Here is a 121896-nt window from a genome sequence, read left to right on the forward strand (position 1 = left end):
TCAAAATTTGGGACCTGATATATACCAAAACATTATTTGATGTACAGCTGAAATTCCAATTTAACTGGGCATCTTGTATTTTATCTGGCAATCCTAATACATATAAACATACATGCTACACGTACATAAATGGACACATACACACGCAGAGATATATATGCACATGTGTTTTGGAAATCATGAGTTCATATAGATACTTGACCTGAGTCTAAATGGAAAAAGAAAGAAGTTGTTTGATGTACAGGGATGGGAAAGGGATTCTAGACAGGACAAATGGCATATTTGGGACTTAAGAGAAATTCAAGGAGATCAAACTTAACTGAGTGTGGTAGTAGCAAGACACCACATTTTTAAACAGGTCAATGATATAGTCAGATCTTTTAGATAATCATTCTACTGGCACTAAAGAGGCCAGACTACAAGAGGCAAAGAGATGCATGAATCTGAGGGAGAGATGACAAGCACCAGAAATAGGCAATGGAGGATGGAGAGAAATTCAGGGGCTCCTGCAGAGTTAAAAATGGTAAGACTTGATGACTCTATGTATAAAGGGTTAATGTATAAATACATTTATACAGGGTTGAGGGAGAGAAAGGAATGAAGGATAATGCCTATTTTTCTGGTTGGGGCAACTAAGTGGCCAGGGATGCCATTTATTGGGATAGGAAACACTGGAAGAGCAGACCTGGGACTACAAATGAGGGGTCCAGTTTGGGACATGCTGACTCCGAGGTGCTGTAGGACATCCAAACTGCGATGTCCACAAGGTAGCTGCCTCCACGGGTCTGGAGCTCAGGAGAAAGTTCAGGATGGAAAAATATGGACAAGGGAGTCATCTGTACTTTGATAAATGAAATTATAGGAATAGACAAGATTGTCCAGGAAGAGGCAATAGAAAGAGAGAGGAGAGGAAAAGAACATTAAGGATCAGCAACATTCATGGGGCAGGCAGGAGGCAGATTCAGCAAAGGAGACTGTGGGGTGGTCAGAAAGATTGAGTGAATGCCAGGAAAGTTGGGATCATAAAGCCAAGGAAGTAGAGATTTAACAAGGAGGCAAGGGACAAAGGTCAACATAGTGAAAGCTATGGTTTTTCCAGTACTCATGTACGGATGTGAGAGTTGGACCATAAAGAAGGCTCAGTGCCAAAGAATCAATGCTTTTGAATTGTGGTGCTGGAGAAGACTCTTGAAAGTCCCTTGGACTGCAAGGAGATCCAACCAGTCAATCCTAAAGGAAATCAACCCTGCATATTCATTGGAAGGACTGATGCTGAAGCTGAAGCTCCAATACTTTGGCCACCTGATGTGAAGGGCTGACTCACTGGAAAAGACTGATGCTGGGAAAGATTGAAGGTAGGAGGAGAAGGGGATGACAGAGGATGAGATGGTTAGACAGCATCACGGACTCAATGGACATGAGTGTGAGCACACTCCAGGAGATAATGAAGGATAGGGAAGCCTGGCATGCTGCAGTTCACAGGGTCACAAAGAGCTGAGATGATTTAGCAACTGAATAACAAAGGGTCATACTGAAGAGAGGTCAGGATGGATATTGAAAAGTGCTCCCTACATTTGTCAATAAGAGCTCATCAGTGACTTCAGGAGAGTAGATGGCCAAGGTAGAAGCCAACCAGGCAAGTGTCATGTGTAGAAGAGGCAATGTGGTAGAAAGAACACAGATCCAAGAGGCAGACAGACCAGGGTTTCAAGTCCCTGCTCCACACACAGTAGCATATTGTTCAATCACTGTACCTTTCTTCACTTGTAAGAAAGTTAAAGTTGAAAGTGAAGTCGCTCAGTCGTGTCCGACTCTTTGCGACCCCATGGACTGTAGCCCACCAGGCTCCTCTGTCCATGGGATTCTCCAGGCAAGAATACTGGAGTGGGTTGCCATTTCCTTCTCCAGGGGATCTTCCTGACCCAGGGATCCAACCCAGGTCTCCCGCATTAGAGGCAGACACTTTAACCTCTGAGCCACCAGGGAAGCCCACTTGTAAGATGGGTATATTAATAGTGAATACCTAATAGGGTTGTTTCAAGGGTTACAGGAGTTTAACCATGTAAAACAGTGCTGAGCCTCGCACACAGGAGGTACGGTGTTATAGCTATTGCTTCAGTGTAGGAGACATAAACCACTGAAGCGATCTGAAGCAGAAAAGTAGTATCAGGTGCCTACAAAATTGATGACTACAGAAGTGGAAGTCAGGGGGCTTCCATTAGCCTAATGGCTGTCAAGGTCATAGTACAGTGGTCGTGATCCAAATCTAGCTTCAGGGGATACAGCTGCTGCTAGAGTCTGTCACCCACAAAGCTGTGAGTACAGAATGTAGTACAGAAGCCACAAACATCTCCTCGGATCTCCCTGCCAGCCACCAAGCTCCGGGGAAGAGAGCCTCTGCCTAACTGAAGCCTTTCAACCTTGTGCAAAGGCATCTCATTGGCAGAACTGAAAATGTATCAGAACCCACAGTGTATCCAGAATCCTAGCTGCAAGAGAGTCTGAGATAGTTATTTTTTTAGCCTTGGGGTAAGGTAGGGGGAGGAATGGATGCTGAGTAGTGTTCTTGCCTGGAGAATCCCAGGGACGGGGGAGCCTGGTGGGCTGTGGTCCATGGGGTCGCTGAGGGTCGGACACGACTGAGCGACTTCACTTTCACTTTTCACTTTCATGCACTGGAGAAGGAAATGGCAACCCACTCCAGTGTTCTTGCCTGGAGAATCCCAGGGACAGGGGAGCCTGGTGGGCTGCCGAATATGGGGTCGCACAGAGTCAGACACGACTGAAGTGACTTACCAGCAGCAGCAGCAACCAATAATACCCAGTGCAGCTATCTTGTTTGGGAGTATTTTCACCCTGACTGCTGAAACTGGCATTCCAACTGTGGTCAAAATATAGCAAAATTGGCAAAATCCTGCTAAATATACAGAGAGATGGAAACAAGACTGAAGATCGAGGGATAAGTTTGAAGAGGAAAATGAATATCTCTATCTCTAATATTGAAGAAAAATGGCAAGAAGAGGTACAGACCGTTTATAGTTTGGGGCCAGGAGGAGAGGGGTGGTGAAGTCAAGGGAGGTTCTCCCTCAAGAGACATATTATCTCTGTAAAGTGGGGAACAAATATCATCTGCCCTGAGTGAAAAAGATAGAAGCTAGTTCAGGGGCCTGATGAGCATGGATAACTGATGAGGGAAACAGGAAAGGAAGCTGACACAGCATGAGAAATCTTTTCACACACCAGCTAGCAATAAAAAAAAAAAAAAAGAAAGAAAAGAAAAAGAAGAAACACAGGACTTATTTTATAAAGCATTGTTATTCTTATTTATTGAAAATGTCCATTTTAAAAGTCTTCAAAATAAAAACAAGTTAGAAAATTTGAGCTTGTGTAAGAAGGGACACGACAGAAGAGGAACTGAAAGGCCTCGAAGGGTAGCAGTTTAACTACAGGATTACAGGGACCCATTTATAGAGTATTGTAAACAACACAACTATGGAGACACTGCTGTTAGGTTAACATGGCTTCATTTCCTGTATAGGATTGTTGAGTGTGAGTGTGGACACCACTCTGCAAAAACTACATTACCCAGAGTACCTAGGGCCTCTCATCAGAAGGGCCACACCCCCAAAACATGCATATGGACACGTCACTTTAAAATAAAGACCTGTCAATATTTTAAGCAATCCTATATACCTTATCAACTAAAGTATTTGTAATCACAAGAAATGTTTCCTACAGATATAGTTTGCACATTTATTGCAAGCCATTGACTAACCACAGACAGGGCAGATGCTACGATCTGTGTTGTTGTTATTGTTGTTTTTCATCTGGAAGTGAAGGATGGCATCTCTAAATCATTGGGCTAAAAACAGAACACAGCCATTCCAAGAAGTCTTCTTCGGTCTTCAGCTTCCAAAGACGGCTGTGTGTGGTTGGCTGAGATTGATCTGCAGGAAAAGTCCATTTCCTGTGGAGGATGTAATTTCTGCCGTGTGGCAAGCAGTCAACAGCCCCTTAACAGGTAGCTATGGGAGTTGAGAACCCCTCTGCCGTACTAAAAAGGAAAATGGCTTAGCAAGCTCAGGAGTTCAAGTTTGGTTTCTAAACATTTGCAAAACCCACATTTATATCTGGGAGACAACTTTGATCTGTCCATTGGTCCTTGACCTCTCTTTCCAGCGATCTCCCCCATCTGGCCAAATTGCCTCTCTTTGGGAGAGACAGGGGCAGGTTGCAACTTTCAACTGTGCTGGATTTGGATGTGTGCTGCCCTGCCATGACCGTCTTCTACACCTGGTTTATCCCAGTTCTAATTTCTCAGATATTAGAAACCCTCAGCAAGGGTTTGATTCGATGGACAACTTGAGTAAACCAGTTCCAAATAATCAGCTTTGCTAGGAACCAGCACACAGCTACTAGAGGGGCCCTTCCCTTCCAGCTGTACAAACTGGCCCAACAGCACATATCTGCAAATCATGCTTAGAGTCCTACTCAAAGAGGCTGATGACTATTACAGCATCTGACAGCATATATGGGAGGACAATGAAGGGAATTAAAGCTGTCTGCCAGGGCGCCACATCACCTCAGTGTAGACTGAAGGATGAGAAGATGCAGCTTGAATATGTGACGTAGATAAAAGGAACTGCTCACAGTCTATATTTTTAAAAAGCAAAAGCACACACAAACCAGTTTACACACTGATTGGGATGGTTGGCCTAAAGCACTGGGGAAATAGAAAACTTCTACATAAAGCAGAAGGCCAGGGACAAAACCTAGCATGCACTGGCAAGAGATGGGCAAGTCGGCTACTGAGGGGAAGACGCTCCAGTGCAGGTTGCTAATGGATTTGGGGTTGGCGTGGGTGACCAGAGCTTCTGACCCACAGAATGGAAAAATAAACCAACACGAAAGGAGAAAGGGTGCTACAGTTTTCTTGGTCTTATAGACAAGACAGGGTAGTCATTTTAAAAAGCGGGTATTGAGGGTGGCACAGGCTGTGTCTGGGAAGGGCAGCTGGATCACTGGGCAAACATATTTGCCTTTCACCTTCCCCAGTCAGAGTTCCAGAAATGTTGCCTTCAGTAAATTAGGTACTGAGGGGCTGCCAGGTAGAGGGAAGCATTAGGGGAAAGTCAAATTCACATTTTAATAAGCCATGGCCAGCCACTTGGGGAGAGCAGCCAGCCCAACAAGAGTGACCCAAGGATAATGGCTGGTAAAGAGGCACTACGAGTTGAAGGCCATCTGAAGACCCTGTGAGTCATCTGCCTACAATAGCTTCCCTTTGCTTACTGATGGAAAAGACTCTGGGGAGACTTCTCCCACTCCCTCTTGCTTTTTTACTCCTGTCAAAAAAATCAACAACCAATCAATAACCAAACAATCACAAACACTCATCCAAACACACACACACATACACACACAGAGAGACTAAGATATGAAATAAAAACCAGAGAAGTGAGCAAACTGAGTCAGATCACTCAGCTGGACATTTCCCGACACCCTACAGGCACCCTCTGCCAGCCGCACAGTGATGGTTATGGGAGAACGGAGGTCTTGCTACTGGACTCGGCCCGAATACACTCATCAGTTTGCTTCAACAGCCTCCGGACCAGCTTCTCTAGGTCCCTTCTTGATTTCAACTCTTCCTCCAGGCATTGCTTCATTCTTTTATTCTCCTATGATGGGAAAAGGCTGATTGGTTACCAAACAAACAGTCCCTGCTACAGGGCTCCTCATGCTCAACCTCTTAGCAGCCTTCACCACTGAGGACACTCTCCCTCCTCAAACTCCTCTCCCTCAGCAGCTTCTGGATTATTCTACTTCTCGCTGACCAACCCCTGAAATATCAAGACAAGCATTCTCTAGGGCTCTGGCCTGGGCCCTCTTCTGACTCACTCTTTTCACTTACTGTTTCTTTTCTTTCAACTCAAGTATCTGTGAAGAGGCCACCCCAATTCTCTCTGGCACTGATCTCGTCTCAGCTCAGGAGCACCAGGTCCACAGCCCCCAGGGCCAACTTGATATTTCCGCCTATACTTGTTATAAGGCCCTCAAGTTCATTATGTTCTAAAGTGAACCCAGTATCTCCCCCATCACCCAAACATCTCTTCCTTCTGTAGTTTCTGATTTTCATGAAGGGCACCACCATATCAAAGTACATTACCCAGATGAAAAAGTTTCATCTTCCATCTCTGGCTCTTTTTCTTTTCTTTTTTTTTTTTTTAATAATTTTATTTATTTACTTTATTTTTGGCTGTGCTGAGTCTTCGTTGCTGCACGGCTTTACTCTAGTTTTGGAGAGCAGGGGCCACGCTCCAGTGGTGGTGCACAGGTTTCTCATTGCAGTGGCTTCTTTTGTTGCAGAGCATGGGTTCTAGGCATGCGGGCTTCAGTAGCTGCGGCACATGGGCTCTACAGCACCAGCTCAATAGCCGTGGTGCACAGGCCTCGCTACACTGGGGCATGTGGGATCTTCCTGGGTCAGGGATCAAACCCGTGTCTCCTGCATTGGCAGGTGGACTCTTTACCACTGAGCCACCAGGGAAGCCCTCTGGGTCTTTCTCAATTCCCACATCACAGCACCATTTTTCACAGGCTCTAACTCAGTGATATATCTCCTTTACTTCCATGTCCCTCCTCTGCAGCCTCAGCGGCTCTCTGTCCTCAGCTCAGGACCTCATCATGTCTCACCCTGAGTTCTGTAATAGCCTCCTAAGTGATCTTCCAGCTTCTGGTCTCTCTCCCTGCAATCCAGCCTTTACCCCATCACAAAGGACAGGCAGTCCTCAAACTCTAGGAAGAGTGCCAGAGGAGCCCACAATTCATGACTTATGGTTCTATTTACATGAAGTCGCTCAGTCATGCCTGACTCTGCGACCCCGTGGACAGAAGTCTGCACCAAGCTCCTCCATCCATGGGATTTTCCAGGCAAGAGTACTGGAGTGGGTTGCCATTTCCTTCTCCAGGGAATCTTCCCTACCCAGGGATTGAACCCAGGTCTCTCACATTGTAGACAGATGTTTTACCGTCTGAGCCACCAGCAAAGTCCCATGAACGACTTATCTTTTCTTAAATTTTGTTTGCAAATGTCAGGGAACATGAAAGTTGTAACTAAGTTTGGGACCCTATTTTAAATGCTAAATAGGTATATAAGCAAGCCTCAGAAATTGAAACCCAAGGCCACATGGTAAAATCTACAAAACCTACCTGGATGACACAAGGGAAATGAGAATCCCTACCTCACCACCTTGTTCCTGGCTTTCTCCTGAGGGTGTTTACCCATGCGTGGCAGGGAAGAGGGAGGCTGTTAGGATCTGAGAAATTTCATTACCTGTTTCAGCTCTTTGACCTCATCCTTCAAGGCATAAACAGTATCGACAAGGCTCCTAGAACACAAAGTTCAGAGATTAATAGTTGGCATCGAAGTATTAAGTGATACTTAAGAAGAAAAGCAGCTTTATAGAAATACAGTTTCTGAAAACCAGTGAGCTTTCTGGCGGATGGGGAGAGATACTGCTGTGAATGGCCCTTGTGTCCCTCATTTTTATGGGCTAACAACCACCATCACACCAGCTCATTCCAATGCTGAGTCATCACGCTTTTCCTATTACTTCTCTCCTCCACTGCTCGCTTCCCGGCTCGGGAGAGTACGGAAAAAGCGACTAGTATATTATACACCTGTAATTTATATATTATTGTATATCAACTCTACTTCAATTTTTAAAAAGAAAAATTCAAAAAAAGAGAGACTAGGGCTACTCGTAAGGTTTTGATTTCTCTCCTGGGGGAAGGAGGGGGCATCACCTGACATACTGTGATGAGAGATGGCACCAGGCCCTGCCTTGCCTATAGTGTCTGCACGAGCACATTGCCCTTCTCACCAGCATACGTGACACAAAGTCAGGGCATTATTTCTGGAAGATTCCACGTATTCCAAAAGGGATAAAGCACCTTGGCTGAGTTGTAGAAGAGTCATTTCCTCTCTCACTCTCTCCCTGGACAAGGACTTTGGAGATCAGAGTTCCACTTATTCGACATCTTACCAGTCCTCTAACCTTGGGTAACCAGTTTTCTTCTCACCCTCTCTTGGTCTCATTTTCTTCACATACAAAATGGGGATAGTAACCCATTCCCCGAAAGCCTCATAAAGTCGTTGGGAGGGTGAATGTAGCCATAATGATAGTAATTAAACTATTACTATTATTGAGTTAATAACTATTACTATTGAGTAAATAACTATTACTATATGATCATCACTTATTGAGTGATTATCATGTGCTGGCTTTTGTACTTCTTATTCCATTTAACCTCACAACAACCCTGAAAGTATCATTATCACATCCAGTTTTTAGATGAGGAAACTGAGGCAGAGAGAAGGGAAGGAACTTGTCCCAGGTCACACAGCTAACAAGTACCAGAATCTGGGCTTGAACCAGGGCTGTTCTTCTCTTGAGCCCAAGTGCTTCACCATTTGGCCGTATCACTTCATACACCAGATGGAAAAATATATTGACGGTGCCAAGCGCTATGAAACAAGCTGTCCTATGCAAATTTAGGCCTGACTTCAGAAATGACTCAAGTTTAAACAAGTATTTAACCTGATTTTCCCCTGGTAGGTCACCCTCATTACTGTGCAAAGGTAGGTCAAGGACATAACTTTCTTGAATCACAATTTCCTCATCTGTAACGGTGGTAAATCTCAATGGTGGTGTATCTCACTGGATTGCTGTGGGAGTTTAAATGAGGTCAAATATTGAAAGTCCAGTGCCTGAGTCCATAAATGTGAGGGGCATCGCCATGGGCAGGGGAATTGGTGCTGCCTTCCCAATGCCTCCCAAACCCATCTGGAGCAGTATTCCTTTGTACCCTGAAGTTCCTTCCTGTCCGGGGAGCTGGCTGCCCCCTCTGCCTTTCCTTTCTCCTTCCCTTTGTTCTGGGAGCAGCACCCCCTGTGCTCCCAACTGTACGATCAACCAAGAGGGCCTCATGCTCTGATGAGGAGGGTCTGCCCTTCAGTGCAGGCTTGGTCTGCCAGAACCTTCTTTCCAGCCCCTGGAAATATCAGAAAAGGTTTAGCCAGCTCTACTCACTTTTCTTCAATGATGGTCTGGCCATTGCTTCTGGTTTCTTCAACGATGAGTTTCTCCTCCTCGGGGAGTAAGACTTGGGGAACGGAATCTTTGCGAGCACCTACAGACAAGGGTAGCCAGAGGCAGAGGAGAGGGATTACTAGAGGAGATTATTTATTGGGGGTTTGTTCCTTTCTACGATTGTTTTTGAGGGGTCTTTGTTGATAGCATCTGGCTGACTGGCACCCCAAGAGCAGTCACATTTTCTGATGAAATCTTTCTGACATGAGAAATTCCAAATGGCTGAATACATTGTTTCAACCCTGGGGGCGGGGGCACATTTTGTATCCAGAAACAATGTGAAAAGGCTGCTGTGAGATTATCCTCAACCAAGGCACCCTCCTTTCCTGTTCTGCCTCCTCCAAAGCAAAGACCTGGCCAGCAACCACTCCTCCCTGCCCATCTCTGGGGAATGACACACCACCACTCTGTGTGTTTTGTATTTTAGTAAAAATCATGCAGAACATAGCACTACATGGGGATGCAACATGCTTAAAAAGTCTTCAGAAGCATCATTCACCCCCATTGGTTCTCCATCTTACAGGATGAGGCAGAGTCAGTGGAGACCATTTTGATCAAGGGTAGAGTGAGGGTGGGGAGATGATCACGACAGCTGCAAAGATGCAGGCGTCCTGACCACTGTCTGCTCACCATCTCCCGGCTCTGGGATGGAGAAGGTGACAGAGCAGCCATGGGACCTGACCAGACAGCTCTCCTGCACCTCCAACCTCCGCCTCCCTTCTGGATCCTTCCTCTGAGAGCTAGATCCCTTAATCTCTGTCTCCTTGAGCCACTGGCTTCCTCTCTTCTAAGCCAATTCCCTTCAATTTCTGAACACTCACTGCCTTCACTCAATCTCCATGCTTTTCTCGAAGGGGATGTGTCTCTGTCTTCTGCAGGGCCCAGGACTTCGTAGATGCTTAATAAGTGGGTAGCAGACTGGCTGACTGACCAACCAACTGGACGCAGTGAGAAACAGTAGGGATCAGTTTTAGGGGAGCAGGACTTTTGGCTGGAGAGGGATGTATGGTGTTGGTCGCCATGACACCATGATGCTAAATGGCTTACTGCGTGCGAAGCACTGTGCTAGACACTTTCCACACATAAAAGGGAGGCCAGGGAGGAGGGGGGACAATATGACTCTTGAGAATGCCTGCCTGCACCTCTGAGCAAATTTCCTGTCTCTATCAGAGTGAAGACTTGAGGAGGCGGGAGGTGAGGTCAGATATCATAGGAGGGCTGCTGCTTCTAGTGTCTCCTTGTGTGCCTCTCTTTCCTGGTTTCTATGATAAAAACTGCTCTCACTTGCCTTTCCTGTCTCCTGGAATCTTGTTATTAGGGCTGCTGCTGCTAAGTCGCTTCAGTCGTGTCCAACTCTGTGCAACCCCACAGACGGCAGCCCACCAGGCTCCCCTGTCCCTGGGATTCTCCAGGCAAGAATACTGGAGTGGGTTGCCATTTCCTTCTCCAATGTATGAAAGTGAAAAGTCAAAGTGAAGTCACTCTGTCATGTCCGACTCTTAGCGACCTCATGGACTGCAGCCTACCAGGCTCCATGTCCGACTCTTAGCGACCTCATGGACTGCAGCCTACCAGGCTCCTCTGTCCATGGGATTTTCCAAGCAAGAGTACTGGCTAGGCATGCCCAAAGCTGCAGCCAGGTTGGGTCTGAGAAGCACAAGGTGTGACAGTCTACCCTTCAAAGTCAAATGTATCAAAGTCCACATAGAATGCTTTTCCCATGATGCCTTTAGAGACATGTCTCTTTGACAGCACCCCTCAGGGTGGTTCACCGAGGAAGCCCTGCCCACGCTCAAGCATGGGCTCAGTGGCTGTCCCAGTGGAGCCTTAGGGAGAGCTCAAGTCTTCCGCAGAGGCAAGACCCTCACACCAGGTATCCTTAATGTCTCTAATAATGAAAGGCCAAGGACATAAGCCATGTGACATGTCTTTTATAAAAGCACAAGGAAGAATCAGAAAACATCATCTCACTTTCAGGCTGGGGGAAATACCCTCAGCTAATAGGTCCCTGATAAATTGTAGACACTCTCAACAGGCCCTGCTAAGCAGCTACATTTCCAGATTTTCAGAGCAACTCTGAAACTTGAGCTTGGTGAAGCTCTGTTTGCTTAAATATGCAGCTGATCAAAGATAATATTTTGACTTCCTTTCCAAATCTGCCTATAAGAAGAGATTAGCATCAGTTCACAGACACAGGAACCCTTTGGGCTCTTTAATTCCTAACTAGTGTTGGTGAAGGTATTTGTGTACTTCAAAGGAAATTGACTTTAAAAAAAAATTTTTTTTTCATTTCTATCACCTCCAACTTTTTTTTATTCTTGCATCTCTCTTTCTCTCTGGGTGAAAAGAAACAGTGGGTAAACAAACCGCTTGGTAGCTAAAACCAGCTTATCTGAAAGATGCAGCCTTGTACCCACTCCTCTGCTGCAAGTCACCTGCTTTCCACACCCTGCAGCCCATCTGGGTTGCTTTGCTCTTTTTCCAAGAGGCAGTGAGCAGTAGCGAAGAAACATCACTCATTAGAGAAAGTGGCTGGGGGAACCTACTTGAGCCATGGCCTTGTGGAAAGCTTGCACTGGTACAGTAGGCTTCAATCACCTTCAGAATCTGAGCATCTTCTTCCAGAGCAGCCGTACCTGTCAAATGTAATGAATCGTGACTTTTCACAGAGATACACGCCTCTGGACCCTCGAAATGATGCACGCGGGCTCTGGGCACTGGCTTCTCTGACCAGTGGTGTTCATGCAAGGCAGGAGAGAAAAGCTGACCAGCTGTCATGGTGGAGCAAGAGAGACAGTAGCCCCGAGGAGCTCTGCGGTCAGCACCAGTGAGTTCAGCACCGCGAGTGGTCTGCTCTGGAAGCCACTCGAAACACTAAATTAGAGGGTCTCCCACGTGTCTCAGAGGCTTCAGGGCCAGCACTGGCCTCAGTTCTCAGCCGATACACCACACCCTTCCTCTCCATCAAATTTCAAGGCTCACCTTCTCTAAGGAAGATTTCCACCACTAACATAACACATTTTTTTCCCAACCAGCCAGGCTAGTCATTGAGTCTCCCTCTCCTCCCCAAGCCCCTCCAACTCATCCTAGAAGTGACTGTTCACACGCTCATGTGCAGACCTAGGAGTGGGGTGGGGGATGGGGGATACAGAAGCTAAAGTCTAGCAAAGGTTTATCCAGACTATTTCTGACTGATAGGTACAGCTCTGTCACCCATTTAGGAAGTGGCACTTACTCCTTCATGTGTGTCCCAGAGTGCCTTGTTCCCAGCCACAGGGGCAAATGTGTATGTAACCACTGGCTGACCGACTTTGCAGTCTGTCTCTAAATCCAGCCCTGTTTCAGTATGTCAGCAGGCAGATTCCTTGACTAACTGAGAACATCACGGAACATTAAACTCCCTTCAGGTCTACTGAGTCAGTCTCAGTAAAGGCAAATATCTCAGGCATTCAGAAACTAAGAACGGAAAAATGTATCCATGGCAAATAGGTCCCTTTAGTATTTCTAAACCAGGTACGGTCAAATAGTCAACACAAAAATCATACAGGTGAAAAGCAGCAGGAGACAGCTTATTCCAAAGTCTTAGAGGAGGCTAAGCCTTTTTTTTTTTAATGCATTTTTCCCTATGGGAAAGATGATGCTGAGAACATACTGCTCGAATTTTCTGCTTTCAAAAAATTCCTCATCTATAATCAACTTTCTAAAAATAAAAAACACATACATACTTTTCCGGATGACATATTCCTCCTCTGATGGTTTTCTTTCGGTCTTTCTTTTATGAAGAAACTTCTTCATCGTTTTGGGGCTTTTACTAGACTCCTATAAGGGTAGAGGTTTATTCATGAATTAAGGTTCTCCCCTCTCCCACCCCCCGCCAAAAAAAAAAAATTAAAAAGAGCTAATGAAATTAAGTAGAATGGCTCTCTGATTTTTACAGTTTCACTTAGGAGGGTATCAAAATTTAATACTATACACAATAAAAATGGCTCCAAGAATGGCATGAGCAAGCTGCAGATACAGGAGGCCTAGTGCCTTTAGGGTACCATCTGGAGAGATGGTAATGGATGTCACTCCTAGAGAAATAACACTACTCCTAACTGGGTTTATACTCCCCACTGATACAGTTTTAAGGGAATGAAATAACAATTATAACTACTAGTGGGGTATAGACCACTTTTCAAAGAGCTTCAAAACTAATAAATTCTCCTTAGCAACAGTCCCACAAAGAAGAATATCAACTTCCATTTGCCAGACAGGAAAATTAAGGCAGAGAGACTAAGTACAGTTCCTGTATTCAGAGACAATAGCCAAATGAAAGATTTCCTGATAAATAATTCGGGGTTACACATAATGTACTTACAGCCAAGCAAGGCATATTTTTAATTAGCAGATAAAAGATATATGAATTGTTGGATTTGCCATATGAATAACCAGAAAGTCTAAAAAGTGCTCATTAAATATCCGAGTAAACAGCGATCATCTTATTCCAACCTCCCATGCAATATATATACAGGATGAATGGATAACAATTGCTACCTTACAAATAAATGTGACAAAGAATTTAATTTCTTTATGTTAGCCTCAGTGATCTCCTTAGAAAGCAGACAGACATGAAAAACTCACATGTGACAAAAATAACAGGAAAAATAGAAATAGCAAAAAAAAAAAAAAAAGCCCATGGAAAACAGACATTTTACATGCTATTTCTATTTTTCCTGTTATTTTTGTCACACGTGAGTTTTTCATTTTTGTACATATTTCCTAAGAGCCTGCTTTTTTGAAGAAAGTACTTACATGTCAGAAATGTATCTTCATATTTTAGCTACCAATTGTAAAAAGGGACAAAACAAGCATAAAGGAAAGCTTCATTCATCAAAGATTACAGCACAGCATTAAATGATGTCACTGTACACCAAAGATATTGTTCTACCCTTACCTTTAAGATATAAGACATCCTCTAAAGTGAATATGTAAAGAAAGAGAAGATGAGCGTGAGAGGTCGATGGTTATAGTGACCAAATCCATTTATCAATAATTCTAAAACAACATTTGAAATGTTAGTGTTATCATAAATTACACAGAGAGAATATCATCATGTTTCCCACATTAGTTTCAGATGCAATATCGTCATGCAAAAGCCCAAGGAATACAGTTCTGTGAAGAATTACAAATGCTGAAAATTACTGAAATACACACTATATAGTAAGAACATATTAATAACTCACTTCTCTCAGCAGAAACAAAGTGATCATGCCTTAGTTTTAATGGATTAGTTCTGTGAAGGATTAAGTCAACTTTACCCTTCAAAGCTCACCTTAATTTGAATTTAGTAACTGACAATTACAAAATATCCATCATTAAAAAGGGGACTTAGGTAACTATGAAGTGGCACTCCTGGTTAAGGTAATCAGAGGAGAAAATTGGATGATTGCAGGAATCACCGATCAATTTCCAAAGCCAATCTCTGGGGCTGTTTTCTGGCCAAATTCTGAATAGAGGTACATAATAAAGATTCAGCTCAAGGATTATTTTCCTGTCATGTCAGGTTGAAAAGATCAAAAAATCCTCTAGTATCCAAACATTGTTCTACTTTTACTGCACTAAGCATTGGAGGCAACAAGTGAAACAATGGCATGGTGTTTTAAATCAAAACAAACTCAAAACTGAGCTAAGTCTGCGTCACGCATCAAAAACACACATTTGGTACAAAAGTATATGCTGCCTTGGCACCGTAATTCTAAGACACATCTCATAACTGTCACAAACCTAAATCTTCATGCAGTAAGACCTATTTAAAGAACAGTTACTAATAAATGAGGATCTTTTCTGAAAGCTGAAATGATGAGAACCATGCTAGGGAAAAAAAAAAAAAAGTTTGGATGGAAAAGGTAACACTCCACACAGTTTCAGAAGACAGTGACTGGCATTTCCTGACTGCAACTTCGAGACAAGAAAAAAAAAAAAAAAACAAACCTTGAAATCCCCATTCTACCCAAATATCAAATGTCCTCTAGGGTTGTTGCTTAGAAGCCTCTTTTTTAAAGACACTCCTTTCATTAAATTCTTTCTTCCCAACTGCAGCAAATAATTCAGACTTTCATAGTTCAGACCCAGGGCTTGGTCCCATAAAACTTTTACTGATTTGGTTTCATAGATCAAAATGATTCAAAATGCAGAACCGGGTCTGCTTGGTTAGCAATTTCATGCTAATGAAGTGACTTTTGTTTGAGATGTGTGTACATCATGACCAATTTATAGAATTATCATATCATCATAAAGGCAAACCGGAGGCCCTTCAGGAGGAGACCGGAGAAACTCAGGCAGTGCACAGAAAGCCTGTGGGTATTTAAGACATATGTGTAGATGGACAATGGGGAAATGAAAAATTAAGAAATTAAAAAAAAATCACTGAGTCTGGCAACTCAAGACTGACTGACTGTATCGCCTACCATCAATTCTAGCACATCCCCACAGAACTATCTCTAATAAGCTACAAAATCAGCTTGTCAGAAGCATTTTATACCATATGTAGCAAAATTACCTCTTTATAACCTAGTGCTGCTGATGGTCTAAGTGGAGGTGCAGGTCGTAGACAACTTAAGCTCCACGGTTTTATAATTTGAGGAGGCTCCAAGGGTCCTCGGGGCTGTCCAGTAGAGCTAAAAGACTGGGAAAATGTCTGATGAGATGGTAGCAATTGGCCATATGAACCCAACCCTGGGCCACACAGTGAGAGAACAACAATAGCTTGGTTGGATCTGAAAAGCCAGGCCCAGAAAGGAAAAGATGGGAAAACAAGTCTCCAGTTGGAAAACTGGCATTCTCCAGTCAAGACTTGGGGCCTCAAAGGAACAGCACAACACTGATTCCACATCCCACGAGCCTGCCCTCCCTCTGTCCTGCAATTTCATTCAAGTCATATGTTTTTTTTTCCCCTGAAAGGGAGGAAAGTAGAATAACAGTCAACATTTAATAAGTTCAGTCATGTGTTTGGCACTCAATTAGGTGCTTACATAGGTTATTTTCAGAAAAACTTAAGGCAAACTTTAGCAAAGCGAAGTAACCAGTCAGCAATCGGCAAAGTCAAGATTTGAACCCAGATCTGATGCCAAAAGCCCTTTTTCTTCTCACAACACACGATGCTCAAAACTGGAATTTGAGCATCACAGGTTTGAATGTTAACAGACAACACAACACATCTTCAGTCTCACTCAGCAAGTACAGTAAAATCTCATCAATTCAAATTCCGTGAACTCTGTGATACAGCAGAAGGAGGCAGCTCTCAAAGTTTACCCTTAAAGGTTAATGAAGAAATGTGATAGCATGAATGGGATTACATGGAGATGTTTCAGTACTTAAGAAGGTAAACTATCTCTTTTGCCTTAGCACATTATTAATACAAGCACGCTGTTGTTGTTCAGTCGCTAAGTCGTGTCTGACTCTTCACGACCCCATGGATTGAAGCACCCCAGGCTTCTCTGTCCTCCACTATCTCCCGGAGTTTGTGCAGATTCATGTCCATTGAGTCAGTGATGCTATCTAACCATCTCATCTTCTGTCACCCCCTTCTCCTTTTGCTTTCAATCTTTCTCAGCATCAGGGTCTTTCCCAATGAGTCGGCTCGGCGCATCAGGTGGCCAAAGGATGGGAGCCAAAGCATTGATGAGCATAACGGTTGCTAAGTAAAATAAATCCTGTTTATCACTAAAACATCTTAGCAGGACTTCTGGTTAGAAAAACTTTGCTAGCTGTTCAGTTGGAGTACCTTAATAACTGTCAAACAAAGCTGCATATCTCAAACTCTGTGTTAATTGGGATGGGCCTCCCTGATAATAAGAAAGCAGAATTAATGAGGTTTGACTGTACTTCTAATCCTACAAATCCAAACTATCCAAAGGCTAAGGGCATGCTCACCACTCTTGTAAGTCCTCAGTAGGCAAGATTTGACAAGAGACTCAATAATCCCTGGACAGGACAGACACACTACTTACGGAGTGAGCACTACAAGACGACGATGATGTTTTGGATAATGAACTGCAAGAGGCAGGTCCTCTGATCAGCCTGTACAGATGCTCCAGCCAATCCTGGAAGTCCTGGTTGTTGCCACAGTGGACCACAATTCTCTCTACTATGTTACCTGGATCACCCGATTAGGAGCATTTGGAAACAAAAGACAAGGAGGACCTTGAGCTTGCCTCATTCATAAACACACTTTGTGCAGCTAGGACTTGGGTGTCTATCTTGAGAAGTTTTCATAGCTATGAGTTAACCCTGTTGAAACTCTTTTATCAGGAACAGATAAGCCATGATAATAAAGATATAAATACTCGTATTTGATTTATAAAACCATCCTTGATTTCTACTGCTTATAGAATCTTGGAAGTAATATAAAACTTCAATCTAAACAAACTCACAGTCCCCAAATTTAAGCACAGGGCCCATCTAGTTCATAGTCTAAAAGGAGAATAGCATACTGCTTTACCCAATATCAAAGGTGAAGCCAGATCCAACTAAGACTGGTCTTTAGGCCAACACCAAATCTCGGACTCCCTATTGGGAAAGAAGGGGTTAAGGTCTGGGGCCAGCATCCTAGTGTTAGCCATTGAGTTGTATCCGTGAAAAACGTGCAACCATTACATCAAACAGGTTTGGCAAAAGGGACAACAGGCCAGTTGGGGGGCATGACCAAGGTGTGGCAGATTGCTCAAACTGTGAGGAAAGTTTCATGGTTTTTCAGCACTTTTTAGAAACACAAATCTTGCTAATTCATAGGCTGATGATAAAATTGTTGATAAAAGTTCACATCTTTGGCTCCTCTGCCACCAGGGAATAGATGACAGAAGGGAGAGAAAACTGTATTTACATCAGTCCATCTTGTTATTTCTTAGCTCTTATGCAAGAGAAGATTGAAACTAATGGCCAAGCTGAGGCTCATGAATGACCACAAGTCTTCCCTCCTCTTGCTGTAACCTAATTATCCAAGGAAATGGAATATACTTTACCATGTCCATGGAAAACTTGCTCATGGACTATATAACAGAAAATAATAGTGTTTATTTATTTAAACCCCACTTCATTTTGAAAAGGATTTGAAGAAGAGAAAATTACCTACCTGTGATTTCAAATGTGGAGTCATTCCCTTCAATTTCATCTAATCTAGTCACCACCATTCCTGCTACTGGTATCTTTCCCTACCAGAAAAAGAACATCCCCATTAATTCTGTGGTTATACATGTCTCTGTTTTTGTTAGATTTTCTGACCCTCTTAGGAACCACTGCTGAATTATGGTGAGACATATTTCTCCAGTCTGTCAATAGATAATGTGTTTCTCTGCTTTAAATTTTAATCAGACAAGAAAGCAACGGGAAAATGTGGGTTATGTTTTGCTGACACACCATAAATCATGAGGTCAGGATTAAATCACAGTTTACCCTTCTAACAGATTCTCAGGAGAGTCCATCAACAAAGCAAAAACTCAAATTTCATGAAAATTAGTCATTGCTAGGCCAAGATAGGATAGGCAACAATAACTTATAACACTCAGTGTCTTGGGAGTCAACTGAAAGGAGTTGAATTTCCTAAGGAGTTGAATGACTTCCATCTCAGAAACTTGGGTCATATAATGTGACTGTAATAAGACAATCACAGAGGCAACTGTCAGCTTTATATCTTCTCAGCAATAATCATATGATCTAGGCCTGGAAAATGCTGCTGTTAATTTACTTAGTTGCAGACTTTGATTTCTGTTTACACATTCATGACCTATCTCATAACCAGAGCAGTGGAGGTTCAGGATAAACTCATTATGCTAACACAAAGGTATATGTTCAAAGGAATATCTGCTCTCATAAATTGTTTAATTATACAAAGGGTCAGAACATTCTGCCTTTTCTGGCTGGAGCTCTTTATACAGAGTGGAAACAGTGCATCTAGAGGAAAACTTATTTTCATTATCTGTCTTGTTGCTTTATATGAAATCTACTAACCTGATAGATAAAGCCACTCATCCGAGGACTTGCAGATAACATTATCAAAACACTTGAAAATAACATGAGGTACCGCTCCTCTTTTTCCTGAAGTGGAGGGAAAAAGACTACATGTAAACAGAAATTGCACATTTTGTTTATTAAGAATTCCTGGAATTTTTGTAAGATAGATCTTATATAAGGCAATGAAACACAAATAGTAATTTTTTTAAAAAAAGATACCCAACTTAAAAGTAGAAAACTTGTTTAATTGTACTTTGAAATGTATATAAATCCAGTTTATCTGTCTCTTTCCTATACACAACGTGTGTGCTCAGTCGCTCAGTTGTGTCCGACTCTTTGTGACCCTGTGGACTGTAGCCCACCAGGCTCTTCTGTCCATGGAATTTTCCAGACAAGAATACCAGAATGGGTTGCCATTTCCTTTTCCAGGGGACTTTTCTGACCCAGGGATCGAACCCCCATCTCCTGCATTGGCAGGCGGGTTCTTTACCACTAGCACCACCTGGGAAGTCCATCTATACACAACAGTTAAATACAAATGACCATGCTTGTTTCCCAAGCATGAAGCCTGAAAAGTCACACTGTTAATGCCTTCTTGCCCATGATGCAACCACAGCACACTATAAGTCTTGAGGTTCTCAAAGTGAAAATGATTTTACTTTGAAAAGTGGCCAAATAAAAGGGTTCAAGTGATAAGAAATTTATTATGCTCTAACACAAGGGTCCCCAACCTCTGCAATCTAATGCCTGATGATCTGAGGTGGAGCTGATGTAATAATAATAAGGTACACAATACATGTAATGTGCTTGAATCATCCCCAAATCATCCTGCCACCCCTCTCCCATTCGTAGAAAAATTGTCATCCCCAAAACCCATGTCTGGTGCCTAAAAGGTTGGGGACTGCTGCTCTTAACCCATGTGTTAAACTCTTCCTAAAATTACTGTTAATCAGTAACTACACAGTAATTACCATACCCACATAAAACAAAGAGGGAAATAGTGGTCATGTATGGATGTGAGAGTTGGACTGCGAAGAGCTGAGCACCGAAGAATTGATGCTTTTGAACTGTGGTGTTGGAGAAGACTCTTGAGAGTCCCTTGGATTGCAAGGAGATCCAACCAGTCCATTCTAAAGGAGATCAGTCCTGGGTGTTTTTTGGAAGGAATGATGCTAAAGCTGAAACTCCAATACTTTGGCCACCTCATGCGAAGAGTTGACTCATTGGAAAAGACTCTGATGCTGGGAGGGATTGGGGGCAGGAGGAGAAGGGGACGACAGAGGATGAGATGGCTGGATGGCATCACCGACTCGATGGACGTGAGTTTGAGTGAACTCTGGGAGTTGGTGATGGACAGGGAGGCCTGGCGTGCTGCAGTTCATGGGGTCGCAAAGAGTCAGACATGAGTGAGCAACTGAACTGAACTGAACTGAAAGGAAATGTTGGACACAAATGCTTCTCTGAACTCCTTGAGCAGATATGCAGTGAGTAAATGCCAAAGATGTCGCTGGGCTTGCACGTCCAGCCATCTTACCTACAATTATCCTCAAGCCCAGTTCCATCCCCTTCCTCCTGCTTGAGAAGAGCAACCTTTCAAGGCTAATTTTTCTAACAAGTGTTCTGCATTCTCTCCCATCTTTCTCTTGGTTGGCTTCCTTCTACAGACATCTTATCTCCTGCTTCTGCTTCCAGCCACTTCTCCTGTCTAACTCGCTTTTTCTGCTGCCTTTAGCATAGGCACATCTCCTGTCCATTTCATAGGCTTTCATCTGCCCCCTGTGGCTTTATTTCTTGACGTTTTATTGCCAAATTACTGGCTGCTTTCTTTTTCTCCCCATTGATCCCTCCATAACTGCACCCTTGTCATTCTCTCAAAGTCATCAATCACTGCCTTTTTGTGACATCTCATGGCTTCTCAGTCTCCATACTCTGAACCTTCTGCAGACCTTAGCAGTCTGGCCGCTTTTAAATGTTCTTTCTGGAATTTCCATGACAACACACTCCCCTAATTTCCCTCTATCTTCCACTTTCTTTTTCTGGCACTATTTCCTTCTTGCTTTACCCAAGAGGTTTATCCCAAAGGTATGAAAGACTGTTAGAGTCGCTACAGTAACTTTCCCCAGGGTATCTGCATTTTACATGAGATTACTTATTTTTCTTCTAGTGTTTTTTTATTGAAGCCTTAGTTGAGTTACAATGTTTCAAGTGTATGGCAAAGTGATTCAGATATATATTTTTTCAGATTCTTTTCCATTATAGGTTACTACAAGATATTGAGTATAGTTCCCTGTGCTATACAGTAGAATCTTGTTGTTTATCTGCTTTATGTATAGTAGTTGGTATGTGTTAATCCCAAACTCCTAATTTATTCCTCCCCACTTTCCTCTTTGGTAACCACATTAACCCAAATGAATCTCTGACACAGACCTGTCAGGGAGTAGAAGAAGATATTTAGGGAAGGAGAAGATGATTGGAATACCCAATAAATCATGCCAGGTGATGTAATCAATCTTCTTCCCCTACCCCGCCCCCTTCCTAAAAGATAAAATCCATCTTCAGGCCTTTGTGCTTCTTTCTGGACTTTTATTTCCCAAGAAAGCACATCTGTCAGCGACATGGAAGCCTCTACCTCTAATTCTGACCTCCTACCCACATTTCTATACCTTTTCAACACCTGCCTACAAGTCACCTCCATCTGTATACCAACCATCACTTGAAAGTTACCAGGTCTGAAATGACATCTGTCATCTCTTTTAGCCCATGGCTCACCACTTCCTATAGGCTTTCCCTTCCAAACAGGTCTCAGACTTGCCCCCCTAAGTTTCATTCTCTCCACCATCACCTTCCTGGGAGGGGGAGGTACTTACTTACCACTTTCCAACCCAGCTGGCCTGTCTCCAGCCCCATCCCCTCCAGTTTAGTGGACATGTACGGCTGCCAGATGGTGTCGTAAACAGCCCTTTGATTGTGTTTCTCTACCACTCAGGCCTGGCAGGGTTCCATCTGAACTACCCTTGCCTGACATCCGACATTCTTCACAACCTGCCTCTCAATCAGCTCGCTCTTGCACTCTGCCTGGGAGGTTTCCTCTGCTCCCAATCAAGTGCCCTGAAGAACAAAGGCCGCCAAGTTCGTGCTCTCTCCTGAGACAATAAGGACCTCTCCCTTACAAAATTTTCCCCTCTTCTCTTCATGGCCCCCTCCTCGGGTCCTGTCTCCATATAGTCTTTCCTTGCTCTCTCCCTTCTCTGAACTTCTATGGAATCTACTGCTGGGATGTCACAATCTGTCATGGACTATTTTGATTTGTTTTCCAGTTGCAGTTTGGGTTTTCATCTGTCTCTAATGAGTACTTTGAAGGCAGAGATCAAGATCATGGCTGTTCTTTCCTCCTAACTCCCTCCCACAGCACCAAGCAGAGGGCTGGGCAAAGAAGAGGTCCTCAGTTTCTGATGCGAAAGTTCGAGTGTTTGACCTTGATGGGAGAAGACATAAAGGAAGAAACATATGGGAGAAGAGATGGAAGAGGTGGTGTTGAGCTGTGAAACCACTTACCTCACTTGTTCCACACTGTACCATGACTTGTGACATAAAGATCACATTCCCCAAGGTTTTAATATCCTCCCCTTCCCATGCCTGAATAGGTTCCGAAAGGATCTGCAGCTCCAGCTGTTTTCTCTTTCTGAGATCTTGGCACTGCCCCTACGGAACCAAAGCAGAACATAATGGAATAGGAATTCTTCCGAAACAGACCTAAAACAAGACTAAAATAAGATGTGGTTCTCGACTCTCAGATTTCCACTGAGTCCCTGTTCTTCATCGCAAATCCCATCACCAGCTCCATTCTGGACAGACAGAAAGGTCTACTACTTTAAATTGCTGGCCTTGAGGACCCAGACATTTTGTAAGGAAGAGCTACTTCTCATTTTGTCAAAACATCAAGATAAACTGGTAGAAGGGGATTGCCTCTCCCTCCCCGCAAGGAGTATGGGAAAATAAGCAGAATTACATCAAACGGGGACAGTACATTCAGATCTGCTGCTTGGCATCCCCGTTGGCTCCACCTCCCCTCCATCTTGTCTATCTTTGCATAAACAGTGCTTTGAGTTACAAAGCAATCTTATTTTTCTAACTCAGTTTCCAACCAAATAACATCTTAATTTATAAAATAACTCCAAGAGTTATTGAAAAAGAGAAAATTAAACTCCTTATGCCACAGTGACTCAAACTGATTTTATAATGAAACATGTGCACTGTGCCTCACTTTGTTTTGGGACCAGTAGTAGGTTGCTATAAAAAGTACTAAGTTCATTTTTATCCTTAAAAGGATTAGAAAAAGAGATACAACTGAATTGCACAAATACAAATTGAAAATACAAGCCAAGAAACAATATGTAGGCTATAATTACTATATATATATATGACTGTTTCATAAAATGCGGTTATCTTAAAATAATTTAACAGTATTCAATCCAAATTGAATATGAAAATAAGCATATGATTAGTTATATTCCTGTTTCCAAATGACTGTCATAGCATCTTGGGATGTGTTTTCTATAAAATCTCTGCTGTCCCTTTCAGGTAAATGAAAGCTTGAAGAACTAAACTGATACATTTTTGAAGCACCTGGAATGGGAGTAAGTATACTATAACCATCAAAGCAACTTGTACAACATGTAAAATGATTAGAGCTAATTTGTTTTCAAAAGAGACATGTTATATTCAATCTACACAGGAAAAAAGAAAGGGGACAAAAATAACAATAACAAATGCCACAGGTTTCAGTGGCCCTGCTCTATTAGGTTGAACCATGTCAAACTGCCAATATTTGACCATTTTTTGTCTCCCACAGCAAATTTAACCTGATACCTTACTCTCTGGTCTTCAACTTGCTGTTTAACTGTGGACACGTCAGGTACAGATCTTTCAACAGCAACAAAAATGAGGTGATGGTGAAAGGTGTATCATAATCTTACAGCAAGAATCAATAACTGAACATCGATCCCCATCACTTGGAATACTATGGAAATGTCTAAAATGAAGCTCAACTTAATCAATCACCCCAAATAACGTTTACTTTCCTCCTAAAATGCCACCAAGCGGTTTTACATCAGTGGTTTCAAGAGGACATTAAGCCATCATGCTCGAGATTTAAGATAAAGGTATCTTTGATAGCAATCTGTATACGGCAATTGCATTTTAGCTGGTTTTTTTTTCCTTTTAGATTTGATGAAGGATTTCTTTTTCCTATGCAAAGAATAGACTCACACTTTTTGGCATAAGTAGATGAATCCAGTATTGATGCCAATCAGTGAAGGACGAGTTGCACAGACGTAAGGTGAGCAACACAGGGGTAAAGACAAAGAGACAAAAGAAAGCCCCCACCTACACAGCCATGCTTAATGTGGCAGAGACTTCAAATGTGAGTACTTTACACCCTCAGCCTGGCAACCTTTCACAGGTAAGCATGATGTTTGGAAGACAACATTAAATGAAACAATCACTGCAATACGGTCACTAGAGCTTACTGTTTCCACTCCAAAGACCTTTGCAAAAGGAAAGAAACATTACACACAAGTCACTGTTTTAGAACAAAGACTACGAAATAGAGAATAATAATTTTAGAGCAGCACCTACCATGAGAGTTTTGAATGCTACGATTGCTTTCAGAATATCCTGGTGATCTGGATGCGTATCCTATCAAAGGAATACATTTTAAAACAGTATTAAAGGAGAACAGATCAGTGGTTGCCAGAGGGTGGGGTGGGAGGAAGGTGTGGCTGCAAAGAGATCAAAAGAGGACATTTTTGAGGGATGATGGAACTGTTGTGTATGGCATCAGTGACGGTGGTAACTCAAATCTGTACATAGGTCAAAAGTCATAGAACTGTACCTCAAAGGAAAAAATCAGTTTTGCTATATGTTAACTTCAAGATTAAAAAATAAGACAACACTTGAGCCTTTGGAATCTCAGCACATTTAATGATTAGGTGATGAAGAAATTAAGACAGTTCAGAATACATTATATATTTGGTAACATATTTGGTTTTTGAGGCAAGGGTTTCCATTTCCCCTTCTGCTATTATACTGTGGATAATAAATAATAATTATTTGGGGTCATCATTAGGTCATGTTGTTATTAAATGATAAGAGGTAGGGAAATGTAGAAACTGAGTGGTACTCAGAAAAATCAATCCAATCTCACATGCTAAACCTCCTCCATTTTCTTTCAGCAGACTAAACCTGGCGGACGGGAAAAAAATTCCAAGTTTATACCATGTGCTCCTTCTTCAGCAAGCTTATTTGGTCTGCAATTTCACGGGACTTACAATCCCCAAAAGTGAACAGGTTCAAAAATGGTTCTGAGGAGCTTCCCTGGCGGTCCAGTGGTTAAGACTCTGTGCTTCCAAGGCAGGCAGCAACAGTTCAATCCCTGGTTGGGGAACTAAGATCCCACAAGCTGGGCAGTACAGTCAAAAAATGAATTAGCTTCAGAACGAATAAACAGCCATTTTTTTTTAAATGGCTTTGAGGAGTCCACACCTGCATAACTCTTTATGAAAGGAAAGTGGAGCTCCTTGGGGAGAGATCCAGCTAAACTTTGAACTTCAGCTGGAGTAATGGGAAGATATCTGCTGTGCAACCAGCCTCCGGTGATAAAATACAGAGCTGAGTAGACTAAGGGTCTAACCCAAGCCAAGAACAGCACTGCTTATGAAAAGAAAGGTTGTATTCCTTTATAAACTCATCCTTCCCCAAATCAGCTGACCACTGCGAAGTTCAAATGTTACTCTATCATGAGCCGGCAGCCATGCTCAATGATCAGAAAGCTGGATAAAGTGTCTTATCAGATGGTGGATTCATACTTGGGGTATGTATAATCTCATAGTGGGAAATGAAAGGCAGCCAAAGGCAGGGGACCACCAGCACATGGAGAAGGAGTGGAAACAGGCTCCAAGACAGAGGATCCAGGCAGGAGGAGCACCTGGGATTTTATCTCCTCCAGTGAAGCGTGTATTAATATTTGCACTTCAGCACTGAGCAGTCACGGAACCTGAGGCTGCTCATTTCTGAATTTTTGTGAGAAACCAGGAGGGGCCAATCTCAAACGATTCAGCAAATTGGTTTAGCTTTTGGAAAGCCATCCAGGGCTCAACACCTTGCTGGGCTCTAACTGAAATTTCATTCTGGCTGGCATTACTCACTGGCTCCCCACTGCCTGCAGATTTCTGGCAGGTCAAAGAACCTGAGAATGTGGTTTCGCTCAGAGTACACACTTTCAATCCTTACAAATGCTGACATGACCGGCAGTGTGCAACCTTTTTCTTTAAAGATATTCAAACCCTTTCAAACCTCAAAACCTTTCCCCAGACACAGGAAGAACAAGTAGGGTAAATGCAGCCTCCAGGCCCCCCTCACCCACCCACAACCCCATCCCCCAGGCTCCAGCACACAAGAACCACTCAAGAAGCCACCCCTGTTGACGGGCTTTTAATAAGAGGATTTGGGCTCTTGAGGCAAAAAATGCAAGGGGACTTTGATGGAGATATCTGGCTGCATAAAGAAAGAAACTAAGAGTGGACCCATTTATTCTTCTTTCAAGAAATACCAGAATCTTCCACTGTAACCTAGCCTCAGAAAGCTGAATGACTGCAGTGACCTAGGGATAAATGCTCCTGTCTATAATAATAAAAAAAATTTTCTGCGCATTTTCTGATGCTGTTTTGCTTTGTTTATCTCCCACAAGAAAATTGGTTCATATATCAGAGCAACAGAAGATTTCTTGGTGAAAGATCTCTCTGTAGAACCACCATCTGAATCAACCAATGAGCAAGACCGAGGCTGGGAGAAGGGAGGGGAGGGAGAATGACCATGAATATTTAATAATAAAGAAGGAGTATCTTTCAGTTATTAGATGAGTAAATCCGAGGGATCTAATGTACAGCATGGTGACTATAGTTAATAACACTGAATTGTATACTTGAAAGTTGCTAAAAAAAAGACACTAAAAGTTCTCACACAAAAAAAGTGGTGGATGTGCTAATTAACTTGATTGTATGGTCATCATTTCACAAAGTACGTGTATAATCACATTATACACCTTTTAAAAGTCACGTTATACAATCTAAATGCATACAGTTTTTATTGGTCAGTCATACCTCAAAAATAAAGCTAGAAAAAATTAATAAAAATAAGTCCAAAAATTTAAAAATCTTCAGAGGAAAGAAAAAAGTCCCCTTCTTATCTTGTTGCATAAAGAGGAAAACTAAAAGCTCGGGAAGAGGGAAGACTGGATCAAGTAAATTTTGAAACCAAGATTCTTCCTGAACTCCTCACCAAGGCTAGTTTGGAGGCAGACTGGCTGCTGCCTCCATAGCAGAGGTCCATACTTTGTATGCGAGCTTAAAACAGTTCACCTTCCCTTACCTCCATATGCCGTTCCAACTCTTGCAAGAGTGTAACATACTTTTCCAGTCGCATGAAAGGTTTGCTGAGGCTTGTTGTTAAAATGAGGATACCTGGACTGGACGCACCTTGATTTTCCATAAATCGTTCCAGCTCATCACTGGCAAAAGGACGAATATAGTTTTGTTATTGCTTAACATTCCATATAAACAGCTATCGACTGAACATGATTTTCCTGTATTTCACAGCATATAAAACCAAATAAATTTTGTGTAACCAGCCCAAATGCTGTCCAACGCATTTCAACTCAATTCCATCAGCATGGCATGCAGCACTGGGTACAGTGGTGAGCCAGGCACTCGTAACCCCTGGCTTCATTTCCTCATCCAACAATTATTTATTGAGCATCTACTAAGTGACAGGCTCTGTTCTCTGTTGGGAATACAGCTGTGAAGAAAACAAAAATCTCTGCCCTTAAGGAAGCCTATACCCAGAGTCATGGGGTGTACAATCTATCAGATGATCTCAATGTCAGGTTCAGAAAGTCTTTTCTGAGTCACTGCAAACATTTAGTTACTGGCTGGTGAGATGCCAAAGAGAATAACTCACCAAGTGCTTTCTATCACCAGAACATCACTTGCAATGTTCCAGAATCAAGTCCTAAATTCAGACAGCAGCATGTCTCCATGACTAATCACAAAGTCACTTAGCCTAGGATCTGAAAACATACAGCAGGTTACCCAAATAACTCGGCCAAAAATAACAAAAGGACTGTAGGGAATTCCCTGGCAGTCCAGTGGTTAAGACTCCGAGCTTCCCCGGCAGGGGGTATGGGTTCCATCCATGGTTGGGGAACTAAGATCCCACATGCCAAGTGGTGGAGCCAAAAAAAAAAAACCTCTTAGGAACCATGTCCTGCCAACGTGTAACCTTGGGTTTTCCCTGCCCTTCAGCACATTCTGGATTTTCTCCTTTCCTCCATCAGGATTCTGAGTCCTTGGGCCACAAGATCATTATAGTTTACATTTCTGAAAATAGAATTAAAGAAGGAAATCTGCTTTATCACTTGACCCCTCTCCTTCCTTGCTTGCCCATGCATATCCAATCTATCACAAGCCTTCTTGTATCTGTTCATTCCTTTCCATTCACACTGCCACTGACTTAGTTCAGGCCTTCATCTCATTCAGTCTAGTTCACTTCAATAGTTCAGTGGATCCCCTGGCTTCCAGGCTTTCTGGCTTCTGAAACCCCCTGCAAACCACCATTTTACTCCTGCTGCTTTCCTACTTAAAAACCTCCAATTACCTGTGAGATCAATTCTCCACTTTTTAGACTCCCATTGACCCCACCAATCTTCTCATCACTCTCCAACAGGAACCCTGTACTACCAAATGACCTATTTATTCTCCTAGAATACATCTTATGCAGCACTTTCTGACTATGGCATGTTGGAATAAGTTGTATTGTGTTCAAAGAAACTCACTATCAGTGATAACATGCTAGGGGGTGGGGGTGGGGTAGGTTGCATGTTAACCCTACTATAAACACTCTCCCTATCCCTGGGCTTTTGTGAGCAGGAGAGAAAAGAATGGAGTTTCAGTTGTTAAACAGAAACTGTGAATCACACAGAATTAAAGGAATGTCAGAGGAAAAAGAACTGGGAATTGCCACCTTCACGGCAGCTAGAGCTCATCTGAGTGGTCACACCTAACCATCAGTGCTTCCTGTTTCATCAGTTTCTGCAGTCTTGGTCCAGAAGCAGCCAAGGGGATTGAAGTGCCCTGGACTTGAAATCATAAAACAAATTTGGTGACCCTGGATCAGTTACCAACCTCAGCTGACTCATCTGTAAAACAGAGATAAAAACTACTTCCTACTAAAATCGTGAAGCCTAAATATTGAGGTTTATAAGGCTATTGCTTCATGCTAAGTCTTTGCATGCATTTGTTCTTGTTTAATATTCACTACAACATTTTCACACAGGTGTTATCTTCATTTTACAGAAGAGAAACATAAGACTCAGGAAGGATGAGTGAAAGCAAGTAAATAGCTAAGTTGGGGTTCATACCCAAGTCTGTTGGAAATCAGTACCATCTGATGCTTGATGTGGAACACAGACATGGCACGGGCCATCTCTGAGGTCTAAATCATGAAAAAAGGAGGGTGGGAGCTGAGTTGACTTGAATAACACAGGGAGAACTTCTACAAGAAATAGTCCTTTGGACCTAGAAATTATAATACTAAGTGAAGTAAATCGGATAGAGAAAGACAAATATCATATGATATCATATATATGTGGAACCTAAAATATGATACAAATGACCTTGTTTACAAAACAGACTCACATAGAAAATAAATAAACTTATAGTTACTAAAGGGGTAACAGGATGGGGGAAGGATAAATGAGGAGTTTGGATTAGCAGATACAAACTACTATATATAAAGCAGACGAACAAGGTCCAACTATATGGCACTATATTCAAAATCCTGTGATAAACCTCAGTGGGAAAGAATATGAAAAAGAATATGTATCTATATGTATAACTGAATCACTTTGCTGTACACTTGAAACTAGCACAACATTGTAAATCAACTATATTTCAATAAAAAATTTTTAAAAATAGTGCTTAATGCAAGTCACTAGGGAAACACCTAGGTTAGCCTGCCTCTGGGTCAGATTGGCTTAAACTTAGTAAAAAATCATCACATATAAAATATAATTAGGAAAATAACTTGAAGTGGGAGAGTGCATTTGAGTAGAAATGTACTTTTGAGAAAATCACGTTCCTAACTTCTTTTCAATTTGGTAAACAAGTCTTATTTTTCCTTTCCATGACTAAATAACTACCGCATCCTCAATGTTCTACTCAAATTGATACAAGGGTTACAACAATTAAAAGCAAATGTCAATGTGTATTTTACTACTTTCCATGCAACATTCTAACTTCTAGGCTTGTCAAATATTACAAAAGAATTTCTTTAATTTTTCCAATATAACATGAGATCGCTATCTCAGAATAAAACACTGGTTATTGGGGGAAAAAAATAACATTTGACTATTGCAACAAAAGAACAAAATTATCTTAAAGCCACTGCCCATTATGATAAATAGATCCTCAAAGACACATTTTACTTAGCTAAATAAATTTAATGCACAAATTAATATCATTATATACAAATATAATATGCAAATGTATATCACTATACCAAAACACAGTCTGTCTCTCAAATACAGCTTTGAACTTTTATACAGTCTATTTGAAATGTCTTTTGAGTTTAACATGTTCTGTATGTGTGATGTGATACAACACAAGCAGTTTTCAATGTGTGAATGTTGTTTGCAACTCAATATAACCTTATCTCACAGAATGCACACGGTGGATGGGGCTTTGGCACATTCTGGGTTGGGCTGGAGAACTCAAGAAAATTATTGTACATTATAATGACAGTACAGGGCTTAACTATCTCATCTAACAGTGTTTCTGTAGAATCTCTGCATAGATTTCTACTTCGAATGATGATAACTCCATCTAAAGCAGCTAGAAAAGGGTCAGACTCTTCCCCCCTTTGCCTCACTCTCTCGCACCAGCCTTTCTTGGGAATCGCTGTAGTCGGGAAAGTGGTGATGAGACATGAGGAGCTGGGAGGCTGGGTCTGGCCAGTGGAAAGTCCCAGGGATGCCACTCCCACTGGGTTGGGTGGATCTCACTTAGCCCTTTTTTCACTGATCCAGTCCCAGAACCTAGGCTGCCTGCTTCTTTTCTGTCCCCACCACTTTTTGTTTGTAATTAGTCTCACTTGCTCCCTTCCCTGGTTCCTCAAAGACAGAATAGAATCTAGTCTCAGAATTTTCCTTAGGTTTTACGTCCGGGAAGCAAGTACACAGCTCTGGGTTTTTCTCAAGGTCTTCACTGCTGACAACAATGGTAAACAAGAGAGTGAATAAAACTAACAAGAGGAAAGGGACATGTGGTGTTTGTGGTAGCTGCCACAGTAGAGCCGGAAGTGAGGTCCAGATCTGCCTCCATGCTCTCTCTTCCTCTCCCTACTCTGTCGTTTCACACCGGGTCGCTCTCCCTCGTGAAAAAGAATGGATGCCACACTGAAGCATGGGAGAGAAGCGGGTATTTTTGTAAGGGTGAAGTTACTCCCAGAAAGAAACAAAAGCTACAATAGGAAGCCAGAAGGGGAGAGAGAGGGGAAATCCCAAAAGACCTCACCCAGGGCAGAGCAAAAGACCGGGGCAGTCATTCAAATATATGTAAATATGGGGAACATATCAAGGTTGGGGTCTGCTTTATATCTCGAAATCCAGAAAATGGCTTACTGTACTTTTCACAAGGTACCAACACACGATCGTAGCATTTTAAAGCTGTGTGTGTGGTCTCAGTGCCAATCGTCATAAACATTTCTAGTATGCTACTGCCACCTGCCGGCGGAAAGAAAGATGTTCACCTGACTGGCTTGCTCTGACTCGGTGATTAGTGAGTGAAAGTGAAAGTCGTGTCTGACTCTTTGCGACCCAATGGACTACATAGTCCACGGAATTCTCCAGGCCAGAATACTGGAGTGGGTAGCCTTTTTCTTCTCCAGGGGATCTTCTCAACCCAGGGATGGAACTCAGGTCTCTTTACTAGCTAAGCCACAAGGGAAGCCCTTGTGATTATCCAGCTGCTAAATACCTACAACTTTAGCAGAAATCCAACAATGTTCCTGTTTCAGCTGAAACCTTCATGTAAAACAGGATTTTAATCTGAATTTTCATTCAACTATGCTTTGCCTCTAATATGTCAGCATAAATTACCACAGGATGCCTAAAAAATAGCTGAGATTATACTAGAAACACCATTGAGGATAACGCCAAATATTTTAATTTTCATTCCTTACATGTAAATAAGTTATTAAGATAAAAATTCAGTTCTATGGGACTCCAGTAAGTCTTCCATCAATTCAAGGGATATTATAAAATTCTCAAAAAAATCACTAACCATATGTAGAATAAACAAGAGGCTATGATATAGCACAGGGAACTATATTCAATATCTTGTAATAACCTATAATGAAAAAGAATAAAAAACTATATATATATATATATATATATATATATAAAGTCTTCCCAGGTGCCCCAAGTGGTAAAGAACCTGTCTCCCAATGCAGGAGACATAAGAGACTGCGGGTTCAATCACTTGGTCAGGAAGATCCCCTGGAGGAGGGCATGGCAACCCACTTCAGTATTGTTTCGTGGAGTATCCCATGGACAGAAGAGACTGGCAGGCTACAGTCCATAAGGTTGCACAGAGTTGGACACGACTAAGGTGACTTAGCACACACGCACACGCACGCACACACACACACACATACGCTGAATCACTTTGTTGTAAACATGGAACGTTGTAAATAACTATACTTCAATGAAAAAAATCATTAACCAAAATCCAGCCAATAGGATACAGCAGTTTTCCCCCCAAAGTAGAGAATCTTTATATTAACTGTGGAACAAATTTTAAATCATAATGTTTGAAGGAATCTCTACTGTTATTTATATTTTAAACTCCTAACATGGATAAATACAGACTCAGAAGCGTTTTAGCACACAGAATTACAACAGAAAATTCTTCAGTTGTGAACTTTCAAAGATGCGAACGTGGAGCTTACTAATGAAGACCTGTTGGAAATGGAGGCCCAGAGAAAGGATGGAGGGAGACAAGAGGAAGAAGTAACTGCAGAACTGAATAATTTCACGACGCAGGAAAAGGCAAGGGGATTTTCTTTATTTGAGGAGGCTCTGTTAGTCACAGGACCCAAACGTAGAACAGTACACAAAGGTTGCAGCAGCCATTCAGACTGCAATCCAGTGCTACCGTGGCATCTCTGATGAGAAGGAAAAAAGAGCTGCTAGCCAGACATCACTGGATTGTTTTTTCAAGAGGGTGGATAGAACTGAATCCTTCAAGGAACCAGAACCTGTGCCATCAACATCAAGCATGAGTGAAATTGCAGCTTGCCCTCCGTCTCCTATTGCTCTACCGTCTCCCACCTCCTCTTCGTCCTCCAGCCAGTAACTCATCTAGCCTGTTCACTCGATGCCAGCTCCTGTATGCCAGCTGTTGTACTGTGCTATTGTGCTTTTCAGGGTATTGTACTGTAAGATTGAAAATGTTTTAAAATATAAATTTATTTATTTTAATTGGAGGCTAATTACTTTACAATATTGTATTGGTTTTGCCATACATTGACATGAATGCGCCATGGGTGTAATTTTAAAAAATTTTAAAAATAGAAAATAAATAAAATGTTTTTATTTTTTGTGTTTGTATCTTACGTATTATTTGTGCGAAATGTATTATAAACCTACTACAGTATAGTACTATATAGATGATTGTGTTAGTTAGGTACCTAGGCTAACTTTGTTGGATTTATGAACAAATTGGACTTACAAATGTATTCTCAGAATGGAACTTGTTTGTATGTAGGGGACTTACTGTTTCATATAATATTGCTTATATGTGGAATCTAGAAAAATGATACAGATGAGCTTATTTGTAAAGCAGAAACAGAGACAGATAAAGAGAACAAACGAATGGACACCAACATGGGAGGGATGGGTGGGATGAACTGGGAGGCTGGCACTGACATATACACACTGGCATTGACATATACGCACTACTGATACTATGTATAAAATAGGTAACTAATGAGAACCTACTGTATAGCACAGGGAACTCTATTCAATACTCCGTAATGGCCTCTATGGGAAGGAAATCCAAAAAATAGGGGATATATATTTACATGTACTTGATTCACTTTGTTGTACAGCAGAAACTAACACAACATTGTAGAGCAACTATACTCCAATAAAAACAATAATAAATAAATATAAATAATTTTTTTAAAGACAGAAAATCCTCTAAACACTACAAAAATCTTCATCTGAGGTACACCATTTCTTTCTGGTATTTATTCAGAATTGCTATTCTTGGATCAGAAAAAAGAGAATATGTACTCATATGTAAGCTAACATAATGGGGATATCTTTTTATAGGTATTAAGAAATTTACCCTTATCCACACAGGATATTTAAGTATCCATCACAGGAAAAATGCCTCTGAACCATTTTGTCTTTACTGAAGATAAGTAGTAAAGTATGAAAACATTCCTGGAAATAATAAAAACAAATTCAAGACTGGTGTTCCCTTGCGGGAGGGAGCAAAGGAGGAGCAAGAAATATTGGAAAGTGTGCACAGGGCTCCAATTGCAGCTATAATTTGTTTCTTAAGCTGAATGGTGGGAATGTGGGTGTACTTTATTTTTTCTCTGCTCTTTGTGTGCTTGAAATGTTGCATGATTTTTTTCTAAAAAACAACAAGTAGCTGGAAGATGAATAAAGTACAAATGAGGAGTGACAGCAACTACCTTGCCGGGTACTTTACGCACACTGTTTCATCGACTTCTCACACCAACCTGGCAAGGTAGGTGGTTTAATTTTCACTTTACAAGTGAGAAAACTAAGGTTTGAAAGTGAAGTGAATCCTGTTTACAATAGCTAGAACATGGAAGCAATCTAGATGTCCATTGGCAGACAAATGGATAAGAAAGCTGTAGTATATATACACAATGGAATATTACTCAGCTATTCAAAAGAATGCATTTGAGTCGGTTCTAAAGAGGTGGATGAAACTGGAGCCTATTATACAGAGTGAAGTAAGCCAGAAAGAAAAACACCAATACAGTATATTAATGCATATATATGGAATTTAGAAAGATGGTAACAATGACCCTATATGCGAGACAGCAAAAGAGACACAGATATAAAGAACAGACTTTTCGACTCTGTGGGAAAAGGCAAGGGTGAGATAATTTGGGAGAATAGCATTGAAACTTGCATGTGAAACATATGTGAAATAGATGACCAGTCCAAGTTCGATGCATGAAACAGGGCACTCAAAGCCAGTGCGCTGGGACTACCCAGAGGGATGGGATGGGGAGGGAGGTGGGAGCGGGGGTTCAGGATGGGGGACACACGTACACCCATGGCTGATTCATGTCAATGTATGGCAAAAAAACACTACAATATTGTAAAGCAATTAGCCTCCAATTAAAATTAATTAATTAATTTTTTAAAAAGTGAACTGAATCACCCTGGATAACACAGCTTCTAAGTGGCAGAACTGTAAACTGAGACAATATAAAAGTGGTAAAAAGTTTAGGATCTAACAGCAAGGACCCAACAGAAGCAGAAGAGAATAAGAAGAGGTAGCAGGAATATACAGAAGAACTATACAAAAAAGGTCTTAATGACCCAGATAACCATGATAGTGTGGTCACTCACCTAGAGCCAGACATCCTGGAGTGTGGAGTCAAGTGGGCCTTAGGAAGCATCACTACAAACACAGCTACTGGAGGTGACGGGATTCCAGTTGAGCTATTTAAAATCCTACAAGATGATGCTGTTAAAGTGCTGCACTCAATATGTCAGCAAATTTGGAAAACTCAGTGGTGGCTACAGGACTGGAAAAGATCAGTTTTCATTCCAATGCCAAAGAAAGGCAATACCAAAGAATACTCAAACTACCATACAGTTGAGTTCATTTCACATGCTAGCAAGGTTATGCTCAAAATCCTTCAAGCTAGGCTTCAGGAGCATGTAAACCAAGAACTTCCAGAGGTACAAGCTGGGTTTTGAAGAGGCAGAGGAACCAGAGAGCAAATTGCCAACATTCGTTGGAACATGGAGAAAGCAAGGGAATTCCAGAAAAACGTCTACTTCTGCTTCGCTGACTATGCTAAAGCCTTTGACTCTGTGGATCACAACAAACTGTGCAAAATTCTTAAAGAGATGGGAGTACTAGACCACCTTACCTGTCTCCTCAGAAGCTTGTATGCCGTACGAGAAGCAACAGTTAGAAACGGACATGGAACAACTGACTGGTTCAAAACTGCAAAAGGAGTACAAGCCTGTATATTGTCATCCTGCTTATTTAACTTACATGCAGAATACATCATGTGAAATGTTGGGCTGAATGAATCAGAAGCTGGAATCAAGATTGCTGGGAGAAATATCAGCAACCTCAGATATGCAGATGATACCACTCTAATGGCAGAAAGTGAAGAGGAACTAAAGAACTTCTTGATGATGGTGAAAGAAGAGAGTGAAAAAGTTGACTTGAAACTCAACATTAAAAAAACTAAGATCATGGCATCCAGTCCCATAACCTCATGGCAAATAAATGGGGAAAAAATGGAAACTGGCAGATTTTATTTTCTTGGACTCCAAAATCACTGCGGACGGTAACTGCAGTCATGCAATTAAGACACTTGGTCCTTGGAAGAAAAGCTATGACAAACCTAAACAGTATATTAAAAAGCAGAGATATCACTTTGCCTACAAATGTATATATATATATAGTCAAAGCTATAGTTGTTCCAGTAGTCATGTATGGATGTGAGAGTTGGACCATAAAGAAAGCTGAGCGCTGAATAATTGATGCTTTTGAACTGTGGTGCTGGAGAAGACTTGAGAGTCCCTTGGACTGCAAGGAGATCCAACCAGTCAATTCTAAAGGAAATCAATTCTGAATATTCATTGGAAGGACTGATGCTGAAGCTGAAGCTCCAATACTTTGGCCACCTGATGAACTGACTCATTGGAAAAGACCCGGATGCTGGGAAAGATTGAAGGCAGGAGGAGAAGGGGGCGAGAGAGGATGAGGTGCTTAGGTAGCATCACCAACTCAATGGACATGAATTTGAGAAAACTCTGAGAGACAGTGGAGGACAAAGGAGCCTGGAATGCTGCAGTCCATGGGGTTACAAAGAGTTGGACATGACTCAGTGAATGAACAATAACAACAAAAACTGAGAGGAGGCTGGTCCTCTTAATTAAGAGCAACAAGCTACACAAGAGGCCAGCTAGGTTGCTAGAGAGAACCAGGGAAAGAGACAACTAAGGAGGGCCAGAAGAAACTTCAAACACTGGTCTCAAAAAACTATCCCTAGAATGAGATCCCAGAAATAAACCCAGATACCTATGGTCAATTAATCTTCGACAAAGGAGGCAAGAGTATAAAATGGAGAAAAGTCAGTCTCTTCAGCAAATGGTATGGGAAAGCTGGATAGCCACATGGAAATAAATGAAGTTAGAACACTCCCTTACACCATACACAAAGATAAGTCAATATGGCTTAAAGACTTAAAAATAATACAGGACACCATAAAACTTCTAGAAGAGAACATAGGCAAAACATTCTCTGACATAAATTGTACCAGTGTTTTCTTAGGTCAGTCTCCCAAGGCAATAGAAATAAAAGCAAAAATAAACAAATGGGACCTAACCAAACTTTTAAGCTTTTGACAGCAGAGGAAACCATTAACAAAACGAAAAGACAACCCACAGAATGGGAGAAAATGTTTGCAAACCATGTGACTGACAAGGGGTTAAATTCTAAAATATACAAACAGCTCATACAACTCTATATCAAAAAATCGATCCAATCCAAAAACGGATTTGACATTTTTGTCAAATAAGTAGACATTTCTAAGTAGACGTTTCTCTGAAAAAGACATACAGATGGCCAATAAGCACATGAAAAGATGCTCAGCATCACTAATTATTAGAGGAATTGCAAAACAGAACTGAAATGAAGTATCACCTCACACAAATGGAAAATAACAAATACTATACATATATCCTTACTCCTCTTTCTTCTCTTAGCTTAATTAATAGACAGAAAATTATTATACTACTAATAATTATGGGAATGTATTATTGGGTTTATAACATATAGACATGATATGTATAACAAAAATAGCACAAAAAGGGAAGTAGAGAAAAAGAAAAGGAAGTAGAAATAGAGCTATACTAGGAGCAACGTTTTTATATCTCCCCAGAATTAAGTTACTGTTAATATGAAGCAGATTCAGGCAAGATGTATATGGAAAGCCTCAAAGCAAACACCAAAAAAAATAATTTATGGGGTGGGAGAAGAGATTGACTCAGGTGGGCATGAGGGATCTGCTGTGACAGAAATGATTTTGAATTGTGGTGATGTTTGTATAACTCTATACATTTACTAAATATAAGTTAAGCAAACTGGTTAAAAAACAAAATAATTCAAAAAATCATTAAAGGAAATTGGGTTTAAGCTCTGACATCCAAAGAGCTTAGAAGTTATCATTACCATTCTCACAACAAGAAAAACACTGAACAAACTGAAAATGAATTACTTTCTTTAGATCCACTGAGAATTGAGATCACAGGGAGAGCCACCAGCCCAAAATCTAGAAAGACAGTCAAACAGAAAGAATTAAAACCAAGATCAATTTCCCTGAGGAGAAGCCACTGGTACTTTTGATACACTGCAAGAGTCTGAGCATGGACTAGCTTGACAATTAAAAATTCCCAAGGATCCAGTTTTAGGGAGCCCAAAACTTTTGTGCGTTTTGTATCCATTAACCCAAGCAGGCTGTCATAGAGACAATCAGAGAAAAATCCCTTTGTGTTTCAGAGAAGGGGAGAGAAAAGTGACCATACTGAAATGCTCCCAGAACATTCTCTGTAACAAAGGCTTGCTCTCCAAAGGAAACTATATTGTCAGAGACTTATCTGACCCTCTCTCATCTTCCTCTCATAAGTAAGAGGAGGAAAAAAGTCTAAGAAACACTTCTACAGATCAGAGGTCAGGGACACTGGTCCATTAAATAAGTAAAATTTATCCATAATATTATAGAATGCATCCCCTCCATTACACCTTATACCAACCACATGAACATGGCTCCAATATAACAATGGTGGGTTACAGCTGAGAGAGCTGCAAGACATAGACTCTGTGAAGAAACTCTTAAGAAACACAAAGATACAGAGGGAGGGGAACAAACAAAGAAACTAGAAAAAAAAACTAAAGCCTCTAGTACTCACAGAAAGCACAAGCAAAAGAAGAAAAAATAAGTAAGTGGGACTATATCAAACTCCAAAACTTCTGCACAAGTAAAGGAAACTATCAATAAAAAGAAAGGCAACCTATGGAATAGGAGAAAATATTTGCAAGTCATAATCGTATAAGGGGCAATATTCATAATATATAAAGAACTAAACTCAATAGCAAAAAAAAAAAAAAAAAAAAAAGAGCCAAACAATCTGATTTAAAAATGGGTTGAAGAACTGAAAAGACATTTTTCCAAAGAAAAGATACAAATGACCAACAGGTACATAAAAAGGTGCTCAGTATCACAAATCATCAGGGAAATACAAATCAAAACAATAATCAAATACTACTCATGCCTGCAGGATGGCTATTATCAAAAAGACAAGAGATGACAAGTGTTGGAAAGGATGTGGAAGAAAGGGAACCCTTGTTCACTATTGGTGGGAATGTAAATTGGTGCAGCTACTATGTAAAACAGTATAGGGGTTCCTCAAAAAATTAATATATCTACCATATGACTCAGCAATTTCACTTCTGGGTATATATCCAAAAACAAAACAAAGCAAAAAAAACTCAATTTAGAAAAGATACATTCATCCCAGTACAGCAGCACTATTTACAATGGCCAAAATACAAAAACAACCTAAGTTTTCATGGGTAGATGAATGGATAAAGAAGCTGTTTTATATAAAACATTTCAGCCCATTTTTAAAACAGATTGTTTGGCTCTTTTTTTTACTATTGAGTTGTATATACATATATACACACTAATCAGCCATGAGAAAAAGAAATCCTGCCATATGCAACAACATGGATGGACATAAGGGCATAATGCTAAAGTGAAATAAACCAGACAGAGAAAAATACTGTATGGTATCACTTACATGTGGAATCTAAGTAAAACGTCAAGCTCAAAAAGAGAGAGACAGAGAGAGAAACTTGTCATATATAATAGAATTCCCATAAGACTATTAGTGGTTCTCTCAGCAGAATCTTTGCAGGTCAGAAGGGAGAGGGATGATATATCGAAAGTTGTTTTTAATTTTTTTAATTGAAGGATAATTGCTTTACAGAATTTAGTCACCAAGTTATGTCTGACTCTTGTGACCTCATGGACTGCAGCTTGCCAGGCTCCTCTGTCCATGAGATTTCCTAGGCAAGAATACTGGAATGGGTTGCCATTTCCTTCTTCAGGGGAGCTTTCCAACCCAGGGACTGAACCTACATCTCCTGCGTTGCAGGTCGATTTTTTACTGCTGAGCCACCAGTGAAGCCCTATATTGAAAGTACTGAAAGAAAAATACTGCCAACCAATAATATAATATCTGGCATTATTATCCTTCATAAACAAAGGAGAAATAAAGACTTTCCCACATAAACAAAAGCTGGAGACTGTATCACCATTAGATCTGCCTTTACAAGAAATTCTAAAGAGAGTCCTTTAAGTTGAAATTAAAAGACACTAAACAGCAACACAATAGCGTTCTTATTTATAAAGTCACTGGTAAAGTTAAATATATAAACAAATACAGAATACTATAATACTGTTAGCTGTAGTACATAACTTGCTTTAATTCTGGCATAGAAATTAAGAGATAAAAGTATAAAAATAACTATAAAAAGATGCTAATGTATTGACTCATTGGAAAAGACTCTGATGCTGGGAGGGATTGGGGGCAGGAGGAGAAGGGGACGACAGAGGATGAGATGGCTGGATGGCATCACCGACTCGATGGACGTGAGTTTGAGTGAACTCCGGGAGTTGGTGATGGACAGGGAGGCCTGGTGTGCTGCGATTCATGGGGTCGCAAAGAATCGGACAGGACTGAGCGACTGAACTGAACTGAATGGATATACAATGTAAAAAGATGTATCTTGTGACATCAATAACATAAAGTGGAGGGGAAGTAAAGTGTAGAGTTGTGTGTGTAACTGAAGTCAAATTTTATCAACTTAAAAGAGACTGTTACATTTTATGTAAGCCCTATAGTGATCATAAAGAAATGCCTATGGATGATACACAAATGAAAATAAGAAAGGAATCAAAACATGTCACTACACAAAATCAATAAAACATGAAGGAAGACAGCAAGAGACAAAAAAGAGCAAGATAAACAGAAAACAGAAAACAATGAACAAAATGGCAATAGTAAGTTCTTACTTTTCAATAATTACTTTAAATTTAAATGTATTAAAGTCCTCAAAAGATATAGAATGTCTGAATGGATTTTTTTTAAAGACCCAAATACATGCTGTCTAAAAAAAACTCACTTTATTTTTAAAGACAAACTCAGGCTGAAAGCGAAGAGATGGAAAAAGACATTTTATGCAAATAGTAACCAAAAGAGCACAAGGGTGGCCACATTTATATCAGACAAAATAGACTTGATATCAAAAACTGTCAAAAGAGACAAAGAAGGAAAAAAAAGTATCACAGTAAAACGATTAACTAACCAAGAAGATATAACAATTAAAATATGTATATATGCAAACATCAGAGCACACAAATATATAAAGCAAATATGAACAGACTAAAAGGAGATATAGATAGCAACACAATAATACCAGAGAAATTTAATATTGCACTATCAATCATGGATATAACATCCAGATAAAAAATGACTTGAAAAATGTTTATAGATCATATAGACCTAGCAAACATATACATATCAATCTGCCCAACAGAGCAGCATATGCATTCTTTTAGTGCACAGAGACCAATTTCCAGGTTAGGTTATATGTTATGTTACAAAACAAAACTTAACTTTAAAAATACTGAAATCATACCAAGTATCCTTTCTGATTCCAACAGAATGAAACTAGAAATTAACAGAAAATTGGAAAATCCCCAAATATGTGGAAATTAAACAACACACTCTTGAACAACCAAGGGCCAAAGAAGAAATCAAAAGGGAAATTAGAAAATATCTTCAGACAAATTATAATAAAAATACAACATATCAAAACGTACAGAATGCAACAAAACAATTCTAAAAAGGAAGTTTATAGTGATAAATGCCTATATTAAAAAGAAGAAAGAGCTCAAACAATCTGACTTTACACCTTAAAGAACTAGAAAAAAGAACAACAAACTAGGTCCAAAGTTAGCAGAAGGAAAGAAATAATAAAAATTAGAGCTGAAAAAATAAACAAAATTGACCTTTAGTAGACTAAGGAAAAAGACTCAAATAAATTAAGAAAATTAAATAAGAGACATTACAACTGATGCCATGAAAATAAAAAGGATCATAAGCGACTACAGGCATACCTCTTTTTATTGCTCTTCACTTTATTGTGCTTCACATATATCGTATTTTTTACAAATTGAAAGTTTGTGGCAACCCTGCATCAAGCAAATCTATCAGCACCACTTTTCCAACAGCATCATTTTAAAATTAAGATATGCACATTTTAAAACATGTCAATGCATGCTTAATAGCCTATAGTATAGTGTAAACATAACTTTTATATGCATTAGGAAACAAAAAACTTTCAGGTAAGTTGCTTTATTGCAGTGGCCTGGACCAAACCTGCAATGTCTCCAAGATATGTCTATTCTATGAACAATTATAAACTAACATACTGAATAACATAGAAGAAATAGACAAATTCCTGGAAACATACAGCCTACCAAGACTGAATCATGAAAAAAAAATAATTAACACACCAATAATGAGTAAGAAGATTGAATTTGTAATCAAAAACCTCCCAACAAAGGAAAGCCCTGAACCCAACGGCTACACTGCTGAATTCTATCAAACATTTAAAAATGAATTAACACCAATCCTCCTCAAACTTTTTCAAAAAAATCAAAGAGAAAGGAACACTTTCAAACTAATTTTATTAGACCAGCATTACCTTGATACCAGAGCCAGAGAAAGATACCACAAGAAAAGAAAACTACAGACCATTATCCTGATGAATATAGATACAAAAATCCTCGACAAAATATGAGCAAACCAAATCTAATAGCACTTTTTAAAAGCATCATACACCATGACCAAGTGGGAAATATCCCTAGGACACAAAAATGATTTGACATAGAAAAATCAATCAGCGTGATACATCACACTCAAAGGACAAAAGATAAAAATCACATGATAATCTCAAGAGATGCAGAAAAAGCATTGACAAAAATCCAGCATCCTTTCATGATTAAAAAAAAAATAAACCACTCGACTAATCACAAACAGAAGGAAATTGCCTCAACATAAGAAGGCAATAGATGAAAAGCACACAGCTAACATACTCAGTGGTGAAAAACAGAGCTTTTTCTCTAAGATCAGGAACAAGATGCCTACTTTGGTTACTTCTATTCACATAGTACTGGCTGTCCTAGCCAGACAGGCAAGAAAGAATAACAGAAGGTATCCAAATGGGAAAGGAAGAAGTAAAATGATTTCTGTTCACAGATGACATGATTTTATACATAGAAAACCCTAAAGACGCCACCAAAAAAACTGGTAAAATTGATAAATGAATTCAGTAAAGTTGCAGTAATCAAAATTAACATACATGAATCAGTTGCATTTCTAAACACTAACAATGAATTATCCAAGAAAAAAAGAAACAGAGTAAGAAAGAAGGAAGGAAAAAAGAAAGTAAATAAGTCTCATTCACAATAGCATCAAAAGAATATAATACTTAGGACTAAACATAACCAAAGAGACCAAAGACTTGTACACTGAAAATTACAAAACATTGATGAAAAAATTAAAGAAGGAACAAACAAATGTAAAGACATCCCATGTTCACAAATCAGAAGAAATCATTTTGTTAAAATGTCTAGACATCTAAAGTGATCTACTGATTCAAAGTTATCCCTATAAATTCTTAGTGGCATTTTTTTGAGAAAAAGAAAAAAATCTCCAAATTCATATGGAACCAAAATGGACCCCAAATAACCAAAAGAATCTTGAGAAAGAACAAAGCTGGAGGCTTCACACTTGGTTCCAAAACATATTACAAATCTACAGTATTTAAAACAGTATGGTATTGGCACAAAAACAGACAATAGATCAATGGAACAAATAGGAAAGCCCAGAAATAAATCTATGTATATATATTTAATTGATCTTTGTCCAGGATGCCAAGAATGAGAAAAAACTGTTTTAAACAAATGGTACTAGAAAAACTGAACATGCACATCAAAAAAAGAAAGAAAGAAACTGGACCCTTACCTCACACCACACACAAAAATCAACTCAAAGTGGATTCAAGACTTAAACCTAAAACCTGAAACTGTAAAATTCCTAGAAGAAAACAGGAGAAATGCTTTACGATATTGGTCTTAGCAATGATCTCCAAGAGCACAGTTAACAAAAGGAAAAATAGGCAAGTGGAACTACATCAAACTAAAAGCCTTCTTCACAGCAAAGGAAACAATCAAGAAAATGAGAAGGCAATCCATAAAATAGGAAAAAAATTTGTAATTCATATATTTGATAAAGGGCTAACCTCCGAAACAAATAAGGAACTTCTACAGATCAGATCAGATCATATCAGTCGCTCAGTCATGTCCGACTCTTTGCGACCCCATGAATCGCAGCATGCCAGGCCTCCCTGTCCATCACCAACTCCCGGAGTTCACTGAGACTCACGTCCATCAGGTGACTATGCCAAAGCCTTGGACTGTGTGGAACTCCTACAACTCAATAGTAAAAATACTAATAACCCAATTTAGAAGTGGGCAAAGGACTTGAATAGACATTTTTCCTAAGAAGACATACAAATGGTACATGAAAAGATGTTAAATATCACTAATCCTTAGGGAAGTGCAAATCAGAACTATGATGATATTTTATAATAACTATAAATGGAGTATAACCTTTAAAAATTTTGAATCACTATATTGTACACCTGTAACTTATATTAACATTGTACAACTATGCTTCAATTAAAATATTACTTGAGTATTTATTTGAGGAAAACAGATACATGACCCTTACTACATAAGACTGTATACATTTAGGTAAAGAACTGGAGAAGGAAATGGCAACCCACTCCAGTACTCTTGCCTAGAGAATCCTGTGGACAGAGGAGCCTGGTGGGCTGCCGTCTATGGGGTCGCACAGAGTCAGACACGACTAAAGCGACTTAGCATGCATGCATGCATTGGAGGAGGAAATGGCAATCCACTCCAGTATTCTTGCCTGGAGAATCCCAGGGACAGAGGAGCCTGGTGGGCTGCCGTCTATGGGATCACACAGAGTCGGACACGACTGAAGCGACTTAGCAGCAGCAGCAGGTAAAGAACTGTAGAAACACACACAGAGATACACACACAAACAATGAGACATTCCCTCACATCTGATTAGGATGGTCATTACCAAAAAATAAAGAAAGAGAACTCTCGTGGTGCAGAGGATGAGAGTTCACCTGCCAGTGTGGGGGACACGGGTTTGATCCCTGGTCCAGGAGGATTCCACGTGCCGCAAAGCAGCTGGCCACCACAAGCACCACAGCTACTGAGTCCATGCTCCAGAGCCTGCACGCCGCAACTGCTGAAGCCCACGTGCCTAGACCTGTGCTCCGCAACAAGAGAAGCCAGCCCTATGAGAACCCCGTGCACCACAACTGGAGAGTAGCCCCTGCTCGCCGCGACTAGGGAAGGCCCACGCAAAGCAATGAAGACCCAGTGCAGCCAAAAACAAATAAATCATTAAAAGTAAGAAAGACAAATGCTGGCAAAGATGTGAAGACACTGGAATCTTTGTGCACTGTTGGTGGGAATATAAATTGGTGCAGCCAGTGGAAAATAGTATGGAAATTCCTCAAAACACTGAAAATAGAACTACTATTTAATCCAGCAATCCAACTTTTGGGTATTTATCCAAATAAATTGAAATAAGAATCTCAAAGAGACATTTGCATTCCCATGTTTGCTGAGGCATTATTTACAATAGCCAAGTTGTGAAAACAATCTAAGTGTCCACTGATGATGAACGGATAAAGAAATGTACTATGTACTTGCCTATCTCTGTAAACAGAAGGAAATACTGTCATATGTGAAAATATAAATGAACTTTGAGGACATTACGCTAAGTGAAATAAGTCAGTCACAGAAACACATTACATGATTCCATTTATATAAGGTATCTACATTAGTCAAACTCTTAAAAGCAGGAAGTAAAATTGTGATTTCCAGGAGCTGAGGTAAGGGGAAAATGGGGAGTTACTCTTCAATGGATAGAAAGTTTCAGTTACAAAAGATGTAAAAGTTCTAGAGATCTGCTGTACAAAATTGTGCTAATAATTAACAATGCTGTTCTGTACACTTAAAAATTTGTTAGGAGGATAGATGTCATGTTATACAGTTGTTTGTTTGTTTTACACAATAAAAATAGAAGGAAAAAAGTGAAAGCAAAATTAAAACTTTCTCAGGCAAACAAAAACTGAGGCAAATTGTCACCAGTAGATTTTCTATCTAATAGTTTTAAGAGAAGTATTTTAGAGCGAAGGAAACTTGGATCTACATAGAAAAGGAAGAGTGTCAGAGAATAAATGCAGGTAAAATAAAATCTTTTTTTCTTATTTTTAATAGAACTGGTCAACGTAATAATAGCAACAATATACTGAGTGATTTTACATTATGAATAAGTAAAATGAATGAGAATAATGAGAGACGAGGGGGAAGAACTGATAATACTCCAAGTTCTGCTAAGTCACTTCAGTCGTGTCTGACTCTGTGTGACCCCAGAGACAGCAGCCCACCAGGCTCCCCGTCCCTGGGATTCTCCAGGCAAGAACACTGGAGTGGATTGCCATTTCCTTCTCCAATGCATGAAAGCGAAAAGTGAAAGTGAAGTCGCTCAGTTGTGTTTGACTCCTAGCGACCCCATGGACCGCAGCCCACCAGGCTCCTCCATCCATGGGATTTTCCAGGCAAGAGTACTGGAGTGGGGTGCCATCGCCTTCTCCGAGTTACTACTTGTGAAATGGTAAGTGTTATGTGAGTAGTTGTTGTAAGTGCTGTCAGAGTAGCTGCAAATGGATATTTCAAGCTCTAGGGAAATCACTAAAATTCTTCCTAAAAGAGAAGAGAAAATGAAATCATACAAAATGTTTAACTAAAACCAGAGAAGGTAGTACAAGGGGGATAGCAAAGAAGGAACAAGAGCAATGAATAGAAAACAGTTATAACATTTTAGATATTAATTCAACTATAATAATAATCACTTTAAATATGAATGGTCTAAATATGCCAGTTAAAAGATAGAGACTCTCAAAGTGGATTAAAAAGCAAGACTCAATTATATACTGTCTACAAGACACAGATTACAAAGCAAAGGAATGGAAAAAGACATATTAAGAGTAATCAAAAGATAGCTGGACTAGCTATATTAATTTCAGAAAAAGCTGATTATCAGAATATGGAAAATTATCAGGGATAAAGACAGAGAATTACATGAAGATAAAAAGGCCATCTCTCCAACAAGATAAAGCAATCCTTAACACAAATGCATCTAACAAAAGAACATCAAAACACTTGAGGGAAAAGAAAGTGATAGAACTGGAAGGAGAAATAGATGGCTCTGCTATTATAATCCATCCCTCTATCAGTATCAGTAAATTCAGCAGGTCAAAAATGGATAAGGATGTAATTGAAAAGAATAGTATCATTAATCTAGTTGATCTAACCAACATTTATTGAAAAATTGATTCAACAACAGCAAATACAAATTCTTAAGTTCACATGAACATTCACAAACATAGATCCAATTCTGGGACATAAAATACAGTGCAACAGATTTATAAGAATAGAAATCAACAAATGGTGCTGGGACAATTGGATCAGTTCAGTTCAGTCACTCAGTCATGTCTGACTCTTTGCAACCCCATGGACTGCAGCACACCAGGCTTCCCTGTCCAGCACCAACTCCCGGAGTTTACTCAAACTCATGTCCATTGAGTCGGTGATGCCATCCAACCATCTCATCCTCTGCTGTCCCCTTCTCCTCCCACCTTCAATCTTTCCCAGCACTAGGATCTTTTCCAATGAGTCAGTTCTTTGCATCAGGTGGCCAAAGTATAGGAGTTTCAGCTTCAGCATCAGTCCTTCCAATGAATATTCAGGACTGATTTCCTTTAGGATGGACTGGTTGGATCTCCTTGCAGTCCAAGGGACTCTCAAGAGTCTTCTCCAACACCACAGTTCAAAAGCATCAATTCTTTACCACTCAGCTTTCTTAATAGTCCAACTCTCACATCCATACATGACTACTGGAAAAACCATAGCTTTGACTAGACGGACCTTTGTTGGCAAAGTAATGTCTCTGCTTTTTAATATGCTGTCTAGGCTGGTCATAACTTTTCTTCCAAGGAGCAAGTGTCTTTTAATTTCATGGCTGCAGTCACCATCTGCAGTGATTTTGGAGCCCCCAAAAAAGTCTGTCACTGTTTCCATCGTTTCCCCATCTATTTGCCATGAAGTGATGGGACTGGATGCCATGATCTTAGTTTTCTGAATGTTGAGTTTTAAGCCAACTTTTTCACTTTCCTCTTTCACCAAGAGGCTCTTTAGTTCTTTGCTTTCTGCCATAAGGGTGGTATCATCTGCATATCTAAGGTTACTGATATTTCTCCCAGCAATCTTCATTCCAACTGTGCTTCCTCCAGTCCAGCATTTCTCATGATGCACTATATAAGCAGGGTGACAATATACAGTCTTGATGTGCTCCTTTCCCGATTTGGAACCAGTCTGTTGTTCCATGTCCTAACAGTCAGTTCTAACTGTTGCTTCTTGATCTGCACACAGATTTCTTAGGAGGCAGGTCAGTTGGTCTGGTATTTCTGTCTCTTTAAGAATTTTCCACAGTTTGTTGAGATCCACACAGTCAAAGGCTTTGGCATAGACAATAAAGCAGAAGTAGATGTTTTTCTGGAACTCTCTTGCTTTTTTGATGATCCAGCGGATGTTGGCAATTTGATCTCTGGTTCCTCTGCCTTTTTTAAATCCAGCTTGAACATCTGGAATTTCATGGTTCACGTACTGTTGAAGTCTGGCTTGGAGAATTTTGAGCATTACTTTGCTAACATGTGAGATGAATGCAATTGTGCAATAGTTTGAGCATTCTTTGGCATTGCCTTTATTTGGGATTGGAATGAAAACTGACCTTTTCCAGTCCTGTGGCCACTGCTGAGTTTTCCAAATTTGCTGGCATATTGAGTGCAGCACTTTAACAGCATCATCTTTTAGGATTTGAAATAGCTCAACTGGAATTTGATCACTTCCACTAGCTTTTTTCATAGTGATGCTTCCTAGGCCCACTTGACTTTGCATTCCAGGATGTCTGGCTCTAGATGAGTGATCACACCATTGTGATTATCTGGGTCGTGAAGATTTTTTTTGTACAGTTCTTCTGTGTATTCTTGCTACCTCTTCTTAATATCTTCTGCTTCTGTTAGGTCCATACCATTTCTGTCCTTTATTGTGCCTATCTTTGCATGAAAAGTTCCCTTGGTATCTCTAATTTTCTTGAAGAGATCTCTAGTCTTTCCCATTCTATTGTTTTCCTCTATTTCTTTGCATTGATCACTGAGGAAGGCTTTCTTATCTCTCCTTGCTATTCTTTGGAACTCTGCATTCAGATGGGTATATCTTTCCTCTTCTCCTTTGCCTTTTGCTTCTCTTCTTTTCACAGCTATTTGTAAGCCTCCTCAGACAAACATTTTGCCTTTTTGCATTTCTTTTTCTTAGGGATGGTCTTGATCACTGCCTCCTGTACAATGACACAAACCTCCATCCATAGTTCTTCAGGCACTCTGTCTAATTCTAATCTAAGATCTAATCCCTTGAATCTGTTTGTCACTTCCACTGTATAATCCACTTCCACTGTATAAGGGATTTCATTTAGGTCATACCTGAATGGTCTAGTGGTTTTCTCTACTTTCTTATCCACATACAAAAAAATGAAATTGGACTCCTACCTCACATCATATGTAAAAATTAGCTCAAAAAGGATTAAAGAGCTAAAATAAAGAGCTGCTGCTGCTGCTAAGTTGCTTCAGTCGTATCCGACTCTGTGCGACCCCATAGACGGCAGCCCACCAGGCTCCGCCGTCCCTGGGATTCTCCAGGCAAGAGTACTGAAGTGGGTTGCCATTTCCTTCTCCAATGCATGAAAGTGAAAAGTGAAAGTGAAGTCGCTCAGTCGTGTCTGACTCTTAGCGACCCCATGAACTGCAGCCTACCAGGCTCCTCCGTCCATGGGATTTTCCAGGCAAGAGTGCTGGAGTGGGGAATTAAAGAGCTAATACTATAAAATTCTTAGAAAGGCATATCTTCATAGCCTAGATTAGGCAATATTTTTTTAGATATAACACCAAAATATAAGCAAAGTAGATAAAATAGATATATCGGACATCATAAAAATTAAACAAAATAAAAATTTTTGTGCTTCAAAAGATAGCATCAAGTGAGTAAAAAGAAAACCCACAAAATGGGAGAAATTTTTTTCAAATCACACGTTGGATAAGAGTATATAATGAAGAATGTACAAAGAAATATTGCCACTCAAAAATGAAAAGATGAATTAACTCACATAAAAAATGGACAAATGATTTGAGTAGATGTATTTCCACAGAAGATATTAAAATAGCCAAGAAGTACAGGAAATATCATTAGCCCTTAGAGAAATGGAAGGTGACTGCTACTAGTAAGGGGTTTCTTTTGAGGGTGATGGAAATATTCTGACCTAAACAGAGATGATGGTTGCACAACATTATATATACACAACCACTGAGTTGTACATTTTTAAATGGTGAATTTATGGTATGTTAATCATATCTCAATAACGAGACAAGTAACCCAGTTTAACAACAGGTGAAGGATCCGAATAGACATTTCCCCAAATGAAGGTACACCAATTGCCAATAAGCACATGAAAGATGTTCAACATCATGAGTCATTAGGGAAATGCAAATCAATATCACAATAAGGTATCATTTCATACCCTTTAGGAAGGCTATAATCTATAATCAAAAAGACTAATGATAACAAATGTTGGTGAGGATGTGGAGAAAGTATTAGTAGGAATATAAATTGGTGCAGCCACTTGGAAAAGTCTCACAGTTCCTCTAAAAGTAAAACAGAGTTACTGTATGACCCACCAATTTCACTCCTAGGTATCTACCCAAAAGAAATGAAAACATGTCCACACAAAGACTTGTACATGAACCTTCATAATAACACCATTCACAATCCATATGTCCACAAGCTGGTGAATGGAAGAACAATATGTGGTATTCATACAATGGAATGTTTTTCATTATATGACAATTTAAAAAGCAGTGTACTGATAAGTGAAACAGCACTGATGAATCTTGAAAACATTATACTGAGTGAAAGAAGCCAGACACAAAAGGCCATATGTTGTGTGATTTCACTTAAATGAAATGTTCAGAATAAGCAAATCCATAGCGACCTAAAGTATTTCAGTGGTTGCCTTGGTCTGGCAATGGAGAGTCACTGCTAATGAGTATGGGTTTGTTTGGAGAATGATGAAAATCTTCTAATATTGATCATGGTGATGGTTGCACAACTCTGAATTTACTTAACACTTTAAATGGGTGAATTGTATAGTATGTGAATTATATCTCAATAAAGCTGTTATATTAAAAAGGAAATGGTAATATTTTATTTCTTAAGTACATAAGTGTTCATTTTATGATAATCCTTTAAATTTGCATTTAGAGTATTCTCTTTGTAGGTGAAACACATGCTCCATAAAAACTTTTTTTTAGAAGTCTGACAGACCTGGATTCTAATTCTGGCTCAAGCACTTAACAGTTATGAGTACTTGGGCAGATTACTTAACCTTCCAATGTCTTATCTGTAAAGCAGAGATGGTAATAATAGTAACTCTATCATAGGCTTTTACATCATGTGCTTGGCACATTGTCAGTGTTATTATTAGCTCTAAGCAGTTGAGCCACTTGCCTAAATAATCCAGAGTCACGGCTTCTTTCTTTAAACTCCAACGTCCATATTTGCTATTTCATAAAAATTCACAACTTTCATCAGGGAAGTAAAACTGACCTCCAAGGAGAACCTACTGAATTCTACCTTCAAAATGCCCTTACATAACAGCTCTATAAAGCCAATCAAGCCCTTCACAAAACAGAACAAAACCAAAGTTTCCATCACTTTCTGAGGGTTGGTGTCAACTAGCGTTCCAGGTTGGCTCTGGGAGTTCAAGTCAAATTAAGAGAAAAATCTTTTCTGTCTTGAGCAGCCTCCAGAATCATGTTGGTCTGAATCTAGACTCTGAGTTCACTCATAAGAGCCTCTGCGTGTTGTTCTTCCTATTGTCCCACCTGGATTTCTAGCACACAGTTTCAAAGTCAAAACTGTCTTCAAGCCTATCCTACCGAATCCTGGTCCCGATGACTATATCAGTGAATGTGTCAAGGATGAGTTGTCAGAGGGTAAGGAAGGGCAGGAGAGACGTGAGCTCAGCTGGATCCCTTGTAAGGACTCTTAAAGGAGACAGTGTTCTGCTGTTCTCCATGAATCCGAAAGCTTATATTCGTGTATAATTATAATCTGAGATCTTTGCTTAAAGTACGTGACACATAATTTCATGTCTATTTCTCTCAAGAATCTACGCTCCATGAGGGAAGGGACCTTCTCTTCCCTGTTCACAACTGGATCCCCATCAGCTACTATAGGACTTTGCACATAGTAGGTGCTCAATAAATTACCTGTTACAAGAATGGGCAATAAAACCATATAACAATGAATTGATTTCTGGTATGATGAAAAGGGATAATCAAGAGTTCGGAAGGAGACTCTAGATTTCCAAATAGGTAGTCCGAGGAAAAGGTATCATTGCAAAACAGCTTTTGGAGGGAAATGTTAATAATTTACCTGTGCTGGGTGAGCACATTTACAGCTGAAGGATGATTTGCACAGTAAGCCAGATACATAGATTTAAAATGAGGCATGAGGCTCAGAAGACAACCACCTACTTTGTGTTGGTTTTCTGGAAACCTGTAAGTAAAACAAGTGGAACACACAATGTAACAGAAAACAAGATAAAGGAAGGTGATTTCTACTAAACCTGGCAACATGCAAACCTTTTGAATTCTTTTGCCAAAGTTAAAAAGAAACTTCTATATTATAACCATTTTATCTATGAAATGCAAGTTCTTGGCCACTGCTTTAAACCCCAGCCACCAAACATAGCTCCAATACATAGAGTCAGATACTTATTTTGCATTAATAGGGGTTTTAAGATGCTTATTCAAATTACAATATTCAAATTTAGCCAGACACACTAAAAATACTCTTGATTAATTTACATGAAGTTCAAGTACAGATAGTTTAGTTGGTAAAAATCTGCCTGCAATGCAAGAGACCCTGGTTCGATTTCTGGGTTGGGAAGATCCACTGGAGAAGGGATAGGCTACCCACTCTAGTATCCTTGGGCTTCCCTGGTGGCTCAGCTGGTAAAGAATCTACCTGCAATGTGGGAGACCTGGATTCGATCCCTGGGTTGGGAAGATCCCCTGGAAAAAGGAACAGCTACTCACTCCAGTCTTCTGGCCTGGAGAATTCCATGGACTGTATAGTTCATTGGGTCACAAAGAGTCGGACATGATGGAGCAACTTTCACTTCACTTCACTTTAAGTACAGACAAAACTAACTGAATCCAGAAATGATGCATCACAAAGAAGTGTTATGTAGTCTTGGTGGCAGTTGCTAGGCAAGGTGACATCCAGATGTTTAAAATTACAAGTCACCTATCTTAGTTTGCAAAAAACTCAGAAAAACACAAGAAAAAAATTACTTGGAATTCCACCATTCAGAGATATCGATTATAATAATTTTGGCTCATTCTTTGGACTCTTCTATGTATTTCTATATAAAATGGAAAACAAAGATGACAAATCTAGATGGCAATCTGCTCTTAGTCACCATCTTTCCATACCAATCATCTGGATCCCTACAGCATTTGGAGTGGCTCTTGAGGTCTCCTTGTGAGGGCTCTCGCCAGCTTCCTCCGTGGACAACCACTTGTGCTTCACAAAGTTCAAGAAACAGGCAATTGCCCCCAAGTTCCCTATAGACAATAAAAGTCACCAATGTCTGAGATCCACCACTTGGACAACTAATCTTGCTCCAGAAGCAAATTCCTTGATGATCATCACAGTTCACTCTGCAGTATGAAGTTGAACACCTCAATGATCTAGCTAGCCTTCAATGATGTATTGTGCTTCACATAAAGGTATTACTTGGAAAAGTAATTCCCTATGTACGAATTATCATCTAATAGATGATAAAGGCATCATCTATAGTCAATTTAGACCTTATTTGTCAACATAATTCTTAAATAAAGCCAGAAGTAATTGACTAGATGTAGAACACTGATAAGCAACTAGTGGTCTGACACTGTGAATACCACCACCTAGTGAATTTTCTCTGTTGTTGTTATTGTATAGTTGCTCAGTCATGTCCAACTGTTTTGCGACCCCATGGACTGTATGTAGCGTGCCAGGCTCCTCTGTCCATGGGATTTCCCAAGCAAGAATACTGGAGTGGGCTGCCATTTCCTTCTCCAGGGACTCTTCCTGACCCAGGGATTGTACCCCAATCTCCCACTGTGCAGGCAGATTCTTTATCACTGAGCCACCAGGGAAGTCCAGATTTTCTCTGTACTGGGGCAATTTACTAAAGTTGTAATAAAGGTATAAATGCATAAATACAAAGTGCCCATATCTAAGACAACAGTCAAAAGAAAACAAAGCACACATTTAAAAAACCCAATGTTGCTAGCTATCTTAATGGCAATGTGAGACACTTACTTTGAACATTCTTCCAAGGCTTGGCAGAGCGTCTGTTGAAATGTACATACTTCCTCGAAGTTTCCCAATAAAGATGTAAACTCCACAGTACTCAGACTGAAAAATAGATATATGCAGCTTCAGTGAAGAGAACTTGGGGATGACTTGAGCTATCTCTCTCTAGTCTGGTTAGGCGACAGTTTGCTAGTAACTGGCAAATGGGACAAAAGAAGCAATTCTTATATTTTAACTTTTGCTTCTGAATTGACACCAACTCTGTGGTCTTAAGCAACTTTCTAAAACTTCTTTCCTTGGTTTCCTTTTCTATGACAAGAATAATGATCCTAAAGAAATGAGTGTTTACAAGGGACATTAGGTATTTTACAAAGCGAGGAGTAAATGAGTAACAAGTGCTTAACATCTGAGCATTGACAGAGAACAGATTGGTGGTTGCCAAAGGTGGGGAGAGGGGGTGGGTGGAATGGATTACGGTGGTCAAAAGGTTCAAGCTTCTAGTTATAAAATAAGGAAGGCATAGGGATGGAATGTACGGCATGGTGACCATAGTCAATAATACTGTACTGCATATTGGAAAGTTTCTGAGAGAGTAGGTCTTAAAAGTCCTTATCACAAGAAAAAAATTTTGTAACTATGTGTGATGATAAATGTTAACTAGATTTACTGCAGTGATTATTTCACAATATATACAAATACTGAATCATTACACTGCACATCTGAACTAATATAATGTTTACATGTCAACTGTATCTCAATAAAAAATAAATAAGAATCTAAAGTAGGTAGAATACATCACAGTTGGGAATAAGTGTAAAAACTTTTGAATTCTCTCCCCTAGAGGAGCTGGGACAGTAATTGGAAGATGTTATATATGCCATATAAGGCACAAAGAAAAAGAGCAAAATCCAGCTTCTCTTAAATTAAAAGGCTCATAAATCAACTCAAGGAAATCTGGAGAGGAAGTAGGAGGGAAGAAATACTACTGATGTGTGTGTTTGTTTTTGGAATGGAGTAGAATCAAACAAAGACAAACTGAACAATTTTATCCATCACCTCTGTACTAAGAATTTTCTCATCTTTTCTTCTCATATCGGAAAAAAAAAAAAAAAAAAGGAGCCAACCCTAGTATTGCGCTTAACACTGAGGTAAGCATTTTATAAATAACAACTTGTCTTAACCTTACAACAACTTTATGAGATAGATACTATCGCTGTCTCCATTTTACACATAAGGAAACCCACACACAGAGAGGTTAAGCAAATCAGCCAAAGTCACAAAGCCAGCGAATGGTGAAGCCAGAAGTTGAACTCAAACATTCTAGCTCCAGAGTAAATGCTTCTACTTTTTGAGAGAAAACTTTTCTGAAGATTGACTTAAAAGGCCAACGTCTGCCACACGTTATTTCTCCTTAATATAATAATACTAGGGGAGGGTTTCCAGGAGAGTAACTTTTGCTGACAAAGAAAAGGAAGACCCAAACAGACGTTACCAGTAACCCCCAGAGTATAAAAAGCACCCAGTTCCTCCACTCTGATGCCCTCTTGAACCACAAGCTGAAAAACCCCTCTCATGGGTGTCAAAAGTGAAACCGTTTAGGCAGCTTTCCTGGCTGTTGCTCCCCTAGAGCAGCAGGAACTTGACTGAGCACTTAGCTGGGCCCTTCAGGATTAAACAGTAAACAGTCTGCTCTGCTCAAATCACTTCGGGGTCGACAAGGCAGAACCAATGGAAAGTGACTGTAAGTGTGTTTCGAATTTCCATGGAACAGTGCGGCTCTGGCTCGGTTCTCTCACCTTCTCTGCCCTGGCTCTTTTCCTTTCTTTTGTCTAGTTCTTGATTTCTCATCAATCACTCCTTTATTTGAAGTCTTACCATCTCTGCTGTCAGCTTTAACACATCAGTTTCCCTCTCCTCCTCTGCCTGTCACCTCTAGAACACAGACTCACATTTCACTCAGTGGCAGGAGATACAGCGGGTTGAATCTGGCCACTGACTGCCCATGTGATGGGCAGGGCAGTGAGCCTCTCTGGGATTTGGTTTTCTTATTTATTCAATGAGGAAAGTCATTTCTTCCAGGGCACTAGACCCAATGATTCACTGAAATTCCATTCAGCTCTAAGAACTATGATTCACAGAGCACTTCATACTTTACAAAATAATAACAAAAGCTACTTTGTTGTTGATCATTTAAACTCTGACAAAACACAGGAATACAAAATCCTTTCATACTGAAGTAGGATTCCCACAGTGTCATGAAAATAACCAAGTGGGAAATTTAATAGGACATTATGTCTAAGCAAGAATGGTTTAGAAAAAGGGAGAAAATAGTGAAATACAACATTAAACTTATTTAAGCTAGAAGCCAACAATTTAGGTAATTGTTTGGCAAAAAATATACTCAAACTGAAGTAAAAGAAGAGGCTTCTGTCCTCCACTCTACGTATCAACTGCTAAATTTTCTATTTGACTTAAATCATAATCTCTAGGAAAGTTTAATCCATTAAAATAAAAACACACAAATGCAGTTGGACATTATTTGTTACAAGCACCAAAAAAATGAGTGGTCAACAGTTTTATTTTGTGAAAAGTAAGTTTACAATTCAGGCCTTCAGATTTCCATGACAAGAATAAGGTTTGAATGTTGGATTGTGAAAAACATTCTAACATCTCTTTCTCATTCACTTTGGCCTGGGTGAAATACTGGCTTGAATGCCTCTTAGGAACACTCACAAAATGCCACACTTTTTCCACTCTCAGAGCATGGGAAAGAGTTTCTGCTCTGGCAAGCAAAGGTCACAGCAAGCAGAAGAATTTCCAGTATCTGTGCTTTTTGCATAAAAACATCAGCAAGTCCTTTTTCTGGAAGGTAAAACCAAATATATCCCTTTAAAAACGGACAAGACAAAAATGGTGACAGACAGAAAAGCAGATCGACTCATTCCCGCCAGAGCCAGAAGAGAGAGAAACTCAAGCTCTCCAAAAGCAACATCTTGCATAATTTCTGTTGCCTTGACCATGTTCTTGGCAACCTGTGATCTGTGGAAATTCTTCTAAAGGGCAAAATCAATTATTCAGTGACATAAGAGTAATGACTCCATATGCTGACATTATCTTGCTTTGCTTAGTGAGAGGTTTAAAATATAAAACTTACTTGTTATTGGACTGCAGGGGTCTTAAGTAAGTAACAAGAAGAGACTGCAGTTCTTTAGCATAATCTTTTTCAGTGTCCAAGATATTCTGTAACACCTATGGAGAAACAAAGATCAAGGTATTGTAATTGTCAGAAAAGTCCAAAATAAAATACAGTTTTAGATCTTTTAATCAAATTATAAGAAAGGAAAGTCCTATTTACTCAGGCTAGCAGTGTGAGTAAGGAACACAAAATCTGAATGCATTCTAGCAAACTAATAATTGCATGACAATTGGTTATATTGCATAACTCATACATGTTTTTTCAGAATTACCTTTATTTGGAGGGGCCCTACCATTTACACAGTATGGCTCAGAATGCTTTTGTGTGCTTTAAATTATTTTATCCTCAGTAAAAGTCTCAGCTAACAAAGGATCATCATTTCCATTTTATGGCTGAGAAGATTGAGACCAACTACCCCAAGACATAGAGATTCAACGTCAGGATAATTTCACGATAACTGATATCAAACACCAAAACAGATTTTTTTAAATGATGTTTTTGAGAAGATCTTTAGGTGACAAAATCTGAGGACACTGAATTTTTAAGCAGGGTTAAAACTGGTTTTTTAATTAAAAGTAAAAAGTGCCAGTATAAACATTTCAAAGAGAAAAAGAAGCTGAAATGTGAGGAATTAAATGAGGGAAATGATGCTTACCAGTATTATTAATGATAGCCCAAAGAAAATCCTCTAGGCAAAATAATCAATAAATAGGTCCACAGTTTCTCTTCCCCCACCAGCCCTGGAGTCATGCCCCATTTCCCAGCCTTTTCTGGAGGCAGCTACAACCTTCATTCCAAGCTCTTAGAGATCCACCAAGCTAACATTTTGGTGTACTTTCTCATATCTCCTAATCCATTCAACACAAATTTACTGAGTGTCTATGTGGTGACAGGGCTTCCCTTGTGGCTCAGCTGGTAAAGAATCCGCCTGCAGTGTGGGAGAACTGGGTTCGATCACTGGGTTGGGAAGATCCCCTGGAGAAGGGAAAGGATACCCACTCCAGTATTCTGGCCTGGAGAATTCCATGGACAGTCCATGGGGTCGCAAAGAGTCGGACGTGACTGAGCAACTTTCACTATGTGGTGACAAAGGCCATACCTGCCCTCAGGGAGTTTCTACTCTATCTGCAGAGGGAGACAGTAAACGGGGGGCTCACAAGACCATGTGAAGCATTCTTAGCCAGGAGAAGCCCCTTAACCTACCAACATGCCAGACGTATACTCACAAGACAGTGCATGATGCTCTGCTTTTGAAAGGTGGAATGGAAAAACCACCTGGAGGTCCAGACAGCTGTGGGTTTTTTTGAAACAACTGAACTGAAGGGTGGTAGTCCAGGCTCTGCTACCAATGAGCAGATTGCTTCAGTTTTAAGGTTTCACTTGCCTCATCTCAGATTGTGACATTTCACCTACCTCAGGGGCCATTGTGAAGAGGTAAGGGAGACACTGTATGTGTAGGTGCTGGGTGAGTTGGGAAACAGTCCCTTCCAATTTAAAGGGTTAAAAAAAAGGTTTCTCAATGGCAGTTATTGACATTTCAGAGCAGATCACTCTTTGCTGTGAGGGGATGTCCTGTGCACTGCATGACGTTTAGCAACATCACTGGAATCTACCCATCAGATGTCAGCTGCACACCACCCCCTGCCCAAGTATGACAATCAAAAATGTGCCCAGACAACGCCAAATGTCACCTGAAGGGCAATATCACCCCTGGCCGACAAGGACATGGGCTATAGGGGTGGCCCCAATGAGTTGTAGCCCCTCCTCCCAGCCACTCACGTCTACTTTCAGTTTCTCTGTTCCTTAAGGAGGAATGCCTACTCTAAAAATAAGCGTGCATCTAGGGGCCTGGCAGTACCAGTGTGCTGTGAAATTAACCCAATAATGGAATAGAAATGTTACCCCCTACAGGAAGTCAACACACAACAAAGGAAATTAGAAACTATCTTGAGATGAATAAAAAAAAAAAAAACACAACGTAAAACACTTGTACGATGCAGTTAAAACAGTGCTTGGAGACTGTAAATAGCTATACATGCCTATATCAAAAAAGAAGAAACAGGACTTCTGGTTTCCACTCCAACATTTAAGGCATTTGCTAGGCATTACTCCATCCTAAAAACAAGCAAATAGCTTTTTAAAAAAATGGGAAAAAGAACTTTGCTTACATTTGTCAGGGAATTGAGGTCACAAGGGAAAAATGATACACTCAAAATTAGAGAAACAGACAAGCAGATAGAGATCATATCTTGCTGGAGCAGAAAACCATGAGAAGCCTCCACAGGAATGGGAAGCAAGGTAGGAAAACGTGAACTGTAATTGATGAGTTGCTGGAGGCTCACTTTGCTGTACACCTTAAACTAACAACACGAACATTGTTAATCAACTATACCCCAATATAAAGTTTTTAAAGAGATATTTTTAAAAGAGTTTTTAAAGAGGTATTTTTTAAAAAGTGGTGCTGGGACCGCTGGATAAGTACGTGCAAAGAAAGAACTTGCACTCCTACTTCACATCATATTAAAAAATTAACTCAAAATGGATGCCGGAGTTAAAATTACAAAACCCTGAGAAGAAAACAGAAGAGGAAATCTTCCTGACCTTGGATTTGGCAATGGATTCTTGGATGACACCAAAAGCACAAGCAACAAGAGACTAAAGATGGATAAATTGAAATTCATGAAAATTAAAAATTTTTATGTATCAAAGGACGTTGTTTAGTTGCTAAGTCACGTCCAACTCTTTTGCAACCCCATGGTCTATAGCCCGCTGGCTTCTCTGTCCATGGGATTCCTCAGGCAAGAATACTGGAGTGGATTCATGGCAATGTATGGCAAAACCACTACAATATTGTAAAGTTATTAGCCTCCAATTAAAATGAATAAATTTATTTAAAAAATTAAAAAAAAAGAATACTGGAGTGGTTTGCCTTTTCCTTCTCCAGGGGGTCTTCCCAACCCAGGGATCAAATCCATGTCTCCTGTGTCTCCTTTGGATTCTTTACCACTGAGCCACCAGAGAAGCTCACCAAAGGACATTGTCAAGAAAAAGACAACCCACAAAATGGGGAAAATATTTACAAATCATGTATTTGAAAAGGGTCTACTATTCAGAATTTACAACTCAACAATAAAAGTAATCAATTAAAGTTGGCAAAGGATTTAAATAGACATCTCGCCAAAGAAGATATACAAATGGCCAATATGCACATAAAGAGATAGTTAACATAGTTAACCACTGCTGCTGCTGCTGCTGCTAAGTCGCTTCAGTCGTGTCCGACTCTGTGCAACCCCATAGACAGCAGCCCACCAGGCTCCGCCGACCCTGGGATTCTCCAGGCAAGAACACTGGAGTGGGTTGCCATTTCCTTCTCCAACGCATGAAATTGAAAAGTGAAAGTGAAAGTGAAGTCATGTCTGACTCTTAGCTACCCCATGGACTTCAGCCTACCAGGCTCCTCCATCCATGGATTTTCCAGGCAAGAGTTCTGGAGTGGGGTGCCATTGCCTTCTCCGAGTTAACCGCTAGGGAAATGCTAATCAAAACCACAATACTACTTTACACTTAGTAGAGTGGCTATAATAAAAAGAAAAAGTAGAAAATAAAAAGGGTTGGTGAAGATATGGAGAAACTGGAACCTTCATACATTGCTGGTGGGAAAGTCAAAAACTTTCTATGGAAAGTAGCTACTGTGGACAGTTCGGCAGTTCCTCAAAAAGTCAGACATAGAGTTATCATATGATCCAGTAATCCATTACTAGAAAAAATGAAAAAAATATTTCTATGTAAATATTTGCACATCGATTTTCACAACAACATTATAAATACTAACCCAAAGGTCCATCAGGTGATGGTTGGATACACAAAACCTATTATATCCATACAATGGAAGATTAATCAGTCAAAAAAAGCAATGAGTTACTAAGACACAACGTGGATGAACCTCGAAAATGTTATGCTAAGGAAGAAGCCAGACACAAAAGAACAAAGATTGTATGATTCAATTTATATGAAACATCCAGAATAAGGAAAACCTACAGAGAGACAGAAAGTAGATTAGTGGTTGTTAAGGGCTGGAGGGAGTGAGTACTAATGTGAGTACAGGGTTTCTTATTGAGGTGATGAAAATGTTATAAAATAAGATGGTGGTGATCATCACATAACTGTTAACTTGCTAAAAATCAGTGAATTGTATACTTTAAAGTGGTGACTTTTGTGGTATGTGAATTATATATCATTGTAGCTGTTATCTTAAATTCAAAGGACAAATTTCTCATCTGTTCATGGAAATTTTTCTGTTTTTTCTCTGAGTTCAAGTCCTTATCCAGTAGAATGCCCTTCCAAACTCAATTTGTCCATCCTTACACCTCTCTGCCCAGTTGAGCTGTTGTTCACTGCAGTGTATTAAATAATCACTTTTACTCACATTCAGCACTAGGATTCATTTTTTATTCTTAGAAATGGAAAGAGCTGCACTAGAATTCAACAGGACCACAGTTATTAAGAGGTAAAACTCTTATACAGATTTCCTTTTTAGCAATATTTGTCTACAGTATTCATGTTGAAAGAAAAAGAGGCTGGTGGCTTCCCACTTATATCCAGGAGAGAATGAAGTCAGTTTATCACTTCCTTTGTTCACATTTTTCTGAAGAGACCATGTCTAGTAATGTACCGTCTCAAATCCTCAACCTTGCATTCAAGCACCATTGTCTGAAACTGTCATACTACCCAGATTATAATGTTCGTTTAAAAAAAAGAAAAACAAAGCGAAAAAGAAAACAAAACACAATCATTGCCTGAGGGAATTTTTAAATTAGAAATTTCAAAGACATTATTAACATCATAAAGTGTGATTTTTTAAGACAATTAAACATCACTACTTTAACTCCAAGGTTGCTATAATTCAACCTCCCTCTCCCTGTTGAAACAGTTTTATTATTTCAACTTCCTTTAAAATGCAATCATCTCAAGTTCTCTTAGGAGAAAGGGCTAAGATTTTGCAAGAAAAGTGCAAACTGCCCTGGTCCAATGGGTTTATTGGAGTGCGCTAAGCGAAGCAGTATTCCAAGGGTTCTATCTGCGCTGCAATCACTCGTACGGACAAACAGAAGCAGGAAGGCAGACACTGCTTACTGCCCTTGACTGAGTTCTGGAGATCTGAACGGAAACATATACTAAACTCATACTGTTGCAAGTTTTGAGGGTGGCTGAATGCTGATTTCATGGCTTCAATCACCATCTGCAGTGATTTTGGAGCCCCAAAAAATAAAGTCGGACACTGTTTCCACTGTTTCCACTGTTTCCCCATCTATTTCCCATGAAGTGATGGGACCAGATGCCATGATCTTCGTTTTCTGAATGTTGAGCTTTAAGCCAACTTTTTCTCTCTCCTCTTTCACTTTCATCAAGAGGCTTTTGAGTTCCTCTTCACTTTCTGCCATAAGGGTGGTGTCATCTGCATATCTGAGGTGATTGATATTTCTCCCGGCAATCTTGATTCCAGCTTGTGCTTCTTCCAGCCCAGCGTTTCTCATGATGTACTCTGCATATAAATTAAATAAGCAGGGTGGCAACATACAGCTTTGACGTACTCCTTTTCTTATTTGGAACCAGTCTGTTGTTCCATGTCCAGTTCTAACTGTTGCTTCCCGACCTGCATACAGGTTTCTCAAGAGGCAGGTCAGGTGGTCTGGTATTCCCATCTCTTTCAGAATTTTCCAGTTTATTGTGATCCACACAGTCAAAGGCTTTGGCATAGTCAATAAAGCAGAAGTAGATGTTTTTCTGGAACTCTCTTGCTTTTTCCATGATCCACTGGATGTTGGCAATTTGATCTCTGGTTCCTCTGCCTTTTCTAAAACCAGGTTGAACATCAGGAAGTTCACGGTTCACGTGTTGCTGAAGCCTGGCTTGGAGAATTTTGAGCATTACTTTACTAGCATGCGAGATGAGTGCAATTGTGTGGTAGTTTGAGCATTCTTTGGCATTGCCTTTCTTTGGGATTGGAATGAAAACTGACCTTTTCCAGTCCAAAATCACTGCAGATGGTGATTGCAGCCATGAAATTAAAAGACACTTACTCCTTGGAAGGAAAGTTATGACTAACCTAGATAGCATATTCAAAAGCAGAGACATTACTTTGCAAACAAAGGTCCGTCTAGTCCAGGCTATGGTTTTTCCAGTAGTCATGTATGGATGTGAGAGTTGGACTATAAAGAAAGCTGAGCACCGAAGAATTGATGCTTTTGAACTGTGGTGTTGGAGAAGACTCTTGAGAGTCCTTTGGACTGCAAGGAGATCCAACCAGTCCATTCTAAAGGAGATCAGTCCTGGGTGTTCTTTGGAAGGACTGATGCTAAAGCTGAAACTCCAGTACTTTGGCCACCTCATGCGAAGAGTTGACTCATTGGAAAAGACCCTGATGCTGGGAGGGATTGGGGGCAGGAGGAGAAGGGGACGACAGAGGATGAGATGGCTGGATGGCATCATCAACTCGATGGACGTGAGTTTGGATGAACTCCGGGAGTTGGTGATGGACAGGGAGGCCTGACGTGCTGCGATTCATGGGGTTGCAGAGTAGGACATGACTGAGCAACTGAACTGAATGCTGATTTTACAAGCTAGATTGACAAAGGTGATTAATAAGTCCTTCGTTAAATAATGCAAAATGTGTTTGAATGATGATGTACTGAACAGTATTGCCCTTGCTGTGGTGTGATTAGTAGAAATGCTCATCACGGTGGATGCCTAAGATTCTTTCCCAAATTCACTTGGACTTTTATTGCTTTCCTCAATCTCAATAGACCAACTGATGAACTTTGGAGACTGGTTCTTTATTTTTCAGGCCACAGGGCATCTACTGTAAAAGGATTAAAAAGGGAAGCAGACAGAGAAGGCTATGTGTTCCCAAACAGAAGGCCTCAGTGGTGAGTCAGAAGGCAGGGAGTTTGGCAGGCCAACCAACTTTAGAGCAGTACAATCTGATTGAGATGAAATCCACTCAATACTAAAATAGACTGTCCAGACATTGCCTTTGCTTCCCTGACTCCTTCTTCACAAGGACAACGGACTATCCTTTTGCTCAATTAACCTTTGACTAAATTCAAAATAAAACAGATGGTTAGAAGCCATAGAAAAAGAGGTAGAGGCCTTTTGAACCTCTATCCTAGGCTATTGATTTTCCAGTAAAATATATTTCCTCCATTTCCTGGAAAGGCTTTAGAGTGAATTCATTTTTATAACTCTGTTTTCCAAAGGGAACGAATCATATAGGTCTGAGGAAATTATTTTAAGGGGCTAAAATGCAGAAACAAAGGCTGACTATAGAGATACGTCCCATGATAAAGGAAAACTATAACGGCCTTAGGAAAACTTAAATCTAAGCCAAACCACTGTGTTATAGGAATTCTGAGATAATTATGATGCCTACAAAAAATGAGTTTGTGTTGGTAAACTACTATGAAACAGGAAAGGGCAATACATTATTGTATTTATACAATATTTGGCTTATATGACAGAAGAGCCACCTGCTTACATTCAAGTGCAGTGGTCAATTTCACTTCTCCAAGTCCTTGGTTTTCACAAAACAAGCAGCACCATGCCCTGTAATTGACAGACTCAGCAAAACAGAATTGGACTCTGAAAACTCTCATTATCTCCCCAACTTCAGGTGGAAGACATGGATGGATGAGTCAAACAGGAAATAAGAAGGCAAAAAAGAATATGGCATATGGAGAAGGAATAAATGGATAGATGGGTAAGGTAGTTTAGATTAGTGGTTTAAAAAAGAGAGAATGCACAGAAGTTTTTTAGGGCAGTGAAATTACCCTGAACAACACTAAAGGTAGATAGGTGTCATTATACATTTGTCCAAACCCCTAGAATGTCCAACATCAGGAGTAATGGCAATGTCAACTCTAGACTTTGGTGCTAATGATGTGTCAATGTAGGTTCATCAATTGTCACAAACATACCACTCTGATGGGACATGCTGATAGTGGGGGAGGCTATGCATGTGTAGGGGCAGGGGTATACAAGACATCTCTCCATTTTGATCAGTTTCACCATGAAGCTAGAACTGCCCTAAAATATAGTTTTCTTTTTTTAAGAAGGGTAGATAAGCACTAGAAAGGTAGAGAAAAAAATCTTTCCACCTTTCCTACCAAATGGAGGCACTGAAGACAGACTGGTTAGGCATCTGCCATACATTACAATAAAGTAGAAGAAAGTTAGAAAAAATAAACGATACTGGCCCTTACTTATTATATTTGCCTATTTGGCTGTAAGGAAATATCTCTACAGATATACAGTTGCAGACAGAGGCAACTTCCAGAGTTTAGTACAGGCAAACCTCGTGTTATCGCACTTTGCTTCATTTCACTTTGCGGACATTGTGTTTTTTCACAAACGGAAGGTGTTTGGCAGCCCTGAATCAAGCAAGTCTACTGGCGCCATTTCTCCAACAGCATTTGCTCACTTCAGGTCTCTGTGTCACTTTTGGTAATTCTCCCAAGAGTCTACACTTTATTGTTATTATTATATTCATTGTGTGATCAGTGATCTTTGATATGACTACTGCAGAAAGATTACAACTCGCTGAAGGCTTAGATCATAGCATTTTTAACAATAAAATATTTGTTAATTAAGGCGTGTACATTGTTTTTTAAGACGTAATGCCATTGCACACTTAATAGATGACAGTAGAGCATAAACAGGGACTTCCCTGGAGGTCCAGTGGTCAAGACTTCACGCTTCCACTGCAGGGGGCACGGGTTTGATCCCTGGTTGGGGAACTAAGATCCTACATGCTGTGCAGCATGGTCAAAATTTTTTTAATTAAAATTTAAAAATTGGATAGGACTTAAAAGAAAAATAAAATGGAAACATAACTCTTATATGCACTGGGAAACCAAACAACTCATGTAACTCAGTTTCTTGCGATGCTCTGGAATCAAATGGGCCTTCCCAGGTGGCTCTAGTGGTAAAGAATCTGCCTGCCAAAGCAAGAGACTCAAGAGATATGGGTTCTATCCCTGGGTTGGGAAGATCCCCTGGAGCAGGGAATGGCGACCCACTCCAGTATTCTTGCCTGGGAAATCCCATGGACAGAGGAGCCTGGCGGGCTACAGTCCATGGGGTCACAAAGAATCAGACATGACTGAGTGACTGAGCACTCACGGAATCATATCTGCAATATCTTTGAGGGGTGCTTGTATCAGTGAGCCTGGACTATTTGTGGCAGCACAAAGGACCACATGCTTACAGTGGGCTGCACTTGTTGCAATAAATAAGGAATTTCACCCTCTGAGGCATTTTGATGGGAATGGAAGAGAACGCAGTCCCTTCTGCAGGGACAGGTTGCAGGCACGCACATTCTTGCCGGGATGAATACGACTCCCCTTCCAGCTCTTCTCTGCTTATCTAAGCCCTAACATGCCCTCAATCCTCTCTGCCATTCAACTTTTTCCTGTTGCTGTTGTTATTTAGTTGCTAATTCATGTCTGACTCTCTGTGACCCCATGGATTATAACCCGCCAGGCTCCTCTGTCCATGGAACTGTCCAGGCAAGAATATGGGAGTGGGTTGTCATTCCCTTCTCCAGGGGAGTTTCCCGACCCACAAATCGAACTCGCGTCTCCTGTACCTCCTGCATTGGCAGGCAGATTCTTTACCACTGATACACCTAGGAAATCCAATATTTTCCTTTATTGATTTTTGAATTTTAGTTTAGTGAGTATCAGAATCGCCTGTGAGGAATGGAGAGAAAGCAGCTGAGGGAACTGTTTAAAAATGCTGTTTACTAGGACCTATGGCCAAAGATTCTGATGTAACAAGCCAGATGTGGATCCCAGATATTTACAGTTTTAATGGTCTCCCTGGGGGCTTTCAAATGCAAAAGATTTCCCAGCCACATCTGGAGCAACTCATCTTAGGACAGTTTGTCACTTGACATCATTGCCTGCCATGTGGCTTACGCCACGTCGGTCCTGTCTTCCCGGTGAGACCATGGATGCCAAGACCTGAGCGCTGCATGCAAATGAACCCTGACAACTAAGCTACATAGTTTCCTCTTTCTTTTCTTTTTTTTCAGTTTTATTGCGATCTAATTGACAAATAAAAATTATATATATTCAAGATATCTTACTTGACATTTTGATGTATGCACACATTGTGAAATGAGCACCACGATCAAGCTAATTAACACATCCATCACCTCACATAGTCACCATTGTCTTTTGTTCTTCTTTATTTTTAATCCCTCCTGGCACATAACATCAACTTACAATAGGCAAAGAGAGCCACTGAGCAGATTATTAGAAAAATAACTCATAGAAAACGATGTGCTTTTGTTCAATGGTAAGAGACGTTTAACAAATGACAGGGAATTTTTAGGACAATGAAGGAACCAAAGTCAGGAGCAACAAAAGCCTCCTTTAGGCTGTCATGTCCCTAAAGGATGCTAAACTCCCTTTCAAAACAACCAGCTAGGAGAGGCCAAGCCTCAGTTTGATACATTAAACATGCCTCATGGCAGATGTAGGTCCGAGTTGGGCTCCCTACGTCACTTTGATCATACTGGAGAACTTCTAAACATTTCGGAACTGATGTGCCACTAGAAGCAAACTGAGGCTTAAATGGGTCCGAGATCAGCTGATAATCCCTCAGAAACTTGAAAAAGGGGAGAGAATGTGTGCAGACCTGCAAATTCCAAGAGGTCTCTATCCTGCCCAAGCTTACAGGATGTGAGAGTTAATTTTATGTATCAACTTGGTTGGGTCATGAGATGCCCAGATTAAATACTATTTCTGGGCAGGTCTGTGAGAGTGTTTCCAGATAAGGTGAACTTTGAACCAGTAGCCTGAGTAAAGCAGATTGCCCTCCCCAATGTGCATCATCCAATCTGTTGGCCTGAATAGAACAAAAAGGTGAAGGAAGGAAGAATTGGCTCTCTTTGTACCTCACTGCTTGAGCTGGAACATCTGCTGCCTGAGGACTGGAATTTACACCCTTAGCTCTCCTAGTTCTCAGGCCTTTAGACTCAGACTGAACCACACCACCACCTGTCCTGGGTTTTCAGCTAACACATGGCAGATCATGGGACTTCTCAGCCTCCATAATCATACAAGCCAATTCCTTGTATGTATCATTTGTTCTGTCTCTCTGGTGAACCCTGACTAATACACAAGACCAAAATAAAGAAAGCATTTAGACTAGCGAGGACTCGCTGAATGAAGAGCCATAAGAACATATCTGATCACAGTATCGTCAGGGTGTGAGAACAAAAAATCTCCATGAAGGAGAAATAATGAAGAAGACATAGTTCCTGTTTTATTTATAGCTATATTTATATTTAAACAGGCTATGTATATGTATATATGTATACACACACCCACACATCAAAGAAAGTTTGGCATCAGATTCAGCAAGATGTTAATGATGATCATCTCTGAGTGGTGGAATTATAGGTGATGTTTGTTTTCTTCTTTATACTTTTCCTGCACTGTCTGATTTTTTAATCATTATTTATATAATAAAAAAATTCTTCCTGTTTTTAAAAAAAATGAAGTAAAAATCAGACACTAGTGCTCTTACAGAACTAGCAACGGAAAACATCTACAATTAATGACTCTTAGGAAGAAGAGCTAATGTGAGATGAGATGGGGACACCTTACATATGGGTGAACTTGATTTTTCAGATCTCCAAATACTGTGGGTGAGTACTCAGGTATTCAACACAGATTGGGAGGGTGATCAGAACACTCGGAACATATTTTGAATTTGTTGCTGCTAAAAATTTGCCTAAATACTCAAAAACGTAGATTTTTAAAAACACCAACTAGCCCAAATCACTTCACACGCATATCTAATTACAATAATAAGTCCAATTGGTCTCAATAATCCAGCAATATTCATATTACAGCTCTACAGTTCTTTCTCAGGCCATCATGGGCTCCCCAAGACCTTTTGGGTTTTTTTAAATTAAGTTTGGTTTGAGAAAAAATTTAAATATATATCTATTTTTTGGCTCAACAATTTAACTTCTAGGACTCCACCTTACAGATCTTTATACGCTTTGCCAAAGTTACACACAGGATGTTCACTGCAGAATTGTTTATAACAGCGAGACGTGGAAATAAGGTACATGGACTCCAACAGGAGATGGGTGATAGAAACTGCGGTACATCTTGAGTTGGTATTTAGTATAGATAGGACTTGTATAATGCCCATAAGAATCACAGAGGTTAGTCTGCCTTGGATAATCCCAGTGAAGTTGCTCAGTCGTGTCTGACTCTTTGTGACCCGTGGACTGTAGCCCACCAAGCTCCTCCGTCCATGGTATTCTCCAGGCAAGAATACTGGAGTGGGTTGATAGACTCAGCAGAGGCAGAGAGAGAGTCAAAGCTGAGTGATTGTATGCTCCAGACCGGCAGGGAGAAGCAGCTATTGTAACACTTTCATTCACCATTTGACTGCACCCTTCCATTAAAAATTTAATCATTGGGGTTCACCTGGAAGCTAAAAGAAATGGTCAGGACCAGAGGTGGGGTGGGGGGGATTGTGTGAAGGTGGTAAAAAGGTACAAACTCACAGTTATAAGTACTAGGGATATAAAGTACAACATGATAAATATAATTGACACTGCTGTATGTTCTTTATGATTATTGTTAAGATAGTATATCCTAAGAGTTCTCATCACAAGGAAAACACATTTTTTTCTATTTATTTGATTTTGTAACTCTATGAGATCATGGATATTCAATGACTTACTGGGGTCATCATTTCATGATGTATGTAAGTCAAATCATTATGCTGTACACCTTAAATTTTCAGTGTTGCATGTCAATTTTTTCTCAATAAAACTAGAATAAAAAAGAAAATGCAAGGCAAATAAATAATTGAAAATATGATAACCTTAACTGACAACTCAGAACACAAATTGTGTAGATAGCATGATTACAACTACATTGGGGTTCTCTGGTGGCTCAGAGGTTAAAGCGTCTGCCTGCAATGCGGGAGACCTGGGTTCGATCCCTGGGTCGGGAAGATCCCCTGGAGAAGGAAATGGCAACCCACTCCAGTATTCTTGCCTGGAGAATCCCATGGACGGAGGAGCCTGGTGGGCTACAGTCCACAGGGTTGCAAAGAGTCGGACACGACTGAGCGATTACACTTCACTTCACTTCAATGATATATAGCTATATATGTATAGGAAATGCATCAAAATATTACCAGTTTTTTAAAAAAAAGATCAGGGATGAAGAGAGAAGGGAGCCTAGCTCTGTTCGGTGATATATTTTAACCTCAGAAATGTAAAAGGAAAATAGTGACAAAATTATCCCCTGTGATTATTGTCCATGCTACCTATGAAGTTCCTACCTGATTTTTCACACCAACTACTGTTCATGTCATCATTATGAAGCAAACTCACTGAAGAATGATATTTCATTTTTTGAAACCAAATGTATAGAAAGATTTTAAAACTCTTGAGGGACTCCCCTGCCGGCCCAGTGGTTAGGACTCTGCACTTCAACCTCAGGGGGCACGGGTTCCATCCCTGGTCTGGGAACTAAGCTCCTGCAAGCCACACAGTATAGCCAAAAAATAAAATAAAAACTGTTTATCCATGCACACAATGAAAGGAGTTGGCAGCAAAAACACACATAGAACATTAGGTGAAAAGTGAAACTATATTTCAGCTGTGATGAGGAAGATGACAAGGCTACCAAACAGGGAGACTTCGGGGTTATGAGGACTTGACCTTTTCATTAGTGACTGGGCCAAGTCTGGAAAGAAGACACGGAGGAAAACAGAGTAGATTAAGGGAAATTATACAATTTCTTTTTCAAACAGGAACTTATTTTGAGTATTGCACATGCCCTATTTATAGCTTATATATTTTGTCATATCTGTGTTCAAGCCAGAGCCATCTTATTCCTCCCTCTGTGCCAAAGGACAGTCTTCCCTTAGGGCTGTCCTCAAGAACAAGGTTGATAATATTTCCAAGGATATCATAGCAAATTGATTGATTCTGAAATAAAATCACACTATGCAATCATGTAAACTTTACTCCATTAAAGGAACTTGGGGATTCACCTCCTATCTGTAAGGCGAGCTCTAACTGCTGAATTTCCCCATAATGTCGACATATCAGCCAATTTCTCCTTTGTTGCAGTTTAAAAGGCCTTGCTCTGAATCTTTGTGCTACCCTTAAATTACTCAGTACAGTGGATGTAAAACTTCTAGACATCTGTAAGAAACCTACAAGTAGAAGAGTTCCATTATAATGAAGCTGACATTAGACCCTTGCAATGCAACTTTATCCAGTCTTCCATTGGTGTTGCCTCAACACTTCAGTGGTTCTCCATATAGAGAGTCAAGAAAATTTTTGTTCATCATCTGAACACTCACCACAGTATAATAATTCTTGGTAAGTGGAGTCGCTTCAAATCCTTTGACAGCCTTGGGGGAGAGAGGTCTCTCTGTGAAAAAGACATTTAAATTATGTTAATATCACACAAGTCTAAGATGAACATTTTATAACATAGGTCAACTAACATATAAATATTGTCAAGTGGAAGGCTCAAAGGAAATATATGTTTCTAAACAAGTGAAGCTATAATCTTACTAAACTACAGATGGTCAAGTCACAGCTTCTTAATGACAGGGTCAAGGCAAGAACTTCAGATCCAGTTTGGGCTGTTTCTTCACTCATCTGCTTCTCCATTTGACTTATTATAAAACAGATAAGCAAAGGAATGCTAACCAAATACGTTATGTTTGTAACTTGCAACTAACCATACAAGAATAACATAATACAGATAATAGCAGCCATTCTTTCTTGGGGCTGGCTGCTTATTGTGCCCAGAATAAAATAATCAGAATCTTGAATACACTGAAAACTAGCAGGAAATTCTTCTATGTATCATTTTAATATCATTACATTGTGCTATAAAATGTTGTCTTTCTTTTACGAAGTTTGTCTTATCTATTAAACTCATGACTAAGAGATATCCCAGGATGCTTTTTTTAAAAAAACAAAGAAACCACTTAATAAAAATACAGACAGGGGACTTCTTTGGTGGTCCAGTGGCTAAGACTCCTCACTTGCACTGCAAGGGGATCAGGTTCAAACCCTGGTCAGGGAACTAAGATCCCACAAGCCACCTTGTGCAGCCAAAAGAAATTTAAAAAATAAAAAATACAAGACAGCAATCATAAATGTTTAACAGTGTCACTACAGACTATCTTCCTTACTCTCATTTTGTCCTTTGTCTCATTGCTTTATATTCCATTTTTACCTTGCTATATTATATTGTATGCTGCTTTAAATTTCTTCTGAAGTATGGTAGAGTATACATAACCAAGTATTATCATCCGGCCTTGATCTTTCCTTTTCTAAAAGTAATATTTTCTAGTTTTATATCTATGACATTCCACTCCTAAAAAATACAATATATATAAAAGAAAAACCAACAATTAACCCGTCACCAAGAGCTAACCATCACCCACAGTAACGTTTTGAAGTATGTCTTCCTATTCCTTTTATCATGTGTTTGTGAACACACACACACACACAGTGATCTTTCTTAATTCACCTACAGCTTAACTCTCCTATTACAACACTATTTCATGAACATTTTTTCCATTTAATCTTGATTTCTAATGATTTTTATATTTAAAATATCCCTTATGTTTACTTGGCACTTACCAGCTTTTAGGACATTTTATTTGATCTTTACAATGACCCTGTGAGGCAGAGATAATCTTCTCATTTTGCAGAGGTCACTAAAGTACAGAAAGGTGAGGTCAGCTGCCTAAGGGCATGAATTTGGGAAATGGCAGAGCCAGGACTGAAGCCCGGGTGTGTCTTGACAAGAGCCTGTGCTCTCAAGCAGCAGGACGTCCAGAGATGAAGCTACTGAAGGGCCTGGTCGATGGCATGAGCAGTGGTTCCCCATCTACCTCGGAGCTCAGAGGGGCCATCAGTTCGATCTGGGATGGTCAGAGAAGATCTTGCTGGGCAGGGGGTATTTGATCTGTCCCTGGATGGGGGCTAGAATTCAAACAGGCTGAGAAGACAGCAGAGCGTTTGCTCAGCAGGGAAGATTCCAGGAGCACAGCTATAGAAATGGCAACACTCAAGGCAGGGCTGTTCCTGCGACAGTGAACTGTCCATCTGGACCAGGCTGTGTAAAGTGGAAATACAGCAGAAACGCAGGTATGAGGGCCAATCCTCCCACTCCTCAGCGACAAAAAATGGGGCATATCTAGTTTAAGATCTGCCTGGATCCCATGGTGTCTTCACGAGGCTTTACTGGATAAATCTGAGCAATTCAAAGCCACCCAGACTATTACTTGAGATTATAAGTGGCAGAGCCAGGACATGAACCCAAGTACTGTATTGCCAAGCTTGGTGCTCGCCGCCCCCCGCCCCCCACACACACACTATGGTTTTGGACTCTTCAGCATACTTGAAATCAACAGTCACCAAATTCTTTTAGTTTTTATTAAGCAAGTTTTCTACAGTATAGCCCTGATGCTACTTAAAACTCAGTTGTTTTGTGTAATTATGACATAAACCAGTCTGATAAAAATAGAACATTCCAGAGAAATCAGCAAGATGTGGTCGCCTTTCGAAAGCAAGGCCAAAAGGAAGGGTAAACAGTAATGGAAAGTCTGCTAAGATGCAGAAGAGGAAAGGAAAGCCCAAAGGAATTGGTCACTGCAATTGAAAAAAAAAATGGTAACTATGTAAAGTAGAATAGGGAAACCTGAAAGAAAACAGTGACTGCCATGGAGATTCCTGGGTGGCTGAACATAATGCTAAAAGAGCTGGTGCTTTGATAAGATCAATAAAATTGTTAACAAGGATTTACTGAAAAGCCCAGGGGACTATATTCAGTATATTGTAATGACCTATAATGGAAAAGAAATTTTCAAAATATAGAGATATATACATATATATGTATAACCAAATCACTTTGTTGTATACCTGAAATTAACACAATATTGTAAATTAATCACACTTTAATAAAAAAATTCTAGTGAAAAAATTTTAATAAAATAGTCAAACTCTAGCAAGACTGACAGAGGAAAAAAGAGAGCAGACACATATTGCCTATATGAGAAGTGAAATATGGGATATCATTACAGACTCTAGAGATACCAAAAAGATAATAAATAGTATGAACAACTCAAAACACATAAATTTGATAATCAGGTGTGAAATGGAACAATTTCTCAGAAAACCAAAACTACCACAGTTCACCCACTATTAAATATACCATTTGAAGAACCTTATAACTAGTATGGAAATTGAATTTATAAATTGAAAACTTTGGAAAAAAGGAAATCTCCAGGCCCATATAGTTCTAATGGAGAGTTCTACCAAATGTTTAAGGAAGAAGTCATAGCAATTCTTCTCAATCTCTTCCAGAAAATAAAAGAATTCATTTTATAAAGTCACCATTACACTGACACCAAAACCAGACAAAGACAGTACAAAAAATAAACTGCAGACCCATATCCCTCATGAATTTCGATGGAAAAACCTTAACAAAGTATCAGTAAATAGAATTCATCAATATTTTATAAGAGCTTTATACCATGGAATTCATCGCATGGATACAAGTTGGTTAAATATTCAAAAATCAATAGATGAAACCCATGTTAGTAATAGTCTAAAAAGAAAAATCACATGATAATATCAACGGATGCAGAAAAAGCACAGGACAAAATTAAATACCCATTCAACAAAAACTTCCAGAAAGAAATAGGAATAAAGAACTCCTCCAACTCTATAAAGAGCATCTACAAAAACCTTATAGCTAGCATCTTACCTAGTGGAGAAAAACCTACAGCTGAATGCATTCCGAACCCCAAGATCAGGAATAAGGCAAGGATGCCTGCTCTCACTCAGCGTCGTGCTGGAAGGTCTGGATGTCCCAGCAGTCTTGCTGCAGAATGGGGAATCAACCCCGAGAGAAGAGGGAAAACAGATTTGGAAGGACAACCTTGGAAAATCTTTAGAAACGTAGCCTTTGCAAACAACCGGCCCCATGAAAAAATTCAAGGGGTGGATGCAAAGAGAAAAACACCAGTACCAGGTTTCAGTGACAGTTCTTGCCTCTTGTTCCTCCTTTGCCCTCTACCCCGCAGCCCACCACTGCTACTCTTAACACGTGTGGTCTTAGCTGAAACCCACTCTTGGCGAGACATGCAGAGAAGGAATGAATACGTGGAGGTCCAGAAGAAACAAGTTCAGTCCCTGGGGGTGGTTCCAAGTGACAGAAGGGGGGTCAATTTTCCCTCCCCAAAATGTCTCTTTGGCACATGGATTATATTGAGCTGAAAACAATTAAGGCTCTAAAGACTCAGGAAGTCTTTCTTTTTACCTCCCCCTTAGATGCCTAGAGAATTTAGGTAGAAGGCCTGTTCCCAGAACAGAGCTATCAGCAGAGACATCTGCAAAGAACATGGGCTGGGGGTGGTGGGGACAACTCTTGGAGATCAGAGTCCACTCTGTGTTCCATGGTCTCTGCAAGGCCCAGCAAACATTTATTTGCCAAACATTTGCTTTTCCATCTCTCTGTCAATTGCCTTCTTCCCCTTTGAAGTCACAAACCACTACCCCCAACACCCTCTTTTATCTTTAGCTGAAGATGGTATTTAATATGAACGCTTCACCATTTTGGCAACTTACTCAGTTCCCCTGGGTCTCTCCCATGTAGACATATTATTAAAAATTTTTTGTGATTTTCACCTGTTGATCTGTCTCTTATCAATTTCAAAAGAACCTAGAAGGGTAGAGGAAAACTTTTTCCTCCCCAATATAACCTAACTAGAACTAATATGAAAACATAAACCTTTTAGGTGGTGTTTCTAAGGCCATTAAAAAACTGGTCAATTCAATTCAATCAACAAAAAAGAAATCAATGAATGTAGTGAAGAATTCAAATGGGTTATTTAGCATAACTCAAACAACAACAGTGTCACACAAGTATAGACATAAGTAACCTTCCTAGGGCATTATGCTAAGTGAAATAAGTCAGAGAAAGACAAATACTATACTGTACAATAGGATGTATACATGGAATCTAAAAAATAAAACCAACTAGTGAATATAACAAGAAAGAAGCAAACTCACTGATACAGAAAACAAACTATTGGTGACCAGTGGGGAGAGGGAAGGGGGAGGGGCAATATAGGGATAGGAGAGTAACAGGTACAAACTATTAGGTATAAAATAAGCTACAAGGATATACTGTACAACATGAGGAATACAGCAAATATTTTATGATAACTATAAATGGAGTATAACCCTTAAATATTGTGATCACTATATTGTATAATTTATATAATACTATACAACTGGGGCTTCCCTTGTAGCTCAGTTGGTAAAGAGTCTGCCTGCAATGCAGGAGACCTGGGTTCAATCCCTGGGTCAGGAAGATCCCCTGGAGAAGGAAATGGCAACCCACTCCAGTATTCTTGCTTGGGAAATCCCATAGACAGAGGAGCCTGGCGGGCTACAGTCCATGGGGTCACAAAGGGTTGGACACGACTTAGCGACTAAACAACAATAACAAATATTTCAATTAAAAAATGTTACAAATGTTGGGAAAAAAAAGAAATCGTCCTTATTCCTATGTAACGATCCTTTTCCCATTAACTCTCCATTCATTCCTCTCCCTCGCTAAGGTATAGATTCCTATGCCTGTTGGTGGTGACAAGTCAAAAAGAAATCTAGTGATAACTGGTTTTCTCTGGATGTGAAGGATCTGTGTGATACACCCTGGGGATTAAAACAGGAAGTCTAAATATAAAGCCTCATCATGGTTTTGGATTAGAATAAGTAGGAAGAGTCATTTCTTAATCTGCCTTAATACAATTTAATTAGCCATCTACCTAATCCTCTCATTTGACATCTATATTTACGTGCAAAGAAGAAGTTTTAGAAGGATTTATTGACCCTTTAACTGAACAGCTGAAGAAAACAGAACTTGTTTAAAATATCTGCTCCAATCATATTTGCCTCAATAGCCAGGAAAATTTTAATGCAAAGTCCTGATAAAACCTTCACCTTTTCTTGGTAACAAAGACAAAAATTTTAAGGAGAGATATAACCCATTGTGTTACTGAGATATAACTTACTGTGGTGTAGTGCCAAACATGATTTTGGTGTGTAAACAACAAGGTCATTTACAAGTTACCACTAATTTTGAAGAAAAAGACAACAGGATAAATGGCTAATTTTCTTATTTATAATGTATCTGAGTCAAATGAAATGATGGATAAAAAAGACCTTCTGTAGTTGATATAATGACTAAGTTATTCATACATGTACTTTTCAAGAAGTAAGATCCTTGGAAAAAATATTTTTTCCTCAAAATGGGGTTTATTTTTCTCATGTGACAGGAAATTGAAAGGTGGCCTGCAGGACTGGTAACAAGAGCTTCCTAATGTCACCTGTGTCTGAGTTCTCTCATTCTTGAGGAGAGGCTTTTGTCATCATGGTCACAAAAAACTATTCTATCTTCAGCCTTAAACTCATGTTGAAAGATGTGTGTGATGTGTGTTTGTGTGTGTGTGTGTGTAAAACACTATACTCAAATATTCTATTTCTCAACTTTCTATAGTATTAGAGTGGTGGTTCTGTAAGTCCTCAGAAATCAACCTCCTCCTGAAGAGAGGAAGAAACTGTCTCCAGGGCTTTGGCCATAATTATCTCTAGACAAAAGTTACAGAGGATTTCTCAAACTTAAAAATCCATTCCCCAAGGGCAAACTTACCAGAGCATGAAGTGCTCTTGTCAATGGAACAAAACTCTGCATAGCTTTCCGTGGCAGAGGCAGCAGAGCCATCTGCGGGCTGAGGGTTGCCCGGGACTGGAGTTCCTTTGTTTGATTTCTAAGACAAAAGAACCTGTAGCATCAGCCTGAATTGTACCCAGGCTACCGTGAATGAGTATTCCAGAATTCCTGACTCTTCCAGTGATCTCCGTGTTACACATCTGGCCCAACCGTAAGCAGATAGAGATCACAGAAGTCCTTTGTTCCATGCCTGATTCGACTTTATAAAGGACCCAGAAGTTGTATAGCAGAGGGGTTGAAAACTTCAAATTGAAGGTTTCGTTTCTTTGAGCTACACATTTAATCTAGAAATCATTTTTAAAGACTCTTTAAAGATTAACGTTCTTTCCTAAGTGGACACATCACTATGGATTTTATGGAAAGACATTCCAAAGTTGACAAGTATCTTCTAAGTGTTAGTCACTCAGTCGTGTCTGACTCTTTGCGACCCCATGGACTATAGCCCACCAGGCTCCTCTGTTCATGGAATTCTCCAGGCAAGAATACTGGAGTGGGTAGCCATTCCCTTCTCCAGGGGATAAAACAGCATAACACTGAGTTTATATTGTCCCTCAGCAGCATTCTAAGTAGGTTGTGGCCTTCTTACTGTTTTGTGCAGCAAGATTTGGGTGGGAAAGGATTCAAGTCGGCGAAGAGCTGATACCTACTTTGCCAACAAGATGTTTGCATTACACCAAGTTAATCTCCTCCACAGTCCCTTAAACACGCTCCACTTGAACTACCACCTATCTTTCACGGTTTTCATTCTCCCCAAACAATCACTACAACTTATATTGTCCTCCTCTCTCTTTTGGACTTGTCCACACAGCCTCCGTGTCTTTGAGGGTTCAGCTCAAGTCCTATCTCTTCCAGGAAGCCTCTCCCAACCTCTCCAGTCACTGCATACTCTCTGTCCACTGATGATCTGCTATCTATTTGACACTTCATCATCCACCACTTTGTAGTGTCCATTGGCAGTTTAATCTCCAGCTCTTACCTCTCTCCCATGCTCTAAATTCATCCTGCCAACCTGCTAGAAATCTTCAGAATGATAACCTGCTGGCACCTCCACTCAACATGTCCAAAACAACTCATCATCTTCCAGTACCAATCACCCACGCCCAACACACACACACACACATACACACACACACACACACACACACACACACAAAACCTCCTATCTTCTCTATTAAGGGAGTTCAGCATCTACCAAACATTTCCTATGTCTAAAGCACTACGTTAGGCACTATGGACACAGAAAGATATACAAAGATGAATAATTTGCGTTTGATCTTGTCAGGATGAGCTGGGTACCTCTCTTCTGCTCACCATTCTCCAGACTACCTTGTATTTAGAACTGAGCATTTGATATGCTAGTAAGACCATCTCCTCACAAGACTATGAACACCACGAGGGCAAGAGGCATGCCTCAGGCTTCTGTGCCTCACTGGTTCCCTCATCATAGAACTGATATCCTACTTCTGGCAAATAAACCTTTGCTGCCCAGCTAGGTGGATGACACTGCATGCCCTTAAGGAGCTCACCATCAACCTGGACCCCTAGACTTGGCATTATGTTCACCTCTTCCCTTTCCTCATAGCTAATCATCAGCAAGCTTTCTTGATTCTGTTTTCACAGTATCTACTGCATCCATCACTTTCTATTCTTCTCCACGGTCATCAAAGTCGATTGCTGGGACCTCAGCAGTAGTCTTTACTGCTTTGTCCACATTCTCCTTGATTATCCCCACCACTTCCCTGCCATCCAGCGCCAACATCATCACTAGAAAGATTTCTCTAAGCCACATGCAATCCCCTGCTTACAGCTTGTCATTGACAGCCTTCTTAAAGTAGCTCCAGCCACACCCCTTCTCTTCACTCACCTGACCCTCAACCCAAATCCTCCTACCACTCACTCCATGCTTCCCTGCTTTCCAGCTTTAACTTAGTAACTGCTTCTATCCTCTGCCCATCAGAAGCCTCTTTTCATCATTCAAGACCCAAGTCAAGTGCTTCTTTCCTCTTGCTGCTGCTGCTAAGTCACTTCAGTCGTGTCCGACTCTGTGCGACCCCATAGACAGCAGCCCACCAGGCTCCCCCATCTTTCCTCTTAGGTTACTGTTAATCAAATAATTTCTTTACTCTTCCAACAGCTTTGTATATATAACTTTGTGTGACTTTGTCCTAACCTGTCATGTACACACCTATCCTGACTACTAGACTGCAAAGTCCTTGGGGGCAGAGTCCATGAGGACAGATTATTACAACCCCCTCCCCACCAAGTGGGCTTCCCTGGTAGCTCAGTTGGTAAAAAGAATCCACCTGCAATGCAGGAGACCCCAGTTCAATTTCTGGGTCAGGAAGATCCCCTGGAGAAGGGATAGGCTATGCACTCCAGTATTCTTGGGCTTCCCTGGTGGCTCAGATGGTAAAGAATCCACCTGCAATGAGGGAGACCTGGGTTCAATCCCTGGGTTGGGAAGATCCCCTGGAGGTGGGCATGGAAACCCACTCTAGTATTCTTGCCCAGAGAATACTCATGGACGGAGGAGCCTGGTGGGCTACAGTCCGGGGTCGCAAAAAGTCAGACACAACTGAGTGGGTAAGTACAGCACAGCCCACCCAGTACCCAGGAAATAGTCAACGAACAAGCTGAACAGAATTGAATGACCTGTCGCACAACATTCATTCATTTTACAAATATTTACCGAGCCAAACCAACAGAAAAAAACATCTCTGCCCTTGTGGCACTTATATGCTAATGGTAGAATACAGATAGTAAATGAAATAAATAAATAAATAAATATACACTGTTAGAAATAAATGGTTAAAAAAAAAAACCTACAAAAGGGAAAGGGGACAAGAGTAGTGGGAACAGGGTCCAATTTCCCCCTGGGTGACCAGATAAGATGCTACTTCGAAGCCAACAAGGGAGCAAAGACCTGAAGTAGGTAAGGGTGGAGGGACAGCAGGTGAGGCAGGAAACCTGTCTGGAACAGGCAACCAGGAGGCCCGCGTGGAAGTGGGACAAGTGACAGGGAGAGAGGTCAGAAAGAAGGTCAGAGGGGACACCAGAGGCCAAATCCTGGAGGCCATGTAGACTATTGGGATGACCTTGACCTTCACTGTTTTTGAGCTGGGAGCCATTATAGTACTCAAGTTACATTTTAAAAGGATCATTTTAAAAGTACCCTCTCTAATCATTTTAATAATGCTCAAGGTACATTTTAAAAGTACCCTCTGGCTACTGAGTTTAAATAACACTATAGGAGTGACAAGGACAGGGGCAGGGATGACAGTTAAGAAGCTATTGCAATAAACTAGGTGGGAAGTGGTCCATACTCTTGCAGTCCTAGGCTTTCCCTGATAGGCAGGCCTCCTGACCCCAGTTAGCCAGACCTATTCTTGACAGCTGGAAAAGAGTTTCTAAGGGTTAGGTTCCCAGGTGCTCAAACAAGAGCCAGGGCTTGCCAAGTGTATGCTTAACTGAGTTGTAAACCAAAGAGAGTTTAGGAAAAACTCAAAGAGAAGGGGTCCAAGACCAGGACAAACAGCTCAGGGTGGTTGGTTCACAAGGGAGGAGCCAGACTATATGCTACAAGGCATCTCAGTAAGGGACACTATAAGGAGTGCGGCGTGCTGTCTGTTCGCTACCTGCATCCTCTCAACAATGCTTGGGATTCCCAGGCCAGACCAGGAAGCAAGGGCTGTTCCTTTTACCTTTCTGATGAAGGCATTGAATCAGTGAACAAAGTTAGAGTGAATTTGTCAAATTATTTAGAGATTCTAACAATCAGATTATACACATTGAAAGATGTAAAAGGGGTAAAAATCGGCTGTGGAAATCATCAAAACCAACGAAATTCCAGCCAAAGCCCATGAAAATACTTCAGGGCTCAACAGAAACTCCTCGATTCCCAGTACTAAAAGATACTAAGACATTTACACACACACACACATAATTAGAAATCTGTTAGTAAATACTCATTCTATTAAAGGAAATGCTCCACCTTCACCTGATACACAACACAGAAAAGCGTGAAGCTAAATTTTAGCTCAAATACTTTAGGGAAAAGCTCCTAACAGTGGTTATCTGGAGGAGATGAGAGGGGAACTTTTATTATCTCCATTATCTATTTTGATAAGTTTTAACTTATAGTGAGCCTATAATCTTATTAAATAATAGTATTAATTTTGAGGTATTAAAAAAGCAAAAAAAGACATCAACCAAAGGAAGAAATATACCAAGGAGCTAACTACTCAAAAGGAGCCCCTGGGTAAATAGTTTTGAAGCATGAAGAGCTATAATAATGTGAATAACTGAACCTTATTTTATCTGTATTATGACATATTTTTATAATGCCAGAGATTTTTGTTGGTTTTGTAATATAAGCAAGATTTAGTTTCTTGAAGAATAAAAGGCAAGTAAGTTACCTAAGAAAGTTCTAGAATGATTACTGATGAGTGATTAGATTGCATTTCTCTGGGTATCATCATGAAAAAGGGTAAACGGTTAGCAGTGTACAATGACTTTCAGGGTAATCTTATTCAGAATCAAAGTGGCCAGACAGCTTCCTGCAGCCTTGTGATTGTTATTTCTCCTACATATCTCTGAGACATTTAGACTTAAGTTTGCTCAAAGAGCTTAGGGATAAAAAAGGAAGTGAGCACATGGCCTCTCTTATTATTGTATTCTGCCATCAGTGATTCTTGGAGTAGCAGGAAGGACTTTGTACATGGGCTACATGGGCTAGAATTAGTAGCAGAAAGGGACATAGTTAAGGTGGAACAGTTGTCTAAGCTTTGAATTCTTTTGCTTTTTTAGTTTTTTGCCGCCTTGATGTAATCTAAATACAACTTGGCTTCAAAATATCTAATCACAGATTTTTTTATCCCAGTTCTGTTCTAGTCTTTTTCACATATACCAGTACAAACAATTCTGTGAACCAATGAAAACTGCAAGATTTTCCGTCCAAAGACCAAGAACATAGAGGAGTCAGAGTCAAAAAAGCTTTGAAAAGATTGACTTACCACTGGATTTAATTTCTCGGACATAATTACTAGGGAACCAGCCGGTTCTCCCATTTAATGTGCCTTCCCACCAGCCTCCTTCTTCAACTCTAGTGACATAAATGATGTCCCCTTTACAGACAGACAGCTCGTCTTCATTAGTCTGCTTAAAGTTGAATCTTGCCTTTACTATCAACTGGTGACTTCCATTTTCCGTCATCTCCTGGAGAAATAAAAGTCACACCAGATTAGGTACTCATCTCAATGAGGCTGGGGCAGAAATTCTATGAATTTAGGCAAATAAAGTAGGGTGACCAAGGATAAAACCCCAGGTCTATCTCAGTCTTGAATCTTTAACTTAGGAATGGGCCTAACATAGGTAGGCCTTGCCAGGACGCAGGCGGTGAAAAGAAGGGGATTAATAAAGCCCTCAAAATTGTAGGCAAACTTTTGCATTTGTGAGAATGCGTATTTTGGAGGGGGTCATGCCTTCATCTCCTTGTCCCCCACCAGTTATCTAAAGATACTACTTTTATTTTTTTGGCCACACCACTCAGCTTGTGGGGATCTTAGTTTCCCAACCAAGAATCAAACCCAGGCTCCCCGCAATGGAAGCATGGAGTCTTAATCACTGGACTGCCAGGGAATTCCTGAAAGATACTTATTTAAATGAGCTAGGAAACAAAGTAGCTTAATAAACTATCCCACTCTGCCTGTACCCAACACCCAGACAAAGTCTTACATAATTACATGACCAAGATTAGGTACTAACCTCCTCTCATAAAATCTGCCTCCCACCTCCCAATTACTAAGAATATCTTAAATTGGCTAAGGCTTAGTCATATGCAAAGATCAAATATCCCATAGTTACCCAAGCCAGGAGCTCTTAACCTGTCACAGGTCCCTGAGAAGATGATAGCACAATGTGCCTTTACCCAAAACAGAGTCTAGTAAATTCAGAGAGAAGATTTTGCATACAATTTGAGAGGGCCCAAGGGGTATGGAACCTTACAGTGTTCATCAGCTTCTGAAAGGGATCTCTGATCTCAAAAGGTTAAGTGCTTTGGAAGTAATTAAAGTACTTTGGAACTAATAGCTCCTGATGGCTTAAAGCAAGTGGGTGGATTTTAACAAGGAATAAAGGTCTCAAAAGAGCAGAAGCTAGGGTGCTTCCTTCCAAAAGCTCCCATTAAGACCAAATGCAATGATAACTGAGCCATCCCAATACAGGAGCTCCTCTCAAGCTCAGTAGGAATGCAAAAAGAAAAAGAAAATGGCAGTGATGATGATGAGAGCAAGTAATATATATTGATTGCCTGCACTGTGCCAGGAGCTATTTAGTTCTCTAATAAGCTGGGGGCAGGGGGTGGGTGGTGGTGACGGGGAAATAACAGCAAACTTCCCTCCGGAAGTCGGACTAACAACTGACATTTGCATAGGGCTCTCAGTTGCTCAATTTTAGAAAGGGACGGGCTTCCCTGGTGGCTCAGACAGTCAAGAATCTGCCTGCAGTGCAGGAGACCTGGGTTTCAATCCCTGGGTCAGGAAGATCCCCTGGAGAACGGAATGGCTACCCACTCCAGTAGAAAGGGATAGAACTTTGAGGCTTCAACCCTGACTTTCTGACTCTGTGGCCCACATGCCTTTGATGCGCTCCCTTGGGCCAGCCTGAATTGGGGTACGGTTCCAAATTCATTTTATCACAACACCCCAAACCCAACAGGATGGTATCTCACCACCTATGGAGATGTAACCAAGATAGCCATCGAATTGTATGGATTTAAAAACAGGCCAGGGGAATTGGGGACCATACTTACCACTGGCTTTGACTGCCTTTGCAGTCCTGGAGCTGTGCTAGAAACTGCTCCCTGTGGGTTTGTCTGAGAACTATTAGCAGCGCTAAGAGAAGAGGAACGTCCACATGGCCTTTCTGAGAGCTGATCTGTGAAAAGAGGAAAAGGCACCGTAAAGAGAGCCCCTTGTGTCAGAAAAACGTCTCCAGCAAAATATTTTCTTTCACGGGACATTATCAAAGGCAATCTGACCAGACTTCTAACTGTTCCACGATGAACATGCTGAGCTTATTTCATCCCCCCTCCCCTCCGTTGCAGTGGCCAACTTCTCTTTCTTAACCTTACTGGCCATTGTTCTCCAGTAGAATGAAAAACAGCGACACAACCACATTTTCTCTTAACCCATTTCTCTACAACACTTTGCTCCTGAACCCGTTGCAACAGTATGCCCTGTGATCCCCAGCAGAACTATATTGGGTACCAAACAGCTGTCTGTGGCTCTTATTACTTGGAAATATTTTAAATTTCTCGCTTTGTTTTTTGGCCCATAACTGAGTGGTTCTTTTCTTCCTCACATGGAGCAGTCTATGTGGCACATATAATGTCAAATCTCCCTTGTGCCTGGGGGATGGGAGAATGAGAATGAGAGAGAATGTATGTCTGGGAAAGATGCAGTCTTGATACTAGAATCTTTTTTTTTTTTAAACTCAAACTCAAGAGTCTTTTCCTTGAAACCATGTGAAATTTGATCAGCCCAGCGCTGAGTTGGGTGTTTTCAGAATGCCCAGAGCATACTAAAGGGAGGAGTTGGCTTCCTGACAAATTCAAATGAGAGTTCTTTTCCTCTCCATTTATTTTTAAAAGATATAAACTGCAAAAGTCTAAAGCCCAAACATTCCCTAGGCGACAAGCTCAGTATCCAAGTAATTTCCTTGATGCTGTGGGTTTTAACTTTCACCTCCTTGTATTTTATAAATATCTGTGGCAAGGGAAGAGACTGTAAAACTTGCTAGGAGAGTTTGGCAAAGGAACATATAATTTGTATGGCATAATGTTAGAATTATACGATCCTCCCTGCCCAGAACTGGATAGTTGTCATGTGTGTTAAATATAGTTACTTGAATTAGCTGTACTTTCTGCTATACGCCTTGCAATAGCGCCAAAGCATTTTCTTCCAGAAAGCAAAAGAACAACTTCAGAGAAGTATTTTTACATTTATTGCTATTATATACAGCTCTTTTGACTAAAACTGTAATTACTTGATAGCTTCCTAGATGCCCCAGCCTCTTTGGCACTTGATTATGTTGTCTGTTCTTGTTCTTTAATTGTTTCATGTGGGTAAGTTGAGTCTCCCTAAATAGATGGTAATTTTCTCCAGGGCGGGGACCACGTCTTACACTTCCTTTGTAGCACCTGGCAGTGCTGGGCACACAGCGTGTTGACTTTCCAGTGTTTTGAGCAGCAAGACCCAAGTTGGAGCATCGGGGCTCTAGAGTCAGTGAGATGTGGGTCTGAATCCCAGGTCTGCTGCTTACTTTCTACTCGAACCACTACAGGCCTGACTTTCCTCATCTGTAATATGGACCTACTACTGACACCTACTCCCAGGGTTGTTTCAAAGATTAAATGAGACTACCGATGGCTCTTAGGACGGCCATGACCCATGGTAAGGGCTCAACGCATGTTAACTATGGTTATTACTGCCCTGCTCTCAGTAAGATACTGTATCACAGAAGGAATGAAGCTATCCTTTAAGGTTATCATCATTTGGTTCACATGTACTAAGATTTATATTTATTTCATTCTGCCAATGTGATGGGTACTAAACATTTAAATAAATGATGTTCTTTTCTCTCACTATGAACCTGAGGTTTCATTTCCAGTGCAAGGTTACTGAAGGGTTCCTTAACATGGACAAAGACATACTGAAAACTATGAGAAAAAAAAAAAAATGTCTCTGGCGGGGAAAGGGAAGTAACGGCTGCATTTTGTAAACTTTATGAAAAAAGGAACTGATCTTTTTCCTTTTAATTTTCTGCCTTGTTATACTCAGGGGCCTATTCGATAGCTTTGAATGAAATTGTTTCTTGATTCTTATTATATTAAGGGCATTAGAAAAACATCTGTTATAGTTATGTTGAAATCCTAAAGTATGACGAATTAAAGCATCTGGCACCCATTGGGGTTCTTTTAAGGGGAAGAGAGCAATCTGTCCCAAGGGCACAGTTGTGGCCATAGTCGGATCCTAGAGGAATCAGAGACACGTGAACCCAAACATGTCACCCAGACCCCCCCACCCATCTCAAGCCCTACTTACCTTCTGTTGCTTTGTTGACAGCTAAAAGAGTGTTCAGAACCTTGGAGAAATTGACCCCTGCGTAAAGGTCATCAGGATCAAATATCTATGAGAAAGGAAATTGAAACTGTTAAGACACTGTAAGTATTCAACTCAACAAACCGAACTATCAGAAGGCTACTTCCTCCAGCTCTCAGGGGAAAATAATGTAAAAGCCAAGACCCAAACCTCTGTATACCTTTGGGAAAAAATGAAAGCGGCAGCAAAGCCGCCTAATGACATGTGGCAGCCATCAGTGAGTCAGAGAGAAGCAGTAATGGGAAATGAGAACTATGTCGAGTGCAGCGCCCACCAGGAAATGCACAGACCTGCTCTTCTGACCTGAACCCATCAATACTCTCGGCCCAGTTACCGGAAACCCTGTGCTGGGTTACAGTCAGCGCCCATCACCTACTGAAGGAGGGGGAGCCCTTGTGACCCCCTTTCCTCAGTGCAGTTTATTCACTGTTCTCAGCCAGGCACCGTCAGCACTGCCTTCCTCTCTTCTGCCCATCCTCACTGTGGCCACCCACTGGGTCCCAACTTCACACTGCCCAAACTTCCTACCTAGGCCTGCCTCTTGCTCCCAGCCTCAGTGCCCAGTTTCTGCCGCTTGACCTTGCCCCTCTCAGCTCATCTTCATGGATCTGACCCTTGGCCACTCTGAGCCTCTAGGTTCTTCCTGGCCTTAGGTAACTTTTCCGGATATGACCTCTGGCCTTCCTGGTATTGCTCAACTGCTGGCAGCGAAACATTGAAGAAATACAATATTTCACTTGGCCAGCTGCAATCATCATTCTGATATCCTCTGTCCCTAGGGAAGATACCAAGCAGTTACTGTTTTAAAGACAATTGTTCATTTAAAAATGTATTCAATATCTTGTAATAACCTATCATGGAAGTGAATCTGAAAAGGAATAGATCTATAGATGTATAAGTCAATCACTTTGCTGTACACCCAAAACATTGTAGATCAACTATACTTTAGTAAAAAAATAATTTCACAAATTTAAGAATAAAATTTCAAATGCATTCAATGTATTAAAGTGTATGGAGATGTCTTCTAGTCTCATAAATGTGTATTTGAAACTAGAAGTCTGCTCAAGGACAGGCTCAACCTATTAATCTGCCAGTCAATGATACAGATCTATATATGGTTTAGTGGCTAAGTCTTGTCTGACTCTTGTGACCTCATGGACTGTAGCCTGCCAGGTTCCTCTGTGCATGGGATTTCCCAAGCAAGAATACTGGAGTGGGTCGCCATTTCTTTCTCCAGGGGATCTTCCCAACCTAGGGATTGAACCCACATCTCCTTCATTGGCAGGCAGATTCTTTACCACCGAGCCACCTGGATTCCCAGATCTATATATATTATCTATTGTGCTGTGCCATGCTGTACTCAGTTGTATCTGACTCTTGCTACCCAATGGATTGTAGCCCACCACACTCCTCTGTCCATGGGATTTCCCAGGCAAGAATACTGGAGTGGGTTGCCATTTCCTTCTCCAGGGATCATCTCGACCCAGGGATTGAACCCACATCTCCTGCATTGGCAGGTGGATTCTTTACCACTAGCACCACTCTCCAATGCTTAACCAGATGCCCACTTTCTGGATAGAAATATACCTTAAAACAGTTTTTTCCAGGATGTCAAGAAGTTTGCATCCTTTTTTCCCCCAGTGTGGTGATGGAATAAAATGTACCTTTTCATGTGGGGCATGGTTGGTAATGAGCCTAAGATTCTGAAGGATCTGTCTTCCCTGATGGGAAGGTAGGGATATTTGTTCCATTTCTAATCTGCATGTTTTCTGGGAGCTATGTCAAGATTCAATTTTATCTTCTTTGTGTACATATTCTTTAAGACCGAAAATCTGTCTCTTGAGTGAAAATATATAGTATCCATTTTTCCCCCACATTTGGGAGGGAGGCCATCAGTGTAAACAATATATGCAAATGTGGGCCTCTTCTGAGACCCACAAGTCTTTAGTCATTTAATCAATGAACGTTTTGCATTCAAACTTAAAATGACTGACGAGCCCAATCGCATCTAAAAATGAGATTCTAATATACTTCTAGCAAAGGGGAGATGTCAATATTACTAAAGAGTTAAAGGACACTACAAATATGTTCCTGAATGCTACAATCTAAAATTCAAAGGTTTCCAGGAATAAATGGATAGGCATTCTGTTCTAGTTTGCCAAGACCTGAGTGAACAAGATGCAACAGACCCTAGAGACACTATCAAGTATCCCATGGGATTCCAGACTTACTGCATCTCCCTTAGAAGTGATATCAATGGGAAAGTGTTAATGACATGTATGCCAAAATGGTAACAAAGCAAAAAACTCCTAGTGGGAATGTGAGCATGTGTATGCACGTGGATGTGTGTATTGGGTAGATGTGGTGGAGATGAGTAGTGTCTAAAATAATAAATGGATGTAAATATCAGCAGAAAAAGGCCGAGAACTGTGATAAAAAACCTCCACCTTTCTTTTGAGGTTGCTCCTTACCAGGTTAATTGACCTCCTATAGGCGACCACACTGGCGATATTCACTTTATTAGTTGTTGTTTAGTCGCTCAGTCGTGTCCAACTCTTTGCAACCCCATGAACTGTAGCCTGCCAAGCTCCTCTGTCCATGGGATTTTCCAGGCAAGAATACTGGAGTGGGGTGCCATTTCCTTCTCCAGGGGATCTTCCCGACCCAGGGATCGAACCCACATCTTCTGCATTGGCAGGCGGAGTCTTTACCACTGAGCCAATAGGGAAGCCCACTTGTGTTGGTACTTGGCTGAATTTGAGAATAAAGACATTGATCAGAAAATGAAACATGCATCAGCAAGAGGCACTGCATCTGCTTGAGGGAAGTTGCCTGCACTATACACAGTTCCCTTTTTTAGAAAACCTCAATACACTAGAATTTACCCACAGATGCTGTTCTGAAGCACTCGGAACTACATAGGAAGAAGTTGGAAGGGGCCTCTCAGGACTAGTAGAGAAGGCAAAGCCTGAGGGTTATGATTTCTGAGCCAATGGAAAGTTAGACAGAACCATGTCACCCTCCACTGCACCGCACCCTCACGAGCATCACATGGAATAATACTGAACATTCCATCCCAGACCTTCTTCCTCACTCTTGAGATTGGTCACCTACTAAAATGGAAATACTGTCTATAGAAAGTGCAATACTTTCAGCTGCTATCAGTCTTTTACACCTTAGTGGAAATGAGAGGTGTGAGACCAAGTTTAGAGATGATGATGTGGAGAAAAACTAAGGGCACTGGCACCCAACTGGGAAAAAGCAAGGGAGACTCCCCCACCATGGAGAGGGTATGAGGTAAGCAGACTCCAATACAAGTCACTTGCCTAGGATTAATACCAATCATTTACATGTACAAAATAGACAACCAATTCCCCTTTTCTATCTCCAAAGCACTGGGATGGTGAAAAGGTAATGCAAATTTGTTCTCAGATGCTATATGCGATTTCCCAATACAATGGCCGGATGACATGCATCTCTGGCTTCTCTATGCAAGCTTCACGCACCTGTTTAGTGTCTCTGGTATGAAACTGAGCTTCAGATTAGCTGAACTTTTTTTTTTAATTTTTTTTTTGGTCCACACGTTGCAGCATGTGGGATCTTAGCTCCCCGACCAGGGACTGAACCTGTGTCCCCTGCACTGGAAGCATGGAGTCTTAACCACTGGACCACCAGGGAAGTCCCTAGCTGAACTTTCTTGATACTTATTTTGGTGCAGAAATTAGCTGCTTAGTTCCAGTTGGATCTGTAAAGGTCGGATGAACAGCAGGATTCCCTGCCTCCATTCACCACTACTGTGAGGCAGACAGGAAAGAAAAGATTGCTTCTTGGACTACAGCTCAATGGCTTCAAGGTCCTGGGCCTGCCATGGAATGAGGCAAGGTTCAAGAATAACAACAACAGAAAAACATTTACTCTACACTGGGTAAGCAATGGAGAGACAGGGAGTAAAGTTCATTAAAGATTTTAAGTATTTACATAGAGCCAGCCTAAGGTCTAATCCTACATCAGCAGCTGAAATCAGACAAGGCCTTTCATTTTTAAATGTTTCCCCACATTTTTCCATTTTGGATATCCACAATGACAGCAAAACCTATTTTCCATCCACTAAATACCAGGTGTTAATTCTGAACCATTGGGGATCTGCCAATATAAGCTGCACAGAAGTTAATATTTATATGGCTTTACAAATAGATCCTTTTTGGAGGAGTTTTCAGTTTCAACATGTATGCTATTTTATGACATCCTCCCTACACTGACAAAAGTAAGGAAGTGCAGAAGACACTCCCCCAAACATTTGGTAATCTTACTGCTACAATTTCCTGATTTACTGAGCCCTTGCTATGTGCTATGGGCTGACACCATCCATTCATTGCCCTTGATTCTCCCAGCAAGCCTGTATAATCTGGGTACAGTTATTTTCCCCATTTTATAGATAAGTAAATGGTGACTCAAAGTAAGTAGTTAAGTCACAAAGCAAGAATGTGATGGAATCAATAAAAATATACAAGAAAGTGCTCTGAGGAGCATTTTAGCCCTGTATGCATACCCGAAGTTTTATGTGTGTGTGTTAGTTGCTCAGTCATGCCCCGACTCTTTGCGACCCCACGGACTGTAGCCCACCAGGCTCCTCTGCCCATGGGATTCTCCAGGCAAGAATACTGGAGTGGGTTGCCATTTGCTTTCTCCAGGGGATCTTCCTGACCCAGGGATCGAACCCAGGTTTCCTGCATCACAGATAGCCCCCTTACCATCTGAGCCACCATGTTTTCCTGACATAAAAAGATGAGAACGAAATCTGTGAGTTTGTACATGAAAAGAAATCCCTTGCTGCTGTCAATACAAGGAGTACCTTTACCACCTGCAGCAAGTTGGTTACAACCTCTAAGACAACTTAGTTCAACTAATTGTGACAAAGAGAAACTCACCTGTATGAGAAGACTGTCTCTGCAGGGGTTTGCCTAACTCCTGTGTTGTCTTTCTCATTTCAGGGGGCAGCCCTGACCCAGCAGGCACCTCGTCGTGTTTGCCAGAAGGGGTTCAGGGCTGCACTAAGTCACTCCTGTTTGTTGGTCTGGTTCCATCGTCCATATACGTTAAGTGTTGGCTGACGGGGTGTGGGTTGGGGATCTGGCCCATGGTTACAGGACCAAGTGAAACCATTCCTCAGCATCATACTCTAAGCATCTGCGTTAACCAGTCATAGCCCCAGCCACAACCTCGTTAAGACAAGAAGCCATACCACAAACCAGTTCAGAACTAGGTGATGCCTCTAATGCCATGTGGCTTCAGTACCACTCAGTGCATTTCATTTAAAGCTAATTCAGGGTTTGAGAGGATCACAATAGACTCCATCACTCAACTATTAAAGCCTAATCAACTGCAAAGCAAGTGATTCAGTGAGACCACATGGATATAGCTTATGTTTCTAGCCCATTTAAGAAAAAAAAAAACAAACTTTTTTCAAATATTTTAGGAACATTCCATCTCTTCCTTGTTCTCCTTGTTCTTATTGAATAAGATCTTAAATTAACTTAGACCATCTTGAATCACATTCTCTAATCCTCACAGCTGAGCACGCTGCCTCTGTTAACCCCTGAACTTTGGAGGAAATGTCATTACATCGTGCGACAGAGCAAGCAAATCTGAGCTGCTTAGTCATATTTCACTGGGCGGCAGTGCTCCTGGCTTTGTAGACATGACCTGGGATGCTTCCACCCAGCTCCTCCTAAAAGCAGTCACCCAGTCCGCAACAAATAATCCTCTCATCTCAGAAACTGGACCCACTTCGACACTGGTATTCCACTTACTAGAATACAGGAGTTAGCATTTATACTCTGCTTGGTTTTAAATGATAACTCTTCCAATTTGATATGGTGCAAAGCCTGCTCGCTACTTCTCTCCCTTATTTCCTTCCTTTCTCTACACTTCAGCCATTTAGAGAACAAGGTCTGACTTATGCACGTAGCTGCAATAACATCGGTGTACTAAAAAGAGCACGGACATGAGGGTCAGGAAACCTTGACTCTAATCCAAGATTTGTCACTGCGGGGCAGTTGTGAGGACTCAAGGAAAGCAACACTACTTTCTTTGTGTCTCTGTTTCCCATCTGGATGGTGAGAGATGTCTTTGACCAAAGGAGCGCAGTAAAAGGCCTGCTGATTCATCCTCTGAACAGGGGCTCCCAAAGGCAGTATCTTGGCTGGGTCCCCAAGGTCCAGAATCTGGCCTTCAAATCTCAAGGCTCTTGAAAATAGACTCACATTAACCACGTTCACAAAAGGCTAATACATAAAGCGGAAAGCCAATGTACTAATTTTTCAAAAAAATGAACCATTAAGAGGATTGGATCCTTCCATTTTATGGTCTAGATCACTCTCTCCCAACAGAGAAATCTACATGGTAAGCCAAATTACAATCAGAAATTTGTTGGATAATACAGAATTAGAGCAAAGGGAGTCTGGAGTATCGCAGCCTAACATAATTATTACCTGTTTACAGCTGATTTTTTTTTTCAAAATGTCATTTTTAAATGGCTTATTTATAAATTCTGGCTCTATCTTCCTGCCAGTGCCTCATGGGACTTGTGTTGCAATTGGGGATGGCTTTGACCATCTATGTCCTTTTGTTTCTGTGAATTTATACAGAGTTACTTTAGATAACTAATATAGGCTTCTTGATGACTTGGACCTCATGATATCCAGAGCCAGGAAGTCCAGCTTCACAGAGCTCCTGTAAAATGAGCAAAGGTCTGAGCAAAATTGTTACTGCTCACGCCTCATCTTGAAATCCCCAAATCCACTTCCAGATGGCTTCCTCAGCATCACTGACATCACCACATCCAACTTTATGATCTCCATTCTTCCTTGTGAGCACATGTTTACGGCAAAAACCACTTTCTCCACGACAGAAATTTATCTTCAGTTGAGTAGCAAGTGTTCAGGAAAGAAGCAAAGGAATGAGGAATGATATGGGCATCCTGGTGGGAACAGTGCCAAGATTAAAAAGAGAAAGAGAGAGGACAATTGGCTTTGGATAATCTCACCAAAAAGAGAGTAGATGTGAAGGAAAGGAAAAGACGAAATCTCTCTTATCAATAGCACTTGCCAAGCCAAGGAGGGAAGCCGAAGACCTAGAACCAGCTGCCGCCCAGCCAGATGGCCGCTGTGGCCCACCTCCCGCCCCCCAGCTTCCTCCTGTGCCCCCGTCACTAGAGTCATACAAGCTGCCAGTTTTGAGGGGTGGGGCGGACAGACACGGGATGCCCCAGCTGCTGGAGCATCTGTGCACCAGAGCTGGGGGTGTCCTCCCTGAGCCCCAAGTCCCCACCCCTTCAGAGAAGGCGACTTATTTCTTAGTCTTGCAGATTGGAACAAGGAACATGTTTTCCCAGAGATACAGCGTCATTCCCGCCACTTAGTCACCGTGACATCTGTAATTCAGTCACATTAGTTATTAAACAAGCCACTGTGGGCCAGCCAGAAAACAGTCACCGTGTAGCGCCATATTTCTCTGGGAAAATGTGCTGTGTTCCTTACAATAACTTAAAAACAAACTTTTGGAAAATCCATTTTTATACTGAAAAATGCCTGAACACGGGGTCCCAAATCAACATCCTCATCCTTTATACTTCTTCCTTGTCCTTTCATGTAAGGATAAATTTAAAAAGATAAAAAACACCCTAGATATTCCAGGTACTATTTCTTTTAGAACTCCCCATGATGAATCCAGCCATAGGTATAAAGACCACGAGAAGAGGCTAGGAAAGTCTAAGAGCCGAGAGCTCCTGCTGGTTTAATTGTCCAGGCAGTGAAGGAGGGGACTCTCCTGTGAAAACAGGGTTCCCAAAGCCCCTGCTTTCTATGATTTAGGGTCAGAGCCTGAAAACCTAGTAGAAGCAACTGCTTTGCGACAAATTCCATGCACAGGAGAGACTAGTGTTACATGTTGTTGCTCAGTCGTTCAGTTGCACCCAACTCTTTGCAACCCCATGGACTGCAGCACGCCAAGCTTATATCAATAAATCATCACTCACTGGTGAACTGGTAAGGTGGACTATCAGAGAAACTTAAATAAGCCCCATGAAACCAGTTTTTTAAAACATCTTCATGTCTGGGCATTGGGGAAGGATGGACTGAGAGTTTGGGATTAGCAGATGCAAACGATTACTTATAGAATGGATAAACAACCAGGTCCTCTCTCGTCCCCTTCTCCTCTTGCCTTCAATCTTTCCCAGCATCAGGGTCTTTTCAAATAAGTCAGTTCTTCGCATCAGGTGGCCAAAGTATTGGAGCTTCAGCTTCAGCATCAGTACTTCCAATGAATATTTAGGACTGATTTCCTTTAGAATTGACTGGTTGGATCTCCTTGCAGTCCAAGGGATTCTCAGGAGTCTTCTTCAACACCACAGTTTGAAAGTATCAGTTCTTTGGCGCTCAGCCTTCTTTATGGTCCAACTCTCACACCCGTACATGACTACTGGAAAAACTGTAGCTTTGACTAGACGGACATTTGTGGGCAAAGTAATGTCTCTGCTTTTTAATATGCTGTCTACGTTGGTCATAGCTTTCTTCCAAGGAGCAAGGGTTTTTTAATTTCATGGCTGCAGTCACCACCTGCAGTGATTTTGGAGCCCAAGAAAGCCTGTCACTGTTTCCATTGTTTGCCCATCTATTTGCCATGAAGTGACAGGACCAGATGCCATGATCTTAGTTTTTTGAATATTGAGTTTTAAGCCAGCTTTTTCAATCTCCTCTTTCACCTTCATCAAGAGGCTTTTTAGTTCCTCTTCACTTTCTGCCACAAGGGTGGGGTCATCTGCATATCTAAGGTTATTGATATTTCTCCCCGCAATCTTGATTCCAGCTTGTGCTTCATCTAGTCAGGCATTTTGCATGATGTACTCTGCATATAAGTCAAATAAGCAGGGTGACAATATACAGCCTTTACGAGCACAAAGCTGAGGGAGGGAGGTGGGCAATGAACACAGTAGTCCCCCCTCCAGCAGTCTCATCCACTGCCTTCCTTAAAGTCCTCCACCCTCATGCCTCTCTTTCTTCTTGCTGTCTGCATAGATGGCACATACATAAGCTCTCAGTCAACTCCAGTGTAATACTCTCTACTTATTCTGCAGGGTTTAAGATTAGCCCTGGCTTTCCCATTGGAAAGCCAACTCTTTGCAGCACAGTGTCCCCCAGCCCTGGTCCAGCATTCAATACATATGAGACACTCAATAAACCACCATTCACTGGTGGATTGGTAGGGTGGACTATCAGAAAAACTGAAATAAGCCCCATGAAGCCAGGTTTTTTAAAACATTTTCATATCTGGGTGTGGAGGAGGGATGGACTGGGAGTTTGGGATTAGCAGATGCAAACTATTACTTATAGAATGGATAAACAACCAGGTCCTACTGTATAGCACAAGAAAGTATATTTGATATCCTGGGACAAACCATAAAGGAAAAGAATATAAAAAATGTATAACTGAATCACTTTGCTGTACAGCAGAAATTAACATAACATTGTAATCAACTATACTGCAATAGTATTAAAAATTTTTTTCATCTCTGGATCCTCAGTGTCTAGAAGAGTATCACATAGTAGGTGTTCAATAACTGTTTGATGAATTACAGTTTAGAAGCTTTCACCAATTGGTGATTAATTATAATTGAGGAAAAGGCATTGTCAAGATCACAAGTAAAGGCAAAAAGAAATATGATTAGCAAAGAAAAAGAATCCATTTCCATATGACTTTTCAGGAAACATCTGTTATCTAAACTGACACACACCTGTGCTTGTCCCCAAACTGAAGCCCAGTGACTGTGAGGTGACTAAAGATGCTTCAAACTCCACGGTGATGGATTTCAGTGACTCATGTGCCCATGCAATTTCTGGCTTGTCTCGGGTGGTACAAATCTCCTCCCAAAGCACCATGATGTGGGCACTATAGAGAAGGGATGCTGGAAAGAACTGTGAGATGTTACTGTTTGGCTGGCTGGGTTATCTTTTTTTTTTTTTTGAACAGTCTATTGTAAAACAGCTTAAAAGACAGCCACTACGAGCCACATTAACCTGTTTATCCCTTGCCTTAAAACAGAGTCCAAATCCCAGCAGGGCACAGTGGGACATGACAAAATACGGCAAAGTAACCCAGGAGAAGGAAGAAGCGGTGACAGGCAATTGGCAAGACTACAAATCACACGCCTGAAGTCCCTCTCACACCAGCTAATCTGGGTGGGAAGGATGTTGTGCCAAAGTTTCTCCCATTTTCTTTCTTTCTTTTGAGATCACCTTCAACAATTCATTTGGCAAAGACTTTTGGCATACTGTGCTTACTTCTCTATGTGAGTCACTTTTTCAAAATTATGCCCTTTTCAGAGATGCCCATCGAGGCCTAACAGACATCAATCAACCAATTAATGAATAAGTTAATTAATTTTCCTCCATCTAACCCCAAACAAGATCTGTGCCTAGGAAACCATCCAAACACAGGAAGGTGGGCATTCAGGAGCTCAGACATCCAAGCCAGCATGAACAGTGCTTTCTGTTAAAAGTCACATCTCTCAGCCTAAGCTAACCTTGCCTATGACTGCCTACAAGATCAAGTCCACACTCTTCAAGCCAGCATTCAAAGTGCTTCTCAAGCTGGTCTCACCACTAGCAAGTGCATCATTTCTTACCGTCACCTCTATGTATGCCCCAGAATCCTTTGCTTCCTTCACTGTGCCGCTCTCTGCTAGGCACCCTTCTCTTTATGAACAAGCTCCCTCAATCATCTGAATTGTAGTGGATCTTCGGGGCCCATCCTCCATCAGTCTCCTCCATAGGGTCTTCCTCCAACACTCTAACTTAGTACCCAATGCACTTCTCTTTCCACTCTGTATTATGCTCTAGACTCTGGCAGCATGGCTACCTAGCCAGACATCCACTGCAAAACTCCATGACTATTTCCCGTACACATGCTGCCTTTTTCCACAATGCTCAGCACTTGCCACACAGACGATCCACAAACATTTGCTGACTATTCCTCTTTTCTTTCAACCTAAAATTTAAGTGGCTATTTCTTCCACCAGAAACACCTGTCCTTTGGGCCTACCTTCTCCAGAAGGAAAGACAGGGGGAGGTCATTTTTTTTCCTCATAGAACTTGTTAAATCAGGGCTCATATATTTTCCATCACATGGGAAGACAGATGTTTGTTTTTGAAGAATATGATTGAGAGAAGAAAAGAATGCTGATAAAGTATTTACCTCACCCAAAGGAAGTGCAGTTACTGCCTGGGACCACTTTGGAGAATCAAAGTTAAGAGTCCTGGATATGCAAATCTCACACTTGAAATTGTAGTGAAATTGACAGAGTTTCGGTAACACAAGGAATAAGAAGTGACCTGAGGACAGGAAAGGCAGAGAAAGTCTTCCATATGACACTGTGTGACCTAATCTCTCATGTTTTTCTTTTTCTTTTTTTTTTTTAACTTTTAAAAACATGAAACAGGTGCTCCAGCTTGGTATAAAGAAACTGAGTAATACTGACTAGGAGAGACCCAGTTTTCCTGTTAGCCTTATTTTCATCCACTAAAGAGTCACTTCAATAAATAAAGTCAGCTCTTGATAATCTACATATAGGCTGTTAGATATTCAAGCTATCTAAAATTAATTCTTAACAATTCATCCACTCATTACCCATTCAACAAATATTTACTGAACACCTGGTATATGCCAAGCACTAATGCATAAATTTGTTTTAAGATAAGAAATAAAACGGATGCTATATGAAATCTATCAAAAAAAAAAAAAGTCCCTACAAGTATACACCAACTGTCAAACATTATTTTTCATTCTGTTCTCTTTCCTTGAACGTGATTTTTTAATCCCCAATCAAGATTTCCCCCAATCCATTCCCAAATACCAGCATATCTTCAAAGAATGCAAGCGGGTTATTTCACAGTAAAAATGCTGATTTACACTATCACAACACACATTTCTCCAAAGAAGTGGTTAAATTTCTTTGGTTAGTAAAATACCGAATTCTCTTGGTTTGCATACATTTCTCAGAAATCATTGGTAAGTAGCCCCAGTTTGCTGGAAACCTAGCCATGAAGAACAGACAAGTTATTAATACAAGACAGAATGTTCCTCAGTGTTGAGGGACTGCTTCACAGGGCCAGCTCTTCATAAAAGCTGTTCACAGCTTGACCCCTTAAAGATGCCTCTTAAAGTAATGCCTGTGCTTCCAAAGGGAGGGAAACCTGCATGTTTTGTCTAGGATGAGACAACCAAGTCTTTATCACACTTTCACTCTCTGCTTTGCAAACTGCTGCACTTCATCTCACCTTAATTTAATTCTTTCTCTTCCCCATTGCCCTATTCAATCCCTCAGTTGACATGTCTGATCTCTGTAATAAAATTCAAGTCCCTAAGAAAGTATAAAGCTGGGATTTTACTCTATTTCTCTAAGCAGAACTTAATTAGGAAGGTAAATCTTCTGCCAAGAAGTCAAATAAAAATGACATGTGACTAGATGTCATCTGAAGCCACACAGCCCTCTGTGTGGTAGGGTCCAGTTTGCCAGGGTCTGACAAAGCCGGGAGCTAATTAGACAGATGTCTGGTGTTGTAAGTCTTTCTTCCAGATGACAACAGAGGAAGTGGCAAGGTCAATGTTGAAATGTAGATAAGGAGCAGCCTTCTGGGCTGAGTGGACATACACCTCCTCTAAAAATGGAGGTAAGCAAAGGCCCTAAGCAATCGGCCAGACCTTGGACTTGCCTTTGGTGCTAACCCCAGCGTCATCACCAGTGGCTCTGCCTACCTTATGCTGTGTTGGCAGTGTCCTCACCTCTCAGACTGATCCTCGGGGGGTCGCCTCAGTGATAGCATACGAGCAAATTAGAGTGGGGCTGGAGCAGGGGAGAACTGGCCAAGATTGTGTGGTCTTAATAAAGGCCTGTATTGTGCTCTGTTGCCCCCAGAAACAGCCTGGATTCAAATCAACATTAAAACCAAATTACAGTTGAGTTAGATTTAATTCCAACAAAATGCCTTCCTTTTGGTATTATCAGCACACATTCAATTCAATTCAGAAACTATATGTTTCCTTTTTAAGTATTACATACCATGGGGGGTTTTGTTTGTTTTTGTTTTTTGTATAGAGGCAACCGATTATTTTTCCCCCTCAACTGTGCCCAATTCAACAGGTTTATTACTTATTTCCTGGGAGCAAGGGGGAAAGCTTTTGTCAGTCATCACCAAAAACAAAAAAAACATTTGTTGAATTGTTTAATTCAACTAAAACAAGAAGCAAACTGCTCTGGAGTGGATTTTTAAATTTCAAGCTATAGTAATTATAAAACGAATATCAATACCTTTGTTTTAAAAGACACACCTACTATTTTATCCAGGTAAACATGAGAAACTGAAAATATCCTTTTAAACATTCTCCTGTTTATGCATAGACTAGAAAAGAGTGAAAAGCTTTCCTGATTTTTCAATTCCAAGAGGAATCCGTCCAAACCGTTTCTATTATTAGCACACAAAATGGTAGCTAAAGAAGTTACTGTGGTTAACAACTGAATAATTCATAGTCTCAGAAGAATTCAGTCGCTTTGTCTTCTCCAGTTCCTCTTTAGAACTGGATCCCCAAACATATTTTGCGCCCTGAGTTGTTATAAAGAAAACCATATACAAATTTCTTCTCAGAACTTAAAAATCAGCCACGCTAAGCACTAAAAACAACAGCAAGACATTAGGCTGGAGACTTAACAGGAACCTTTATAACTTTTATTTATAAGAGTTCATGAAACTCTTAAGATTCAGTCAGTTCAGTTCAGTTCAGTTCAGTCGCTCAGTCGTGTCTGACTCTTTGCGACCCCATGAATCGCAGCATGCCAGGCCTCCCTGTCCATCACCAACTCCCGGAGTTCACCCAGACTCACATCCATCGAGTCTTAAGATTACACATACATTATCAGAAATTAGAGTTACAGCTTCCAGTTTCTGTCCCATGGCTATCACTGGGCTATAATATCACCAAAATTTAAACTGTCTTTATGCAATCTTCCAAATAAAATATGTAAACACAGTAAATATGACCTACAAATAGTTTTCAACACATTTCAACACCCTCTAATCTAAAGTCGTTATTTTCTATGATGCGAGACACTAAGAATTTCAAGTTCAGAAACAGAAAAAAAAAAAAAACAAAAAAACACTCCAATTAGTGAGTGAAAGAGGTTAATAATGTTGGCAGGATAGAGTTCTGCTGTTCACCAGGAGAACAGAGGTCAAGCCCACCAGCACTCTTCACCGAAAATTCCCAGAAACGTTCAACTTTGTTTTGTCTTTGGAAGAAAGATGTTAAGTATTAAAAAATATGTGGGGATTTTAACCTTCAACTTTATTTTCTAACAACTTTTTCCCAAAAACAAGCAATCTCTGCCAAATAAAGCATAGAACTGTGAAAGAAGATGGCTGGATTTTCTCTTTCCTGGTTTACATTTCATCCTCGTCTAAATTCTCAATGGAACAAGCGTAAAACCTCAGAACCCCAGGTGACACCATCATTCCCCAGAGGCCACAGTTTACCCTTTCCTGTCTCCAAGGGCTTTTATGTTATTTTATTATTTATTTCTCTGCACTGGGTCTTCATTGCTGTGCAGGCTTTCTCTAGTTGTGGCAATCGGGGGCTACTCTCTAGTTGCAGTGACTGGGGGCCTCTCATTGCGGTGGTTACTCTTGCGGAGCACAGGCTCTAGTTGTTGAGGCCTGCGGACTTAGTTGCTCTGCAGTATATGGGATTTTCCTGGACCAGGGATTAAACCCATGTCCCCTGCATTGCAAGGTGGATTCTTAACCTCTGGACCACCAGGGAAGTCCCAAGGTTTTTTTAATGTTAAAATTTCTAAAGCAAATCTTTCCATTAAGCACGATTCCCTTCTTAAATAGAGTTTGCCTAACCTGTCAACAAGAAAAAAAGTGAACCTTTTTTGGATACTGCAATGTGATCATTTGTGAACACTAGTCTACTAGGATATATTAAAATTCCAGGGACTTCTTTGATGGTTCAGTGGTTAAGAATCCACCTTCCAATGCAGGGGATGTGGGTTCAATCCCTAGTCAGGGAACTAAGATCCCACATGGCCCATGCTGCAACGAAGACCCAGTGCAGCCAAAAAACTAAAATACAGCTAAATTAGGAACTAATTAGATGTTAGTGAGTGTTTACTCAGTGCCAGGCACTAGTGTGAAGTGCTTTACTTCTCTCATTTAATGCTAAGAGGTAGCATATATCTAATAATAAGAAAGTAATATATATACCTAATATTACCTAATACTACCATGAAGAAAGGGCTTTCCTGGTGACTCAGTTGGTAAAGAATCTGCCTGTATGCAGGAGACCTGGGTTCAGTCCCTGGGTTGGGAAGATCCCCTGGAGAAGGGCATGTCAACCCACTCCAGTATTCTTGCCTGGAGAATCCCATGGACAGAGGAACCTGGTGGGTTACAGTCCGTAGGGTCACAATTGAGTCAGACACAATTGAGCGACTAACACTTTTCACCATGAAGGAAATTATCATATACCTCACAAGTGGCTACCTCAGGTCAGTTCAAGTCCGAAACTCAAGCTCTTAGCCTTTGCACTACTACACGACTTCTCAAGAACAAAGGTTCCCTGAGCAGGAATCAGACCTAGACCAAGGCGGAGAAAGTTAGAAATTCTGGCCACTAGACCACACGGCATGTGTTGGGTTACCTGACCCCATGCCAAAAATGCCCGGATGGTTATGTTTGGCAGTCTGCTTTTTTATAGTTGTTGTCTCCTGCTGATTTCATTGCTTCCATGTTTCACATAGATATAGACTTTCTACCATCACCAGCAAGTCTAATCTGGAGCAACCTCTCTTCTCCCTTTATCACAACTTTCCATTTAGATGCTGTTTTCCAGTTTACAAAGTGCTTCCACATACCTTATCTCATCTAATCTAATTTGCTATTTCTAATCAGTTTGGGGATGAGCAACCAGATTACCCATAATTCCAACAGGCTTCGATAAATAAAAGCAATTAGGTTCTGAGTGAGGGCTTAAGGCAGACTCCTAGGAATGAAATGCCCATGTCCAAGGACAAAGAGCGGGCATCTCTTTTGCAGCCCAGACCCTGCCTGACCACTCAGTCATTCTAGCAATCATTCATTTAATAAACATTTACTGAGCACCGGCTATGTGCCACATTCTGTCATGACTGCTGGCATTACAAGGATGATCAACCTCTAGTTCCTGCCTTTGAGAAGCCCCAAGACTAGTAGAGAGAGAAATGTGACCACAGATTACCATGCTGAGAATGGGCAGGCAGCAAAAAGGTAGCTGTGCACAAAGGATTATGGGAAAATGGATGCTAGCTGCCCAGTTCAGCAGAGATTTTCTAGAGGATCCAAGGCTGATGAGGTTCTCAGCTTGGTGGCAGACTCTAGGGGTTGCTGGACGACTGAACTCTAAATAAACCAGGGAAAAACTTCTCGACTCTGGCTATACATTAGAATCACTTGGGGAGCTTTCAAAACCAAATAATAACAAGACCACTTCGGAAAATTTGGGGGCAGCACTTACTCAGGCCAAACATACACATACCCTATGATCCAGCAGTTCCATTCCTATGTATAAACCCAGCAGAAATGTGTACCAGAAGACACACACAGGGATATTCATAGTAGCATTGTTCATAGCAACCCCAAACTGGAAACAACCCAGATGTCCCTCAACAGGTGAATGGATAAAGAAAATAGACGTCATCTACACAATGGAATACCACTAGCAATAAAAAATAAAGAACAACGAAGCACAGACTCTAGGGCGCCTGGGCTCAGTAGCTGTGGCACATGGGCTTAGTTGCCCTGCGGCATGTGGAATTTTCTCGGACCAGGGATCGAACCTGTGTCCTCTGCACTTGGCAGGCAGATTTTTAACCACTGAACCACCAGTTCCAGATGTGTTCAGTTTGTAAGGATCCAATGAACTTTTTACTCAGGACTTGTGCAGTTTCCTGAATTCATGCTGTACGTCAATATAAAGTTTACTTAAACATTAAAAAAAAAGAAGAAATAGTGAGGAAGGCCTAGATCTCACTGCAGACCAATTAACCCAAAAGCCCAGTGTGGGTAGACCCCAATATTTGTATTTTTTAAAAAAACACCCCTAGTGGCTCTGATGTACAGCTATGTGTGAAAACCAAGGCTAGATGTTCCCATATTCTCAAAAGCTCCTTTGGGTTAACAGCCTGGCACGTGGCAAAGGGAACAAGTTCTGAAGTAAGGAACATCAGTGATTACATTCTGGCTCTGTTTTGCACTGGCAGTGTGTGGCATTTGTCTGGATCATCCCCAAACCTCAGTTTCCACCAGTGTATAATGGGCACAATATCCTCTCCCCCCCTAGGATTGTTGTGAGGATGAAATGAAATAATATATTTAGAGGACCTAGCGTGCAACCTAGAACACAGTATGTGCTTGAAAAATGGTGGGTACCCAACTCCTGTCCCTCCTTCATGTCTAAGTTCTTAAGTCTCAGCCCAGTGATGAGCAGATCGCTGCAGACAAACAAAACTCACACTCTCCGGTTTCTCCTCCTGAATGAGTTTCTTTGTAGACGGAAGTAATATTATACTTGGGCTAGTGACATCAAATGAATGTCAGACATTTCTGGGCCCTGGGGGCTCACTCTGTTCAACACTGCCACCCCCAAAGATGATTGGAGAGGAAGCAGACCATAGATCAATACCAACCACAGACCCTCCTGTGGAAAGCTTTGTCCCTGACCTTACCCCTAGTAACAGCAACAGTCCTGTGAGGTGGCAAGAAAGAACAGAAAGAAACAGTAGCTTGGGAGACATACCATTCATGATATGTACCAAATGAGACACTTTTGTATCAAATGTCATGTTGGCATAAAAACAAAGCAGAATCATGGGCTGAGAAGCAGAAGATTCGGGTGAGAGTTTTGATGACACCACCCATCGGCTGTGTGACTTTGGTTCACTAAACTTTTCTGTTTCTCTGGCCAATGAAAACAATGCCATCTCTCCTACATCCTTTACAAGGGCACAGTGAGTTTTAGATAAGATAAATAGAATGCTTTCCAAAACCTGAAGCAGCAAAGGAAGGCAAGATGAGATTTCTAGGCTGGAAATTTACTTTGTTCCAAACTCCAGTCACCAACCACCACCCTCCCTCCCCAAGACTGAGAACTCTCTGATATTAACTGCTTCAAGCACACCCAGAGACTCCACCAGCCTGAAGCTCGCTTATGTAAGAAGAGACTGCAGCACTGCCTGGCATGTAGCGTAATACTTTGCTTAAGAGAAATCCTTGGAAATGCCTCAGCTGAACTACAAGGGCAGGCCCAGGCTTTACGTTTTGGAGACAGGCGCTCTCAGTCACGGAACACCAGAACTGTGGCTGGAGCAAATGATGTCATCGGAGCTCTTCTTACCATGGTCAATGTCAAAATTAAGATAGGAAGTTCAAGGACAAATCGTGGGGTTCCCAGGCAAATACAAGTTAGAAAAACAGTCTGGACCTCAGAATCTTGCTTTTAAAATTGTCTCCTCTCCTATAATGGTTTCTGGTTTATGTGAAGCTTTTCTTGACAAAAGGTACATAGTTGCATAGAAAAATATATTCCCTTAGGACTCTATTTTTTCTCCCACTACACATTAAGGAGAGACCAAAAAAAAAAAATCATGTGAGTCACCCCTGTATCCAAAAACAATAACAAACCAAAAATAAAACTATAAGATTTTCCAAGAGACAGATAAACTTAAGGGCTCTCCACTGTAGAGCTGAGAAACGAAATCGCTCAAATACCTGTTGGGTTCCTAAATGACTGGAAAATGAAAACTCGAAATTAACCACAGGTACGTTGGAACATCTTGTAGATACAGGACTTTCCCCATCCACAAACCATTTCTGCGACAGACCTGTGTACTCAACGCCTAAAATATCCCCAAATGTACGGATGCCGGGAATGGGGTGGGGGGGATGTCAATTAGTATAAAAGAAAAATAGTACTGTTGACTCCTGCCCTGGTTTCAGGGAAAAGAAGGAATTGGGTCTGATGCAAACCTCGCGGCCAGAGCCGGACAACTCGCCCCTAAGTTTGGCGCGTCCCCGCTCTGCGCCCTCGGCCCCCGCCCCCGCTCCCGGCACCCAGGAGCTCAGAGCCCCGCGAGGCCCTGGCGGAGGACGGACCCCGCGGCCACGGCCCGGGGAGGAAGGGCGTCTCCTCGCCAATGAGGGTCCTTCGGCCCCACCCCAGGCCCTCGCGCGCTCCCCTTCCCCTGACCCTTCGCCCGGGCAGGTCACCTGGCTTGGCGGCTGCCCGCTGGTCCTCCAGATTTTCGCTCGCTCTATCTGCGCTGCCGCCGCCTCCGGGAAGCCACTCGCCCTCCCGAGTCACCGGGCCGGCGAGCGGGCGGCCGAGCCGGTGCCAAGGCTGCGGGAACGGTTCCACTCGGCCGGAGCTGGTACTCTGCCCTGAGCGCGGCCGCCACCAGGGCGAAACTGGAGAGCTGGGCTCGGCTTGCCGGGGCGGGGAGGGGCGACTGCAACTTTGCTCCTGGACGCGGACGAGGAGGGGGCGCCCGTCTCCAAACTCTGAGCAGCGCCCGCAATCTCTCCAGACCAGGGTTTTTTTGTTTTTTGGTTTTTTTTTTTAATGCTCCCCCCCTCCTTTTTTAACCTAAAGGGAAGCCAGATGCTGGCCCTCAAGTTCTTGTTTCCAAAGAGGCGGGGAGCGCGGGGCCGAAAGCGGTGTGCGGGAGACGCGCCCTGCTGAGTGCGCGGGCGGCGAGCCGGCCGAGGGCGCTTGGGGCGGCAACGGGCGGGCAGCGGCTGCCCTGGGAACCCGCCTTTGCGGCCGCTCCGCACCCGGCTCTCAGTACCTCGCCGGCCCCCTCCAGCCGGGAGCCAGAGCCCGGGAGGGAGAGCGGCCTGGAGGGACCGGGCCAGCGGCGGGGAAGCAGTGACCCGGACCTGGATCGCCGAAGTAGGAACTGGAAGTGACAGCGGCGCAGGGCAGAGCAGCCGCCGCAGCCGCCGCCCGGTAGCCGTGGCGGCAGCAGAAGCCACGGAGCGGCGGCGGCGGCCACACTGCGCATGCTGCTGCCGCCGGGTTCAACCCCGAGCCCGGGGCTGCCGCCGCCTGGCCTGCCGCGGGCCTCTGCTAGAGCCTCGGGCGGGAATCCTGGCCTCACTGAGCAGCCCTGCCAGGTGGCCCACTTCCTCCTCCAGCCCCGGACAGGGCTTGGAGCCCCCAAACCCTGTGGTGAGCCGCTGAGCCACCCCAGAGAGGAAGCACTCTCCATCGGCCCTCCGCACCCCTCCCTTCCCCGAACTGTCCTGGATGCCCTTCCCGGACTTCTCGAATAACAGGCCCCACACCAAACAGTCTCTTCGAGGGAGAATGAAAAGGTTCGTGAGAGAAGGCAAATATTTCCGACCTTACTTAAAGTCCAGTTTTTACCGAAAAGCAATGGAATCAGTAGATTAGGATGGCCAGAGTCATGGGTGTCATTTGATGTAACTCACGGAAATTCCAGTAGGAGTGTCAGACTGGCTCGACAGAAAGAGGGAAAAAAAAAAAAAAAACCAAAAACTTACCAAAATCCTCTTTAGTCTTCTCACTAGCTCAAATTGAGCGGCTAAATATACAAAGCTTTCCCCAGCGGAAACTGATGGAAATGGGCCAGTTAAAAAGTGTCCAACAGTGAGACATTACCAATCCTTACTCCAGCCTCTTCATGTTTACAGATGAGTCAACCGAGGCTGAGAGAAGGGGACTCTGAGTTCTCGGAGAGAACGTCGCCGTTTCAGGGCCTGATACCCACTGCAGCTACTGCTTAGCTGCCTGGCCTCTGCCTCACTGCTCCAGGGAGGCTTTGCTCTCCTAGAGCCCAGATCGATTATGGGAGATTTAGCCCTTGACTCATGATCATTAGTAGAGCTGCCTTCCTTCCAGAACTGCTTCCCTGTCGAGCAGCCCCTGGGAAATGGCAAATCGTCCATCCCACAGGCCCCACTTTGGGGAGGGCACCCATGCTGTTCCAGTGACAAGGCAGATGGAGTGACTCAGGGAGACAGGAGGCAGTTACGGGTGGGGGCAAAGAAAAAGCCATACTGATCCCAGCTGGTGAGAGAGAGAGAGAAGGAGGGAGAAAGAGTGAAAGAAACCCTAACTGAGCTTCATATACGTTCAATGAAATCCTTCATCAACAAAACAGCTTTCTACAAAGTAGGGTTGGCCTAGGAGCAGAATAGGAGATGGTAGAGTATCCCTGCAAAGGGTTGTTCATAAAAGCAGCAGGTGAAAAAGAAGTGCCTACTGGGTATGAGGCTGGGGGAAGCCTGGCTGAAAGAAAAACCAGAGGACTAGAGCTGGGACAGACCAGTCCTTCCTGGGGCTTAGCCAGGACCGCGTAGTCAGAGAGGTACCTCCCAGGCAAGTCCCAAATGATCTCAAGAACTGTATCTGTCCCTAACTCCCAGCAAGTTCAAAGGCAGAACAAAGACCATTGCTAGGATAGTGCTGTCGAGGGACTTATTGGTCACATTAGTGACACTCTACCTAGACATGAGGATTTTTCCATATGTTCTGGAAGATTTTCTCTTGAAGCCTGAGTGTCCTCCCTGCCTTCTCCATTCTGTAAATAAATAAGAAAGATACATTTGGTTCACAGAAATGGAAATACAAATAAACAGTAAAGGCATGAGAGATGTCCAAACGCACATGGAATCATGAAATTCATATTACAGCAATAAATCAAATACCATTTGCACCCAACATTTTAGCCAACATTAATGATAAATAATATCCAGGGCCACCAGAGACATGAGAAAGAAGGCACTTTCTACACTGTTGGTAGGATTAGAACTGCATACAGCATGTTTGTAGGGGAATTTGAGAGTATCAAATTTTAACACAGTTATTCCATTTCTATTAAGAAAGATGCTTCAAGAATAATCACAGATGTACACAAATCTCTATGTGCATATACAACATGACCCTCTGGCATTTATCCCAAGAATACAAGATTGATTTAACATATGAAAATTAATAATGTAATAAACATTGCAGTATAATAGAGGAGAAAATCAATGGTCATCTTAACAGATGCAAAAAAAAAAGCATTTGAAAAAATCTGGCACCCTTTCATGATAAAAAATACTCAAAAAACTAGGAATGGAATGGAACTCCTTTAATCTGATAAAGAGCATCTATGAAAACCCACAACTACCATTATGCTTAATGGTGAAAGATCAATTGTATTTCTATGCAATGAACAACCCAAATGTGAAATTAAGGAAACAATTTCATTTGCAATAGTATCAAAAAAAAATAAAATACTTTGGAATAAATTGAATCAAGGAGGTACAAGGCGTGTACACTGAAAATTACAAAACATTGTTGAATGAAATTTTAAAGACCTAAATCAATGGAAAGACATCCTGTGTTTATGGATCAGAAGACTTAATGTTGTTCAGATGGCAATATTCCCCAAAGCGATATACAGACTGAATACAATCCTTATTAAAAATTCCAGTTTGCCTTTTTGCAGAAATGTACAGGCTGATCCTGATCCATATGCACACACAAGAGATCCAGAATAGCCAAAATTATTTTGAAAATGAAGAACAAAGTTGGAGGACTCATGCTTTCGGATTTGAAAACTTACCACTCAGCTACATTAATGAATTCAGTGGGGGAAAGAATCATCTACAGAAAGCAAGGGAATTCCAGGAAAACATGTACTTCTGTTTCATTGACAACACTAAAGTCTTTGACTGTGTGGATCACAACAAACTGTGGAAAATTCTTTAAGAGAGGGAATACCAGACCACCTTACCTGCCTCCTCAGAAATCTGTATGCAGGTCAAGAAGCAACAGTTAGAACATTACATGGAATAATGGACTGGTTCCAAATTGGGAAAGGGGTGTGACAATGCTGTATATTGTCACCCCGTTTTTTTAACTTATATGCAGACTATATTATGTGAAATGCCAGGCTAGATGAAGCACAAGCTGGAATCAAGATTGCTGGGAGAAATATCAACAACCTCAGATATGTAGATGATACCACTCTAATAGCAGAAAGTGAAGAGGAACTAAAGAGCTTCTTGATGATAGTGAAAGAAGAGAGTGAAAAAGCTGGCTTAAAGCTCAACATTCAAAAAACCAAGATCATGGCATCTGGCCCCATCACTTCATGGCAAATAGATGGGAAAAAAGTGAAAACAATGACAGATTTTATCTTCTTGGACTCCAGAATCACTGTGGACAGTGACTGCAGCCATGAAATTAGAAGATATTCCTTGCAAGGAAAGCTATGACAAATCTAGACAGCATATTAAAAAGCAAAAGCATCACTTTGCCAACAAAGGTCTGTCTAGTCAAAGCTATGGTTTTTTCAGTATTCATGTGAGAGTTGGACCATAAAGAAAGCTGAGCACTGAAAAATTGATGCCTTTGAATTGCGGTGCTGGAGAAGACTCTTGAGAGTTCCTTGGAGTGCAAGATCAAACCAGTCAATCCTAAAGAAAATCAACCCTGAATGTTCATTGGAAGGACTGATGCTGAAGCTCCAATACTTTAGCCACCTGATGCAAAGAGCCAACTCATTGGAAAATACCCTGATGCTGGGAAAGGTTGAAGGCAAAAGGACAAGAGGGCAGCAGAGGATGAGATGGTTGGTTATATACCATCGCTGATCAATGGACAGTAATCTGAGCAAATTCTGGGAGATAGTGAAGGACAGGGAAGCCTGGCGTGCTGCAGTCCATGGGGTCACAAAGAGTCAGACATGACTGAACAACAACAACAAACCATCAAAAATACCAACATGACATTTTTCACAGAACTAGAACAAATAATTCAAAAATTTGTATGGAAACACAAAAGACCCCAGATAGCCAAAACAATCTTGAGACAGAAGAACAGAGCTGGAGGAATCACACTCTGTGACTTCAGGCTATGCTACAAAGCTACAGTAATCAAAACAGTATGGTACTAGCACAAAAGCAGATACATTAATCAGTAGAACAGAATAGAGAGCCCAGAAATAAACCCACTCACTTACAGTCAATTAATCTATGACAAAGGAAGCAAGAATATACAATGGAGAAAAGATAGTCTCTTTAATAAGTGGTGCTGGGAAAAGTGGAGAAGGCAATGGCACCCCACTCCAGTACTCTTGCCTGGAAAATGCCATGGATGGAGGAGCCTGGTGGGCTGTAGTCCATGGGATCGCTAAGAGTCGGACATGACTGAGCGACTTCACTTTCACTTTTCACTTTCATGCATTGGAGAAGGAAATGGCAACCCACTCCAGTGTTCTTGCCTGGAGAATCCCAGGGACGGGGGAGCCTGGTGGGCTGCCGTCTATGGGGTCGCACAGAGTCAGACACGACTGAAGCGACTTAGCAGCAGCAGCTGGGAAAAGTGGATAGCACATGTGAAAGAATGAAATTAGAACATTCTCTAACACTATACACAAAAATAAGCTCAAATGGATTAAAGACCAGATACTATAAAACTCCTAGAGGAAAACATAGACAGATTATTCTTGGACATAAATCACAGCAATATTTTTTGATCCATCTCCTAAAGCAAAGGAAATTAAAAAAATAAACAAATGGAACCTACAACTTAAAGTTTTTGTACAGCAAAGGAAACCATTGACAAAATGAAAAGACAATCTACTAAATGGGAGAAAATATTTGCAAATGCTGACTAATAAGAGGTTAATATCCAACATATATAAACAGCTCATGCAACTCAACATCAAAAATACAACCCAATTTTAAAAATGGGCAGAAGACCTGAATAGATATTTTTCCAAAGAGGTAATGCAGATGGCCAACAGGCACATGAAAAGATGCTCAGCATTGCTAATCATCAAGGAAGTGCAAATCAAAACCACAATGAGGTATCACCTCACACCTGTCAGAATGCCTATCATGAAAAAGAACACAAATAACAAATTTGGGGAGGGTATGGAGAAAAAGGAACCCTCCTACACTGTCGATGGGAATGTAAATTGGTGCAACCACTGTGGAAAACAGTATGGAGGTTTCTCAAAAAACTAAGAATAGAACTACCATATGCCCCAGCAATTTCACTCCTGGGTGTGTATATATATATATATATATATATATATATATATATATATAACACCAATTCAAAAGATACATGCACCTCAACGTTCATAGCAGCATTATCTACAATTTCCAAGGTATAAAAGCAATCTAAGTGTCTATCAACAGGTGAATGGATAAAGACAATGTGGTATGTGTGTGTGTGTGTGTGTGTGTGTGTGTGTGTGTTATGGCTGGAATACTACTCAGCCATAAAAAAGAACTAAATAATGCCAATTTATCCCAACATGGATGGACACTTGGATGGCATTATGCTAAGTGAAACAAGTCAGAGAAAGACAAACACTGTATGATATCATTTATATGTGGAATCTAAAAAATACAACAAATTAGTGACTAAAACAAACAAAAAAGGCAGACTCACAGATATGGAAAACAAACTGCCTGAGGGGAGAGGGAAGGAGGAAGGAGGCAACATAGGGATAAGGGAATAAAAGGAGTTATTATGGGACTATATGAAATCACATGTGTGAAACTTTTGAAAATTAGAAAGCACTATAGAATTTAAAGAATTTTTTGTGTAATAAAAAATAATTTTTAGAGACTTCCCTGGTGGTCCAGTGGTTAGGACTCCTCACTTCCACTGGTGGGGGCCCAGGTTTGATCCCTGATTGGGGACCTAACATCCCACAAGCCACACAGCACAGCCAATAATAATAACAATTTTAATTAAATTAAAAAGAAAGAAAATGGGGAAATATTTTTAAGAAGATACTATCAAAGTCTGGGAGGCACTTCAGAAACATCCTTGTCTCCCAGGTGTCTCAGCAGACTTCCCTGATGAGTTGCTAGTGGCGTGAGCCTCTAGCGACCCTAGGACACTAGAGCCACATGAGAACACAAAGATGGAGGTCACTTGCAGAGACCAGCTGGCCACTCAGAGGGTCAGAAGGCAGCAGCTCTTTCCTGTGGTCACTGTGCCCCACAGTCAACACTCAAATTGTCAATGTACTGCTGCATCTCTGCTTTCATTTTTCTAGATTTCCAAACTGACCGTTCCCAGCTGGCACTCTTTCTGTATATAAATAATAGTGTGTCCTTGGCAACAATCAAGCCCTGCTCTTTTTGCTTTTTAAACATTAACAGTTTCATAGTGTCAACAAAAAAAAGTATTAAGTATGCCCTAAGGGAAAGGCTACCCGCTCCAGTATTCTGGCCTGGAGAATTCCATGGACTGTATGGGAACGCAAAGAGTAGGACACAACTGAGCAACTTTAACTTCACTTCACTTCAGACTAGGCACTGTGCTAGGTATTTCAGGTCTGAGAGATACTCTATCTAAAGTGACAAGATACAGAAACAATTTAAATGTTCATCAGTGGATGAATGGATTTCAAGAAAAGATGTGGTATATACACACAATGGACTGTTATTTAGCCATGCAAAAGGAGGATATTCTGGCATTTGCAAAAACAGGGATGGACTTTTGAGCACATTATGCTAAATGAGATAAGTCAAAGAAAAATACTGTATGGTCTCACTTATACATGGAATCTTAAAAAATCAAACAGAAAAAAAAAGAGCCGTTACCAGGGGGTGGGGGCTGAGGGATGAAAACTGACATTGTTTAAGCTTACCAACCTACAACGAGTAGTAAATACACCATAGTGGTCTAATGTCCACTATAGGGAACACAGACAACAATATTGTACTTAGGTGATGTGATAAATATAGCTACAATGGCAATGATATTACAAAATATAAATGTATCAAGGTAACACATCGTACACCTTAAATTTACACCATATTGTATGTCAAATACTTTCAATTTTTAAAATAATGTTTTAAAATTTGCAAATATTTGTGTTTAAGTCTATCTCCTAGCTACCTTGGGAACTTGAGACTGAATGGTCAGTATTTTTGGCTGCTGGGTGCACCCTCGCTCAGCTTTCAATCTCATTCCTCATGTATTGATTTTATTAATCTTCCTTCAGGGTTCTAGGAGTGCCTCAGTATGACTGCTGTGCACCCCTTTCAGGCATAATTTTGTGTGCAGCACTACCTGTAATAATGGTATGAGTGAACAGCTATTATGCATGCTTTATGTGCAATGACATATGAAGTGCTTTAGATGCATTATTTCATTTGATCTTTAAAAGAATCCAATGCAGGGACTTCCCTGGCCGTCCAGTGATTAAAACTCCCTGCTTCCACTGCAGGGGGCGAGGGTTTGATCCCTGGTCAGAGAACTAAGATCCCACATGCTGCAAGGTACGGTCAAAATATTAAAAATAAATAAACAAATCCAATGCAGTACCTATTACTCATGTCTCCATTATACAGATGAGGAACCTGGAGCAGAGAGAGGCCAAATAACTTCTCAGAATCACACAGAGCCAAAATTCTGACCCATGTCTGTCTGTCAGACTGGAGAAGGTATGTGCTTAACCATCCTGCCAGATATTGCCTCCTCACAATATTCATCTGATGCTCAGGCCAGCCCGAACTATCCAAAAGAGATCAAAATATGTTTGGTGACCTTCATGTAAGAAATGAAAATTATGTTATACTTTTAAGGAAATATTTGTGTCCAAAGTGGCCAAAAATATTTTAAGTATGGGTGCTTAACGGAGTAAGCATTAATTATCAGAAAAATCCACTTATGTGAAACGACTCATTCTCCAACAATGCCAAACCCAGGAGGTGTTTCTGTATCACCTAGTATTCTTAGAACCACAAAGAAGCTCAATATACCTTCTGACAGCTTCAGAGTGCATAAATCATTGGCAACCTCACCATGTTTTTATTTAACAAATAAAAAGAAAATGCCATGATCTGTTCATAGCAGACATCATTCCATAAGGGATATAGAGTAGGTTGCACCTGCCTTAAAAGCCATACACACCATGTACCCAGGCACACACACAGAAAGATAAAGAGAGAGAGAGAGGGAAGGAGCTAAAATTTGGCAATAAGGAAATCTGGAATAAAATATTCTGAAACGAGCATAGCTTGATGCTATGGCTAACTTTCAGAAAAAATCTGAAGGAAGCAAAGTTTATCTGGGGAAAAGGTACTTGTACTAGTACTACTAGTAGTTAACTAACACTAGGAGAAAACTTTCTGTGTGCCATGCACTCTTCCAAGGATGCGAATTCTTTGAAGCCTTATACCAATCCCATGAGACAGGTGCTGCTATTCTTCCCATTTTGCAGGTATGGAGACTGAGGCATAGAGCCATAGTTAAGTAACATGCCCAAGGTCACAAAGCTACTAGCAAGAGATAACTGAGATTTGAACCCAAGTAATCTAATACCAGAAGGTGTGTAAAAGTGTTAGTCGCTCAGTTGTATCCAGTTCTTTGCAAGCCCACAGGCTGTAGCCCACCAGGCTCCTCTGTCCGTGGGATTCTCCAGGCAAGAATACTGGAATGGGTTGCCGCCCTCTTCTCCAGGGAGTCTTCCCAACCCAGGGATTGAACTTGAGTCTCCTGCATTACAGGCAGATTCTTTACTGTCTGAGCCAGTAGGGAAGAGTCCAGGCTCAAACCAGTACTAATACTTCTCCACAAGTGATACTACTAATGCATGTCTATACTTCTTACACCCCGGGTCCTGTGCTGAGTACTCTACATACGTTATTTCATAGATCTTTGGAATCTGGAGCTCTTAGCTCTAAATTATTATGCAGTATCTCATTTGATCCTTAAAACAGCCCCATAAGGTAGTTATTATTGTGTCCATTTTACAGATTAAAGCACTAAAGCAGAGACATTAAATAATGTAACATACAAGCAAAAGTGTCACCTCCTTTTCAGCAACACCCCCTATACTTACTGCAAAGGATCCACATAACATAAAAGAATACAATGTAACTTAATATACAATTTCTACCTCAGGCCCAAGTTCTTTCACAGCCTCTATTCTAAAGTGTTAGTGGGGAAAAGTGGTTATAATCTTTCCACCCTTCCCAACTCAAAAGGATTACAGTAACCCTCTGCAGCATCCAGTGGCCCACTTTGGGCTCCATTTAGTAGGGATGCATACCATACTACCTCTGGCACCAAAAGCCTGCTTTCAGAGCTTGGGAGCTGTTTTTTTTTTTAATTTATTTTTAATTGGAGGATAATTGCTTCACAATATTGTGTTGGTTTCTGCCTTACATCAACATGAATCAGCCATAGGTATACATATGTCCCCTCTCTCTCAAATCTCCCTTCGACCTCCCACCCCATCCCACCCCTCTAAGTTGTCACAGAGCCCTGGTTTGAGTTCCCTGAGTCATACAACAAATTTGGGGAGCTGTTTTTAAGTGGTACTATATTTTGGTTTTTTAAAAATGAATTATAGTTGATTTACAATGCTGTGTTAATTTCTGCTGTACAGCCAAATGATTCAGTTACACATATACAGACATTCTTTTTCTTAATATTCTTTTCCATTATGGTTTATCATAGGATATTGAATATGGTTCTCTGTGCTATACAGTAAGATAGAAGTTACCATATTTTGAATTTTGATTTTGTTTTGCTTTGGAATTGGTCTCTGGAAAAAAAATAAACAAACAAACAAACAAACTAGCAAACCGTGACTGGGGACCATCGATCTTAACCATGGTTTCCATAAAAATGCTTCCTCTGTTTAACAGTGAAAATAAGCCTTTTACCACAACACCATGTCCATTAGCAGAGTGAAAAATGACCACAAGGAAGGCAACCTGGGTGGGCTTACCTCCACTTGAAGGGCCGCACATCCTTTCAGGAAGTCATTGATGTTGTTGGTGCAGTCAGCTTCAGTTTGGGGCTCCAGACAGTACTAGAGAAACACAGTCAAATATCACTTGGAGACTGTCATCCCAAGTCGGACACATCATTGCATCATTCGCTGATAACTAGATAAAGTAGGCTTTTTAAGGTGCGGCCAACAGTACTGTCAATCCAGGAAGAGAAATTAACCACTGAAGGAAGTGATGCAAAAATCTAAACGGTTGGTCTTGTTCCAAATGTCACCAAGTCCTTAGCCCCAAGCCATCTGCACTTATAAACTTTCTCATGCTTTCTACCAAAGTGTGGTGATAGCAAATTCGAGAGACCCTGCAAGTTTTTTTCATCCTGGATGCTTTCAACCTATCATTTCCCTCCATCCTCCTCATGATAATGTATTAAAATTGTATTTTCCTCTTCACTGTTCTTTACATTTGATCACATTTCTCGACATTTTCCATTTTATCACTGTTTTCCAAGTTTGAGGAATTATAAGTAAATCGGTATGTTCAATAAAAACACCAACTGCCTCAAGGAGGGAAATGAACTGTACTCAGTGTCTCATTCCCTGCTGACCTTAAGAAAATAATTTATGGCTCCACTTTTAAACTTAGTTAAGGTGCCCATTTTTAAAATTATTCATACTGGTGATCATGGGTTTCCAACATTCACAATTTTGGATTTTTTAAAATGAGTAAGGTTAGTTTCACTTTGAACATGTGTTGCATTCAAAACATATATTTGGTTTCTATTGTTTTAACAAACCTGTTGTGACATTTTGGATTATTTCTCCTGATTGCTAAATAGCCTCTCTTTCAATGGATACTTTATTTCTTTGAGAAGTAAATCCACACTAAATTTAGTAATACCATCAATAAGCACCCTGAATATCTGTTACAAATCATCCCTTTACCCCAGGGACTCACATGAACCTCAGGTTCAAAACATGTCCTCGGTACACAGGGAGGTACAACACGCGTCTCTATGACAGAGCCAGCTCGTGGCGGGGTGTTCTCCTTGTCCCCTGGCACCAGTGGTATCACAGGTTTTTACTGTACTAACCTCCAGTGGCCAATCACTAAAGGATAACCTTTCATTCTCTGACTTTTTCCAACTACGAAAACAGTAAGAAAGAACGGTTAAGTCTCAGAAAGAGATGAAAGCAGGAGTGTCCCATGACCCAGGCAATCGAAAATCTCCAGAGTGACATTACCGCTGCTCTCTGGTGGTGAGCAACCCTAAAGATACTGCAAATTTCCCTTACCTTTTCTACAGAGCCAGGCCTTAGTCTGTTGATCAGTTTGCACAGCACTACCCCATTTTTCAACGAGGACTTCAAGAACTCCTCAGGATCACAGATGGTCTTTTTGGGGGAATCTAATACTCCCAAGGATATGAGCCAGGTCACGACACGCTCTTCTGGATTCATTACTGCAGACTGAATGCTCCCGAGCACCTCTCTGGGGCAGCTGCAAGGACTAAGCCACATCCGCGATTGCATCTGCTGTTGTCTTCCTTTTTATGAGTTCTCTTCTCGTGCTTGCAGAGCAAAGCTCTAAAACAACGTTCCTTAGACAACGGTGGAAGCCACACCAATTCTGGGATTTGAAAACCACAGAGCTCACACTCAAAGATGTAGAAATAGAATGAATGGGGGGAAAATCCTGGATAACACTGGGTTTCTTTTTCAAAAGCTGCAAAACAAATTCATTAGGATTTTTTTTTTTTAAAAAAGAAGAAATACATACACACACTCACACCCCTCCCCCCCCCCCAAAAAAAAAACCCAACAGTGCAAGAAGCTGTAAGGGAAGGAAGTGAGCAGGATGCTGGGGAGGGAAGAAAGAGAAGGCAGCGAGCGCTCTGGGAAAACAGAGGCGAGCCAGCACTTCAGGGGACCTTGGAAATGAGATACTCATGGGCCAGTCTGGGAAAACGCTGTCAATAAATAGTCTAGCCCCAGTGAAAATCTGGCTTCTGTCAAGAGGAATATGCCAACTGGCTCTTAGGTCAGACAGATCTGAGCCTCGTGGGGAGCTGTGCTGGCACAACAGGGCTCAGAGAAGGTAAGCTGGGAAAATTCTTCCAAGAAATGGCCGGATGTCCTCTTACTGTCTCACCGAGATAATGTGTCATGATCATTCCTTTGCAAAACACATTGAATTGCATGGTGACAACGTGCCAAGCAGATGAAAACTGTGCCTGCTGTCAGCCATCACTCTGTGTAAGCACAAACTAGAAGAATGGCATTTTACTTTGCAGCCAAAAAGCTATGTTTAGGGAAATAGACTAAGGATAACATCTGACATCCTGTTTACTTGCATTCTTGAGCGATTCTTTTTCTGGACCTGGTTCCACTACACAATCCAGCTGCAGTGCCCTTAGCAAAGGCTCAGACACAGTCATATCGGCGAGTGAAAAGCACTTGGAAACAGAATTTTCGAGAACAAAAGAACACTTGTCCTCTGTCTTTACTACAGTCTGAAGGTTGATGTTTCCCCAACAAGAAACACTTTGCCTTCAAAATATTGCTCTGGAAAAAAACTGGTCTATAACAAGAGATCTACACTATTCTTAAAACAGCTTCATAACCAGTTATAATAGCCACATGATTAGGAAATTTATGATAAGGCCAACAGTATAGCCTGATCTGGGCAAATGCATGGTACTCACCATCACTACCCTCTCCTGATGCTCGGGATCCTGCTAACTTTAAGAATCTTTTCAACACAGTGACAGGCATCTGCTACCAAATAATCAGCTTAGATAATCCTGCTACATGTTTGGGGAACTTTCCTAGTAGTCCAGGGGCTAAGACTCCACGCTCCCTATGCAGGGGGCCCCGGTTCCATCCCTGGTCAGGGAGCTAGACCCCATATGCCACAGTGAAGATCCCACATACCACAACTAATACCAGATGCAGCCAAATAAATTTTTTTTTTTAATCTGGCTACATTCTTTCAAAGCTTCCCCTTTTTACCTCGTCGTAACAGTTATCCAGACTTGACCATTGTAATTTGTTGATCTGTCTCCTCCACCGGAATGTAGCCTCCACTAGGGGAGGGGTCTTGTCTGCCTTGATGAACACTGTCCCCAGCAGAGTGCCTGGTACACAGCAGACATTTTAATGACTTAAAACCAACATGTTTTCCTTGCTAATGATTTTTGTACTTTTACTGAGATATAATTGACATAATGAATAGCACATAGTTAAGATGTATGATTTAATGGATTTTGACATATGTATACATCCCATGATACAATCATACACACACAATTCAAAAAATTTTTCTGTCATCCCCAAAAAGTGTTATTGTGCCCTTTCAACCCCATCTTCCCTCCTTTCCCTTAAAATCCCAGACAATGAACAATCCTTTTTCAATCCTATAGATTAGTTTGCATTTTCTAGAATCTTGTATAAGTGGAATCATACAGTATGGACCTTTCTGTTGTCTGGTTTCTTGCAGTTAACATCATCACTTTGAGATTCATTCACG

At 41.0% G+C, this 121896-nt stretch overlaps 1 protein-coding gene across 6 annotated transcripts; it reads right to left on the reverse strand.

Annotated features, from left to right (window-relative positions):
- Window positions 1–5331: 5331 nt before the first annotated feature.
- On the reverse strand, window positions 5332–119973 carry ARHGEF6 (Rac/Cdc42 guanine nucleotide exchange factor 6). Of its 6 annotated transcripts, XM_055565543.1 has the most exons (22): window positions 119664–119973; window positions 118368–118451; window positions 88442–88526; window positions 86149–86273; window positions 84353–84554; window positions 72877–72947; window positions 58426–58520; window positions 55278–55373; window positions 53340–53462; window positions 27570–27708; window positions 24780–24839; window positions 22698–22844; window positions 19140–19226; window positions 18265–18343; window positions 17144–17289; window positions 15694–15819; window positions 14089–14109; window positions 12878–12971; window positions 11699–11788; window positions 9093–9192; window positions 7334–7388; window positions 5332–5678 (listed from the first exon to the last, which is right to left on the reverse strand). In XM_055565543.1, the coding sequence occupies exons 1-22, from the start codon at window positions 119898–119900 to the stop codon at window positions 5538–5540; spliced, it is 2403 nt and encodes an 800-aa protein (XP_055421518.1). In that variant the 5' UTR covers window positions 119901–119973; the 3' UTR covers window positions 5332–5537. The 6 variants fall into 6 exon arrangements, with proteins under 6 accessions (XP_055421518.1, XP_055421519.1, XP_055421520.1 ...); XM_055565544.1 differs by lacking the exon at window positions 14089–14109; XM_055565545.1 differs by lacking the exon at window positions 15694–15819 and having other exon boundaries at window positions 119664–119968.
- Window positions 119974–121896: the final 1923 nt, after the last annotated feature.

Source organism: Bubalus kerabau, chromosome X (genome assembly GCF_029407905.1).
Source record: "Bubalus kerabau isolate K-KA32 ecotype Philippines breed swamp buffalo chromosome X, PCC_UOA_SB_1v2, whole genome shotgun sequence".
Classification (NCBI taxonomy): domain Eukaryota; kingdom Metazoa; phylum Chordata; class Mammalia; order Artiodactyla; family Bovidae; genus Bubalus; species Bubalus kerabau.

Bases quoted from the DNA above. Each gene is read 5' to 3' on its own strand.
- ARHGEF6 (XM_055565543.1), bottom strand. From the start codon at position 119,900: ATGCAATCGCGGATGTGGCTTAGTCCTTGCAGCTGCCCCAGAGAGGTG. The intron at 24,840-27,569 runs GTAAGGGAAGGT...TTCCTTTGATAG, and splicing joins AGTTGGAACGGCATATGGAG to GATACGCATCCAGATCACCA. The intron at 19,227-22,697 runs GTAAGTGGTTTC...CCTCCACTTCAG, and splicing joins TACAGTGTGGAACAAGTGAG to GAAAAAGAGGAGCGGTACCT.